This window comes from Motacilla alba, chromosome 1 (assembly GCF_015832195.1).
Source record: "Motacilla alba alba isolate MOTALB_02 chromosome 1, Motacilla_alba_V1.0_pri, whole genome shotgun sequence".
In the NCBI taxonomy this organism is placed as follows: Eukaryota; Metazoa; Chordata; class Aves; order Passeriformes; family Motacillidae; genus Motacilla; species Motacilla alba.
In genome coordinates, this window is record NC_052016.1 from 99699729 (window position 1) to 99843907 (window position 144179).

Genomic DNA, 144179 nt, shown 5'->3' on the forward strand with positions numbered 1-144179 from the left:
GAATGCACAGAGTAAACTACATCCCTGCTCTCTGATATTACTGGACAAGGTTCCCAGTAGACAGAGATCCAGATCTCCCCTGTGGAGGTCTTGCCTGAACACAGGCAGTGAATTTACAGTCAATGATGACCTGTGACTTAGAGTCAAAGGCCAAGCCTGGAAGCTGAAGGGAAGCTGTGAGGAATCACACTAACAAAAAGTGCTTCTTCATGGCAGTCTGCTGAATTGGTTTGCAAAGCTATGAAGAGGACTTTCTGGAAAGCCATGGGTTCAGTTGGAAATAAAACAGAAAAAAAGACACAAGGAATTCTAATGTGGTTGAGAAAAAATGAAATGTTCAGTGCAGCCAAGATCAGTAGCTTAAAGTTTCAGGGTAGATGCTTTTCCAGCTGCTCAGTACCTGCATCCCACCCTTCTTTCCCCACAGTGAGATCACATGGTGTTTCACATAGCATCATAGTTGTCAGCACATGGACATGGGAGGCATAACATTGAAGAGAACACTAGCAGAAAAGAGCAAATAAGGAGCTCATGTTCTGTGGACAAAAGCCCTCCAAAATTTCCCCCTCAACTGGGACAGTGCCTGTGGGTTGCACAGTGTTTTCAGTCCTGCTTCCCCATCAAAGAAAGCCTGTCACTCCAACCTCTACCAATTGCCAGGGTTTTCAGTAATGCCAGGCAGCAACTTGTCTGCCACTTCCCACTCAAGTTTTCACACTCCTGTTCTTCCCAATGTGCACAGCACACAGGACACGCTGCCTTGCTGGAGGAGCACAGCAGTACTTCCCCGATCAGGATCGTGAGACAAGGCCATTTTCACTGTGGTTTTCTTACATCACAGGTCAGCCCCATGTCACAGATCCCTGTTTCCTTTGTCATGTCCCCCCCATAGTGCACCTTTGCACAAAGCTGCCTACTTTTCCTGCCTGCAAACCCGCTTCTGCCATGGTTTTGGTTTGGAGTGCAGCTCAAAGCATGACTGTTGTTTCACAGGCTGGTTGAACTAGCCTTCAAAAGTCTCTGCCAAAAAGAATCCTCCTGGCACACACCACATCAGGCTGTGCACATGATTCCAGCTTTACAGACATGTATAATGATTCAGGTAAAAATTACTTTTCCTCCTGCCATGCACCAGTGCCTCTCAACTTACACAGATGCATCTGAGCTCTTTATGTACAGACCTGCAGAACACAGAACTCTTCATGTTAAGTGTTTCATGGTGGATGTTGAAAAAATCTGATGCTCTTAATGAGCAGGAAGTAATTCAGAATAGCCAGAGAATCATATGCTTTTTCTTTCAATCGAGTGCTTCCCTACTAGTGGGAAATGCTTTGAAACACATTGAAATGTTACATTATTTCTTGCATTGAAGAAATATTTATGAAATTTCTTGCATTTCTTGCATTTCACTTCCTAATAGAACCCAGGTCATCTAAATTGTTTTAAAGTCTAAACAGATTGCAAAATAGCAGCACTGTAAATGGAGATGAGGAGCAGAACGAAGCTCCCATAATCCAAGGAGATCTGCTACACCACTTAGTCACACAAGCCTATGGGGCTGAATGGGATTCACCTGAGCATACTGGGGGAGCTGGTGAAATCTCTCATTGAGACACTTTCCATCATTTCACAGGGTCACAGACGGGTGAGGATTTAAAAGTACCACCAGTGGGCCATCTAGGCCAACATCTCTGCTGTTTACCTGTTGTTTACCTGTAAAGCTTCCAAAACTGTCTCCTGCAGCATTTTCCTAGAGAAACTGGCTGCTCATGGCACAGATGGGTGCGCTGCTCAAGGGGTGAAAAACTGTCTGGGTGGCCAGACCCAGAGAATGGTGGTGAATGGAGTTGCATCCAGCTGCTGAATGGTCACAAGATGTGCTCCCCAAGGCTCAGCACTGGGCCAGTTGCGTTTAATATCTTCAACAATCTGGATGAGAGGATCAAGTGCACCCTCAGTAAGACAAGACCAGGTTGGGCAGGATATTGATCTGCTGGAGGGTAGGAAGGCTCTGCAGAGAGATCTGGACAGGCTGGTTTGATAAGTCAAGGCCAAGGGTATGAGGTCCAACAAGGCCAGGTGTCAGGTCCTGCTCTTGGGTCACAACAATCCCAGGCAGCTCTACAGAGCAGAATGGCTGGAAAGCTGCCTGGAAAAAGGACCAGGAGGAGCATGTCAACAGCAGCTGAACGTGAACCAGCTGGCCAAGAAGGCCAATGGCAGCCTGGCTTGCATGAGCAATAGTGGGCCAGCAGGACCAGGGCAGTGATTGTTCCTGGGTACTTGGTACTGGTGAGGCCACACCTCAAATCCTGTGTGTTCAGTTCTGGGCCCTCACTGCAAGACATTGAGACACTGGAGCATGTCCAGAGAAGGGCAACAGAAATGGTGAAGGGTCTGGAGAATGAATCATAGGAGTGGCTGAGGGAGCTGGAACTTTTTAGCTTGGTAAAGAAGTCTCAGTGGGGATCTGACAAGTAGAGATAAGACAGACAGTAGAACATGCAGCCAGGTCTGGATGCAGTGGCAGAAAATAATCTGCTGAAAATGGTGGTCATGGCAGGGCAGGGGCACTTTCTTGAACCTGTGTTTTCAAATGCTTATCTTCAAGGACAGGACAGATACCAATCTCCCTCAATGCACTGCTCTTTGCCCCTCCCAGCACTGTTAATTGTCCTGTATCATAAATTCCCAGCAGTGATGAAATCAAGTGCAGTGGATGGAGCACACATTGCATCATTCCAGTTTTCTCAATTCAGTCTCAGAATGGAGATTTCATGGGTTAGATGTAGCAGTAGATTTTTCTCAGTTCCTCTGGAATTCTGCCTGTGATGCTGAATGTACAGATGCTATAACAAGTCACGTGTGCCATGGGGAGGTGCTAAAAACCCCACAAAAATCCCATGGGCATAGCTCGGTCAAATGCCACATGAACACTTCCAACTGTGACTCTCTACCTCTGTACTACAGGACAAAAGGTATTTAATTGACTGCACCTACTGGAGCTTGAAAAGCTGCTCCAAAATATACAAAAAGCTAACTCTATTTGGTTATAAAGGCATACAAAAGCAGAAATATTAACAAATTCAGGGAAAGTGAGTAGTTCCTGACATAGGAGAAGCTAACACAGTCCCCTGCTGGAAAAATATTGCAAAAACATGCTGTTTCTGTATTGTTCATCTCTGTCTACTACAAACACACAGCTATCACAGGTTGCTTGACTGACAAGAGGTGGCTAGCAATACACCAAGAAAAAAATTAATTGCTTGGGGAATCTCACCAGGCCTACATATGACAGTAGAATGGACATTAGGAAAAGGTTTGTCCTGGTTTCAACTGGGACAGAGTTCATTTTCTTCTTACTAGCTGGTGTGGTGCTAAGTTTTGGATTCAGCAAATTATGCTTCCTTTCCCAGGCTGGTTAGCACTGCCGTGTTATTGGAAAGGCAGCAGCTATTCCTGCAGGTGGGCACACCCACACAAATGGGGACAGATTCAAGACAGTGAATGGGGAGAATACCAGAGAAGTGAGCCCTGCCATGCACAAAGGAGAGCCTGTGCATGTTCAACAGAGAAACACAGTGAGATCAGTGAGAATGTGCAGGAACTAATGGGAGAACCTGAGCAAATTTTGGACTGTGAAGACCTGCACTAAGTAATTGTTAGCAAAGTTGTAACTATTCACAGTAACTTGCAGAACTGTAGCTCTCATGTCTTCCTAAGGACACAAGAGTTAGATTTAGGCCTGGACAGTGGCTTTAAGGCAGACACACAAGGTAAAATATGGCAAGCCTCCATCCCTTTTCCAGATGATGAAGAGCATCTTGCAGAGCAAATTAATCTCAAATTTCATCTCAGCATTTCTCCAAAGTGCAAACTCCCCTTTTCTGGGACCCTTCAGCATCAGCACTGTGGGACTTATGGAATATCTATGGATATGCACACACACATTAACCCACACCACCCCTCTTATTGTAGGCCCCTCACTCCCACAATCAAGGGTTGCATGCTCCTTCTTTTCCCTTCTCATGACCTATCACAGTGAGTGAAGGAGTGAATGTAGGTAACAGCAAGTTCTGCCCCTGAATTTCTGAGCCTGGTAGGTGTAGCAGTCCCACAAGATGTAACTGAGACTTCCCTTGAACAAGTAGGACACAGCTAAATCTCAGACAAAGTGGTAGTGCCTTGAGGAACACCCATTTTAGAGTGCAGCAGTGAGGAAGAAGTGCAACAAAATGTCCTGTGAACACCCAGGTTGGAGAAGGAGGGGAAGGAGGTGCCACAGGTGCTGGAGAAGGCTCCCCTGCAGCCTGTGGAGACCACCACAGTGAAAAAGGTTTTCCCCTACAGCCCATGGAGGAGTCCACACTGCAGCAGATGCACTGAAGGAATCTGCAGTCCACAGTGAGCCCTCAGTGGGGCAGGATCATTGGCAGGAACTGTAGCCCAGGATGAACCCACCTTGGAGCATATCTATCTTTGAAGGACTGCCAGCTGTAGAGAAGACCAACACTGGAGCAGGGAAGATCATGAAGGGGGAGCAGGAAAGAGGAATTGTTATGGACAGACCAATACCTCCATTCCCACTCTCCTGCACTGATTGGTGGGGGGAGAGGGGAAGACAGGGGCAACACAAATGGAAGAGTCAAGATCAGCCTAAGAAGTGGCGTAAGGGAAAGGTGGCTTAGTTTTTTTGTTTGTGAACAATAAGAAATCAGGTTTTATCTCAATGCACAAGATCTTTCATCTTATTCCTTCTCCCATCTCCTGCTGAGGGAGAGAACTAAGATAGTGGCTGTGTGAGGGTCTGGCAGCCAGCAATGGTCAACCCACCACAATAAAAAACATTCAAAGAAAAATCCCCAAAACACTTCAGGTGACAAGGAAATGACCATTTCAAATTGTGTCAAATATCCATCTTTACAGTGATGAACCCAGAGAAAAGTTGCAAAGTGATGCTTCTGAGAATAATTATAAATGGCTTCAAATAAAATCCTCAGTTCTAAGTACATTTCCTTGCTGAACTAAGCTGGAATAAATCTATCATTTCACACACCCAAGATGTTACTAATCCCTTCAAATGTTTTGTCCAAAGACTGAAACCATCTTTTCAAACAAATGGTTCCCTGCACTTTTTTCCTCAACCCATCCCACCATCTGGCATAGAGCCACACTGATGATTCTGCTACCATAAAAATCACCCCACTCCCCCCTATTTCAGGCAACACCAACCACAAGAAGTCTCTATGGCACACACATCACAAATTTCTGTCTATTCAGATAAATCATGCATGTAGACATTTTTTACTCAATTGATGCAGTTTCTAGTGTTTCCTACTTTATTTCCTTTCACTACTTTCTGTCTTTGATCTCCTCCATTTCTTACATTACCTGAGCAGGTCAGGTTGCCAAATAAAGTGAACATTTCTCAATGTAAGACAGTTAAGATCCTCCTTCTCACCCCCCTAAACAACCGTTGCTTTGTTTTTTTAATTTCTTTTTCTCCAGGCATCAATTTACTATTATAAAAGACCATGAAAAAGCTCTTTCAAGATAGTATAGCAGCTACTAAATTGGAGAGGTGCTTATTTATATGAACGACAAAAAAAATTAAAGCAATTTTCCTTTATCTCATAGCCCACCTATTAGATGAAACACAACACTTCACAGAGTAGGGGAAAAAATTCATGGTTTAATTACAGTGTAGCATAAAAGCTTTAGTAGTGGATACCAGGATATTATTGTGACATCTAAACTAGAGTTCTTCACAGACACTGTAAACAGATACTCTAAATTCCCTAAATGATTTGCATTTAAAAGGTTTATACAAAAGCAGTCAGTTATTCAAATCTTTAGGATGTCATGACATGGTGAGACAAACACACATACATCAGTAAGTACAGAGAAATGTTATGCTACATTTTGGACAGTTCAGAACTGAAAGTGCTTCACATCTATAGGATAAGAAATGGCTTCATCTCCTCATCCCTAAATGATGAGAGCAAACAAACAACCCTTTAATAGGTTAAATAAACAGTGCCCCTTTTATCCATGCTTATGTAAAGTTTCCAACAATTCAGAAGGTCCATGGTGACATTTACAATCTATATACACTGTAACAAATTGTCAATGAAAACAAGTTCAGGTACTTCTTGGTTCCCAAAAGCCAGAAGCTGCTCTCTGCACTAGAGACAAAAGCTACCTACAACATTGGGTCAATTTTCTTTTCTGCCTCCTTTTTGTGTGTGTGTGTGTTTGTGTAAAAATTAGTCCTCCCAATCCACCTTGAATAAAATCAGTCCCTAAGTCCTGGTCATAGCTAACGACTGCTTCATCCCAGTGTTTAAGGCATGTTCATTAGATGTCAATGTAGGGGTACTGTCAGAAATTATTCATATCACAGTACTAAGAGTCAGCAGATTTACATAGCAACATCACTTTTTACAATATAATGCAAAACAAATCGTTATGATGGAAGTTGTTCCTGAGTTAAAATTTGCTAAATACTGCTAAGATTAATGTTTTCCTTTTATGCTTCTTCCTCTGGAATGTCCTTTCACATACGCTCAATTGAAAACTAAAAATCACCCTGAAAATACCCTGGATGTCAGAAAGTGAAAATGTTAGCAAAATTCTAATTATATTCGCTTTCCCAAGTCTAAATTTGGCCATGATAGTATGCATTTGCAGGGGTTAGTATCACTTAGTTTTTAGCAAGGATATTTTCTAAATGTGAAGATAAATAACATGTCAGTACACAGTTTTGTGCAACCGCAAACATCAAGGGAAGATTTTGGTAACAATAATTAAGAAATTTAAAGTTCTGTGAATATATAAAACTGGTAATGTAGATGTTTTTCATTTTCTCCTCCTTTAAAATTAAAGGAAAACATTTTCAAATTGCAGGAACACAAGACACCTACAAAGATATTCAGCTTTCTAAAAGAGACAACTTGTCTACTCAGGTTACAAAGCATCCATTCCCACAGAATTGTTTTTCAAGTATGTAATCATTGACAGAATTTCCTATTTAAAAAAAGCTGTTCTTGACTGAAAAAAGTGAGTAGCTTTAAAAGTAGATTTTTCATTAGATTCAAAATGTGCATGACAATTCTTGCAACCCAAACCATCCTGGCTCCAACTCACTAAAGTTTGTACAAACATTTGCTTAAGTCTGAACATTACATTTAGCAGGAGTTAAAAGAGCAGCAGAAAATCAGAATGACAAAAGGGGTGACTCAAGTCTGTGCTATACCTGCACTTCTGACTCAACTGAACACAAACCCCTCAGAAAGCTGTACTCTCTGGAGTCAATCCAAAGTTTGATGAAATCCATAAAAACAATGAGCTTTAATGGGATTAGTATTTTAAGTGCTTCATCTGAAGCTCACCGTTTGCAGTGATGTATCATCTCCTATTTTAAATACAAGAAACTGCAGTGATTGCACCTATCAGACTAGGGAATTAATGTTCCTTTATGTATTTAAAAATCTGTCAGCAGTGCAAATTATGAGTTACAGTACGATTAAAAAAAAAATCTAACTTCCACATTTCTTTCCATGTAAATCCCAGTAGGACAGAAATCATGCAAAGAAAAAAGGGTGGGAAAGGTATAACTGCTTCCACAGTATGGGAACTCCCAACAGAGAGTCTTATATAGTGGTATAGAAACAAAGCTCTGAATGAAGTTTGGCCTAGCCCATGTGTCTTATGCACAAAGGTTAGCTAAAATTTAATTGCTGTGACCATAAAATATAAATAGCAACAATTTATTCACAAAATCCTGGATTAGACTGATTTTTTCCTTTAACAAACTGTATGATCTGTATGATCTGTATGATTATCAGCCAGCTGTATGTTTAAGCACAACAATAGAAAATGTAGTACATAAACACCTAAAAATCACAGTCATAAAAAGCAGGCAAGTACATCAGTCTTTTGGTGGCCAAAGCACAATATAGTCTGCCAAACAAGAATGTAAATTGTGGGCATTAGATTTGTTAAAAATTGTTTCTACTGTCAATAAACAATTTCCTGTATTTTAATACTGTTCTTAAGGAAATGTAAACTGTTTAAAGTAACAGGTAACAGTAAAGGATTTAAATATAGTGGTAAATAGGAAAAGCAGGGATTTAAATTTGAACGTGTGGTGAGTGGGTAATTTGGAACTAATTCATAATTATCCACAAAGAACTCTGACCTTTCTTAGGTAAGACAGTACTGCCATCATTTCTAACACTTGTGACCATTATAATAACACAAGAAAAAAACCCCAACATATCAGCCCTGATACATCAATCACATATGCATTCTAAATTACAACTATTTACATGAAAAATATATATTTAATTAAAAAGCCACTGAAAAACATGGACTTTTAGTCAGGTGCTGCACTTTCTGCAAAATGAGGTAATTTGGATGCAAACAAATTAAGTTTAGTAGAGTTCAGGATCCACAGTCTCCATGCTTAAAGTACAGATTGCTGCAGTAAATGGCTTGACTCTTTCTGTATGTTCAGAGCAAGAAATCACTAGATCCAGTTAAATCCTGTTTTATAGTGCTCTTGATGCAACACTGACTAATGTCAGAAGGCTTCCCAGCTCAGTTCTACAACTGGTCTTTCAATAGAAAGAAGAAGGGGAAAAGAAAAAGTGGTTATAAGTTGGTTTCATCCCAAGATGGATCATTCATATTCTTTAAAACTTTTCTAACAAGCTTCTCCAAGTCCTTGCGAGCTCTTTGTTCCTCTTCTAATGATTTCTTCATCTTTTTGTTATCCTGTTTAACAGAGACAGAGATATTACTGGTTGGTTTGGGGGGCATTTAACAGATCTGACTACACATACATTGTCAATTACAAACTCTGAAGGCTCTTCCCAATAAAACTGATATTAGCTGTTCAAAAGCAAAGCTTCTATTAAATTCACAAGTTACACACAGTTATTTCACACAATGCAACAAAAGCTACCAAATGGAAACTGAGCTACTTCCTATTTGTACTTAGGGGCCCTTTATACAGCAAGTGCTAGTAACAGATGGCCACTAACCTTAAATTCTTCTGCTCCAATCTGATCAATGAGGAGTAGAATATATTTGTTGCTAATGGAGAAGGGAAATGGAGCAGTAAGCAGAGTAAATATCCCCTGTAAGAACTTCCCGTGATTTTAACTGGTTTCAATCTCCAAAAAGCTTAAAACTTAATGCAAATCAACTTGCTTCATTAGGAATGTAAATAGTTGAAAGGAGTATCCTGAAAACCAATACGTTCTCTGAAAAGTGTTTTGTGACTAGATTCTAAACTAGACTGATGACTACCAGCATTCTAAGAGAAGTCTGAATTTCAAGGAGCACTATCTCTCCACATGTATATTAACAAGTGAGTTCTCACTGTTTAGTGCCATCAGGCAATAATGAAATAAATGAACAACAGGATCATAAGGATGACAGGGACAGGAATGCTTTACACTATTTAATCCTGTACAGGTCAAGGTGATGCTGGGAACAGTAGGAAAGCAACCAGAAGGTAAAATAACATTGAAATAAGGCCCCAAGACAAGTCTAATGCTGTTAAACAAGCACAGGTCTTCAATCCAAGGGTCCACCTGGACTCCCATTAGCTGTCCTTTACAGACATTTTAGAAAAAAAATGGGATCATAAAACCATAGAATGTAAGTTAAGTTGGAAGGGACTCATCAAGTTCATCTCCTGACCTTGCACAGGACACCCCAAGAATCACACCATGTGCCTGAAAGAATTGTCCAAATGCTTCCTGAATTCAGACAGGCTTGGTGCTGTGACCTGGGGTGCTGGGCTTCCAGAGGAGTCTGTTCCAGTGCCCAACTACCACCTAGGTGAAAAACCCTTCTTAATATCCAACCTGAACCTCCCCTGGCTCAGTTTCATGCTGTTTTCTCAAGTCCTGGCACTGGTCACCAGAGGAGATTGGTACCTGCTCCTCTTCTTCCCCTCATGAGGAAGCTGTAGACCACAATGTGGTCTCTCCTCAGCCTCCTCTTCTCCAGGCTGAACAGACCAAGTGACCTCACACGGCTTCCCCTCAAGGCCATTCACCATCCTCATGGCCCTCCTTTGGACACTCTCCAATAGTTCAGTATCTTTCTTTTATTGTGGCACCCAAAACTGCCCCCAGCACTCGAGGTGAGGCCCCCCAGCTCAGAGCAGAGCAGGACAATCCCCTCCCTTGCCCAGCTGGCCATGCTGTCCCTGATGCCCCCCAGGAAAGGGTTGGCCCTCCTGGCAGCCAGGGCACTGCTGACTCGTGTTCAACTTGCCATCAACCAGGACCCCCAGGTCTCTTTTGTGGCACTGCTCTGTAGCTTCTTGTTCTCTAGTCTGTACACACAACAATGGTCTGTCACCTCATTAACTCCACTCCCTCCTCAAGTCTGTTAAGAAACTTGGAAAGTTCATTATTTTATGTAGGAACAGATTTAAGTTAAGTCTGCCAATTCAGGACCAGTTCAAGTGTATTGCCTGTGGAACAACAGCTACGAATAACTGATGGAAGCTGCTCGAGGGAGGATCCCACTTTGCTATCTGGTGTCTACACCAACCAGGACACGAGGTATTTCCAGAGAGCCTTTATCCAAAAAAGCCCTTGCCAGCTCAGAGATTATTTCTGCCCCTTCTCTGGTTGGCAGCATCAGAGCAGTGGACAAATAAATACTTTTAAGAAGAGATTCCTGAATTCCTGATATGTTAGAAAATGAAATCAGGCTTTAATGTGTCTTTGCTTGGAAGATGTAAGATTCTGAAGAAAATCTATTTGGAAAGGCACCAGAAAAGAGAGCTGTGGCATGAAGCTCAGGAGAAGGTGACTTTTTGTTTAAGGGTCAGGGAGCTGTGCAGAGCCTCAGTGAGGCTGCACATTTATTCTTTGTACAAAAGCAGGAGGCCACAGGAGTATTAGTGGGCTATTACTGCTGCTTTTATTACATGAATTGTATTTTTAAAAGACTGCCAAATTCAGCTCTAACCTGGGATACTCATTCTTTATATGCTGAACCCAGCAGAATTTAAGTATGCAACACATCAACTGTCCTATTTCAAGGACTATGCATGACATCCTTAGAAATACTAGACGTGGTTACAGATGGCAAAAAAAATCATATTTAACACAGACCTGAAGAAATTTGAACACAAATCCTTTTTACATTAACACAAGAAATTTTATCCAACTTCTGGAGTCAGGGTGGTAAGCAAATGTACACCTTGCATAGTGAGGAAAATCCAATGCTTCCTTTCACCTATACACTAAGCAAAGTCTGCATGCAGCACCATTAACATGGTTAAAACAAGCTATGCCCCGATAAGGTGACATTTTTATTCAATCATGGTGGATATTTAGAACAAGTGACAAAAAAGCACCCAGAGCTATTGTGAAGCCCTCATTTTTAAAAAGCCATGTGATAGGCACTGAAAAGGACTCTTGTCTCTGGAAATGAGCAGTATTAAGAACTGATCCATAGAGGTGTTCAGGTTATTTAAGATAGTATCATTTTAGAACTATAAATATCTGGTTCTATTTAGGCCTTTATTAGTGTTCTCGAGCAACTACGATTTCTACAGAGACAATTTCTCAGTCTCTCTAAGCTTACTTTGCTGGTGATACAGCACAACTGAATTTGCTTAACACTTCCACCATTTCAGAAGCTGCAACATCCAAAACCAGCTTAGTAATTCGCTTCAGAGAAGCAATGCTCAATGCTATTCTCAGAAGACTGATGACAACAACAGGGAGTACTTTTTTAGCAAATGATATTTTACTTTTAAAAGTAAATCTAGTCCAAAATTGAAGCTCATGACTGTCAAAGTGAACTTGCAAGCCGTATTTAGTTTTATAACAAGCCTTCCATCTTTTCTTTCTCCATGTTGCTATAAATGTAGCAAGATACCAACCTGTCTTAACTCCTGTACTTCATCCTTTAATGCATATACTGTGTCAACAAGGCTTCTAAAATGAAAAAAAAGAAGATAATCTGTGACAACAGTTTTCAGAAATACACATCGAAATCTATTAATAGACAAAACTGTTTAATGAAATGCAATTTAATAAAAAACACCCCACACCTAATAGATAATTTCTGACCTGTGTTTAAAAAAACAAACCTGTCTCTAATCCTGATTTATATACAGTAAGGCAAGGACTTGTTACCAGCTTCTGTGACAAGAAACACCTCTCAAGCACTTATGGACCTCTGCTGGTCGATATTAATGCTTTCTAGGACAGAACTGTAGTTTCACTTCCAACATTCACTTTACCAAAAAAGTCAAATGACACCACATGCTAACTAGAAGGATGACATCAATTTAATACTGAAGTCTGACAGCACTTGGAAAAATTATTTGTAAGTGAAGCACATCACTTCTTGGCATGGGTGGAATAGGTTGCACAGCATATACAAAGAAACCACACATTTAAAAGAAGGCCAGCTGCACTCAGAGGAGTGGCAGCATACTCCAAACAGCTCTAGTCCAACGACAAACAAACCACACACCCCCTACTATAATGGGAGACAGGAGGAAGAGTGCAAAGTTTACTACTTTAATTCATCATTCATTAAACATTTTCTTACTTCTCTTCTATAACAGTCTGACCATTACTTTTAGTTTCTTCTACAATAATTTTTTCTTCTTCTGGAAGCAGGACTTGAGGAGCTGATTCTTTTCGGGAACCTGTTGTAAAAATAAATTACAAAGTGAGCAACTCACAAATACCACCCGGGCATTTTAAAGCTTATTCTTTCATTCACCACATTATACACCCCATGACCAAGGTATACCACTTTCCATTTCCCCCTTCCCTCTACACGAGTTACTGACGCATTTTTTACTTTTGAAACCACAGCCTTACAACAACAAAAGGTTGTGTGACACCCCTACCCCACTGGTGACATAACTCCTGAGTCACTGATGGGGATGTTACACTGTTCAAACAACAGTGCACTTTTCAACCATCAGTAAAAGCTGTGCAAATTCCCCACAGCAGACTGAGAAAGACATAGCTGTGTTTAAGTAACAGCAATTTAAGTGTCAAGGACAGATTCTGATCTCACACTGATACAAATACAAAATAATTCTGCTCTAAACCCATTACTCTGTCAGTAAGGAGCAGAACAGTGGCATCAAATGACACAGCAATTAAATTAAAAGAAGTAAAAACCTTTTTTCCCAAAACACTATAAGCACCCCACTTTGTGTGTGCACACATATACATGCAAATACTCTTACAGATAACCTTTTAGTCCTACAATACATTCCTACCAAATGACACACACTCTTTGATTTAATAGGTGTTTAAAAAAGCACTTCATGGTTTGATGATAAAAATTCAAAACATTCCAACATCGTCAGGACTTTTTCCATATATTACAATTTATAATATCAAGATAAAACATATAGATTATAAAAATGTAATTCTGACTAGAAAAGCTACAACTCAGAAATGTGCATCCACCCATAAGTCTATAAATATTATTCAATTCGGCTGCAACAAATTAGAAGGGTTTTTTTTTTAAGATGGTCTGTAAATAAATTGGTGTCTAAGCATTTGTTCAGAGTTCAAACACTGCAGATAAAGCACCAAAGTTCTTACATTTTTTAACTAAGACATCAGTTTTAACAAACAAGGTACACCAAACAAGGTCACAAATTCACTGTAGTGAACTTTGATTAACCAGGAATTTCTTAAGTTTCTTACAGTTGAAATGGATAACTTGGTACTACAGAGCACTTGCCTGCCCAGAGAAATTAGTTGCTGAACAGCTGCTTTGTGCTAGCAGCACTTTTATTTTATGGTTTATGGTAAAACACAAAATATAAACAAATATATAAAAATGTTGAATAAATCACACTCATTACAAAATATTAACTTCCCAAACAGCTGCAGTCTTGAGTTCTGAACAGTGAGCTTGTAGGGATCCTATCTTAGCTGTATATGTTTAGCTATTTAAATTATTTTAGCAAACAATGACAAATGTCTTTAATGCAGAAAAAAAGTTTCCTTAAGCTTACAGTAAAGATCTAACGTATCAGTATGTGATTGTCAAAATTATATAGACTAAAGAGAACAGCAGATTTGAGAAAGAATCTTGTCCTTGAAAGCTGTAAGTTCTTCTTACGGAGTGAAGAAATCTTTTAAGGGTTAATACACTTCCACTTATTTTCCAGAAGGAACAACCTATAAAACAAACACATCCAAATTCTGTAGGGAGCTCAAGGACACTTCCCTGTTTGTGCTGTCAGTCTCCGTAAAAAGCTCTCATGTTTATTTCAGTTAATTGCTTATTGCTCTGCTTTATTAGCCTTGCAGCTAACACAGAACTGAATTAAATGTTGTATTAGGAATTGGTTGGCAGCAGCTGCTACCACATGACTGCATTTTGGATCTCTGTACTGATGTGGAGCACACCTCAGCCCAGCACAGGCCAAGGGAGACAATGACCAAGGGGAGCGAACTGCCGCACGTTTCTCAGCCGTGACTCTCATTACCCAAACGGAGCACGCATTTTTCCCCTGTACAGAGCTGCATCCAACTGTCAGCCTGGGCAGGGTAACACAGGTCCTTGCAAAGCACAAATAGCATAGAGGAGACAGCTTGACAACAAATGTCCCAGCTGTTCAGTTATACACACACATGCATGTGAAGCAGATGTCTACAGCAGCATATCCTGATGAAAGCACAGGAGAGCACAGCACAAAACACTGCACAGACACACAAAGCACTTCAACATTATAAACGCAAGGAGACCTCACGCTACACAAACACACCCAATGGAACACTGCTGCTGTCAACACTGACCTTCCTGTGCCACAGGACAGTAACTACTGTGGAACACAAGTTCCACTCTGGCCTTCACTGCTCCAATACCCTTGGTCATACAAATCCCTATTTGTATGTCAGAACTCTTGCTGCTCTTATGGTTCATACTTATGTAAAAACCCCCACACTTTATCCTTGATTGTGGTTTGGGTTTTGTGAGCTTTGGAGGGTTTTTCTTTATTGTAGATTTTTTTCCTAAACCCCGCAAGCACATGCTGAGTATCAAAGGTACAAACACACAGCACATCTCCCTGCCACAAAGGATCCGGTCATCAAATGAGTACATGCACAGTAACATCAGACATGAGGGGTCAAGTTCTAAAGGCAAAAGAAAGGTTTTTCAAAATCCCGCTTTTCTGCACCATTAATGACAGCAGCTATCCTGGTTTTTTTTTTAAGGTGGCTTTTTTTTTTTTTTTTTTTTTTTTTGCAATTACACATCTGGAAGTAACTTCAAGCAGAGTCATCACTGGCACTCAGCAATATCCCCTAAATTCCACCTTGTGCCTTCATCAAGTTCTTTAGGCCTACCCCCTGCGCAACCAGTTCCCTCTGCAAAAAAGCTACAGCTTTAGGACATGACGAGAGGGTTGTGTTACAGTACAGTGGGCACTTCCCACTGAATTAATACTGAAAGGACAGTTTAGGAAGTTTGTACAGCTCAGATAATCCTAAACACCTTTGAGACAGGCTCCACATTTTCATGAAATAGAGTGGGAGAATCAAGTTACTGTAGTTTGCCATATCTGCTATTCCTCAATCCTAAGCATCCAAGTTTCACACTGTATTTATTACAAGACCCTATTCAAGTCAAAAAGGCCAAATGACTATATTTAAATTGACCTCAAACAACTGCCTACATAATGTGGTAGAACACCTGAAATACAAGAATAGGCCAGTGAGGAACAGCCCCCTGCTTTTGGCTTTCAGTGTCTGATCCCCTTTCCAGCTAAATCAATCACCCTTAAACAAGCAAGCAGTTCTGAGCATTTCTATAAATAAGGAAAGCTGGAACCTGTTTGGGTACTTCCATGGTTGAAACACCTCATGAGAAAAGCTCAGTTTACACCTGCCTAAAACAGGTAGAGTGTCACTCCTTGCCCTGGAGTATGATCTTAACACCAAACCAGGAAGAGACTACAGCAGAGGCTGAATGTCACAGAGGTTCTCACTCACGTCTGTTTGCAATCGTAACTCACAACTTCAGCCTTTCATCCCCTCTCCCCCAAAAGGAGCACGACATCTTACAAAATGGTTGACACAGAGTCAACCCCCCGCCATGGGCAGAGACACCTTCCCCTAGACCAGGCTGCTCAAAGCCCCATCCAAACAGGCCTTGAGCACCCCCAGGGATGGGGCATCCACAATTTCTCTGGGCACCATGCCATTTTTATATGACATCATCCTGGCTTGTGAGAGAAGCCAGGCTTCAGAAAGAGCTGTACTGGTAAACAGCCTGGTCCTTTGATTTGAATCATTTAGCAGACAAATATGAAGGGAGTTCAGAAGTTTTGCAGAAGGGAAGTAAGAAAAGGGGGATGAAATTCAGAACCTTTCCACTTTTACTGGATATGAAATCTCTGCCTATATCCAAAGACCATGTCTGTCCAGGAACCATTTAAGCAAAGAGAAAAATGGAGGTGGGTATTCACATCATCTGCTTAGAGTAGCTAATTTCAGGGCATGAGTTAAAAGACAGCTCTCCCCAGTCAACCAAGAACAGCTTTCTCCAGCTGGTAAAAGGCTCAAAGTCATAGAAGACGATGAGTGTCCTAATTTAAGGTATGGAAGTCAGATGCGTGGGCATGGTGGTAATTTCAAAAAATGCACAGTATTATCTGAGGCTATGAGCAAAGACTGTTGCACAGCTTTTAAGTATTGCTCTTTTCTTCACTTCTTCATACCTTTACTGTGATTAGGAGAGGTAAGGAGGGGAACAAGACAGGGATAAAGGTGAAAAATTTGAAACAGTACTTGTAAATAGACAATTCTGTTTTTCACCAACTTTACAAGCTAAGAAGCTCTTAGAAATTAAATCTGCTTGAGTTTCAATGACAAGAGTCATTGCCACTGAAAAACAAGTGTGTGCATACACAACAGTTTTGATCTACCATTAACCACTGGCATGTACAGACATGTAGATTCCCTGGTGAAGCAAATGTTAGACAAAAAAACTATTACTTGTCATTTTAAATCTTCAGTGTGTCACTGCATTTATTATATTAAATATGTTAAAGCAGATGAGCCGACCTGGCAAATTAACCTTCTCTTTCTTAATAAATTTTTCATGAGGTCCTAATACAAACAATTCTAACAATGCTGCTCCCAGACTCTGCATGTGTTGAGATTTAAAAATTGGAAAAAGTCTGTGCTACAGATCTGCCAAAATCAAAAGGGTATCATTGCCTATCTTTGTAAAGAAAACACAAATCAGAAGTCAAATATCAGCTAAACTTCAGTTCACTGTATATGATACACCATTGTTTGCAAATTCTTGGGAATATTAAAAAAGGTTTGGGCATGAAGTTGTTTTGTCTTTTTTTAACTAATAGAGAACCACAAACAGGAATAAAACCCCACATGACTCAGATGACTGATTGGGGCAGTTTACAGCAATATGCTTAGATGAGTAAAATGGAAACAAAGTGGAACAAAATATAACTTCATATGTAAGTGTTAGTCATGTAAGAACAGAATGAGTAGTTTGAGAAGACAGACACCATCTGAAGACATGGGAGATTCCTAAGACAACATTTGGAAAGAGCTACTCCACTAAACTGCCTGTATTTCACTAACCAATGCAAAAACTTCCAAGCACATGGCTGCAGGACTAGAGCTGCTGCAATCATAGCAAAACAAAGTTAGGATCTTTTAATAGAGAGGGGTGATTATTACATTGATTCTGATGGAAACATTTTAGCACATATATTAGCTTACTGATTTGTTTAAATTCACTCATATGCAAGCAATTTTTAAGCAAAAACACTAAGAATAACACTTGCTTTTAAAATAAAAATGTTGTAATATTAAATCATGAAAACACATAACGTTATATACACCCTTAATCTATTAATAAAATTTCTTTTCTGGCAACAGAAAGTAGGTTTTAGATTGTTCCAATAATTCAGCCCATGCTTCTACTGGGAATATACTAGCCAAAACAACAACAACAAAAAAAAAAAAAACAAAAAACAAAACAAAAAAAAACCAAAACAAAACAAAAAAAAACCAAAACCCCAACCCCAACAACAAATAAAAAAAAGCAGCAAAAAAACCACACACCAAAAAAAACCCCAACCAACCAACCAAAAAACAAACAACAACAAAAAAACCCCACAAAAAACTAAAAGGAAGAAAATACAATCAATTTAACAGGAGAGGAAGGCAACAGAGAAACAATCTATAGATGGCAATGTCTCTGAAATTGTTTTTACAAAAAAGAGGATATAGAAGAATACATACTTCCCAGTACATTGAATTTCCTGTAGGTGTCAACTACATTAAACAAAGATTACACACTTATGTCAAAAAAGGTCTTTCATCTCAGCATTTGATTCCTCTGGGAAGAAAGGAGGAAGAGAAAGAAGGCATAGGGAGAAGAGGACGTGTTAAGTTACAAGTTCTGCTGTCCTTTCCCCCTGTGTAATAATTAAATATTAAAGTCACAGTCTAGCAAATGCAAAATTTATTTCAACTGTACATAACAGATGTCCTTTTCATATAAAACAAAACACTTAATTGATATATGCAACCACAAACAATATGCATACTGTACAGTACAATGAAACATTCAGATATACATCCATTTTGCATTTTCCAAAGGCAGTCACCTACTAAAGATGGCTTCTCCCATTCACAAATGAAGTGCACAATATATATTACTCTTTCTATGTTTTACGTCACTATATACACGTTACTGTGTTTTGGCAAGATTACTCAAAACACCCAATCAATACTGGTTGGCTTCAGCTTATGGTAAGCACTAATTTATATGGAAACACTGCATAAGCCATGAGAAGAGGGCCTGACAATGGCTTGAACCTACCTTCCAATTCAGGTTCTCCATCCTTCCAGTGTATTTGCAACTGTACACATACAATTTACAGAATTGCATAAACATAAGGTACTGTTATTACCATGACTAAAGTTCCACAAAAATAGAAACACTGAACCTTTGGACTGAATACCATCATTTCCACATTTGTCCTTTTTTTTCTTTCAAGCATTTTGCATTAATACTCCTGATCAGTTCACAATAGTTTACAGCCTGTAACATTGAAGACGTAGAATGGTTTTAAATGTGCTGTGATGTTAATATGAGAATACACAATATGAGAGATCCTAATTATGATAGTACCTAATGACAGAAATGCTACAATAATTAACGGTGGTAAACTGTCAAAGCTTTGGTGCATAAAAAGTCAAAATCTTCGGATCTGGATAACAAAACTTTCTGTTTGATAAGGAAAGTTCAAGTGCAACAACTGTATTACAAACTCATATTTACACTATATAACATGAAACAGACATAAAAGAATTATTATTATTCATTTATCCAGTGCAGAAAACATTATTCAACTAGAACACCACATCATAAGAAACAGGGCAAAAAACAATCCATACTTTCCATATATGTTAAAAAAACAAAACAAAAAAAAACTGACTGAAAAGAAGAAGGGAGTGAAGTGGCTTACAAATGTGCTGTGAAATGATATGGAGCACATATACTTATCTCATTTCTCTAAGCAAGACTCCTCCATCAGCAAAAGGTTCAACATACACAAGTTCCTAGTCATTACACTAATATATGACCAGCAGTAAAATGCACCCCTGAAAACCCTCCTTGGTAAGTACTACCACTTTTGTTAGTCACATTAGAGAATGCCAACAACAGTGAGAGAGGATAAAGCAGGGGATCAAACAAGACTGAACGTAAACTGAAGACATGAACTGCCTTGAAACATCTTCTCCACACTGACCACCTTCTGGAATCAAGCACTCCTTACAATTGCAACTTTCTGATCATGTAATCCACAGAAAGGTATTGATTACCTTTTAAACAGTGGGATCAAGTTCCCAGGCTGCAGTTAAATTTCATCATGATTACTCTGAACTTGTTAATAGAGTAGTATCTGAACACTGGATAACATGCTTACGTGAAAAGTGATAAGAATGTTGCACTTGGGAACCCTGGTGAAACCAAGAACTGTTTCTGTCCTTCCATCACTTTCACCACACTTTTCCGTAATGCTTACAAAGATTTGGAGAACATGCCATTTTTGTTTTGATGCCAATTACTTTAGAAACAAGACAGAACACACACACAGTTCACCCCAGCAGTGCCCCAGGTGCAGGTTTGAGACCTTCAGCTGTGCACAGCATGTCACAGTTCTCTGAAAAAGCCAACATGACTGTAAGTGAAGAGCTGCTGCTGAAAACAAACCTGCTTATGAGAGAAGTTACAAGACACAATAAAATCTGTCACAGACATGCTCCAAACAGTACAACCCAAAAGCCAAGCATTCTATTATTCAGAACTTCAAACAAGCCAATTTGATCACAGTTGTACCTAGAGTTTCAGATGCTGAACACTGGAGCCTCCATCAGGGGAATCATTTTCCTCTCGTCTTTTCAAGAAGAATGGTCAATTGAGAGTTGACAGTTGTGTATTTTAACAGGCAAGTAAACATCTAAACCCTGCTTTCTGCCACACTACTGCACACAGTAAAGTGACAGTATGACCACAGGTAACATGAGAGTACCAAAACACCGCATGTAATGAGCATGGACTGCCAGGTTTTCATGACAATTGCCGGACTGGGGTGGGGAAAGAGCAGCGAGGTCCTTCATATAAACATTTTAAGCAATGACCAAAAGACAGCAGTACAAAACCAGAAATTTTTATGGATTAGCAAATGCTCTTCCAAACAAATAGGCCCGATACATGAATATCTGAATGATTTTACAGCTCTCGTACTGCTTAATTTTAAGCTGCATTTCACTTACTCTACCAGCTATGTATTTTGTTAATAATATGTAGAAAATCCAACCACTACGACTAAGGTATTTCCATATAGCTGGCACTCAGCTCTCAAACCAGTATGGCTTCAGTACAAAATATAAAAATGTGCTTATCAAAAAAAAAAAAAAAAAAAAAAAAAAGAAAATAAAGGACCTGTTACTACACTGACCAAGTCAAAAGAAAAAAAAAGACCATTCAGAGCTACAAATTAACATCTGTCAGTTAAAAAACCCCTCAAGAAGTATCATCCTTAACAGGATATACACTTTTTAGAATGACTTATTTGTATGGGTACTGAATTGACAATAGAGCCTTCCACCAGGTATAACTGAAGTTTCAGGAGCTCCCTCAGAAGTTGTTAAAATATCACATTAAAGAGACAAGGAACAGCAAGAAAACATCTAAGAAAAGCAGGCTGTGATACAACAAGCATTTGTTAAGAAAAAGCTCAGAAGTGCATTAGTTCTGGTGAGAGATATATGAGCAACAGCTCTTACGAGATGTAGACCCCATTCTGTAACTATGGGCTGTCCATATACTGTCATAGTCAGAGTCTTCTGAGAGGTCTGAAGGCTCCAAACGAGAAAGACTACTGCGACGACCCAAGGAGTCTAGACTTGATTGGTCATCATCAGCCAAGACGTGATTATGCATCAGGTCAGTGCCTTGCCATGCTAAGGATGTATAGGTGAAATGAAATGGTGGATGTGGATAGGCAGAGGTGGGATGAGGAGGAGAACGTAAGGAATAGCCACAACCAAACACATGAAATAAAAGCAAAAAGGTGATGGGAAGAGAAGGAAAAGAGAAAATATTGTTAAAAAGGCACCAAAGTTGGTTTTTTTTTCTTTTTTCTTTTTTTTTTTTTCAAATTTGTTTGGGGTTTAGGTATAAATTACACTCAGCACATAATGTTTGAACGGTTACAATACAATTTTGAAGTGGTTTTTAAGTTTCTAAGCAGTATCAGTTGAGAATTTTGAGTAACAAAATATTGTTTGAAAGTAGAATTTTTTGAAGAGGAAGTCAGGTTCTTTTGAAATACAGAGTCAGTTCTGGTCCGGGGAGGATTTGACTGGGCACAGAGCAGTAAACAAACACAGTAAGCCAGCATGATCCAGCACCAATGTGAAAAGCAACAGCCCCTTCCCCATCACATATCTGTACCTCATCCTTTCCCTCCCTTGCAATGACACAGTCTTTTGTACAGCTGCTTCATGAGCCAGGTCAGGAAACAGCGTCAGATGAAAAAAATCTTTGGTAGGGTTAGTTTTTTCAAGCAGGTAATTTTCCCACCAGCTCACAACACAGCCAACAGAAGTGCTTGTGTCACCACTGTGAAGAGGAAAATGAAGGGGGAAAAAGAAAAGCAAAGATTCTCATGCAGAGCAGGGCTGCTGATTGCTAAATCAGCAGCAATATCTTGTACCCATTGGAGGAGATTGTGAAAGTACATTTTTTCTGTGCTCATACCCCTCATTATTTGTTAAACCATGTGGCAAATTAACTCACAGAAAAACATGGCCAAGAGCATAACAGTGACACAGCCTAGCCCAATCTGACCCCTCACACACCTCTTCCTACATGCCTGAGACCATCCCCCCAGTTCGATATTTTTAGATCTCTAGGGTCGTTGGTCAAACATAGTAAGGACAGGTTTTTTAATTTTTCAACGCCTGGCAATATCCAAGGATTGAAGCCATGTAAGTGGCCATGTTATGAGCCATGTTATGAGCCACCATATACTTGACATTGCAGAGGATTTTAAGTCTTCATTTGAAGCAGAAATGGAAAATAAGTCGGTGTACAAAAAGCACAAGAAAGTCAGACTGTGCTCTTTCATTTCCATCTACCTACCCAAATTCAATCCCACTTTTTCCCATCCAAACAACTGATAAAAAGCTGTTCTGCTACCTCTAATACCACATCTTACCAGTTTGCACTGGTGCCATGGCTCTGCTGTACTGACACTGCCAAAAGCAGATTAAGGTGCAGTAGGGGAGTTGCCCAGTGAGTGCTGTCAGGGACAGGCAGAATATTAACTGGGAGGTAAGAATGGAGTATGTAAAAAACCAGCATACTTCACAGATGACCGGCAACTCTCTCATTCTATTATTCTACACTGACTATTGTTCCAACAGAAGCAATTTCAGCTTTATTGGTTCTTCCCCCATTTCCAATTCCAGTTTATAAATGGACCCTCTGAAACCTAGTCTTAGGTGACAACACTAAGCTTTCCAAACAAAGCAGCTGTGTGCCTAATCAATAAAAAATTGTTTCTTGCTGCAATTGAGAGCAAAAAAAAGAGCTGACTTCTGATGTATGCAATGATACCCACAGCACTATGTATATTTCTTAAATATACATAGACAGGAAAAATAGGCAAGCAAAAAAAATCATATCCACTTCATATCTGCACACATACACACACTACTGTGCAAGTGCAAATGTTTTCCCAACCATTTCTTGTCACATTATCCTTGGAAATAACAGAACACAGTTGAGGTGTTTGAATGGCAATCATCTCATTTGATTTTGTTTGGAACAACAGTATATCTTCAGAACTTTGAACTCATTCATTCCCTTTATCCAATTAAACACACTACTGTAATGACTATAGGACTATAAAAAGATTAGTATTCAAAAAATAGTAGTAGTAGCTGAATTCATGATCTTGGAGATCTACAGTTCATTAAGACAGAAAAATTAAAATTAAGGCTTTTGTTGTTACTTGAGAATTTTTTACAGTCTAATATAACTGCCATATTCCCATTGTAAATTACACAGGAATACAAAGTAGCTGTGTTTTTTTCAAAGTGGCAATACTAAATAAACATGTATAAGGAAAACTCAAGAACTGAGTCTGCAATTGTGCTTTAAGACTTCAATTGTCAGCACTAAGTGCTTTTGCTTGGAAGCAAAACAGGCCTAGAGCACTGTAGGCAGCAGTAAGAGTGATTAATATAGCAAAATTTAAATATCTTTAGTGGACAAGAAGTTATGATGTCCAGTCTTCTAGTTGCAGCAAAACCAGCCAAGTACCTCAAATTCATTATACTGTGTTCCAAGGATCTCCAAATTAAATTTGTATTCAACAGTGCAAAAAGGAACAAACGCAACAGCATTTTCTCCTTCCTTGTGTAAATGGAACACATGCTGGTGGACTCCCCTGCTTTGAGCAATGTTTTACTTACAATACAGAGGAACTCCACATGGCAACCTTGATTTGGATTAAATGAAGTAGGACCCCAGAGGCACGTTACAGGTTTTCAATATGCTAGGTATTGATCTGAGAAACTAAAAATGGCTTTAAGCAACACACATCTGAGAACAATTTCTCCTGAAATCATGAGACGGGATTAAAATTTGTAATTAATACTAAAAACAACTAGTGGCAATAAAATTAAAGAAATTTTTATAGGTCTAGGTTACTTTTCCATGGACAAAGTCTTTGTTGAACAGAACACAACAAAAATACAGTCCTCCAAAATTACAATGACTTCTTCATTCCTCCTACTTACCAGCTTCTTGAAATTTATCCAAAAGCATACTGATTAGCTGTTATATTCAGTTCACACACCTCTTATTCATTGGTAAAGCTTTAGTAAAATTTTAAACCATGACAAGTAGTTACATTTGGGGTTTTGATGTTTTGGATTGTTTCAAAATACTGAAAAAATGATAGCCTCTAACCATGGTCCTTGGCATCCAATACATAAACACCTGGCATTAATGTTAAACCAGAAATATGTTATTATTTGCAGGTACAGCTTGCTATTTGCAAAGGGCTGAGAATACACAGCACTCTCTTTTGCAAACTATCTTGTTGGCTTTTTAGTTAGAAAGTACTGAAATGGGTAGAAATGACTAACTTACTTGAATTTAATGTCTGACGTGTTTTGGCACTTGTGCAATATGCTTCAATGACTTTAAGAATTTGAGCATCTTCTTCTAAAGCAGCTGTACCTAGAATCAATGGGAAAAACAGAATTTTAAACATGGGCATGTTTCTTACTATAAAAAAGCCTTTGTAAATCAGTACAGTTCAGCTGAGTCCAAAGTTCAGCCTAATCAACCCTTGAAAATTATTTTAATCATACCATTTTAAAAATCAAACTTCAATGAACAAAAGTAACAACTTAAAAAAAATACTATTTTGAAATGCTTAGAAATAATTCAATTCCGAGCATCACCCACACATTCAAAATATTTTCTGAGCATCTGATGTTGTACAGAATGTGTTTTGAAGTGTGAGGACTCTCATTCTAATCCAGTAATTTTACTGAAAAACTCCTATATACTCAAGTTTATATAAACACACAATTCAATATGCACAGTATTCTATTATTTAATCAAAGAAATAAAGAAACAGAATACTAATTCACAGAAAACATCTTGAAAACTTTTTGCATTTGTGTGTATACGTATGTGTTTACACATATATATATGTATGTATAAAAAAAAAAAAATCAAATTCACTCCTTTCAACAGCACACAATTGAAAACAGAACTCAGAATTCACAGCATAACTTCAGTCCAGCATGCAGAAGAGAAGACGCCACTTTCATGTACATGCATCTGTGAAAAGTGACTAAACTATTCAGACTTCAACAGAGATAGCACTACTATTCAAGCTTAACATGGCAACATTTTCCAAAAGGTAAAGCTCCACAGCAAATCTCATTGAGTGACTTAGTAAAAATAGTGTCAAATTGTTCACTCACAATAGAGTGAACCTCTATCATTATTGGTTTAGATTAAAGCACAAGTCTATGTGCAAAGAAAGACAATTTGTTGTTTTTAAAGCATTTTTTCCTCTTTTCCCCTGTGAAATAACTAGGTTTGAAGATTTCCTGCTATATGAATCTGAGCAGCCTCCAACATCAAAATGCAGTTGTATTCTCTGCCAGCCAATGCATCCTGTTGGGTTTTGTGATTTATTATCACCAGAACAAAGCCAACTTCCCAAACATTTGTTGGGACAAGCTAGCTACTGCAGAAATTATCTTGACCCAATATAATTTTCCTACAGCTTAAGAGATGCGGGAACTCCAAAGTATGGGTTATCCCTCTTTCAAGGCAGGAAAAACAATTGGATTTTGTAGTTAGAATGCAGCACCATATAATTACAGTAGCAGGGCAAATACGCTTCCAAAATAGCATTTTTAAGGCAGTCAGTTGAAACATCTCAGTTCTTCTGTCTATTGAAATGCTAATTTGACACAGCAGTTCTCAAAACATAGCCCATAAATCCTCTGGATTCCTGAGAAGGGAAGTAACAAAACCCAGACCTCTCATCAATATGCTTTAAGTTTGATAGAAATAGGAAACTTTTATAGCTCCACAAAAAAAAGTTGAGAAAGTTGAAGAAACACTAGCAGAAGCTTCTAATTACTGATTAGGGAAGATGAATACCAAGAAATCTGTAAGAAACACATCAAAAAATACCTTTCAATAAAAGTTATCCAATCAGGAGTAGAACAATGTATTTGCAAGCTACAGACTCCTTCCTTCCCCCAACTAAAAATCCTTAACTCCTCCCACTGTGTTCTTTAACAATTGGTAAACCTGCAAGTTGACAGCATCATCATCATCACAACTACTGAATCTCCATTCTCCAACATCTGAATTGATACTGTATTACAGTGCTTTCATTTTTCCTAAACAGATGCCTTGCTGTAAGGATAAAATATCCTGAACTACAACATCCACTTGCACATCCATGAACAGAGAATCATTCTACTCATTACCTTAACCTTTGCCACATGAAATTCACAGAACATTCAGAAGGTCTAACACCTCAGACAAACCAGGAGCACCCTGAGGAAAAGCTTTTTCTCTCCAACTCTATATAAGCCTATGAGAGACAACTGCCACAATAATACACTTCATGCACTGAACACTCACGGCACAGACTCTTAAAAAACCCAGGAGCAAAAGACAGACAGAGAAGCAAAAGCTACAGCAAAAATCTGTCCAATAAAACACCCTGTCTTTTATTCATACAAGTAATCAGATTATTCATTCACACACATTTCTAAGCAAGAATTACAGCAACACGGACAAGTAAGTGAATACTGTGTTTGCTTGGTAACATTAATGCTCACTCCACTTCAAAATCTGGATGTTGGGATAATTTGACCTCTCTCATTCTGTACATTACTAAGTCTCTCTCAGATCAGCATTTTTCTTCAGACTTCAGGCAGTCTAAATATCTGCAATTTATTTAGACACAGACATGAGCAAATGTCTTCATTTACAGGATATAAGAGAAGACTGTTGGATCCTAGAAGAAGTGATTGTGGAAGCAACTTGTCTTCAAATCAGCAGCAATAACCAGCTTTCCAACACCCAGGGCAACAGAAGCTCCTACCAAGACCAACTTAAGAACACAGCTACAAAGTACTCTGCAAGAGTGGTTCAGTATCTTCACCTTGTTGTTTAGAGGACTAAAAGACAGGTTCACCTCACTGAACTTCACCTGGTTGTCTAGGAACCTCCCTTCCTTCTGTAACCAACAGACATATGCACTTCACAAGCAGACATGCACTGTAGCAATCACTAAAGCTCTACAAATGCCATCATAGCATAAGATGATTATAACAAATCATCCTCTGGAGATACCCACCCCTTTCTCCTGACATGAGAGAGGAAACCAGGTGAATTGCTTACACTGTACACCTAACTCTTACAGAAATTAAACTGATGTTAATTCCAACCTTTGTATTATGCAGATATTTGTTCAAGTCTCTCTTACTTTTTCTCAGTGCAAACTCTTCATCTGATGGCTTCCGCTCTGGCTTGCGTTTTGGAAGCAGCTTTTTCATGGTTTTAGGGCTTTTACTGAGATCCTGTACAGGAAAAAAAAAGTAGAGCTTCTAGACAACATTTCAAAACTTTTACTTCTAAGACGCACGCAGGAATTATTAACTAAAAACCTCTTAACAGCACCAAAACTCAGTTTACTAATATTTTTTGCCATGTTCAATTTGCTTGAATTGGCTGATTTCCTCTCTACCCTTCCTTCAACTATACATATAGCCAAATATTTTATCTGTTCTATTAAGAGAAATATACATAAAACCTGCTGCAAAGGCATTCAGCCTGTTTGGGAGCTAGAGAGAAGAGGCAGGGATACATTGACAGGTCTTTTTCCTGAACAGTTGAAGAGACAACCCATTTCACACTTGTCTGCTGGGAAGCAAGTAAAAGAGGGACCTAACAAGGAAGCTTGGCAGGTACTACAGTCTTCAAAGCCAAAATTTGTAGCAGTCTAGGTCTGTTTTTACAGAGGTCTACAGGAAAAAAATACCCAAGACCAACACAACAAACAAAACCCACAAACAAACAACAAACCCAGCAGCATTTCTGCTCAAAATGTGGCCACGGTAATTTACAAGAACCGTACTAAGTTTCAGGAACAAAAGGAAGATGCTGGTCTACCCTTTACCTTAAGGATACAATACATGTTTTGTGAAAACACAGAACAAGAAACTAAAGGTGACTGAGCAGGACCTATCAAAGTTGATCAAGACAAGTTTTGGATGTTATTGTAGGCTAAACACTACAAAGATTATTGAAATTGTAATACATTGGAGAATTTAGTGGCCTACACATGAAAGCATAAAAGGATTTCAAGTTAATTACGAAATGAGCATACAGTACAGCCAAACAGAAGAATCCCTTACAGAAGCGAAGTTTTAATACAAATATTGGACTGCAGATAAACTCTCACTTTTTCCCTTTTCTTTTTTTTAATTTTATGACATTTACAAAATTAGAGGAAAGTCACATACACACAGCCACCACAAAAAAATTCACAACTTCCTACTGAAGGCCTGCCACAGTCTTGTTTCCTGGCTGCTGCCCCTCACCTCTTTATAGCACAGAGCTGCTGAGGGCCGCAGTGGCGGGGCGGGCCGCAGGCAGCTCAGGCTCCAAGGCTTGGGCGTTTTGGGAGGTTCCAGTGGTCCCCAGTTTATGGTGGTGTGTGGAGTCCCATGATGTGAGGGATGAGGGAGAGTATGGTAGGCAGGAGTCAGTGGTATTGGCTTGCTGTCTGAATGCTTGCTGGAGGGAGTCACTGGGTGGGAAGGAAGCTGTAAAACACGATGGGAAAGGAAAAAAGGCATATTATCATAATGGAGACATAGTGTCATCAAGGACTGGTGAAATAATCCCACTTGCTAGAGCATTTCTGTTTATTACAGCTGGCCTTCAAAAAAATTTTACACTAAATTATTTTTTGGAAAAAAAAGGAGCTTAAATTTTTTTTATTGTCTACCACTGTCGGAGCACAAACTAAAGATAGAACAGCTACAAGCAGCCCTGCTCCCACTTCTCTCACCACTAAGGGTGGAGCTAAATTTAGAACCATTCATATCCAACAATTCAAATGCAGAACCCAAAAGAAATTACTGTTTCTCCACAGCCTGTCAAGTACATCACCAATTACAACCTACTGTTCTAACTATGCTTAAAAGATGGTAATGTATGCACTTGGTCAAAACAGAAAAAGTAATGACAATGAACTTTCTTTCACCCCAGTTAACTATTACACTGAGTTTTAAGCATTTTATTCTTTGTTCACACAATTAAAAACAGAATTATCTTTTTACCTATTCAACTACAGTGACAAAATTCAGTTCTTGTTACTAATGGCTAAAAAAAAAGGCTTTCCATGGTGTTATATTTGCCAGACAACCTAATTATAAACTAATTCTGCTCATTCATTTCTTACCGTGTGAGATGGCACAGAGTGAGGTTTAATGGTGGGATTCCCAACAGTTGTGACTTTGGTTTGCTTCTGCAGGTGATCCACCCATTCATGCAAATCTTGTTGGTTGTTACAAGATACTAATATCCTTTCAATCATATTTCCTAGGTGATGGAGAACACCAAGACATAGGAAACAAAAAAATAACAGTTTAGTCAATCTGACATGATTAAAAAAGACACTTCTTAAAACATTATATCCTCTCAATACTAAGCAAAAATTTAAACCATATTTTGAGTACAACAGCATCCCACTTTTCCAGGTTGTAACACACATCGCCTCCATGTATTTATTCTTAGCCTAGCACAGGAGTTCTACTTTTTCCCCTTAACTCTAGTAATTAAGCACAACCTTAAATGACCAGAGTAGGAGACAGGCTCATTTACTAGCCTTCTGCTTCTCCATCTTCCCCAGCAAAGCCAGCACACAGCCTAAAATGTCATTCTGTACACTACAACACAGGAAAAGTTATGAAATAGGAGTTCACCAATCTCTCAGAAGACAGCATAAAATTAAAGCCAAGGCAAAAGTCGCTTGGGAATGTAATGTCAACCATTCCATAAAGATACATAAAGATAACTTTCACTTCTGCACGTAACACCATTTAACCCATTGCATTCCCCTTGAGGTCAGCTTCATGGATTATCACAAAAAACCCTTTTTTTCCTCAATATGAACAATTTTTTTGTGACTCATGGCATTGATATCATACTTCAGACAGTCAAAATTAATTTCTTTAAATGCAACCTGCTTGGATGTAGAACGGATCCAGGAAATTAATGAAGATACGAAACTCCACCAAGGGAACCCTGCACTGTCCTTTAAATTGTCTCAGGACACACATGATGAAATGAATGACTAAACAGATGAAATTACCTATAAGCACAATGGCAACAACCATTAACATCAGAGATGCTTAAAGAAGCATCTTTTTTTCTCAGAAAGAGGTGGAAAATTTCTACAAGAAAACTCTTGCTCAAAGCTCTTCCAGAGCTTGAATTCCTATTCTTTCAGTAAATAGTGTACTGGGAACTGCTTCATCACAAAAGATCTTCTCCAAGGCTGCTGCCTCCATTCATTAAGATACAGAAATTCCAGGATGAATCTCATGCAAAGAGCTCCTTAACTGCTTAAGAGAAGCAGTAAAAAACAACCTCCAAGTAAGGCTCTGGGCAGCCGTGTTACAAAGTCTGTATAGCCACAGGATGGCTGAGGCTGTAAGGGACCTCTGTAGGTCCCCAACTGCTCAAGCAGAGACACCTGGAGCTGGTTGCCTGGGATCATGGCCAGAGAGCTTTCCAGTACCTCCAAGACCAGTCATCTCCCCAGGCACCCTGTGGCAGTGCTTGGTCAACCTCACAATAAATAAGTTTTCTCCTCTGTTCAGAGTGAGCATCTGATGTCTGAAACATTATATGCTTGAATAACTAGTAAATAAAAATACTAATGGGCAATACCTGATATTTCAAATGCATTTTTATGGTTTTCACTGTCTTCTAGCTTTGTAATAGTCATTCCTGTCGTAGGCAGTTTTCCCTTAAAAAGAAAAAAGATGATAACATCAACATTAAATACAAAATACCTAAAAACATTACTAATTAAAGAAAATACTAACTTTGAGATCTGAAAAAAGACGTTCACAGTAAATTGACACCTCACCCCAATGGGTTTAAAAACATTTAAAAATCCATACAAGCATCTCACAGTGGGAGTTTTTCATATGTGCAACTTCTGCAAATGACATCTGTGATGTCAGTAAGTCTAGCTGATACCTATTCAGGCTACAAAATCCATACAAATACAATAGTGATCATTCCTCAGTTCTGCATTCTTGAAACTGAGACCTTCAGGATCATATTACATGACTGGAGGCAACAGTGACTTCTTTAAGCACATTTGTTTGCAAACTGTCTTATTAGCTCCCACAATAAGGTCTGTAGAACAAGTAAATTTATAAAGGAGTATTTCACAAAATAAATGCATCAATTATTTACTTATTTTGAAGATTTATTTCTCTAATAAAGCCACTATTAAATTCCCTCATGGAAATACTTTGAGGGAAAAAAAAAAAGCAGTGAACACCTTCAAATTTCTAAGTTTTCTTCAGAAGAACATACTAATTTTTCAGGAGATCCTATTTTAAACCCAGTCAAGCAGGAAAAAAAAAAGTCCGTTTAGGATAACTTTTTGACCCTTTAGAAACACAGATGAATAAATAAAATTGAGTATTTTTGGGATGAAAGGCTTTACTGAAAATGAAACGTCAAGAAAAGTTCTTTAAGACATCCTGTATTCTCCTGCACAGAAACACTATTCAGCAAATACTGGCAAAAGCACAAATACTATGTACTGCGGAATTTTGGCTCCAACACAGCAGAAAGAATAAAAACCAACTTTATGTTTTCCTCTTTCCTAAAGGCAGCAGAATGGACAAAGGTTTCTTAGAAGCTTCAAAATGAAAAATCACTTGGTATTCTGCAGGCACAGAGCATGCTCAGGCCCAAGATACCAAAGAGAAAGGAGGAGTTCTTTTGGGGCAGCTTCCCCACTGAAGGAAACATGGTGGCCATGTGCACTATTCAATGCAGCTAAAATTTGCTCTTTTCCCTTTTTTCCTATGTTTGCTAGTTCATGAATAACACAGCATAAAACCACAACAGGAGAAACGGGTGAGAACTGCTGACACGGGTGGGGAGGCAATATAGGGAGACAGAGATTACCTGAATCACAAGGCAAGAAAAAGTACAAAGTCAGCAAAACAGAAAACTGAAGTGAACTTGTGAATCATTTGTATTTCCCTTCTTTTAACAAACAATCGTGTAGCCCTCCTAAGAAGTGTGGTCCTTGCTCCTTGTGACTTCAGCTTAGCACTGCTAAAAGTTCCTCCCATTAGCTCCCATGGTAGATATCAGCACTATCAACCAGAAAATCTGAAACCTGACAACAACTGGGCTATTCAGAAAAACAAGTAAGTTGTTATGTAGGATGATGCCTCCAGTGGCATCATTTCCCTGAGAAAGACAGAGAACTGCATCATCTTCCACCCATATCCATCCCAGTTCTGAAATGTGAAGCTCAGAAAAAATGTCCAGGAGGCCCACATGATGCTCTCTAGACATGGGCTCTGATCAACCGTCTCAGACACAAGCAGTGATGAAATAATTTCACCCTGCTGTGAACATGTAGTCATTAAAATCTGAGACATTCTCAGTGCTGGGACTATCACACATGAGGCTGTGAGGAAATTAAGAGTTTTGCTTTTGAGAGATGTTTGGAACATCACTGTTAGTGAACACCAAGAAAGGGCTGTGGCCATTCTCAGTAGAAGCTGAAGACAAATCACAGAAAATGGTTCATTTATTTATTGAACAATGTTGTACATCTAGGCGATAAAGTGGGTGGGAAGAAGAAGAAATGCAAGTGATGGGAGAGGAAAAATAAAGCTTGACAGACTTTTTAATTTCATGTTGCTTGTTAACATACTAAATTTCCAGTCAGCTGCTTTGTAATCAGTACACAAGAATCTATCCTCACCAGAATTCTGTCTGTGGCACTTGGAACAAAGAACTGACTTGCCTTTTCTACTACCTTTTTCCATCAACACTGGGATAATTAGAAGTGCCACAAAGTTAACAAACTTGACTGTCCACTTGAACCACCTAATGCAGCAGCATTTCAGACAAATCCATCTACAGCTGTGGCAGGTAAGGTACGAATCCAAACACAAATTTTGGAATTTAATTGCTCTTAAATTAAAAAAAACAAGTCCCATTTTTGTGACTGTGGTTGATCACACAGGAACACCAAATGACCAAACTTCAGCATTCCTTTGAAGCAGGCAAATGACTGCTCAGGAGAAAGGAATGAACTGTTCAAGTATCTGTTTTATAGAAGCATTTCTAGTAGGTGAAATCTCTGTCTTCTTTTGGAACTTGGTTGCAGTTTTCCTCTGTCTTTTGGTATTTTACTGTGATGCCCCAAACCCACATGGCATTACTTGAACATTTACAAGACTTGGGAAGTCATGGATTGCACATTTGCCCCTCTCAGGAGTCTTTGAAACTATATACCCAAGATGCAAGTGCATCTGTGAAACACAGCCTAGAGCTACAGGGAGCCAAGACAAATGGCATCCCTGCACTACAGCAGCTGGAGTCATTCTGTTCCACCTCTGGAATAGGCCTGTGGGACAACAGCCACAAGCGCTCAGCTAGGAAACTTGGGAGAGAGCTCCAAGACTCTGTCTACCAGCTGTGAGCAGAGTATTTGTGAAGTGAAACACCTGGTGCTAAGGTCCCTAGGGCCACCTTGTATGCATTTCAGGTGGTGTTACACTGGGGAGCCCGAGGCTGGGGCCAGGGACTGAACCTCAGTCCATGTACTTGATCTTTTCCCAAAGTTAGAGCACCTCAAGCTTACATTTGGAGCATGCCTTCCACTTCAACTTCATCCAGATGGAATCTAGCCTGTGAGCCCCAAAACAACTTCTATTCTGTTCTCAATAAACTTCTATTCTGTTCTCAATAATTCAGTGCTCAATAAACAGAAAAAAATAGAAGATGAATTTGGAAAGTGTGCCACCAATTCCAAGATAAAAGACTAATGTGGATGCATCTAAAACTCATGGTAACAGCCTAATTCACACTAATGAAAGCTTAAGGGGGCTGTGCAATTTTGTTAAGTCTCAAGCAGCAGTCAAAGAGCACTAACAAACCTATGCAGCAACACTGGTTTCCCACACAGATCTAAAAAGCTACCAATACTTCCTCTCATCAGCTACTACTAACAAAGTAAAAAAAATAATGTCTCCTTGGTGATAATCACAGCTACAAAGAAAATCAAACCCTGGGCTTCTAGGCCAGAATTTCATAAGACAGATGATCACTTCTTATTGCAGATATTACCTTTTGTCTTTATAAATGAAAAAGTTTAATAATCCTTCCAAGTTTCTTAGGAAATATCATTTGGAAAGAACACAACCCCCAACACATTTTTACACATATAAATGTATTACTTTACCTGATAGATAAAGCCACTCATTCTTGGGCTGGCAGACAACATTAGCAAAATGTTAGGGAAGAGAAGAAGATATCTTTCATTCTTTTCCTTGTTAAAAGAAGAAAATGGAAAAGTAAATACACCATCACAAGTCCCCTCTCCCATTTTTCTATTACTAAAAGCTCTCAGCATTACAACTGGATGACTACTCCACAAATATTAGCACAACGCAAAACTATTTCCCCATTGTATTTAGAAAAAAATTTTAAAAAAAGAAAAAAAGGAAAGAGGACAGAATTACTTATTTTCTGTTTGAAAAGTGCTGCTAACACATGCCTATACATTTTCCAGAAGATTACAGCCTTGTCTTTTAAAACAGGAATTTTACAGTCTGGGTGAAATACTGACATTGCTTAATATGATAACAACTGTGTGGCCAGTTTCAGTAAAACCAAAATTACATACTGGATCTATTTCTTCCTATAATTTAGATGGATACTGTTACAGTCATATCATGACTGTGGTCTCTCAAATTGGAGATCAGATTTTTCAACAGTGGATTATGCCCAGAAGTAGAAAAAGCAAAGGAATAATTAGTATAGTCACAACAAAAGCACTCATTATTTTGTTCTGGTTGTAATTTTCTGGTTTCATGTACAAAGTTATCCACTGGGGTATTTTTATGGAAGGAGGAATAAGTTTACTCTGAATCTACTGCTACAGACAACAAAAGGGAGAAGCATTAAAGTCTGATATTTTAATGACAATGTAAGTACATCAACTGACAAAGCCACCGCCCTAATTTCAAGCATTTTTGCAAAATTACAAGTCCCTCGCAGGTTTTAATGTTTTTAAGTAAATATTTGCAAATGTCGGTATCATTTTTAGAAAGACAAAACCAAACCCAGTTGCTGTTGCACAAATGAAGCTGTCCTGTATCTTGGCAAAAAGCTGCGATGCTAAACAGAAACTCCTAGAAGTCCATTACATTTGACATTTTACCTCATGATGAGAGTGGGGGATGGTGATTTGTTTTGCTGGCTTCAAAAAGAGACACAACTGCAGAAGATGCACTATCAGCTCTATTGAATCTTATTTATTTACTTTAACACCTAACAAAATATCTGAGAGAAAAATATCAAGTGACTAACTTCTAAATATTCAGTCGCATAAACACTTTACTTTTTCTTCATATTTATGGACCTCTTTGTTCTAAGGCAGGAAATGGACTGAATGAGGTTGCAATTCAAAAGCCCTCATCAGATTCAAAGCCTCATTGATTTTTCAGAAGAACAACAAGCAATAAAAACATGTCAGTAACCTGGATAACATTGCCTTTCTGTTAGCACTTGCTTTTAAGAGTGTTTTAACATTAGTTCTGGTAGGACAAGCTTTTCTTCACATTTTTTTTGCTGCTTTCGTCAGAAAAAGAAACCAGACTTTGTCACTTTTAACTTTCTTATGTATCTTATTCTATTTCTCAAAGAGCATTTGGTACTCAAAGTATTGAGTACTTGTATTTCAAAATTTGCTACTTGAGTGAAAAAAAAGTTTGTCTCAGCTTACAACATAAAACTTCAAACCTTTTGCTATTTTAAACACACTGTAATAACTGCTATGCATAATGATCCTGTAACATAATAACACATGGAAAATCTTGTTCAATCATGCCCTCTGAAAAAAAACCCTGCAAAAATCATCTTACAATATTTATAACTGCTGTATTTAGTTACTTTTCAGTAAAGTTTACAGAAGAGACCATCCATCTTCAAGGAATTTTATTTCAGGTTTTGTAAAAAATGCCTTAAAGCAACACAGAAAGATTTTAGCTTAGATTATCATCTCAGAAGCACTCTATTTCTGTCATATAATGATTATAATGAGTTTTAGTCAAAATTGGAAGAGTAAGAGTAAAGATGAGAAGGACATTACCTCACTCCCAGCACACTGAATCATGACTTGGGACATGTAAATCACATTGCCAAGTGTTTTGATGTCTTCTCCCTCCCAACAACGAATAGCTTCTGTCAGTATCTGCAGTTCAAGTTCTTTCCGTTTCCGTACTTCTTGACATTGTGCCTAACAAACACAGGAAAAACATCATCTCTACAAACTCTACCAATTTGGAATAGGTTAAGGGTAGAAATACCACTACAGTTGTATTTACTGCTGCTGTGCTTGTAATATACAGAAGACAGCAGCTTACTTGAAGCACTTTCATTTAGATGACTGCTACCAATATTTTTTATATACTAGTTTTACTAAATTAAATATTACGGCTTTTCAATACATGGACTTCAATTACCATTCCAAATTCAGTCATAGCTCTGTTACTCAAATTCTCTCCTTCCTTTATACTTCAAATTTTGGTATGACTAACCAAAAATGGACATGCTCAGCAGCAAAGAGTAACACAGCTGTCAGAAATACACATCAATACAACGAAGCATCTTTCAGTAAGAAGAGACATGCCACCTGTGCAAACCTGAGTGTTTATAATCCTGTGTTGCTACTTTTATTAAGTAACTCCAACCGGCTCTACTTCTGTTTATTTGAATTTTTCTCAACAGAATTGTTTCCTCTTGTTTTTATAGCACTCAACAGAATATAATTCCCAAACCTCTTCTGAACATTGATAACACTAAATTTCTGATTAAAAAAATAAAAAATGCCATGTTATCATCAGCATACATTCCTAAGAGGAAGCACAACACATTAATACAATCTCAGTTACAATAAACCTAATCATTGTTTGTTGCAGTTGAGGCACAGTTTTTCTTTTTTTTTTTTTTTTTTTTTTGGTAAAGACAGTAGCAGACAGCTTATCTGTTCAAATTAGGCTTCCAGTTCCAATTATTACTAGAAGTTGGGCATCTTCTGAACTTCACTAACACTTTTCTCTTCAACCTCTCTCAAAACCAATACCATTCCCTGAGAAGGAAGGCACATAGAAAAAGAAACGCAGAACATGTACTCATTTTTGTAAAGAAACCCTTCTCAGGACACTAGTCATGCAAGCACTAGCAGAAAGGGAGATGAAGTATGATGAGAGGGCAGACAAAGAGGTGCAGAATACTTTGCACAACTCCTATACCAATAGTCTACTTACTACAGCTCCCCAGCAAATTACCATCCTCAGCTCTGCCTACATACAACATTGATTTCCAGCCTTTTACAAAATTATTACACATTTATGAAAAAGCTTCACTTTTCTAAGCAGTAGAGTAAGATGTAATTAGACAATATTCTACTTAAAATATATAATCCACTCTTTTATCACTCTTACAGAAAGATTTTTGAAGGCAGTCATGGATTTTTGAATATCTGGACGATCTGGATGATAATCCTAAAAAAAATGGAGAAAACATACATAAAAGGTTCAGTTCTAGCAAAATTAATTTTAACAATTGTTAGAGGCTTAAAAAAAAACCCAAAATAAACAATTCTGCAAAACTGAAGTTGTAGACTGATCTAGTCTCTTCATGGCCTTCTTATATTAAACACTGGTGGGTCTGGCTTGTAGTAAAACTGCAGTCACTTAGCACAATCCTAGTTATACTTAAAACAGGACCAAAGAAGTTTTACAAGACTTAGTGGATAAGAGATTTTAAAATCTCAAGAGAAAAGTATTAACAGAATTTTGTTTAGCAGGTTAGCTTTGTCACAAAGGTGATTTCCTACAGACTATCTAGCACATTCTGCTGTCACTGGCAAACCAATCTGTGTGACAAGACCCCTACACTTTCTATTGCTCTCTTTTTTTCCCACTCCAAACATATAACCTATAAAACGCAAAGGTGAAAAGAGTATGTCCTCAAACACCTTCTTGTCCTGTAAAGATCACTTTTGGACAGTGCTCACTAGAAGTCAGAGGGACTATTTTGCCAATGTGTTCGACATACTGAGGTGAAAAGCAGCACTCCCTCTGCAAGATAAAGTGGCCTTAAGTAGAGTGCAGTGGACACATTCAATGTCAAGTCAACTGAAGACCCTGGTAAGACTATTCTAGGAATGATGATTAGCTTCTCTGGATAGTTTTACTTTAAATATTTATCTTTTACAGGAAGTTTTACTGCACTGACTTTTACATAAACCACTGCAGCCTGTAGTTTAGAAGGCTGACTGAAGAGAAAGCAAATGCAATTTTGGGTCCCATCATGTTTGACATGTACCTTTAAAATAATTGTTGTCAAATCATCATTAAGCTGGAACATAAATGCTGATAAGATATACCTCCATGTGCCTTTCAAGTTCTTTGAGTAAGGTGGGGTATTTATCCAGACGCATAAAAGGTTTGCTGAGGCCCGTGGTCAGTACAAGGATCCCAGGGCTGTTTGCACCTTTCATCTCCATGAATTCTCCTAGGTCCTCACTGTGTACACAAGATATTAAAGCAAATTCAGATTAAACTGTCAAAACAAATAAATTACATAGGATTCACAATTCAGTCTTTCACCTGCAATGAAGTATACCGATAAAACAGGAGGCCAAATGAAAAATTAATTCAAATACAATTTAAGTGCTGTGACCAGTTTGTGTATTAAATAAAATACAGGAACAAAGCTATGTGCAGATTTGGGACTCAACCAGGAAAAAACATACAGGAACAAATCCACTGTTCTAGATAACCAGTGCTCAAAGACAGTTCCTAAATGCTGCACCATTCAAGCAACAATTACAGAATAAAGCTGTATTTGATTACTCAGCTCTTTATTCTAGTAAAATGACGTATGACCTTAGAGGTGGATTACACAAGTAATACACAAGCAAGAGTCAAATGCTTCACATGCAATTAAAAAAGGTATTTTCACGTGTCAGGCACTAATAAGAAAGCAGAAATTTTCAGAAGTTCTTTTTCTCTTGTATGTTTAATGACCTCACCTTACATCCAAGGTGTTAATGCAAAAAAATTACCAAAATTGATACAAATGGTAGAAATAATCACCGAGCAGTCTATTCTCTAATGAGCTAGGGTTTCATTAAGTGTGGACTTACTCAACACACATCTTTTCACAGCAAAGCCACTGCAAGAAATCCATTCTCTCCATGTATCATGAATTGCTACTTCCCCTCTCCAGATATTTTTGTTTATTTGAATAATTCAGAACTGGCCCAGCCCTGCAACTTTTACAGCAACTCAGTTAAAACACCAGATCTGAGAATTTCAGCTCCCTTTGCTATCAAGGAAACAAAATAGCTATATCTTCTGCTTACAGTGCAGAGATTTTAAAGGACTGTGGTGGAGGAGGACTAGCTTTTCAAGCGTTTAAATCACCAAAAACAAAATAAGCCCCCTCCATTCAGAATGGAATATACAGCAGCATCTGGGCTGATTGCCAGGCTTCATAAAATACAAATTGCAAAGGATCACAGAACTCTAAAGGCAAAAATCTATGTAAAAAATACAGAAAGAAAGTTATTAAAAATGTAACATCTTACTACATTCAAGACACACACACACACACTCCTTCCCATTGCAGAACAAGTGACATTGATTATTCAGGTCATTTGTCCAAATAGATGAAGACAACAGAACAAGAACACAGACATGGTGCTTAGGGGCATGGTTTAGTGGTGGACTTGGAAGCGCTGGGTTAACAGTTGGATTCTAGCTTACAAGTCTTTTTCCAACCTAAATGATTCCACAATTCTATGAGCTGTGACCTTCCCATCCCAATATAAGTGCTCTACCCACCATCCCACCTGGATCATTCACCTCCCAGACACCAAAGTTTCCCCCAGTTCACACAAAAGAAGGTACTTTTCCATACAGTTTACTCCAAGTTTACTTGTCTTCAGATTAGTTAACTGGAATTTACTTACACTACACCTTGCTTATGTATATCCAGCACTGTTTCTGAATTGTCAGGTCCATCATCATTTTACATCACCTCTTTGAAGAGCTTTCTGTCCCCACTGTAAGGAGGCCCAGGCTCTCCTCAGTGTATCTCTTTGTGCCATTTCAGCTGCATTTAACTACAGAGTGCAGAAAGAGTGGTGAGGGGATTTCTCAACATCTGCGGCGCATTTTAAAGATGCAAAGAGAAGAGCTGGGCACATTCGGGAAAGACCTTGCATGCCTCTTAAGCAGGATATATCAGCAACTCCTGGCCTTCTAAATCAGCTTGCGACATAAACAGGTTTTAGCCAAAATTAAAACACCTTGAAAAACTTCCTACAATAGCTTGCATGAAGGGTTATAATAATGCAACACAGATGAACCTGAGTACTTTTTGAGCTTAAATTTAAATTTAAGTAAAGCTGGCCAGCTCTGAATACCTAGAGGCTGAAGACCTACTTTGCCTAACTCTTTCTTAATCACAGCCCTTGCTTAGCATAAAATCACACTACTTCAGAACTTGACAGCTGACTGCAGTGGCACCCTAAACAACACTACAGATTTTGACTTGTAACTGTGTCTCGGGTTTACCACTTCGTGGTCAAGTATTCAGGGTAATTCCCCGAAACACCAGGCTGTATGGCTACAGTGTGGCGTCACCTCCTCTGCTCCTGACTCAGTTAAAAGGAAAGAAACTGTTTCCAGTAAGTAATAAAGGTATGACACCCATTTTACACAGGAAGCTTTACCAAAGTTCACCGAGGAAAGCCCTTCTGCCAGACAGCACTCACTGGTTTTAGGTTTCAATTCCCTATGTGTACGACCCTGATCATGTGCAAGTCACTGCTTTTCTGTTCTGTCCATTCATTGCACCTGTAATCACCCCCACCCATTGCAGCACCATAAAGTCAAGTTACACACAGTACTTGATACTTCATCTTCTTAAAGACATTTCCTACAAGAACCCAAGAGGAAGTAGCTGTTTAAACCCATTCTTTGCATTTTGTTTGCTTCAGACACGGCCTCTGCTGCCTCATTCTACCAACTCTGCCCTTTTACAGTATCTGCTAGTCTTCTCCATGTCAGGCAGCACAATCCATAAGTGTATTACACAGCTTCTGTCACCCCTACAAAGCTGCATTTTCCACAGGATGTGCCAATCTCAAATACCACAGGCTACCCAATTTAACACTGTTCTGAACAGTCCTCATTTTTGCCCTTAGACTGCTAAGGAGTGAAATACCCCATTCCTAATTACTTCAGCCATCTCCATACTGTTGAGTGCATACAAATGCATTATACAAACAGTATACAAACAGTATTTGCTGAGCTATCCACTCAGACAATGTTTGCACTTCCCCCTCCCCGTTGTTTCTTGGGGTTTTTTTTAATGCTTTTACTGTAGGAGAAACTATGGTTACCGTTTCACCTACATTCACATTTCTAATTTTCATTATCATTGTTCCATTTCTTCAAATTCAGCAAAGTTGAAAGATATGCGAAAAAACATATGAAAGATATGTGAAAAAACATTTACTGTAGCTTGAATTAAAAATGACTTCTTGGAAACCTGAAATAAAAAGCTGGTAGTATCTTGTTTTCACTGTCTCCTCTGCAATCTCTTTAACTAAACACACTCAGTAATTATGCCATTCTCCACCCAAGTGACACTCGGTGTTGATCATCGCCTTTTTTACTTAATCACAATATAGAAATCTATGGAGCAAGTTTAAACCTCAGCTCTCTTGAAACATACACAAAGTCCTGAAAAACAGGCTTAGCAATGGCATCATCAGGAAGCCTTTAACAGGGAGCAGTGTTAATAGGTGTAATTAAAACTGAATGACGAAGTTTTCCTCCCCAACATTCCCAAGAGGACAGTGTTTTCTTTCATATGCTTCTATGCTTCCCTCTGACAAGTTTTGACATGCCTGCTTGTTCAAGCTCTAATCTGAACACAGGCACACACTCCTTTCATACAATAGTACCCAAAATTTTGTCTGAGCAGTTCCATCATGCAGACCACTGTAGCATTCTACTCATGCTGTACCAACCCGGCATCTCTGCAGCTTTGTGGACATAAAATATCCATCAAAGTGTGGATGTTAGCTCAAAGCTTAATGTGAGTGTCATTCATTTAGTCACAAAAGACAAATGGCATACAGGATAGAATAGAAGGGTTTACTTTTACTTTCAAGAACATATGAGGGGGTTAAAATACTGTTTGAACATGACAATAGCTCACAACCATTTTGTAATTAATTGCAACATCAAGTCTGTGTCAGCTGCTCTGCCAAAGACAATGGCTCTTTCATGTCACAATTTCAATTCCTGCCTGCAAGTACCACAGTCTCCTAGGCAGTATGTGCTAAACGAAACTCCAGCCCACAGCTAAGAGTATGTTTGAATAAAAAGCTATCATTTAGCTGAACAGGAAAATCTCCTGAACAGTGAAACCATCAACTCAGTCACAACTGCCTAAGCAAGTAGCTTTTCAGAAAGAGCTGAAATTCTGAAATTCTGAATTCTGAGCTTTAATTCCCTACTCACATCACTTTACACAATAAAATGCAGAGAAGCATACAAAAGTGCTGTGCTTCATTTATTCTGAAATCTCAAGCTGAAGCGTTCTCCCCACTCCAGACTGGTGTTGGTTCACAGCTTGAGATATTTTAAAGGTCACCATGAAAACTGTCTTTAAGCCCTACTAATATATTCAAATCCTTCTCAGAACAGCTGCCTCAAAAGCTGCAAATCACACTGGAAGAGGAAAGAAAACAAAGTTCAGATGTGCCTACAAGTAACAGAAGAAAAAAAAAAGGCCATTGAACCTTAAGGAAAGCAGATCCAGGCACTAAAAATGCAAACATTTAAAATCACAACTTACACTTCTGAAGGAGGTCTCTGTTTGTAATAGATGGAGCATGAGCTCTCACTGCTGAGGGGTCGGAGGACTGCACACAGGCACCGCATTTTGAGAGCGTTGTGACACAGCTCAGCTCAGCAACCCCTCTGCTGCAGCTTTTAATTTCCTAGGGCTACACTTCCCAGCGCAGCTCCTCTCCCAGGGACTGCTGCTCGGCGTATGACATCAGCCTGCACACTTGCAGGCTCAGGGATCCACCAAAGTGGGGGAAGCAACAAAGAGTTTTCTGACTCAAGCTGATCTGTATTCCATGCTCCAGTTACTCAGAGCAATTGTCATGTTCCAGCTCCACAAATTTTATCCAGACTGCTAGGTCAGTGATAGAATAGAAGTGTAGAGTATGTCTGGGACATGTTATCTCAGAGAACAGAAGAATCTAGCAAAATTAATGTTTCAACAAGTAAAGATTTGTGAATAGCTTTCTTGCTGCTGAGAACTGGCTTGATATTTACCACTTGGCAAAAAAAAAGAAAAAAAAAAAAAAAGCAGGTAGGTGTGTGTGTGTGTGTGTTAGTAATTTTCAACTGCCTTTTCATCAAATTAAATTTTCTTCTGGTAAGATTTTTCTTCTTTCTGTTTTAAAATAAATATACTGCTGTTTAAACAAAGTAAAAAAGTTTAAGACCCCACTCTACCCCTCCAAAATGACATACCTGATGCTGGTTACATTGGGTCTGTACTGTCCAAATTTCCTCAAAAGAATGTTTGTCCACTGATCAGTGGGGCCAGTTACACTTGTTTTTTTAAATTATGTTATCCAAACTCCAGTAAATCCCCTACTCAAATATCTTTCCTCTTGTCATTTTGAACACAGTCCATAGGAAGTCCCAGTCCTAGCTTCTGCCTGCTCTTTTTTTTCTTTTTGCTAGACTTTCTTGTTGCACTGAACTTTGTTGCTTGTGATCTTTTCCAGCTAGGTAACATTTCAAGTTCCTGGCACTCCTTATCCTGCTCCAATTACCCATTTCTGTACTTTGTATCCAACTGGGTTTTTAACCTGCAGGACATTCATTCTTTCACAACTTCGGTTGCTCATTCTGCTACTTCTCTTACGGGAAGGCAAGCGCATGTTTATGATCAGAAGCACACACAGGAACAGTGCTAGTTTGACTAAACTCTACACCCTAAAGGCAGTACTGGTCTCACCAGCAAGCAAAATTATCTCCTAAAATAATACCACATATTGGAATACCTACCATTAGATGTGAACTGGGACCTTCAAGCAAAACTAAACCTGATAGAACAGAGCCAAAAAGCTGGGACTGTTGTGGAATAAAGTAAATAAAATAGGGCTGGTGTACAGTGGCACTACAGCCACTATGAGAAGGGAACATGGAAAACTCTGAGCTCTGCCAGAGCACCACCCAACTGTACCTGGCAAATTCCACCTCTTGAGCTCTAGCCAGTGGCTTAAGAGTCAATTACAAGACACAATGACAGATCTGAGGAAAAATTACTTAATCCTTCAAAAACCTTGATTCATAAAGCAGAAGGAATTTAAACTCTGGAAAAAAAAGTATGCAATAGCTCCAAAACAATTCCTGAGACAAAAAGGTATCTAGCAAATTCGGAGACAGTATAAAATAGGAGAAATTATTTTGTACACAAACTTTAACATCTGGATAAAGCTTATAAAGCCACAACCGGAACCAAGAAAAGAATCTGTCCCCAAACTTAATAGAAAGATTTTGTTGCTGTGATTATCAGAGGCAAATATATCTTCAAAAACACATAGCTCTGGAACCTGAACTCATGTATGGGCTGCATTAGGCTTTATTCCCTTTTCTTCATGTTCACATACACTCAGGTCTCCAATGACTTTAATGGTCTTTTAATAGTCTGACTATTAATAATTTAACTTCATTAAATGAAAGGTGTTTGTGGCTTTGAAGATTTGAACATGATAAATGCCTTATTCTTTAAATAACATAGCTGACCCCCTTCAGCCCAGACTGTGTTCACATAAACACACACATACACATGAACACGTATGCTCACACAAACCCTTGTTCTGCATTAACTGAATGAAAGCTCCCGTGTTGCTGCTGCATGTGATCAAGAAGCAAATGACACAAGAGAAAGTGGAAACAGATTTGCACTCATACTGGACAGCATTTAATAGACAGGAAAAAAAAAGACAATCATATTCCAATTGAATGCCCCTTTTACATCTCCCACCTCATCCCTAGGACTACTATTTAGAGCCTACTTCACAAGAATGCTACTCCAAGAAAGTTTTTCTCTAGAAGTGCACATTAATATCGTGTTTTACCTATACATACACACAGAGACTTTACAAAGTGCCAACAAGGTTTTAACAGGTCTTACAGCACTGCTTGAGGAGCATCATTGATAGCTCAGAAAATGACATGTAAAACCCCCACTACCAAACCAGACAACTGATTACAATTTTAATGTAAGTAATCCAATCCCTGTGAAGAAAGAATACAGTAAATGGCTGAGCCAATTTCCTTAAAGCTTTTTTTGACAGTAAAAAAACAATAATAAAAGTAGTATATTTTTTTAAAAAATGAAATCTGCATCTAGAGCAATTATCTAGGAGATTTTTTTTGTTGTTGGTATGGGTTCCCAGAAAAACAAGCACCGTAATAAACTGAGAAGAAAATACTAATTTTGTGATATAAGAATTTGACATTTGCTAGGTTTTTTTCATAAAAAGGCTTTCAGAAGTACAGTAATAGTGTATGTGTTCAGTTTATGAATTGCACAGAGCTCATGGCAAGAAATAACCTTCTGTAGACACTAAGAATTTATGTGCCAAATCAAACCGTTCCAGACAGTTCCCTTTTCTTCCCTAAAATGCTACTGAATAGCACAGATGCTACAAAGACAATAATAAAGTCCAAGTATTCCACATACACTTATTTCTTTGACCTATTTTTGCTAGTATTAAAACACATGGGTTTGGATCCTCTTCTAAAACTGTACTGACAAAACAGCCAACTAACATTGTCTTTCCTTAAAAACCTTAAACCTTGGCATTTTACCCTGTATAAACTGCATTGCAATTGTTTCACCATTACTACAATCATGGCTGTCCTCAAACCTCTTGGCAATTTTTGAATTTAGGTTTATAGGGGATTTTTTACACACTAAAATCATTTCAGCTAAACAGATAAAGAGACGGTTCTGACTATTTTACATTTCTTCATGCCTCCAACCAGTTTGTTATTTCTCTTTCCCTCTGCTTTGAAACAATGTAATTAAAAGGTTTTGCAGCATTCTGAGAGGAAGCAATTCAGAACTGCTTAAAGCCACCTTCTGATTTTTCATGGCAGCTCTCTCAAGCAGAATATAGTCAAGCTACTTGCTACCTACAGCAATGTTGAACAACAAAAATTAAGGTAATAGAATAATAAAATGAGGATAATTAGAATAGGATGCAATTCTGTTGACTCATGCCTAGTAACACAATAGAATTAGACAGAAAACTGTCCAGCTCCAGGGAAGAGAAGTTGAGATCTCATACAAACAAACTTCCACAACCAAATTACTTAACTCCTCTATCATACTTATATTGTCTACAACAGGATTTGATGTCAAGCTGACTTTAAAGACCTGAAGCTGAATTTTTCTTAGGACATCTTACACAAAAAGAAATATGAAAGAGAAGAAATGCTTCTCTTCTCCATATGCAGAAGAAACAGCTTTCCTCCCTCACATTTCTATCACCGTTTCTCCAAGTTCTGAGATAATGCTTTACAGATATCCCCAAATCTAAAGAAACGTAGAAGATCACTTTGCTGTCACATGCCATCTTCCACCTATAGATTAAATCACAAACCTCTGGGAAAGAGCATAAAGACTCAAAAAAATTCTAATCCCAAGAGTAATAAAAACCATTTACAGAAAATGGTACTAAGAGGGTAATTTGAAAGAAAGGAAACACACAGGGATTTCATCAGGGGAGCTTGAAAATACTTTTGGTCTCGCTGAATTTTAATGACAAAAACTTACCTTCTTGCTGTCTATACTGTACTGTGAATTTGCACATTTGATTTTTCCAGCTGGGGTTGGAATATAGTTACATGTACTATTAACATACGTGAAAGTTCAGACTATTTGGTAACTAGAAGGTCTTTTTGTCTTCATAACATTGTGAGTAAAGGTCACAAACATCCCACAACTGTTGCTATTAAAACAAAAATTGAGTTCCTGAAAGAAGCTAACACAATAGCAAAAAATCTATTGTAATCCTCTTGGTCTTCTAAGTGTTAAGAGTACTCAAAATATCTTTAGTCCAACGCAACAAGACAAAAAGGAGAGGGGTGTGTGAAGCAAAAAGACCATAAATCCTGTGAGAATTTGTCCTACAGCTAACCTCCAAGAAGTAGTCATGGTTCTGTCCTGCACCAGAAGCAAGCATAAATAGGCCCAAACTAACAGCTGCTTCAGCACGAGGGTCATCAGAACACAAGTATATAGCAAAAGCCTGTGAAAGGTGACTATTTTAACCGAATTCTGGCCCCAGTACTTTTCCCTCAAGGTGATACAGGGCATCTTCCATGCAAATCTAAGGTCTGTCCAAAAGCTGAGCAACCTACATTATGTTAACTAAGCATCCTACTTACAGAAAATAGTAATTTTGTAAACCTCACACTTCTCTCATACCACTCATAAGCAAAGTTATAGGTATAATACACTTGGAAGTTAGGTATGTACAGGCATTTACAGGGCTAAGTTACAATGCACCAACAGTCTAAGAAGCCCAAGTCATGTCAGTTGTGCCACAATTTCACAAACTCATTTTTATCTCAACATTTTTAAAACAAAGACAACAATCAGTAAAGATTGTTTTACATATTTAGAGTCCAGCATGAGTTCTTTCAATGAAAAAATTCTCTGAAACAGTTGATAAAACACTGCCAAAAGTGACAAGCTGTCCTGACCACATGAAACAGCTTTGTTTTATGGGGCATTTAGTCTTTTAAATAAAAGTGTAGGGTTTTTTTCTCAAACAAGTTCTACCACAACAAACACGTCAAAAGAGACATCACAGCGTTACAATTCAAGTGTATATTTGTATTTTCTCTAGTGTATATTTTTCCTTTTTGTATCGGACTCAGAAGACCACAAAGTTAACATACCTGTGTTCTGTGAGGACATTTACTGCTGATGGGTGGTTGGCACAGTATGTAAGGTATAAGCTTTTCATTTGTGGCATCAAATTTAGAAAACATCCTCCAACCCTCTGCTGAGCTTCAGGCAACCTAAAAAGAGAATAATAAAGATAAAAAGACTGTAATACCAACCAGACAGAGAAATAAATTAAAACCCAGAAAAGCAGTGTCTATTGCGTGCTGGGTTTGGCTGAGGTAGAGTTCATTTTCTTCACAGTGGATGGTAGGGGACCACATTTTGGATTTGTGCAATAGCATAAAGGCGACAGAAGGGATGAAACTCTTCTACAGAGCAGCTCCCACTGGAAAGACTAAGCCTCTTCAGCACAAGGCTGTATGGCCAATTGTATAACCCACACTGTGGCTAACCAGAAGATGGGCCACTAGCTTTCATCAGTCCTACATTACAAACTTATTCCTGACACCTGGTCTAAACCACTGTACATGTGCAAGATTAAATGTTTCAATTTCTCCATGGATTTGCTCTCTTTCCATAAAGGCTGCATAAAATAAACATGCTTCTTTGCAAGACATGACAGTGGATTTAACTGTTGTTGTTAATCTTTTTAACTACTCTTAAAACCAGTACTTTACTCTTCACATCAGCTGTGAAGCTAAATGAGCCCTCACTGAGTACTTGATGCACATACTGTTAACACAGTCAAAGAGCTCCATTCTAAGATTAGTTCCAACAATTCTTTCTGGAAGAATACTTTTTTTCCTGAAAAAAAAATTTTACAGAAGTCAGTATTTTCTGTAGCTGTCCCAGACATGTACATAAAGTGCCTAAACATCGATATTAAGCATTTCCCCTTTAGAAAAAAGTAAGAGATGCTCCAGTGAACTTTAGCAGGAAAGAAACAATTCAGCTTTCCAGGACAACCATTCCTGCAGGAAGGGGATGTTCTCATTCTGCTCAAACACAGTCATCTTGTCCCAGTCCTCAGGTTTGCTCAAAGTCAAAGTTCCCAAGAAATTCTCCCCCAAATTCCGAAACAGTAAGTCTGTCTGCTATTGAGCTGTTCAGTCCCTCTGCACAGTATGGGAAGACCACCCAAAATGAAGTAAAAATTGACCGTAGAGGTGTTCCAAATATGAGTCAGAGGAAACACACTCCCTTATTTGAGAGCAACATTCGTTACAGACACCCAGAAAATGACAGCTGAATCCCCACTAACACATCACACCAGACACACTCAGGTCACAGCATCAACGCTCCTTATATCAAAGAATAGGCCTCATATTTTAAGGTGCATCTTTTATTTTTAAGAAGTTTAAATTCTGAAGTCAATAGAGTGGCTGCTTTTGCAGGTGTTTAGGGGAAAACCAAGCATACTGAGGGAATGCTATTCTTACAGCCTTGCCAAGCAGCATTTCCTGCCAAGCAGCTGGCCCCCTTTAATAAATCTAGCATGAGCTAATAATACAGTCTTCAAGTAATAGATGCAGCCAAAGTCTCAAACTTTGAAGACATGCTCAAGGCATATAAGTCAGTATTAAATAGCAAGAGGCTCCAATAAACAGTTGCTAAAAACGGTTAAATTCCCGTTTCATACTGTAGTGATGGGGGTGGAGGGTGAATTATGGCTGTTTGCACCAAGCAGACATCTGTGTCTCCTCAGTCTGCTGTTCTTTTAGCAGAATCAAAGACTGACATTATTCTCTTTCACATGTTGCACATGCATTGCCACTTTATACTGGACATTCTTTGTTGGATTAGGATAATTAATAGACTTTGAAAGGGGGTGGTAACTCATCCCCTTTGACCTTTCTAATCCATGCATTTTAGTTGCAAGGGCTCTACTATTTTCAGCAGATAAACTATCTATATCTCCTTTACCTGCTGAAAAAAATCAAAAATTTAATGCCTATCACTACATCATATAAACCTTTTAGTAATTAAATGTGCTCCATAAAGACCATAGTTATTTTACAGCTTACTCTGAAGTTATCATCTCAACATTATTCTCACATTTAACACTTTAATTAAAAAGGAATCATATATAAATATTTACACTTAAATATTAAGTTATACCAACTTCTGTTAAAAGAAGGACAGATACATGTTTTAATTCTATTTCCAAATGTAAAGGAACCATAACAAAGCCTCTGCTGTTGTACACATGCTAGAGGAATCACCATGTGACTACATCTAAACTACCTAACATTGTCTGCTTGCTGGAGTTGCATCCAACATCTGTCAGTTTTGTTTCTCAAGACTTACAATGGGCATGCAGTGCATGGTAATTTGAAGAAAGAAATAAAAAGTGTAACTGAGCCCCAAAGGTGTCATTTGTGAAGAAACTAAATGTTATCTCCTGAGGCTTCACAGTTAACAAGGTTATGAAATAAGGGGCCACTGCAACTTTCTAAGAGACTCCATGCACAAATTAGGCACTACTCAACTTATTCACAATCCTTCTGTCTAATTTTCACCCTCTTCACTACCACACCTTTCACTAATAGTCTACGCTCCCAGACATCAGTTACTATGCACACTTGTTTCAGGATATCTAAAGACACTGCAATCAACTTCCCTTAATATCTATAGCCTCATTTCTGTTGATACCCATGATAACCAAAAGTAAAAGATGATACTGGGACTTAACAGACTTAATTTGTATCTGCACTCCAAAACCAAACCTGAAATACTAGTGAGGTTGGACAAGATATACATAGTTTCCCCCTCACACTCTTTCCTCTCCTCTCTGTTTTTGTTGCTTGGGTTTTGTTTTTTTTTTAATTCCATTCCACTTCAGGATCATCCCCAAACATGAAGTATCTGCTAGCACTTAAACACAGAACAGGACAACAGTTCCTGTGACTGCAAGAGCAGGGACATGAGGGAAAGAGAGGACAAACCCCAGCTACGGCTGTTACAGGGCAAGGAGGTAAGGCTGTGATACTACATAAAAGACTTCAGATTGCTACAGAGGAGAGCATATCTAGCAGTCCATGTAGGCTGGTGTCACCAGCCAGCCTGTGGGTCATATGTCCCTCCTTACTGAGAAATACAGCCATGGACTGACAGCTTCTACTTCCAGGTCAATGGAAGAATCTTTTTTGGAGCAGTAGATCAAATCAGGTTCATTCTCCTACTACAAAAATACCCAAAGAGCAACACTTCCAATAGAGATCATTTGTATCTGGCCAGAGATCACCTGATGGACACTGACTTTGTCGACAGAGACTCTTCTGCTGTGTGAACTGCTGCAGAACTGACCTTTGGCACAGGACCACAGACCTGGAACAAGACCTAGAGCACCAGACCACTTTTTGTCTTCAAGAGACCAGAGCATGGAGCACTCTAGCTATGTTTCACTGTCAGAAATCTGCTCTTTCACAACTGAAGGCTCCAACAACTTCTCCCTGCCTTGTCTGTTACAGTTCTTTTCCATCCATGAACCAAGTGCACTAAAAGCTGATCAGCCAAAAAAAAATACCTTTGAAGCCTATCAGCTAGAAGATTCTCACTCAATGCTAGTTGGATTTATTCCATGCACCACTTTTGTTTGGTAAATTAAGAAGAGAAGTTACAAAGGTGGAAATAACCCCAACGTGGACAAGTTCAAAGAGGACAAACCTTTAGCAATGAACCAAAGACCTTCAAGCTGTGGCCAGGGTGGGAAAGTGGCACAGAACTAAACCCAAACCATATCTAAACACAATCATTTCCCCCAAACACATGAAGACTCCACTACAGCATTATATGTTCTGAAAAAACCTCACAACCCAGTGTTTAACACCAGGAGGATTAAACAAGCCAAAGTGGCACAGGCAAAAAGGAGCAAAGCATAGGAAAGTTTCTGCCACCTAAGTATGTGCCAGGATTCGTTAAAGAGAAAACTCAAATGACAAACTGTCTCTCAAGGTGGGTGTAGAATTCAAAAAACATTAAACTCTCATGCCCAAGAAAAGGAATTTGTCAAGCAAGGTAGGCTGGCAGCATTACAATTGGCAGGATGACAGCATTTGGTCACTGTGACATGTCAAGTTAGAATAAAACACCACACCGGATGTTGCAATATGAAGTGCCTCAATGATGGTACTCTAAGCTCTCTGCCAAAAATAAAATAAAATGATAAATCTATTTTCAGCCTGAGAGCTAGTCTGAGTTCACAGAACAGGTTCACCAGCCAAAAAAATATGGCAAAATGACAAGAAAAAAGAAGGCAGCAGAGCAAGCATTCTTCTACATGATGGGAATCATGATGGATTAGTGGATTAGATTCCAAACAGGAGGATGCTGTATGCTCAAGTTAATGTGCTATGATGAATATTAAACTGAAAATACAACTCAGCATGATGAGCATATTTATGAAATGAAAATAAGACAAAATGTTTGCAATAACACTTCAGTAACTCTAGTGCATCACTTTCTCTGCCCACCTACTAGTATCCAGTATGTTCCTCTAGTTTATTATACAGCAACATTTCAATTAGCACAAAGAAGAAATAAAGGACATTATGAAAAGGTGCTTTAAAACAGTTTAAGCCCAGCAGAGTTATTAATGAAGATTTTTGAGCTTGAAGCTCCATTATGATATCACTTTAACTTACATTGCAGGTCAAAATGAAGTTTGCACTACTATTTGTTTAAAGGTATTTTATAAAGGTATATATAAACGTATATTTAAAGGTATATACTCTTTTCCTCTCGTTTTTAAGACCGTCTTAAAAAGTTTTAAAAGATGACAGTCTGTTCCATGCAAAGTATTTCATTTCCCTAACTTCGGATACAAAGAAACAAAATCATGGTAACAAGCGAATGAGACAACAAAGACCAGGGACAAGAAACAAAAGGAAACCTTTGAGTATGTTGACAAATGGACACTTTCAGAGATTTAGACATTTAACTGATCAAGTCAAACTTCCCAGAACGACTATCCTTTCTCACAGCATGAAAGACAGACCATTTCAAGAACGGTCTATCTCAAGAATACACACCATCCTCCCTCCCCTCTCTTGTCTAAGTTACCTAGAGGCAGGAGAGAGGGACAGAAGGCAGGGGGTGGGAGGGCGTGGGATCTCAAGTCAGCAACAGTACCAGGCCTATGTTACTGCCTAGTGGAGATGCAGCTTATCCTTTGTCATGACAAGGCTGCTCCTTCACACAGAGCAGCTCAGGGACAGGAAAGAGAGATCAAAAGAACACATACTGAGGCGATCCAAAGCTCACTGTTGCCAAAAAAGGTATTTTCTTCTCCATCCAAGACATTAATTCGTTCTCACAGAAACTGAAACTTGTTAAGCCCTCAGTAGCCCTTCAAATTACTCACTTGGCAGAAACCAAGAAAATTTGTATTAGAAAGTTGTCTTAGCTCCCCATGTGGTTAGACAAAACTAGAATATAGGCAAAGAAAATGACACAACTGAGGTTATGAACGTAAATTACACTTTCAGTGGAGTTTCAGAAAATTGTTAGGACAATCCAAAGGCAGTATGGTCACCTTCTTTCTTACACGCCCAAGTGCTGGGTAAAAACTGAAAAATACCAAGTTACCACTTCAGCCTAAATTATGGAAGGAGGACTAGTGTCTTCATGCCCTTCTTTCTGTGCTCCATGCTTTCTCTATGGTGCAGGACAAGCATTGAGGGGTTTTACTTAATTCAGGTTGCTCTTTCTGCCTATCCTGCAGACCTCTCCCAGCACACTTGGATGACCACTTTTGCTCAGGCCAGAAGAATACCAAGTACAAGCATTCTCATACAGCATCCTTCACCCAAGTCACTTATCTTCTTCTCCATTGTTCCACCATCACATAAGGTTCCTCCATTCTTTCTTTCTTTTTCTTACTTTGAATAAAATATTTAAAATTCATGCCCTCAAGACCAGAACCACCACTTTCCTACTGGTATGCACGTGCATCATGAAAATCCAAAACCTCTTTTGAACTATATCAAAAATTTCTATATTTGTAATTGCAATATGTATCTGTACAAACAATCAATACATTCTCCAAACATCTATTACTGTGCTGCTCTGGCAACAACTCTTGAAGGAAAAAAAAAAGTCTATGCCCAACAAAATATGCAACAAATAAAGTAATAGAAGATATTTACATGTTAGCATTTACTCTGTCCAGTATGCATGATACTTACTTGGTGCATTCTTCTAAAGACTGTACAAGCATTTGCTGGAAAGAACTTATTTCTTCCAGGTTTCCCATTAAGTAAGAAGTATTTGTCAAGGTTAACCTGGAGCCAAAGCAAATAAAACATGTTTAGGTTTTCAGCTATTGACTAACTGTGCATTAATATTATCTATTGCATTAAAAGAAAATGCTTACTGGTTCTTAGATCAAGGACCAGACTGTTTCAGTCAGCAAGCAAACTAAATAAAAGCAATCCCTGCCTCAAGAATCACACAGTTCACAGAGGTAAATTAACACTGAAACCCACATTTTGGCCATGTTAACCCTCCCCAATACATGAGAGATCTCAATTTAAAACACAGGACAAACTCACATACTTTTCACTGGCTTGTAAGGGTCGCAGGTAGTTTGAAAGCATTGTTTGTAGCTCCTTAGCATATTCATTTTCTGTTTCTAATATATTTTGTAGCACCTACAATAAATGACAATTGCTAATTGGTACTTTTTAAGATATAGCAATACCAGTTTTAAAGCATACTAAAATTTATTTAGCATGAGAAAAACTTAAATGAGAGTTCCTATTTTAAAAATGCAAATATCAAGTACTGTACATCTATGAAATTCACAGGGGAAAAAAACCACACTACACCAGATGAGCCATCCTTTAGCTATACACATAAAAATGGTAAGCTTACAGGACTATCACTACATTTTGCTGCAAAATTTGAGTTACACAGAGCTTTCCTCCAAAGCCTGGGGTAGTTATTCCCCCTATGTACTTCAGAGAAGTCACAGATCATCAGAGGAAGAGAAGCTGCAAGAGAAATGAACAGTATCATTTTCTCAATCTCAATTAAAACACATTGCAACTAATGTTGCAAGTGGAGTGTTCAGATGCACTAAATAACCTGCTAGAACACCTGAATATTAACAGATTTACAAAGATCAAGTGTTGGTAAGTGAAGTTGGAAATTACAATTAGCACTATTACATTATTTTTAAATAGTGCTGCCTAACCTTACACGGTGAATACACTACCATAAGAAAATTACAATAGACTGATGCAAAGCCAGGTATTTATAAAATACAGCACACACTTGGGTTTGGCTGAATACAAATCAAACAATGAGAATAACCCCAAGTATGTACAGGAAAACATTTTACTGGGCCATTTCTTGGGAGTCTGCTTTAGGATATCCTTCAATATAATCACGTCAGGTTCTACTGTGCTTTTAGAAGGCAACTTATTTTTTGCCTCCAAAAGTTATTTAGCAAGAGAATCACCAGAATTAAATGCAGTTTAATGAACAGAGCTGAACTTCAAAAACTTACTGCTAGTCAGTGGTCATAAGCCACAGCACAAACCTCATTTTGTTACAGGCCGTATTTGTCAAGCCTACTGTAATATCTCATTTCAGCATTTATAGGAACAACTGTAATTGAGTGCATTATTCACTGTTGTAGTCAATACTCTTTCTTAGGAAATAAAAAAAGCCATTCATTCCTAAATGCAAACCTGATGAAATAACTTTAAATAGTTCAGTATGTCAATGAAGAATTCACTGTTCCTTTCATTGGTGTCACTGATTCTGCTCATTCCTTGAATGCTTCTATTCATTTGGGGGGAGAGAGAGAGAGAAACCATTTTTGAGTCCATTCTTTTGTTGCAAGCCTGAATCTTGAACTGAAGATTAAAATGTCTCCATTCTCTGCTAAACACTGTGACAGAAGAATGTCACAGGGAAAGTTATGGCTACTAACTGGGAAATTACAGCATAAAGTACAATATGGGCACACAAATTTTAAAAAAGCTAAGAGGGTTTTTTGATCATTTTAGACCAGGGAAATAAAATATCTCTGCCAATCAAAGCACTACCTAACTCCATATTCTCTTTTATATATATAAAACAAAGAAAGCAAATAGTTCAAATGCAAATATAAAAGTACTTGGCATCCATGAGGTTCAAAACTAAGTGCAAAACCAATTTTTTCAATATGGCTTTTCCCACAAAAATCTCCCAGCCCAAAGTCATTACACTGGCAGGAAAAAGTAGTAGGGAAAAGGAGACTGAAAGCCAGGGACAAAACCACAGTGTCCTGATGAAAGCCCAAACAGTATTAAAAGACACTGAAAGATAAAAATCAACAAATTTGCTAAAGATCTTGAAAGACTGCACCACTATCCCATTTTCTCAAAGAAAACTTCCATTCTGTGCTATAAACAGCTGTCTGAAAAGCTTGAAATAAAACTAGTTCCATGTTGGACACACTTCATTATTTTCCTTGTGCTGGTTTGGATTTTTCTTTGAGGATTTTCTTTGCCATATGGAGAACATGGGATTAGAGGAAAAAGACTTAAGGGCAGGGGGAGGTAATAACAGGAAAGCTTCAAAACTAGAATTAGTAACCCAACAAGTAGTGGAAAAAGGAAAATTAATGCCACTGTAAATACAACCATGTTACAATACCTGTGCAGAGTACCAGATGCACTTATGCGTCTTTATTCTAGTAATTCACAATGTTACATAATATTTGAGATACACAGTTTCAACAGTCCCCAGAACATATTAAATCTATTACCCTTTTTAATAAGTACAGTTTTCGCTGCATACGACATTTTTTTTATTTTGAATATATTTTTTAAAGAATAAGCTTGCTTACATAGCTCTAAAACATAATTTCTGTGATATCTTGCATTCTTCCAGTTCGACTTACCTACCTCACAGAGAAGCTATGAGGATTATTGGACTGTGCTTTGAAGTGACAAGTAGTCATTACTGCAACTCAGTATTTTGGCACCAGAAATCCCTTTATATTCCTCATATCCACATCTCGTCCGCATGATCTAATAATCACCTTTCTTCCCTTTCCTGCTTTCTGTGCACTCTGGCTGCTGCAAGACCCCATGAGACCTCCAAGACCTTGTTTCCACAACATTTGCAGGGATCCGCCCGAGTACCGAAAGAGCGGCATTGAAGCGGCAGCCTTCGCAGTCCGTAACACTGATGAATGGCAGGCACACACAACCGAGCTCATCCAGCACCGGCTCTCTCAGGCACACAGCACGCGAAATTCAAGCATGGTTAACAATTCTGTCACACAAAACCTCAGCCTTCTCCCTACCGCCCAAAAATGGATTTACAGTTACCTACACAAAGATGATTGCCTTCCAAATCGGTGGGAGCGAAGGCAGAGTTCAGAGAGACACTTGGGGCATGATCCTGTGGCGTGTCCACATTTTATCACAGTAGTATGGCACTTCACCAAAACATCACATAGTTGAACAAAATTGTGATCAGTGTGTAATTTTCCTGGATCACAAGAATTTGCTGAACTCCTTAAAACAGGCCTTGAGAGCACTGTAAAGCACTGCACAGTATCATATCTTGAGGGTATACCTCAAAAGGTATACCTCAAAAACTTATATGAGCTTCAGTAGACAACTTGATCCTACTTTAAAAGTATGACCTCAAAAGGAGTGTTTATTTTCTACTACTTCTCAAACACTTAAAAGGAAACAAGGTTATCCAAATACTCATAACTGTGGAGAAATTTGCCCATTTCTTCCACTACTTTTAGAACAGCTACCTTATCTCAAATCAACTATAAGTGGAGAGAACCTGATTTTATTCTGGATACAGAGTTATAAACTCTCAAGGGATCTGAAGCAAAAATAAAACTCAGAGTAACGCCTGCTCTGTCTTCAGGGAATAACATGCAACAATACACCCACTTCTTCAGTAATCGGCTACTAAATTACTTCTACATGCAAAATGCTTCATCAAAAGTCTGGTTCATATTACACACTACTATAGCCTTGTACCATTTCATGGAGGACAAAACCTCAGCATTCTCTACTAACCTGAATTCCTGAGCCAGGCCAAATGTACATACATAACAAATGTGTCTTTTCAGCAACATGTAGTGCAAGGAGCAATAATTAAGCACACTGAGACTGGAAGGCATATGATTTGTCTTAGGAACTCCAGACGGAGCTGTGAATCCACAGAAATAAAGAACATGTTTTCAAGGGGGCGAAGAGCAGAGCAAAGTGGTGAAAGAAGTCTCCTCTTTACATTAAGCATTTTCCCTTAGCCTATCCCAATCCTCCTCCCAGAAAGGGAGTCTCTCCTATCACTTTCTGAACAGGCCTTTGGTTTTGTCCTCAGTCCAAAAAATGTATCCTCAAGTGCTGCCTGAGCAAAACCTCCCCTAGGGTAAACAGCAACAAATAACTGTGATGACTACAGAGTCTCAGCACATCTGCCCGTGGGGACAGCCACAACCCAAAGACAGTACATAGTCCCAGAGTACCAGTCTCAACTCCAGCTTAGCAGCCAAGAGAACCGTAAACACATATTTTAACATTTACTCCTTCACTCCAGCTACATCCTTTCAGCTACCAGTTGCCAAAAGTTTTTTTAGAGATCTTCTGCTTTTTCTTTAACTTTATTATTAGTACAGACTGATGACACATATCACAGAGAAGTGCCATGTCTGCAGCTTAGATATTAAGACAGAACAAAAACTCAACTCAGAAGTTCACTTCAGTGAATGGGTTTGCTGTTTGTCTTATCTACATGCAAAACATGTAAAAATCTTACATATTTAATAAAAATTGAAAATATTCTGTAGATATTTTCAGAAGCCAAAAATGGCACATTTTTGTGACATCAGAAGCACAAAAGGTATTTCAAGAAAATCTAAATGTCAGCATGTCTAATTTAGGTTTCAGACACAGCAGTACAGTCTTACTTCTCTGAAACAATGGGCAAGGTACAGCACAGCCTCTCATTTTCTAAACCAGAGGAATAAAATGGTGACAAAAAAAAAAAGTAGGGGTATTTGCCACACTGTGGAAAAATGTGAAAACAACAATTATCCAATTTATTGCAGACAGACTTAAGACCAGCACTCTAAGGTCAGTGCTGTAATTTACAACATATTTGTATATTATTATGAACTCTTCCTTTCCACCCCCTACAATGTCATCAACAGTTATTAAGTAAGCAGCAGTCAAAACAGTTGGCATCTCATTACATCAGGTTAATTGTACCAAGAAAGTTGCACCTGAGCAAGATATAAAATAAACTAATCCTAAGAGTAGGTATATGATGGTCACTAGGGTTTGGGGTTTTTTGGTTTTTTGTTTGTTTTTTACTTTAAAAGCCAGCCACAGCTGTATTTCCTGAAGTATAGTAGCTTAAGCCTCCACAATTAGAAAAGGTTTTCCAGGGAACAATTATTAAAAAAATCACACAAACCAAAGGTGGTATTTCAAAATTGTATGGTACAACTTAGGTGCCTGAACAAATTGAACATTTACTTTCTCTTATTTTCCCTTAAGTACACTTTCATCTCTCAAATTTGCATCCACACACTACAATAACTTAAAAAGAAACAACACTATAAAGAGATACAGTGAAAACAAAAATAAATGAAATCAATCCCCTATTTTGTCACTGGATATACCACAGCAAGATCTTTACTTCCTGCAGTTTGAGAGAGGGGTGTGCCTGCATGGATACCTTCCACTGTGACCAGCAGTTGTGGGATGCAGTAGCCAAAGGACTGCAGCCCTCCCTTCACCACAGAACTGCAGCTACTGACAGAGGCAGGAACAGAGGCAGACAGAGGAGCAGGAGGTTGCTTCACAGCCTTCAATTAGGGACTATGGACAAAACACCTCTGCTCTTCCAGGTGCTATTCATGCCACAACAGCACAAGATGAAAACAGAAAATTATGCTTTATGATCCTTTTAAAAAACTGACATAGAAAATGAAAACCCTTGACAGCTGCTTGGAAGAAAAGGGAAAGGAAGGTTGTGGTTTGGTTTTACACCAGCAGGGAGCAGTGCTTAACAAAAACAGTAAGATGCTTTTTTGCTTCCCAACGTATCTACTCAATAAATAAATGGTCCTTAGGTTAACAACAGAGTTGATTTACAAGCATCAATACAAAGGAAGCAAGTTAAACATTTTGAAACAGTCTCTTATTCAACAAAAAGGACAAAAGTATACTTAATTAGTTTAACACAGCAGAATTTCAGTAATTCATGGAGATTGGGGAACATTGATGTCACATGTGGGTGATGGGAGAAAAAAACAAAATTAGCAACTAGCAAAATATGAGCATAATATTACATAAATGCCAATCATTCACTTACTTCAGACTATAATTTTTGCACCGTGTTTAAGAAACCACATGTATGATATTCTATTAAACTACTAATGATCTTGTTTACATGAGAATCCACCAATACCCCTATCTAGTTTTGGTACTTCCTGGCAATACTTTTTTTTCTTTTTTTTTTTTTTTCCAGATAAGAGCATTTAGTTAAATGACATTCTACTGTATACAGCAGCTCACATGAAAGAAAAAATGATCACTCACCACATTGTAATAACTTTTGTTAATTGCAGATGTATCAAAGCCTTTAGGCGGACTCTTCAATGTACCTGATTTGGGGGAGACTGGTTTTTCTGAAATAAAAAATATTTTGGGGTCAATGGGGTGCAATTTCACAGCTTAACACTAGAGGTCAAACAAACTGCTTTAAAATATTTATCAAGATACAATGAAAACGGTGCTTCACTGAGAAACATACATAATTGTAGATGAAATTACTGGCAAAGAATCAGTGTGTTCACAATGAATGAAACTCTAGCCTCATTGAAGGCAAGCAGAAAAACTGCCATTCTTTTTCCTGGAACCAGAAAGTCAGTCAGTGAAATTCACGTTTCCAAATTTATTTTTTAAAAACAAGATGTTGTAACAGGCATTTCCAAACCATATACACACTTTCAAACAAAAGTAGTATTAAGTTTCAATATTGATTTAATAAAATCTGTGAAAGCAAGTGACCAATCAAAAGCTGAACACTCCAGAAGTGAGACATTGCACTCATTCTCAAAATAGAGACTTAAAACACTGTACTAGTGAAGTGACTTACCTTATGCCCAGAAAATCATCTTTTAAAATAAATTATCTTTTGCTATTAATGAAGTATAGAATAAAAATGCTTATGCACTGGAGAACAGGGTTCTTCATAAAAATAAATCCTTCCTATAACCCATAGGGAATCTATCCCTCAGTAATGCATGCTCTTCCTAGAAGGACAACATTAATCTGCAAGATCAAAACAACAGAGGCCAAGAAAACACGCTCCTAAAGCCTTCCCTCCCACCACTACCACTCCTCTAAGTCAATTACAGAGGAGCAAACGTGAGGTGAGAGAAAATCAAAAGCAGCATGCTGCAGAAACAGCAAGTAAGATTTACAGCATCTCTTTTTGATCTCTCACACTTGACTGTCCACTCAACCAACTGAGAATGCTTGTGAGACTGTGTTTATCAGGACATTTTGGTGCTTTGGTTTGTCTATTTCTGTATGTTTTTTTAAATAATCAGGCTTCTCTAATATGCAAATGTCAAATAAGTATTTGAGTAATTTGCATCCAAGCTATAAAAACATCGAATTGTCAACTGAACAGCTCCAAACAAAACCACAGAAGCATCACCAAAACGTACCTACTGAAGGCTCTAACTTTATTTTAAAAGCAAGCTCCTGCTTCAAAGACATTTTAATAAAGACATATGAATAATTTAACTCTAGTTTACCTGATACCTCAGGCTAAGAATAAATTATGCACGTCTCAAATACCTCCCCAGGAGAAGCCCAGTCAGCCAAGCTAAGGACCAGCTATGGAAAATTCCCATGGACAGCAGAGCTGACCAGGGAAGCACCATCATAAGCAGAACACTCCCTGTGGTACCAGCCTCTCCTGAGCAATTTAGGGCTTCTTCAGGCTCCCAGCTGCAGCCCATGGATGATGCCATCTCAAGCAAGCTGACTCCAGGTGCAGATGACCCTTTCATCTCCAGTACCAGGACAGCCTGGCAGGCCAGAGGCTTTAGCACACAGGCCCCTTAAGCACACAAATGCAAGTATCTTTAAGGGGATTTGCTCTGTATTGCAGTGGAACTCGCCTCAAAGAAGCTAATCTAAAAATAAAACATAGTCTTAAAACTGCCAAACATGAGGAAAAAAACATACTCTCCTTACAACATTCAGGGATGACAGTAAAACCCTTTTGGTTAATATCCCCTGCCTACCCACCCCCCGTCAGATCTAAGCTGACACACAGCACAAAAACTGTTAGACCCAGCAGTTATCCAGCTGGGAACATTGATGCTCTCAGCCACCAGCCCTGCAATGCATCCGTGCTCTGCTATACAGCCAAGTAATTCCAAATGACAGGGCTCCTCCCACCCCCCAAGAACCAAGCTGTAAACTCAAGCAGATTTTGCCATTAAACACTCAGTGTGAAAAGACCTAAAATCACCTCGTATGTATGGCTACTCATTTATATATTCATCTATAATGCTTCTCTATATGGGACAATTAAAATTCTTTTCTTTGTACTGAACGATGAAAATTATGTCATTCCCACAAACTTGGTAATTTGCTTTCATTCTCTGTGGAAGCTCTTGAACTTATCCTACAATTTACAGTGACTTTCACGTTCACTAAGTACCTAAAGGTTTATTAATCATGTGCCAAAAAGCATGAAAGGAGAAACCAGAGTTATTTAAGGATAAAAGTAAATACTTGTCACAGAATTTATCATAATACAGATGTCTTGAAAGGAGCAACAAGAGTTTTTTAAGGAACAAGGTAAATACTTGTCACTGAATTTATCATAACACAGATGGCTGACCATTGTTAAGCTGGCTGATCATGGAATTCTGGTTCTTTGTTATTTTAAAGGGTGCAAAAATACCTCTCCTCACTTAAGCTGCTGAAGAAAGTGGGAGTTTTTTTGCTGAAACATATAGAGTCATTTATATTGCCAGCTGTGCAGCTGATTCAGTTATCCAACAGAGACACTCACACGTCCAAATTCAGATTTAAAGACAGGATAGAAAAAAAGAATCACACATTCATATAATTTTGCCTGAACAGTCATAATCAACATCTAGCTTTTAAAATGTAAAGGCCATTTTTATTGCAGAAACACAGAATCAGACACAGCAAATTAGTCCATCTGTCTATCATGTCTGGTATTCTGCCTCCAAGCAGTGCCTTGCTTCATAATGAGGAATAAGAAACAGTCTTGCTGCAATTAGCTTATTGCACAATGCATCACAGAGAAGAAAATCCCGATCTTGAACATAAGAAATAATTTTCTTTGTTTATGCTAAGTTAAGTGTCATTTATTATCCTTGGTAATAGAACATTAGAGTATTTTGCAAACAGAAGGTTTTCCATTAAACATTTCAAGGAGGTACCACCCCTATTCAGCACACTACATCTTTATGAAGTCTACAGGTTTCTGAAACATCAGCAAAACCCTGGCTCCTTGCCCATTCCACAGAGGCTCTATTTCTCAAAGCTCTAAAAGAGAGTGACCTGAGCCAGACACCAGCTTTTCCCACTCAGATTTTTGCATCTCCCTACTTTTCTCCAGCTGCAGAAAAAATATGTAAGAAATGCATCCCTTATATTAACATTGCATCCCTTATATTAACACTGAAAGCACAGTGAAAATGGCTCAGCACATGATTAAATCCAAAGCTGGCAGGCATCTGCTCAAGTACAGGAAGAGATGGTATCCTGCTGGTGACTGAACCAAGAGCTAAGTTACCCCGTCCATCTCTCTTGTGATCAAAGCATCGCATTCAACTGCCCTCAGCCACTCTTGATAATGCATTGTCTAGCAGCAGACCAGATGGACTCCACTGAACAGATCATCTTTGGGTGGAGCATGAGGGTAGCACAGGCTTTTAACATTACTTTTCCAGCAAATAATTATCCTCAGTGGAAGCAATTGCTTTTATAATCTTTCCCTAAGTGGTAGAAGATGCCACAAACTCCCTAAAATGAAGTTATCTTATTCTTTACAAATGTCTATTTATTGGCTGTAAAAAGACAATTTAGCCAATTCTTCACAATACTCTGTTTCTTTTTATTTTAACTTACGTACCTCCAAATCACCTGACATTCCCACAATCTCTCTCTTCTGTCATGTCTTCAGTTTATGCCATATTCATTTCATGCAACACTACTTTGTGCTACTCCACAGAGTATTTATTCCCTTCAGAACATACTTTACTAAAGCACTTTGACCCTACTGCTACAAGAACACCCCTGAATGTTTCTGCAATTACTGCACCATGGTGCATAATTTAAATAAAGAGATCTGATTCGGGTTATTTCATCCTACATTAGGGGAGGAAAGATGTGTCAACAAGAATACCAAAAGCTGTGTGGTCCCTATCAGCAAAGTGCTACAAGCAAGTTTCAGCTTCCTAGACAAATCAGCTCAAGTCCAGCATCAGGAGAGCAGACCTAAACCTATTCCCAGCTCTCAAGGGGGCTCAGGCACCGCTGCAGAGCTCCACTCTGCAATACAGACACCACCAACACTTCTGCCCCACAGCATTCACTGGTCCCAACCTCTATTTTATTGATGTCTGTAGGGTTACACTTGACAAGAGAAAACAATACTCCTCTGAGTATACATGGTTGGAGAAAAAAACTAACACTCTTCATGGAGTTGTAGCTATTTTTTCCTTGGCTTTTTTTTTTTTCCAAAGCCAAAAGTGTAATTTCTCCTTCCCTCACACACCACAGGATGGAAGCAGCTGACACTCTACCCCTCCACTATATTCTGACCTTTTCCCCACACTGATTTTGGTTTTTTTGACATCCAACTAAAAGAAACACTATCACTGTAATTTGCACTGGGCCTGATATTATTAACTGTCAAGAAAGCTTAACAGAGGCTAGGGCAGTAATGATACATTAATTTCTGCAAAGAATTAGAATAAAGTTTGTGGCATATCAAATGTACTTTGTACAAAGCTGCATTCCCTTCTGTGTACTCTCATGCCATTTAAAGGGATTATGCTTGGACACAACTCAGCAACGAACCATGTGTTGTTTTTTTTAAAAATCTGATTTACATCTGACAGTAGCTAAGCAAGTGCATCCCATTCCAGCTAACCACCATTCTTTTCATTGCAAGGAAACCCTCAAAACTAGGTCTCCAAACCTCTCTAAGCACCGTGTGAGACAGAAGCAGCACTGTAAGAGACAAGACTCCACCTATACCTTCACCTCTTCCTGTTCCATTTTATGTAAGCAACAACAACCTCAATAAGGTCACACTGTCAAGCATCTTAACAAGTTCACACATTATTTCCTACCCTCTGTCACATGTACTAGTAGACCAGGATAAAACCAAAATCCTTTCATTTCAAAGTACTTCCTGACTAGAGATCAAAGAACATTTAAAAACATAAGATTTTAGAGGGTTTGAAAATGGAAATGAAAACATGGAGGTGGGGGGAGGAAAGAGAAAATGGAAATGAAAACACAGAGGGGAGGGAGAGAGAAATGGACCTTTTTTTTTTTTCTGAAGTTCACAATGTAGGCATGTACCTGAATAGAAAACAGTAATTTTTTAATTTTTTTTACATATTTGATCATAACTATCACAACTTTAAAGAAATCCTCTTTTTTTTCCTTGGGTCAGAGAGGGGGACAGAATAAATACACACTCAAAAGCAAAACAAAAACAGTTTTTCATCTCAACAAATTTATTTTCCCCCAAAATAGTCATTGTCAAGCCTAAGAAAATGAAATGCCATGCTGTGCTCAACATTGTCAGTATGTGTCCTACAACCATTTATAGCTCACCTCATTAGCATTGTGTGCTAATTCTAACCGCTCAGGCACAGCTAAACAAACAAGTTACAGCCATGGCACAACCACTGTGAGATACCTTATCATGTGATATTCTCTGCTGGTGTAAATTGTGTAATGCAGCTTACTTTTCTTCTAAACACTTTAAGAAATCAATGTGGGTAAAGGCAGCTCCATTGCCTCACATCTCTTTCTTCCCTTCCTTGAATATATAACTTCAGAGCCACCATAAAAGCTAAGATTACATATCTACAGTTTTTTACACTAGAGGACTTTAATTTAGAACAAGAATCCATTTCTCTTAACATCTAATGCCTATGAAGCTTGTGAGAATTAAAACAGAAACACACATGCATAAATGATTTCACTCATTTCTTCTTTTACTCAATTTGCAGAAGTCAGGTTACAGCAGACTGAGGGGATTTAATTTAGTGAAACCCAGGAGCTTTAGTCATGTCCTGGGAGCTCTCCATAGAATGCATTATCCTATACAGAATTGCTAAGTATTTACAGTATTTTTAGCTACATTTCAGAGAAGAAAGAAGTGTAGAGTCATACTGCCAATGCCAGACCATTTTACAGAGTATGTTGAAAACAAATGATATATCCAGGATGAATGCTTTTTTTCATAGAGACTTTAATCAAGAGCATGTAGTTCAACAATCCTATCTGGATCTTTTTTTTTTAATCAATCTCTTGCAACACTGATAGAAAACACATTCCAAATTTGAGCTAGCAAGGCTGCAAGCTCTCCTAAATATTTTTAAAATGTGTACGGCAAAAAAAGAGCACTTTTATATTTCAACCTCATGTTTAAGGCATCAAGGCACTTAAAATACTTCTGAATTAGTAAAATCCTGAAGTGAGGTGCACATATAGTTACTAGGAAATAAAGAAAAGCAGACAGTGTAAGATTATCAACTCAAGAAATGCCAACTCTCCTGATGAAGACAAACTAAGAAGAGCAGGGACACAGGAAGGCAACAGAAATTACATATAACTTAGATGAAGCTTCTCAAGAATACCCACCTATTCAAACAATTTCAGAGCTTTGTAACAAACAGCATTACATCCTTGTTTCCACAAGGACAGCAGAACAAAGAGAGTCCAGCAGCAGGACAGTGACAATGCATTTGGATACAGAAGGGAGGAGAATTCCAGAAAAGCCCTCTGTCTAGGATCTTCAGCAATATCCATAAAGCAAAACTTAGTTTAGAAATGCTCATGACAAGTTTCATGGAAGCATGCAATAAAATAAAAAAAACAGTGCAGCAAAGTTACAACAACAGACTTCAAGTAAGAAAAATTCAGTAAATTTAAAAATAGGCATAAAAAAGTAGTCCCACTAGTAACAACATAAGCAGAATAGGCTCACAAGAATGATAATTCCTTTAAAAGTTAGTGGCATGTCCAAGAAAGAACAGAAAAAGTGGATGCAAACTGACATGAAGCAAATATCACAAATATATACATTGACCACAAACACACAAAAAGAAGCAAAAGTAAGCAGGAGAAGTCAGATCACCATTTAAAATACAACTAACATGGTCACGAGGGTAGTAGCAGCATGCATACCTACATGAAGGGGTAAAGCTAATCTGCAACTCCATAGTTACTAACACACTAAGAAGCTCTTGGTATGTCATGCTTCCTTCTACCACCCCCCATCCTTCTCACAAAAAAGTCAACTTCAGGCAACTCAAACATATACCTGCAAATGCATAAAAGCAGGTTAAAATTACTATTTTGATAAATTACACAGTACCTGCAGTGCTGATTTGATAGTAAGACAACTAGCTATATCCATATCTGAAACCAGAGAGGACAACTGAAGTTCCATAAAGTACTGGAAAAAGCCAAACACAGAAATTTTAAGATGGAGGAAGAAAAAGGAGAAAGCTAGTGAGCTACAGCTCAGTCATTTCAACTTTGTAATACTCAATGAACTAAGCTTCCTGAGAAGAGAAAAGCATGGGCACAAACAGAAGAAACTTCCATAGAAGAAACTGAATGTATGAGACAGCAGTCCAAGAATGCAAGAAGTCTTGCAGAAGTCAGAAAGGATAAACTGTTGTGGCAGAGAGAATACACCTATAAAGCAGAGGGAAAAGGACTTGGGAGAATTTTCTTCTGAGGGCAAGAAGTGAAAGTAAAAACCATGTCAGCCCCAGGGATCAGACAGGGTTGCAAGGAGCCACAAGTATCAGACTGAACTGATTGGCACTACAGCTTGTCTCTTTCTACTTACTTCACCCAAGTGCAGCATTCTCAATAAAACAAGAATCACTTAATTTCAGTTACTGGCAACTTCTGGTTCTTGCATGTTCACGGTTAAAGCATGCTTAATCTGGAGCTTAATTGCCTACCTAGGTTCCAGGAGTTGGAAGAGGTCAAAACTGCTGAAATCCAAACAAAATCCCTGCAGCTATGATTTAAATGATACTAAAACACTATAAACCAAAAACAGGCTTCAAGAATTGCTTCTCAGGATAAGCTGCATCTGAGAGATCTCTAAAGAACATGAAAGCCAAGTCTTACATTGTGACTGTGTCTGGGAGAAGCTAGTTGAAAAGGACAATGAAGCTGCAGACCTAAGACTAGCATTTTGCAGCAACAGACTGGAGATATTAAATCAAGAAAGAAAATAAGAGGATGCAACCAAAGGTGAAAAGCTAAGTTTTGAAATGGACTTCTGCTCCCACAACCTCACTGCTATCAGGCATCTGAATAGCTGCCTCATAATGGGAGGAAGAAAAAAAAGAAAGCCATGCCAAAGACTTTAGCACAGCCCCAAAGATATGTGTTTTCACTGGAGCTGTAACAAAGGAAACAGTGGTTAAGCCTTCCAGAGACCCTGGGTAATTTTATCCTACCAGGCTTATCCCTAATCTCTGAAAATAAGACAAGACAAGGAAAGACATGGGGTAAAAAAAGGAAATAAAGGAGACAGAGAAATTATGTCACCCACAGCAACATCCTAGTGGATTAAAAAGAAATGTTACTTCTGATATTCAGATGACATTTACAGAAGGCACTTTGACTGTGTAAAGTTCAAAATAAAACTTCAGTGGAAGGATGAAGCCTGTATGAAGCTGAAGGCACATGAACAAGAAAGAAAGTCACAAATACATTAGCTTTCAAAAGTAGATTTTGATGGAATTGGGTTTCCTTCCTGCAATTGTTTACTTCTAAGTAATGGGACGTATTGAGTAAATTCTTGTTAGATTTGAGGAGGCTTTTTTCTTGTTCATTTCTTTGTTTTTTGTAGGAAATCTCTCAGTATTTAAACCAAAAGCACCAATTCAAAGTCTGAGAGCATCTGAGTCAAAATCCTATATTCTAGGAATTCAGACCAAGGAAGTGAGAGCAGCCCCAATGTGACAGACAAGCAAACAGAATGGGGACTTTTCTGCATGCTTACTGCTGATTCAGAAGCCACTCTATACAGTGAACTGGGGTGAGGAAGTGTGAGCTCCTGAGCATTATTCATTGCTGTGAACGATGTTCTGTAAATAAAATCAAGCTTAAACAAAAAGCATTAGAAGTTTTAATGAATCAACCAACCACCAACCTCTACCCAAAGCAAGAATTTCTGCAAATATGCTCTCCGCTTCAAAACTCACCATTTGATTTAATTTCTCGTACGTAGTTACTTGGAAACCACCCTGTTTTTCCATTCAAAGTTCCTTCCCACCAGCCTCCTTCTTCCACTCTTGTAACATGAATAATATCACCTTTTGAAAAAGAAAGTTCATCTTCATTTGTCTGTTGAAAATTAAATTTGGCTCTCACCACCAACTGATGGTTGCCGTTATCTGTCATGTCCTAGTAAGAGAAAACAAAGAATAAAATGATCATTAGAGACTTGAACAATATTTCCATGAGCAAAACAGAAATGTCCATAAAATGGAAATAGCCTTTCCTCCACACACAACAGTTCCGACATATTTTTACTTGAAAGCCTTTATAAGGTGCAATTTAGTATTTCCAGTATTTCTGTGATTTTTAATCTACAGATTTTTATCAGCCATGGGAGTAGATGTTTTACTTATTAAAGCTCCACCAAATCAGAAGGGGTTAACAGCTAAAATGAGAGTAATTATTGCTCTCACAAAAAAAAAAAAAGAAAACATATGCATTTTTCTATAACTAGCATAAATTGAAACTGCCTTTGACAACTACAAAGAAACAAAGGCTTTACATTACAGAGTGTTTCCCTAAAATTCTCTGTACTGCAAGGAGGGAAAAACTGAGCTGGGTTTAATTTAATTTAAGATATATCAAGAGTTTGCAGCTCAAAACCTTTTCCTTTTCTTTTTTCCTGAAACAAATCAGGTTAGTGGCTTCCACAGCTGAAGGTACAAGTCTCTATGGCCTGCCAAAGAAGAAGTGTTATTTCACAAAACCTATGAAAGAATTACAACTTACCTCGACTAAGTACTCCCAAATAATTTCTCTGAAGGCTAGCAAAGCTGGAAGCGTGCAGCAGTCAAACTTGCAGCTGTCCATATACACTAGGTATGCATGCTCATCCCCAACCGTGGATGCAAAGGCAGATTATCACTCTGTCCTAACATCTAAATGTTCTTTGAAGTAACTAATTAGTCTTTCAAATGAATGATTTTTAAATTTAGCATTTTGTCCTTGAATGTCAATTTTGGGTATGAAATTCAAGTATTTCATGAGAGTTTGGGCAAACCTTCATGCTAATAAGTGCAATACTTGGACAACTTTAAAACATTGCACTGTAACTGAGAGAATAGCTCCACAAATCATGTTTGCCTCTATCATAAGCAAGAATCAATACCTGTACAGCTAAAAACAAAGCTTGGTGAGCAAATGACCATGTAAGCAGTTCTAGTCAGCTATCCAGGTAGAACAGTTTCACCTACATGTTGCCTGTATAGCTGAGGTGATGAAAAGACTACATGCTGTCACTAGGATCCTACACGTCAGCTTAATTCATAACCCCAGCAATCATGTTATTGTATCACAGCTCAATATGACTTTCATCAGAGTTAGTAGCTGAGAAACTACAGGAAAATGAGGGCAAACACAACTTTGAAAACATGCAGAAAGTCCCAAGATAGTGCAAGTCCCAGTGTTTGACTATGAGATTGGCACATTTTCAAACAAGTGCCTCTGCCTTAGTCCTCTGCTGGTACATTATGGGCTTTCATCCTCTCTGCTCAACAAGAGAGAATGTTTGGGTCTAGTAAACAGTTAAAAACCACAAAATAAGCAGAAACACTGCACAGTGAGATCAACTACAAACCCTATGCTCTGCCAGTATGGCTTTCCAGCAGAGGAAATGAGTACAAACTTGGTCAGAACAGTTCCAAACAGATCATCTACACCAACAAAACTAAACTAGGAATTTCCTGGGTTTGGCCACTAGCTCTTTTTCTCTCCTTCTTGCACTTCTCTGCTCTAACTTTGCAAAGAGCAACTCAGATCACCAAAGTGATAAAAACACTGAAAACTCTGATCACTTCAGTGATCCAGCTAACAGACAGTCCCACCAACTACTGCATCTGCAAAACTGAGTGGGCTGTGAACAGCAGAACAGGAGCTCTAATTAGTGTCCCAGGGCAAAAACTTCCACAGGCTCTGCTACCAGATAAAACACATTACACACCTAAGAAAGCCACGGATTAAGCAGCTTTCATTAGGGATCTGAACCCTCCTTGCAAACCTTCAGCGACTAAAAGAACATTTTCTCACAATTTCCATGAGGTATGCAACCTTGAATTCAGCTGTACTATAAAACAATGGCCCACACAACTCAGTTACCCAAAGGCAAGTTGAAGGATCAACCTTGAAATATAACAGAAAACAAACAACTACCACTACTGCCAAAAGTAGAAGTATCACCTTCACAGAGAATAACATTCAATCATCATCCCTAAACTCAGAGAGAAAATGAGATTTTTGCCTTTGGAAAAGCAAGTCCTTACACTGAGAAGAAAAACACAAATCCAGGAAGATACTGTCTGTGCAGACAACATAGAGCACTAAAGGAGGAAAAAATAGTTTGAAGTTCACATAAAGCTGCATGTATTTTAAAACACCATATAAAAAGCTGCAAAAAGAAACTCACAGGCTAAAAATACAGAACTGAAAGAGAAGAAACAATTACTTCGCTACATTGTCATTTACTTACAAAGCTCATTAAAAAAAAAAGAGGAGAAAAAAGGGGGGGGGGGGGGAATACCACACCACAGCATACTTCATTCACACAGCACTTACCAAACTCCGATACTGTCCCTGAAAGAGTTTTGAAGTTCTACTGTGTGAAGACTGGGATCCCAAAGAATCAAAGGATTTTATCCGATGAGATGAGGGACGTGCACATACAGAGTCACTGCCCAGCCCTATGTCTGTAGGAGGGTGGGAAAAAAATTAAATATTAGAATTCTAACAATCTGCATCTATAACTTCTGCTTATCTCTGTAAATTTCACATGCTTCAAGCAGATTTGATGAATCTGCAGTTACTCAGTAATTCAAGATTCAAAAAATGATAGCAATAAATAATCTAAAATCCTGAGATATTGACAATTTCTTCCCCACACAGACAAGAAAACAACTTGCCCTGCTTAGAGAGAGGAGGGTTAGGGTTGTATTTTTCTATTCCTACTCACTACCAGTCTATTTAAAGGTAATTAACCAGCATCATTTTAGCTAGTAGCCAAGAATTTTGACTGCATAAAACTTGCTTGAAGTGAAGCCAGCCACATCTGTTTCTTAGCTCTTCCCACAGGCCCCCATCTCCTTCTCAATTAAAACATTCCTTCCACTGTCTCTTTTCCTACATTCCTTTGCCTCATCCCCGTTTTTGGGGTTTTTTTTTTTGCCAACTAAGCTATTTTTTCTTCTTTGGAGGGAAGACTAGGAATAGAAGAAAGAAAAATGGTGCTTCTCAAGTAAACAACACCTTCCCAAAACATTTCTCCTCTTTCATTTGTCTGACCTCTGAGAAGCACACCCATGTGGTATGTTCACCTGAAGGGTTGTGTGCCAGCAGGGGCAGCTGGGGGTCCCTTGTGGGCTGGGAGGCACCGAAGGAGCAGCAGGACAGGGCTCATCCCACCATCCCAACCAGGAGGGGGGCAGCTGGGGGCACCAGGGCAGCCCCAGCCCTGGACACTGGGCTGGCACCTCCCTGGGATGGGATGTTGCCAGCCAACAAGGGAGGGTGTGTCCTGTGGATTACTGAGGCACAGCCAGCCTGCGGCTGCACCAAAAGCAGCTCCCAAGAGCCAGGTTCAGCGCTGGCTGCAGCCTCCTTCCTTGATCCCACCACTCCAGAGATAGATACCACAATGGAGTGAAAACCCACAGAATTCCTTCATCTGTAATCATGCCCTTTACTCACATTCCTCATATTGTAGGAAGACCTATCTCAGAAGAAGCTGTGCAGATCCACACGGGGATCTGAAACCCATCTTCCAATACTAGAGCAGAGAGATACAGTCTAAAATGCCTGCTACACAGCTACCCTGTTAATGAAAATTGTTTGGAAGAACAAGGAGGTCTATGCTTGCCCCTAGGAATGAGACAACACCAGAGCTTGCATGTGGTATGGAAACCAAAAATCAAAATCACCACCACATGCCCCCACCATGAAAGTAATCAGCTCAGGTCCCTTCTAACCAACTGCAGTTGAGGCTCTTTGACACAGGCCTTAATCCACAGATATCTGGACAAAACAGCCACACTTGTTCTCCACTTTAACAACAGCAAAGGCAGCAATGGCCAGTGTACAGCAGTTTTAAAGAGGTACTGCACTGGTTTGCATTTGCACTTACACTTGAGATGAGAGGCAGTATCTCCAACTGGTCTAAACAGCTTCAAAGAAGTCAACGGTATTACTCCATGCCCATTCATTAAAACTAAGATTTAGTTGCAAAATTTAATTTTAAGGGGTGCTTTCTAATGCAAGGAAAAAAAAATAACCCACCAAAACCACAAAGTCTCTCATGAAACAGACAAGAGATTAAAAATGTCACAAGATACTTATCTCATTAGTATTAAATAAAGTAACACACATCACTGACTTTTCTATCACCTTCTCTTCCTTGCACAAAAACTGACACACACAATTTTAGACTCTCTCTAAGACTCTGACATGATGACCAGTAATGAAACTTGCTGCTGATGGTGGAACAAGAAGAAACCAAAAGGGCCAATGTCAACATTTCTTGACTGTCCCAGGGTCCAGCTGGCATAATTTAGCACAGCCTCACCCTACAATGATGGATGGACACCTCTCACCTGTCTGTTATTTCTACAGCTCTCTCCCCTCCCACCAAAGAACTTAAGGTGAGTAGTTCATGACTTCTAGCTGCTAAATGAATGAAATACGTGGCTTAAGGGATCAAAGACATTGGATATCTTTTTGTTATTGGCAAGAAAGGATAGCACTGCGAAATGTAGGCTGGGGAAGGAAAAATGCTGCCAAGCTGTTCAAATAGGAGAACGACAGAATGGAGCAAAAGTCAACTTTAGTAGTTCAAACTTGGAGGAAAAAGAAAAACAACCTAAAAAACAGGCTTTTCTGAAAAACACAATTTTTCTAAATTGCTTGCCAGCTTAAAGGCTTAGCCTTAGCTCTACCACAAAGCCTTCTCCTGCAGATGACATGACTAGAGAACCCAGAGCCACTGCAAAGTTTTAAAAGCATGAACTTCAACAAAAGCTTGTTTAAAATACTGCATATGTTCACATCATCATGGGTACAACACAGGTATAAATATACACTGATGCAAGGTGAAAGCAGCAGTAAGCCAGCACAAGACAGAGCAGTTTACTTACCTGCAGTCACCTTATTTAAAGCCACAAGAGAGCTAAGAACTTTGCTGAAATTCTGTCCCTGATACAGGTCATTTGCATCAAAAGTCTGAAAAACAACCAAAAAACAAGTAGTTAAGTCACAGAAACAAGCCTTTAAGCTTGCACATACAAACCACAACTGTAGAAGCTATTGCATGATCAAAGTATCAGTCTTTTAGTGGTTGTTATGAACCAGTAAAATAGAGGGGGAAGTTGGTTCTCCTTAAATAAAAGTAAAAACCCCAACAAACTATGACACTTTTAAATGGAAATATAGCAACAGCTGCATTTGAAAAAAAAAATGAAGAACTGAGAAAACAAAAATATCAGGTATCATTAAATTACAAGAATGTTGAATAAAACAAGTATCAGAAGTTTTCCTAAGACATTTTGGCCAAAAAAGTTACTGGGAACCATTACTCTAAGCATACTCTTCTTTTTCTGTAGCAGTGCATAGGCATTGTACCTGATTTTTCATAATGTACTTTGAAAATAACTAATACAACCTACATGCTATCTCTTTACAAGACACAGAGGAAAACAGCATTCCTGAACATTAATGAATTTTAAAAACAATTAAATTGCTGGACAGGTTAGATCAAGGATGAGGTTTGGGAAGAGGACAGATGAAAGGAGAGGTTCATTTTATTTTTATTTTTTCACTGTGGTAAGGCGATCCAAACCTTAAATTATTTTGCAGAAAACACTCCAGCAACTTTCAAGCACTGGGTGATGACATTAAACATCTGGATTTTTTGGGGAAAAGAGGACATTTTTTTAAAAAAGGAAAAAACCCCACAAACCCATATTTGCCTGAGGTAATGGAAACACTCATCCAAAATCTCATGAAAATAGCTTTTGCAATAGATTCTGCATAGGTTGAAAGAACTCACAGTACTCCTTTGTACAAGACTAGAAAGCTGACAATAAAAGACAGCTGCTGCAGTTCTTCCAAATGATTTAAGAAACAGAAAGATACTTAGTTTTCTGCAATGAAGCAGTTTTTATCTAAAAACTCAACAAAAACCAGTTCACTTTTCTGACAACAGACCCATCCCACAGACACTATCAGAAAGTCCTTACCCAGAAAACAGCCTTCACAGACAGGAGAGGAAAAACTCATAATCCCAGGGGAGAAGCGAGAAAGGAACAAAGAAAGGCCAGTTTAACCCAAGAGAAGCAAAAGTGTTAACAAAAGCTATGAAAGTAACCACAGAAGGGGCAGCCAGACCAGTTCTGACTGGTGATGTAATATCACAGGGAAGGTAGAACAGATTTAGGAAACATTTAATGACTGTGTTACTCAGTAAAAAAAAAAAAAAAACCACAACCAAAACTCCCAATGCATCCACACTATTTGAGGCACCTGCATACATTCATATGCTCATTTGTCCCCCCTCAGACTGAGGATCATCTCTGGTCCCAGAAAGCAACAGTTCTAGCTGGGCTGTACGGGTGCCAACATCCCTCAAGCTTGAGTAGCATTTACACAGCTCAGAAAAGCAAGGCCACACAACACACACACGGTATCAAGCAGTCAGAACCACACAACAGTATACTCCAAGCAGTTATTGCTCACATAAATAAAGTCAAATAACTACTTCAACTACAAGTTTCACTGGACTAAAGATAACTTAAAAATACTTCTCTTAGTTATTTGAAGCTGTAAGGAGTAAGGGGAGGCACCAGGGAATTGCCTAGGTGTGAATTTTGTAAGGCTTTTTCTCAAACACAAGGAATATTAAAAGACTATGTACACAAAAAAGGCATTAAGGAGAAAAAAAATAATCTGATTTAACAAACAGACATGATAGATTTTATTAACAGCATAATTTACAAAGTCAAAACCAGGCTGGAGATCAGCTTAACCACTGCTCAAATTGGGGGGGAAAATTAAGCTGCTATGAAACAAGAAAGCATTAAGAGTGTGAAATTTCCATTATTACTACACCCTTATTGTGGTAGTTTTTAAACAAGCTTGAAGTGTAAGTAAGCTTGAAGTGTGAACAGAATCACAAAAGCCTAACCCTGATCTTAAAAAAATTAAATACATGAGAGAGGTGCTCACGCAGAAACCAGAACTGGATCAGAAAGGGACAACAAGGGAGAAAGAGAATGACTAAGAAAGGGAACATTTTAAAAAAGATTACAAATTATAGCTTAAACTACAAAACCTTAAAACAATCCATTTTAATCTCACCTTCATTCTGGATTCTGATAGAGCCAAGAGCTCTCCACAGTCAGGCTAACTTGAGAACAAAAGGTTGAGAGGAAGCCCCGTTTCCTGCTACACTCAGACTATAGGGGATACCAAGAACAATTTGATTGGATCATCCCAACACCTACAGTGCCATAAAAAACCTGTATCCAGGACATGCATCCAGTCTGCTCACAGGAAACAACACAATGGGAGGATGCAAGAAACATTTGCTTCCTTGTGATTTTACATGAAGCAATTCTGACAGGAAGCCACCCTCAGCAGATCGTGGCCCGTGTGTTCAGCAGCAGCCTACAATAAAGGGGGAGGGGGACATGACTCCCTCCACAGGGGTCTTCTCCTAACATAGCAAACGTTTAAGAAATAACTATCCTAGAGAGGCAAAAGGTAAGGGAAATTAAATAAGTGTTCTAAAGTTTTAAGGATAATTCTTGATTATAAAACCTTTATCTCAAAACCAAAAAACCTAAAAAACAAAACAAAAAAAACCCCAAAGAAATACACTACACACACAAAAAAAAAAAAAAAAAAAAAAACCCCAAAACCCAAAACCCCCACACCCCACCAAAACAAAACAAAAAACCAACCAAGCAAAAAAAAAAAACCCTGCTAACCACTTACACCCTTCTCCCATATTAGTGGAGGTTTTCTCATTTCACAATACATATGAAAATTTTGACAGAGTAAGAAAATCAAGTAGCCAGAGAAAACAATCTACTCCAGGTTTTCAAAGGAAGTCTGACTTGCATGTGGCTTGTAATCTTTATTCTGGTAATTATGGACAAATCAGCTCTAGAACTGACTCTCAAAATTTATCTTGATGTTAAAAAGAGTAACTTCTCATTCAGTGACACTGGATAGCAAACTACCCCCCCCCCCCCCATCCACCATACAGCACACCCAATTCTTCAATTACAAAAATCAAAGCTGGATTTTGAGATCCAAATATCAAGCCAAACTATTTTTATAATACAATATATTACCAAATAATAAGGTCTGCATACTAAATTACTTCTATAATACTGGCATAACCCACTTTTCTAATCACAGCAGAGGCACAACATGAATTCAAAGCTGCACATCCCTACAGCTCTGTAAACCTAAAACCACAAACACTTAGAAAGGTATTACTTTGCAAATATTAAGATCTGTCTTTTGAACAGTATGGAATGGGTATATATAGATATTAAACAAAGCTTTATGGAAAAAAATATTTCCAGTATGTCCTCGACTTCCAGGCAAACAAAATTTATAACTCTGTAGAGACTCCACCTGTGACAAATTTCACCCTCTTTTTCATTCAATCCTTACTGTCCACCAAGAGTCAGATTAAACATTAGTAGGAATACAATAATAAAATCATCATAAATCAGATGAGGACCAAGCTAAGCCAAATCTTTTGAACAAACTATTTAACTATACCTTTGTTATTAAATACCACAGAATTGCCCACATGCACATACGCCTTACATAAGCATTAAGATGAGGAGGAGAATGGGGTGATGCTCAGAGCGATGGTGTTTGTCTTCCCAAGTCACCACTAGGAGTTATGCAGCCTGGCTTTCCTGGAGATAGCTGAACTGCCTGCTGGATGCAATGGATTCACTCCTGGTTCTGCTTTGCTGGCATGCACAGCTTCAGCTGTGCCCATGACACTGCCTTCACTCCTCACCTGGGGAGTTCTCTCACCTGTTCCCTTCTGAATCTCTCCCCCGCTCCACCAGGGCAGAGCGAGAGTGTGGCTGCCTGCAGCTGCACTACAACAACACCCCAATGGATACCATGTTCTAAAGGCAGGCCAGCTGAGGCTAGCAGTGACCTGTAAACACCACTGTCAATAACACTCTAGAGCACTCTGGCACTTTTGGTCACTGACTGCCAAGGCCTGCCACTTGCCCACCCACAGATCCTGGCTTCCCCTTCCACACACCACACTAATTCCAAACACACAAGGCTGGCTTCCCACAACTGTATATGCATTTTCTGCCCTCAGATTTCAATTGGCTACGTACTTCATTGATAACAATTCTATGACCTCTTCCGAGTCATTAATGAAATGTTGCATAATGTGGTAGAGTAGCAACAGCAGCAAAACCCCTACAGCAAGATATACACTGGATGGTCATTCTCCATTTGAAATTATAATGAAGTTTATTAATAAGCCAGTTTTTAAACTCACTTCATGACAGCCATTTTCACTTTTCCATTACTGACATTTCTTCAACACCAAACAAAATGCCTTAGAGATTCATTTCATCCACATACTGGCTGTTCAACTACCACTTTTACCCTCTGATTCTAAACAAGATTAAACTCTGCATGGATCTGCTTAAACTCCATAACATTCAAAATTACCTGAATGTATTATTAGGACAATTTAAAGTCATCTAAACCACTAATCCCCAGTGGATGGAGACTTCTGTTCAGGGTTTCTCATCTAATAGCAATAAGAAAATAAAACTTACATAACAATGACTATCCCTCGTGTCCCTGCAACAACCAGTACCTACTGAAAGGAAAAAAACACTACCAGAGAGCTTGATGAAAGAAAAAGGAAATGAGAAAATAAAGCTGAAAATATACCTGGTGAGAGCAGACTACAGCATGCAGTAAGCCTGCAGCAAGATCCTTTTCTTCAAATCAGTCAGTTTTAAAGGCCTTGTGTAACCTTCATACTAGTTTATTTCCCCCTTCTAGACCTTAAAGTCAGAATCCAGTTATGGAGGAAGTATTTTTAAAATAAAGGTACTTCACCTGATAAAGCCAGTTCTACAACTGAAGACAGGGGGAAAAAAAATAATTGGGGGTAGTTCAGCCAAGCTTTCTTCTGACACACACTTTCTTCAAATAAGTCTTCTGCAAACCTTAACTTGCTTGTATCCTTAAACCAGCAGGGCATCAGTAAGGTTGGATCTAACAGTCACAGCAAGAAAAGTTCATATACCGGTTAAGAGTAAAATGGAAACATTTTTCCTTGCTAAACTTCTGCCTTGAATATACACAGGTACAGTATTCCCAGTGAGTATTAACACTTAAATCATCTGCCAAAACCAGGAGACAGCTTTCTTTACAGTACTGCACCACCAACCGCAGCAGCTGAGGAGCAGCCCAGGCATGTGTGCAGCACAGACAGGGCAGCTGCTGCTCACCTCCCCAGCCAGCCCCAAAAGAAGCTGTAAGCCCTGGGCTGTGTGTACTGAACCAGCAGGACTCTTTCCAGCTCGGCTTTGCAGCCTCCGGCCCCTCGTGCAAAAGCTGAGGAGAACACTGGCTCACACTGGCTCGCTCAGCCGGAGGAAATGAAAGGAAATGAGCAGAGTGGCCTGACAAAGCACAGCGTGACACACAACGTGTCCCTCCACCTGTTCCTACTGCACACGCTGCAGCGCTCTTGGCCACAGAAGCATGAATAAATAAGTGGTAGGGGAAAAAAAAAAAAAGCAATTCATGTTTAGAAACAGGTGATTGCAAAAAGCACTAGGAATCCCAACACCTTTCTTTGTTGTGCCACAATCCTTGGAGCAGCTGGAAAGAGGATGCCACGGAGGCCATCCACAGTTCACCTTCCAGTGATGACATCTAACACACCCAAGCTGAAAAAAAGATCCTGTAGGTAAGCCCAGAAGCAAATCACAGATTTGTTCATTTATTCTCACATTAGGTCAGCTCTAAGTGGTGCTGCAGCTATTATGCAGCAGCTGCTGCTCGAGCTGTGCATTATCATCTGAAAGCTGCAGCAGTGAAAGGAGAGATAAGAAAAGCAGGGAACTATGACAACTGAGAGGAAAGGAAGGGGTGAGGGGAGAAGAGATGATTACAAATGTTCTGGAAATCTCTATGAAGCATACTGTTGCCCAAATGTAGTACTGTACAGCACAAAAGAAAGCTAAAAAGAATAAGTTCTCTTTCAAAAATTAAGAGTAAGATAAAAGGAAAGGTTTGAAAATAACTGGAAGAACAGACCTGCAGTACATGATTTCTGTGCCATTCGGTAACATTTCACAAGACAAACATCAGTAATAAAGAATAAATAAAACTTAAGAGGTGGTCTAGAATAAATTTTGCTCATTTAAACCTGCTCCTCAAAAGTAAAAACCTAACTGTACTAAAACACCACATCACTTAGAAAGCTTTAATTCCTGCAACTGATAATGCTTTAATTTCTGAACTAGTAATACTTTTAAGATATAACACATTATCTACAAAAACAAACAAAACCAGCTGTAAAAATGTCTATGGAAGTTCATAGTGTCTGTGTGCACATCTGTGCGTGCGTGCATCCAGATACACATTTAAAACACAAATCCAAAGAGGACAAAGGTTAAAAAACCTGTTTTAGAACCTAAAGCTTTCCAGCTCCAAGAATTTTTGCCCAAACCCAGACACATCAAAGCACTAAGGATTCTACAGAGCATTAATTTAATACTGAACAACATTTTACCTAAGAAAGTGCTTCAAAGTAAACTTCTTACATACACAACCTATTTTTCATCAACACAAGCAAAAACATCATTTAAAAAAAAAGAAACACAAAGAAATGCTATATTTCCTTTTGGAGATGAACTGTACAATTTCTTAAGCTTTCAAAACCAATTTTTAGCATGTAACATTGCAAGTTAGTATCCTCAAATGAATTCTTTTGTAAGATGTCATACAATTTTGTATTTTTAAGCATAAACACCAACTATTTTCCTAGTAGTAGCAAAGCAAGATGTAATTTAGAAAGCATAAATAAAAATATTAGCACTGCCTACATTTCTGTAAGTAAAAAAACATCTATTCCAAATTTCTACCTGCAGAGCAAAACAAAAACTACATTTATTACACCTTCATCCTAAAGCACTTTCAAATTGCTTTGTAGGTTTTGGTTTATAGATGATATCACAAAGTGATAATCTCAGCTGACATAAAGAAAGACATTCAGTAGCACACAGTATTAATACACAATTGAGTAACATGGCTTAAGGAAGCTCACACTCCTGGAACTACAGGCAAAAAGAAAAGTTGTTGGAATTGATTTACCAAAGAAAATTTGATCGGGACAACACTGTAGCTGCAAAATCTCAGTTCTTGCCAATGTAACAGGTTACACCTACATGCTTGGCTGAAACAGTAATTGCATAAGCACCTTCTAGTGCCAATGAAGAGAGGCACCTCTACAGGAAAACTGGCCAGAAACATACCCTGAGAAATTCAGATTATTCAGCCAGCAAAACCCATCTCTTCCCGGTATACACAGACAACCATGTACACTAGGTCTCCTAAAATAAATAAGGAAACACAGATGTGGAAATGCAGGCCAAAATACAAAGGGAATACTGTGTCCAAGTAAGAAGATACACAGCATTGAGAAAAAGAAAAAACAAGTATACATTTGGAAATACAGACAGCTCTGCTAACAAGCACAGTAAGCAGTCAGTGATAAAAATGGTGAAACTTAATTTTCACTACTAATTGTGCAAGGCAGACACTGCCAGTACATCTTATAAACAAGAACATGGTTAAACAGATATTTTCTTGGAGAAAATCACATGAACAAGGCAAAGGATTTTCCCACATGAAATAGACTGTAGAGAAGGAAAGCAGCTTCTAGGTCTTACTACTCTCCCCCCAACCCTACCCATCACAAGAACAAAGCTAACAACTACTCCAGGACTGCAATGCTGATTCTGAGAGCAGACACATCTATTTCATGAAACCAGTGCCTTCTTGTATGAATAGTCTATTAAAGATCAACGTCACATGAGAAAGACTGTGAAGTCAGTTTTTAGGGCTGCCTACAAGCCAGATGCTGGTAATCTGTTTGAGTACGTTTGTCAATAACTTACAATTACAAAAAACCAGAAGATCTGGCAGATTTTGGTCTTCCAAGCCCATGTGATGTCTGTAACACTATCAACTGGGCACCTTCCCAAGATTACAATCCCTCTTAGACATGAACAACAGCAAGTAAGGGGAGTAGCTGGTCCCTTGAGTGGCTGCACTGCTTTTGAAATCACAGTATTAGGTTACGATTTTGGGAAGCTACTCCTCAATTCCACAGTTTCTGCTACTCCAGACTCTGTTGGGCACTTAGCCTTTCAGCAACCCCATTCAACACTGACATGATGGAGCAGCATGGAGAACACAAGCCTTCCTGGGTTTCAGTTTAGAGCCCTGTCTATCGTGCCCTGTAGTACTAGTACTAGCTCACAGATTGGTGTCCCACCTTGTGTTGTCCTGCAACAGAATCTGTAAACTGTTCCCATTTTAGAGGGGAATAGTACATTATGGCATCATCATTTTCATACATTCACAATTTCTTCCTGACTTTTCTTTTTTTTCCTCAGTAATAAGTTAAAAAGAAACAAGCTATGAAAAAGCCTTAATGAAAGAACAACCTAAAAAAAGGTCTCTGGCACAAACTCCTGACCAACGCTTCATGCTAACTAAAAGTATCAGAAGCACTGAAAAGGAAAACTGACCTGAAATAGATCAGTCAGTCACAGTGGAAATCAAAATCACACGAGAGCAACAATGACAGTGATTAAGACTACCAAAACAGGATGCCCAAAGGGCCTGGCCAGGGTCTGGAAGTAGTTAATGAACATGAGCACTCAGAATGAAATAATCTCCTTCCCAATGGCTGAACTGAGTAGCGACACAATAAATATTTTAAGGCTCAGATTAAACCAGTTCCTAGGAAAGAGGAAGTTGATATATTCAGGAAATTTTCAACTAGGTTTCAAATGTTACAAAGGGAGAGTCTGCTTCTGGCATACTTGAATTGTAGCTTTATTTTCTAAAATAAAAAAAAAGTACACATCAGCTAAACTGTGAACATCTCCATACTCTTACCTAAAAACACAGGAAGGATGGCTTGCCACAACTGATTTCAGATGCCTTCTGTCTAGATGCATGTTCTGCCAACATTTCTCAACTAATTTCTGAAATATCAGCTTAGTTTCAAAAGCCATGCTGTATGGAGAGATGAAGAGAGGCCTTTACAATGAAGCAAAAAGCTTAATTTATATAATGAAAATTTTTGAGAGAAAAAAAAACCTAGGAAAGAGCGTGCTTCCAAAACAGGGATTGTTACCTGCAATCCAAATCTCCATTTGCAAGTCCAAGTACTGCAGGCACACAGTAGGATTGCTGAGACAGACTTGATTCAGAACTGCAGTGTTCAGAGCCACAGGCATGCCCAGAGCATGCCAGAGAGCAAGAGCTGGAGGTGGGTGAAAGGAGGCATCTTATTGCAAAAGATTTTGTACTACATGAGGTTATCATCTCCCTCCTAAAATAGTCTGCTGGCTGTTTTACTACACTACCACGTGCTCCAACCACAGTTTAAATGCCATCACATGCTCACATTTCATCTGGAACAAATGTGTGCAGCCAAGTGATCAGATGATGCACAGATTCAGCATCAATGGAGAATGAACTACGGACAGAGCACGAGCCAGAAGCACAGACCCACTGACCTCAAGCATGTTAATTCCCCCACTGCTTATCAGCTTGGGAGTCTCGTTTTGCTACGTGCACACATTCTTTTTAAAATAAACATCTTAACAAAAGAAACAGGAAAATCCTTGTAGCATTAAGTATGTACTAGTAGCCAAAGAAAAAAGACTGAGAGGGAATTGATATTCTGATAACAGTCAGAATTTGACTAAGTGTGATTAAACACATGTGAAAAAAAAGTGGGAGAATGGAATAAAGATAACAAAAAAAAACAATAATTAAAAAGAAAAAAATAAATGTTAATCAAAAATAATTTTCTAATAAAATCCCTTCTGGTAACGAGGGATTTAATAAAAAAATCTCAATTGCTTCCTTAATGCACTGTGGAATGTGCCAAAAATTAAGAATAAAGGCTTACTCAATTTTCATTTAGTTTGTTGAAACTTTCATTTAATTTAGAATCACAAAACGGAAAAGAAGTAATTCTCAAGTAGTTAGCAGAAATTAACAAGCCCCAAAACCAACACTTCAGGTTTCAACTACAGTAAATTAATTTCAATACTTCCCTGTTAAAAATGGATTGAAGAACACAAAGCTGTACACAAATCCCTGAGCTACAGCTCCTCCCAGCACACCCTTTTCCATCCCTAGGCTACCATTATGACTCCAGCTAGTAAAAATAATCTTTTACTAGGGCTGGATCTCTCCCTCTCTCCCAGGCACCTGCAACAATGTAATCCGGCATCCTTAACCATTCATTAACACTCATTTTGATGGAGCAGGCACAGGACTTTTATCTAGGGAGCAGGGACAAGCCTCACCACCACGTGCCGTGGTGACCAATCCCTCCTGCTGCGGCAGGGCTGGTGGAGCTGCCTGGGCAGCCCTGGCCAGTGTCTTTGGCCAAGGAAGAGAAACTGAAGCCAATTTAATGCCACAGCCTGTAAGGGGAGGGCATCCAGCAGCTGCCAGGCCAGCAGACAACTCATCTCTCTGAAGGACCAGGCACACACCAGGAGAGACACACAGCACATGTCCAGATAAAACCATTCCTGCTCTGATCCGCAAGGCCACAAATCAGGGCAAGATTTCAGGAGGAAAGTATCCCAGACCTTCTCTCACACCATTAAAGTGAACTCACAGAAAACTAATCCAGCAAGTAGAAAGCTTGCTGCAAATTTCATGAGCTAAACCAGTCCAGTATCAGACAAGACCAGCACCTGAGCCAATGCATGGGAGAGAAATATCCCATCTGCCAGGACAAAAAAAAAAACCCCAAACTAACAAACAAACCCACAAACAAACAAAAAAAAACCCCCAAACACATAGCTACAGTCCAGCCACAGCAGATCATCCAGCATCATTCAGTAGTAAGTTTCTGTAAGAAATTCAAACTTAACATTTATGGGAATATCTATAAAAATTTCCACATTCCAAACTAAGAAAAGATGCCCTCTAGAAGGTTACAAGCAGCCATAAAAATTCAATCCACACCAATTCTACTTATTCATAGTAATGTCTGGGAATTCAATCAGAAAGAAATAAAGATAACTTCCTTTAAGAAATTAGCTATTGCAAGAATTTGATAGTTGTGATTCATCAGGTGATACACTATATGATGGGCTTGGGTAGCCAAGCTGACAAGGGCAGCTAGAGGTGATACTGGGAGCAGTCAGCCCACTTTATCTCAATTCCTTCTTAACAGTTTCATCTCCACAGTCCAGAGTTCTCCCAGCCTTCACAGGACAGAGTCCTCACTCCATCCTCTCACTGGCAACACACTCTGCCTCACCAGTGCTGCCTGGGCCCAGATCCAGCATCCTGATCCAGAAAGCACATCCTGGGTTTCCTATAGCCATCCACTGAACACAGCGAGCCTCAGCCACCATTGTATCAACGGTAACCATACTGAGACATCCTCATCCTGGCACCTGGATGCAGGCACCAATGCTGAGGAGTCCAGGCCCGAGGTGGTTGATGCCCTGTATGGTCAGGAATGTGTCTGTCCACAGGTACAAGAGCTTGGAATCTGGTGCAAGACTCAGGTATGCTACCTTGTCCTTCCACAAGTTACAACAGTTCAGTGACTGGCAAAGATGGTTTTGGTGTGAGCCCTTTAGCTAATGTGAGTGCTGCTCCTCGACAGCAGGAATTTTTAGCAGAGGGCCATACACTCCTCCAAACAGGAACGAGGGATGCCGTCTGTGGAACGAGGACAAGCACTTAGGAAAAATCAGTGACAGCCTATTCAGGCCCAAAACCTGCATCTCAGATTTGCCAATAAGGAAGAATAGAGAAAGACAAATATGATATAGCAATATTTTATCAAGGTATTTTCCAACCATTTGTCTCAGGGACTATCTGCATCTAAAGGTCTTAAATGGATTTTTTAGATTTCTATAGTCATTTTGTAAATGATGCAATTTCAACTTCTACAAAAACTACAGAAATCATTTGCACAACTTAGTTACAGGGTGAAGAATCGCTTCCTTTCATTTGTTATGACCTTGCCAATTGCTTGGTTTTTTCTGAGTAACCCTTAGCCCCTGTGCAAAGAGAAATACAAAATAACCTTTCCACTTTCTCCATGCTGCCTATTACCAAGATCCTATTGATCTCACACACTCATCTCTTCTGTTGACAGAAGACTCAAATTATCTGCACCTCACACAGACTCAATTCCTTCATTTTCTTGTAACAAGTTCTGTTAACTTTTGAAATGGCAGACTATTCCATTTCCTTTAAATATAGCATTTCTCCCAGGCACTGCTGTAAATATAATTCCTCTTGATGCTAGAATTCACAGAACAGCGAGTGACCAAGCACAGCATCTTTGTCATTTGCCAGGACTCCATGACACCTGTCAGTAAAAGACCTCAGACACTAAATTGAAATTTTAACTACAGTGAACAGCAAAATACTTGTCACAGCCTCAGCAGCAGAGGAATAGAAGGCAGAAAACATGAACCAGGTCTTTAAAGGTCAAGGAAGGAAAGAAGGAAAGAAGTCCAGAGATCTAAAGACCAGTAAAGCAAATGCCTAAGCCTGGTAAATTAGCAAAAGATGTAACAGAAAAAAGAAAACAGGTTTGGTGAGGTTGGCATAAATAGCGAAATAGAAAAGAATTAACATTGCCTTGGGAGAAGGAAGGAGCCTTTCCAAAATGCTTCTATGCATCTTAAAGCAATTAGCCAAACACAGGGCAGTTCATATAATACAGCATATCTGAATATCCTTTGAAAACACAACAAAACAAGGATTGGTTTTATTTTAAACAAAGGTCATTTGAGCGAGGAGACTCCTCTTGAAGATTCAGAAGTGCTACAGAAGAAACAAATAACAGCTGTACACAAACAACTGAGTTTCACCATGAAGGGAGTACCAAAAGTGATCAATAGAGATCCAACTTGGGAGCCACATTACTCAACACAATGTACCTGCAATTTCACACAAGGCATGGAGAAAGAACTTTAATGAGCATATGAAATTATTGCAATTAGTCAAAACTTGAACTCACAGAACAGCCACCATACAATGTTGTCAACAGCCAAACATTAAAGCAGGAGGGTGAAATCCAGTGCCAACAAATGCAAAACCTACCTCAAGACAAAATAATAGAAAAAAAAAACCCAAACTCCATTATTATACCCGTACAGAAATGAGTTCTCAATTAGCTATTTACACGGACAGGTAAAAGATGACCCCAAGGTAACAACCTCAGGTCACTAAGTCATGGAGTCCAACAAAAACAATACTGGAAAATTAGAGGCAACAAACAGACTTTTTTACTATTTGTGCAGCCTAAATACAGCTGTGGTCCACTGTGACACTACAAAACAAAAGGGGTACAGAGACGCAAACTGTTTAAACCAGCTAAATTAATGCAATGGCATCCACATGAGGTAAAAGTGAACTAAATACGTTCTTCTTGGAAAGAGATGGGATGCAGTGCAGTGCCCTAATGCCACATGAACTCACATATAGCATGGAGAACATCTCTGACACAGAAACAAAGGCACCCACTGCCACCAGCTGCAGCAGCTGAACAAACAAAAGGAAATTATTATAAAACGCATAATTTAGATATGGAATTTACTGCCATAGGATGCTGTCAAGGTAATGAGAGCTCAAAAGAGCATTAGAAAGCTATTTAAATAAGCCACAGAAGGAGTTCCACTGAGCTGTTAAATATACAGGGATACATCCCTGACTTCACAAGGAGCTCCTCAGCTATGGACTGTCAGAAGCTGGAAAGATTTAACAGCAGGCATCATGCTCTATTTTTACCAGCTTGTCTGAGTTTTTTACCTTTTCTTCCAGGCAACTACTACAAACCTGCATCTCACAAGATAAGGTAAGCTAGCCTTTGATCTGAACTTGCAAACTTATCCTTAGGTCATTGAAGACAGTAAGACTATTTCTACATTTTTAATGTCCAAATCCAAGCTAAGTAAAAAGTTTTTTATGCTAGTGTAGTTACAACAAAAAATCCCCTGTAGAACACTGCTTGAGTAACAGTAATGAGCATTTATTTCTCAAATTCTCAAAACCATGCATCAAATTTTGTTTCACAATTATTACAGGATTTAAAAGTTGAGCTAAACAATAAATTGTCATATTGGAAGTTACAGAAATATTCTGACAGCAGTTACCTCTAAGAAGACTGAGAGAAAATTGTACCTAGCTCAGTCTAATTGCACCTTTTTACTCCAATGGCCAGTGCTGACTCCACAGGTCTGCCCCCCACATCTCTCCAGTGTGGACCTGATCACAGAATCATGGGGTGAGTCACAGAAAGTGGCAGGGCTGTGTCTAAGACCCAATTTCATAACAGCAGTCCCTAGCCACAGCAAAAGATGTGCAACAAACCTTGTTCACCACCAAGAGGGGCAAACATTGTAATGCTAATACCACTAAATGCACGACCTAAACACCAACATAACTGCACCACTTCAAAATTAGCTAGTAATCATGTCTAACCTTAAATGACAGCAAGGAGATTAGCAAGAAGAAACAGCCTCAAATATCACTATATCAACACGTTGAAGTTATGGCACAGAAGTAGCATTTTTAAATAAAAATTTCATGTGATACATTAACATGTGAGAGTTTTTTTCCCCCACTTAATCTTTGCTATTTAAATACCACAAAACAGTCAGCCTCAGTCTAGAAGAACAAGTCATGGATTATTATACTGACCCATCTTCACAGCTGATTCTGTGGAGTTGAAGTTTATACTAATGGGACTTCTGTGGGAGGCTCACAATTTCCTAATATGCAAAGTCAAGTTTGCTGAGTTAACAATGAGGCTTCAAGTACAACTGAAACCCCTACAGGGAAGCATTTGAAACTGAAACTATGATTTACATAATACTTTCAGATAAAAGGATACCAACCAACCCTCATGGATCTACAGCATCCTCAGAAACACAATTCATCACTGTAAAGCCATAAATGGCTGTAACATTGGCATTTAGCACAAGTCTCAGAAAAAGCCAAACTAAGCACATATAAATCCTTTTTAGATCATTATTTCCATTACACTCCCCAAAAATCCCATGTAAAATTCCTGCAGAGATCACTAATGTGACTAACATCAGTCTCAAGATGTCAACCTCTTAGCTGTGACACCAAAGCAGAGATCCAGTTATTTCCAGAGCCACGCAGCACTGGAAATCTATCTTCTACAAGACATACAGACTGCAAAACATTCTGATTTACTAACACAGAATATGCCAATGCAATGAAACAGTAGTTTGTTAAAAGCAGTAACTGTGATCACAAAAATCCAGCCTCAGAGAAGCACACTCAGAGGCGCTCTGTGCGTGGCAAAAGGAAGCAGCACATCCTGGGTGGATAACGGAGTACAATGTGCCATTCTAGAAACAGGTTAAATCCAATTGAGCTTTCAATTGGATGCTCCAGAAGCATTAAGAAATGCAAAGACATGGTTCCAACAAAGTGGAATTGCTGAAAAATCTTCAGCAAAGTTATCTCAAAATGGTACTGCCAGCAACTTATCTTTATGGATGACATCATCAAGAAAGTGATTTGTATTCCAAAAAACAAACACAAAAAAATAATTTTCTGTGGGTGAGAAACTCGTTCAAATACACTGCAAGAAACAATGAAAAGCAAACAAAACACAAGTTAGGACAATACTGCAGTTTCCCAACCAACCACTACTCTTAGTGAACAGTATCAAGAGAACACTCTTTTTAACCTACAATTAGTAACAGTAGCCCTGGAAATCAACATACTTTGTGTCAGGTTTTTAAAAAATGTAACTATTAAAAAGCACTTCTCATTTGTTAAGCACTGGCTGAATAGCTTGCTCTGCACTATCAATCTGCCAGGCAGAATTTGGTTTGCCAAGCCTTTGCCAGGCTTCTAGAACAGCCTGCCTTATTTCGCACTGACTGGACTGCTGCTCAATGCAACACACCTGATAAAACAATACACATATACTGTACCTGTACATATTTAACATAACTAGCAACATAATTAGTTTTAGTGTAGCCCAACAATAAATCCACCCATGAAGACTCCGCTCAAAGCTTGCAGCAGTGGTTTCTACACTATCTTTTACAAGCAATTTCTTTCAGACAGACATTCAAACCATAATCCCAAACTTGATGCCACCTTTTAGAATGGATTTAAGCCACAATGCAATGCCTGGATTGTACCAAAGCAATTCAAGTCCTGCTTCATGGCAATTCACCACCCTAAACTCCATGATTCTAGTGCTTTCTGAACAATTTAATTCCAAGTACTAGAAGCCACTGGGTCTTCCAACATAAGAGCACCTCCTTCCCAGTACCACCTGCCACCCCAACTAGTGGCCAAGGTATTCTGTCAAAAACTCTTCCAGCCATGAGAGCAGGTGAGCAGCCGTGCTCTCTCCAAGTTGCTTAAGAGCAAGTCCTCTAGACGTCAAACAAGCCACAGCTCACTGCCTGTGAGGAGGCTGCATCTGCTTGCATAAATTCCCTCAGAGAGGCTTTTTAAAAGGCAGGATAACAAAGGAGGAGAGAGTTTCATGCTGTGATTTCACATCCTTCATTAACTCACAAGAAGGGCACCCAAGGCTTCCTCTTCTGGACTACAAAGCCTCCCTATTCTACAGAAGAAAAAGAAATGCACAAAGATGAAAAAGTTGTCTGTAATATTAAAACCAGGATTATTTCAAACAAACCTCAGTATATCTTACTTCAAGCATCACCACAGTTACCTGAGGGTAAACACTGACATGAAAATATAATTATTTCCCTTGGGTCGTTTATCTAGTGAAACTATTAGTATTCAGTAGGTACTGAGGACACTCCTTGATGAGACCACCTGAACTACTACCAAGAACAGACTAAACTTGAGAGCAATGACAGACAGCAATTAGATAGAATTCAATACAGCTTCAGCACTTTCAGTAGTGAAGTAAAACAATTAAGACCCTATCTCAAGGGCTGAGCACTGCAGTACATCCCCCCAACAGTTCAAGTCTCTCACGAGGCACAAGTAGAGATCTGACAAGCTTTACCTCCAAGAGAAAGCAACGTCCCAATTCAAATGATGTAAAACAAAAGCTACATCCAGAAACGAGGAGGGGGAGCATGCCAGACAAAGAACGACACTGCCAGTGACAAGTTTCACCTAAATTTAGGACAATATTTTTCAGCTGTCTGGGTCAATGCTGTCTCCCTTTGTATCCCTAAAGACTTGATCCCACCCACCACAGGTTATCCTCTGGAGAGGCTTCTGTTGTTGACCATAACAGGAAGCCTCTCCATAACAAACTTTAGCGGGGATCCACGAGATAGTGCTGAAGCCAGGGGGAGGAAAGGATAGTGTTACAGACACCTGCAGCCTCTGCAAAACCCACTTGTTTCAAGTACATGCTCAGCTACAAAGTTGCACACTCCCTTTCCCACTAGTTTTTCAGCCCATCACCCACTTTGCTGTAACAAACTGAATTGGCTGAAAACTAAATCAATCTAGCTTTTTTCCTGGAATGCTTCTCGGCGTTTCAAGCACCTGACCAGCACCACAGAGAGTCTGAGTAAACATCTGCAACAGATAGAAAAATACTTGTCTCTTTGGCCACTGACCTTGGAAACATCGGAAATCAGGGTTAGACAGCTGATGCTAAGTTAGGAATGACAGGAATGAGGAAACAGAGGCAAGTCACCTAGGAAAACATCGCAGAAAGCAAGATTAGAACTCAAAACACAAGTGGAAAAACACAGCCAACAAGAAAGAGAGAATGGGAGAGGAGAAACAAACAGTTACTAAGAACTTGGTGTAGAAGCCAAGTCATATCATCCCTCTGCTATCAACACTTAGCAAATACAGCAGTTGAGAACATGCCCAGCTCAACGCAAAGGAGAAACCTGAGCTTACCACCCCTGGCAGATAGGCTGACAGCTCAGGTGCAGAGGCTGAGATGGAGACACAGAGACACATCTCCCACACATCACCAAGCTGCCACAGAGAACTTTCTTTCTCCCTATATTTTTTGAAGTCTAGGATCACCTAAAGATGACCTACATATTCACTGTACAATAATCTAGTTCACATTTTGTGCCAGCCCCAGCTCTTTCTTGACCTCCACAAGGTCAATTTGGTAGGAAAGCAAGCAGGGTAGCAGGGTTATTTCTACCAGCTGACCTTCCTGCACCATCTCACCTTGGAGCCTGCCAAGCATCCACGCTAGACGATGGATAGGCAAGAAATAGGTAAGTGATAGCATGTGTCAGTGCTGCTCTACTGCCACAAGGGTATATCCACGCTAGGAGCACAGCCTGCTTTCAGCCTGCTCTGCATCGTGTCCTGCACTCACAGCTCCAGCCGAGGCCCAGAGGAGCTGTGTCAAACCATAGACACTCAAGGCTGCAGCTCAAACACCATGAAAGCAAGGGTAATACCTTCAGAAACCAACCAAAAAAAAAAAAAAAAAAAAGTAGAGAGGAAAGCACTACATTCATACAGCACCTAGTAACTCTGCCTACAAACTCATACTTAAATCCAAGTCTGAGACCATCCAATGGATAAAGGAAGAGCAATGAACAGCTTTCCAGCTGGAACCAGGCAAGGTTCCTAGAAAAAACTGAGCAATTGCCTGTTTAGCAAAATGCACATACAGAGGGGGCCCAATTATGCTTTTTGGGTTTGGCATAGCAATTTCTTAAGTAACATCCACATCAAAAATGGAATTGAGGGTAGTGTGGTGTGCAAAAGTTATGCCTGCAGTTGTTCCTGTAGGAAACAAAGTCTTGCAATGCTTGTACAATACAAAGATAAGTATTCTACTTACCTATTTTAAACTAAACTAATACAAAAGCTGATTTATTTACACCTGTGCAAAACAACACCAAATTACAGTGTTTTGCATGTGTCAATTGAAAACAACAAACTGCAGCATTCTAAGTTACAAGAGTCTCTCACTTCTGTCTCTAAGTGTACTTTCCCAAGACCTGAGATTTTTTTGAGTGCTCTAAAGGCAATGTATATTCTTCTGCATTTGCTGACAACAGCTATAAATAAAATTACACTAATTCACTTAGTTTTGAATGCTATAGTGACATTTGAAATACCTCTAGCCAGAAATATTAACAAAAAAAATTAAGAGATAAGCCATCTTAATAAGCAAGTACAGGCAGGAAACAACTAGCTGACTGGCATCCCCAAAACTGCTGAGCCCTCCAAGCCAACTAATTAACTTAGGCCATAAATAATACGTAGATGTGGTCAATTTAACTATCAGCAGTTTACAATATCAAAGTCAGGTAATTACTACAACTTTGTATTTTAACAATGAAGGATTCTCTTTCAGTTTTAATGCCAAGTACAGAAAATAACTTTAGCTGCATTTATCCATGAAATTTATCTTTTGCAAAATGTTCATGTGACACCAGGATGAAGAACTAGCCTAAGGCAAAGGGTGTGAAAATGCATTTTCTTGTCATTTACTTTATGCTGCTCACAAGCCCACAGGGTGAATAGATTTAAATGGCCTATTCAAATAATGATTAGATTAGTATAGATTAACATCCTGTTCCATGTTTGTAATTCAAACACTTTCCTAAACCTTTGGCATCAATCTTTAGAGGAAAAAAAAAAAAAGTGAGTGATTACCCTATATCCACACACTTAAATGCTTTAACACACATGATTTAAATGCTTTAACAACAAAGACTATGATGAACTATGTCATGATTTCTGCAGAGGCTTGCTTTTAAACAAAACATGGTAATTGCCTAAAGTGTACATTTTGAGGACACTATGAAGCTAATAAACATATAGAACATGCAAAAAAACCTGGCGTTTCAATGTGTTTTGAACAGAAAACCAGTTAATTCAACAAGTAGGAATCTTTGTGCCTGATGATTTAAAACCAAGCGCTTCCAGGCACTTTCTGCTAAGAGATTTAAGAATTCAGAACTGTCTTTTTCTTACCTCATTTCTATTCATTAATTAAGTGAACATGTCTGGGGGTGTGATAAATTCCACTCCCTCTCCCACTCTTTGCTTTGTACTGACTGAATGAACCTCAAAACATTTGAAGAATAGGCTGCTCCAGTCATAAAAGTATGTAAAGGTCTATTTATTTTAGATTGGGTTGCTGCTGTCAAAAGAGGACATCCCAGATTCCTCCCTTCTCCATTGAGTCCTCTATGCCAACCACTCAACCAATCCAGTTCTGAGGGTCAGTCACAACTGGAAGAAAAATCTAATACACATATTGGCAGGGAAGCAGTGAACAATTTACTGCGAGTCTGTCAGATCATCTGAAAACAAAGCAAGACGTATTTCTACTCACATTTCTTAAGAAATAATCATGAAACACAATGTAAAGTCATCTAGACGATGTAAAAATAATACACAGACAACACACACTTGCTGACAGAGTTTACAATTCTGTAAAACATGGAACTGACACCTTGTTGGGGTGCTTCCATTGCAACTCACATTGATCTAAAGCAGTGTGCCCTTCTCTGCCATGCCCAGTCACTGCCAGGCAGCTGGGCAACAAGAAAACAGTTATCCATAGTACCCGTTCTTGAAATTTTTTAGTAGAAACTTAAAGAAAGGGGGAGAGGGAGGAAATGAGAGATAATTTAATTAAAGCTAGGGCAGTGGTTTGGTTTTCAGCAGTACTTGCCTAGGAGAACTGCTTTTGCTGGCACTTCCAGCCAACACTCTCCTAAAAACATCATGCAAACAGCCTAGAGATTGCGATGAAGCAAGAGTGGGCATCACATGGAGAAGATTTGATCAGGCAGGAATTCTGAAAGTTTCTTAACACGTATATATCTGGTAAAAATTATTAAGCATATCATCACCACATTCTCACTAACCATCACTATTCCTCTCTCTGATAAGTCTTCTATCCTCCTCAAGAAAAACATCATGGTAGGGGATAGAAAATAAGCGTGGAGAGCATGGGAATAATTCTTTAAAAAATCTAGATATTAAAAAACCACTCAGTACTAGCAGGAGAGGATCTGTGAAGATGCCCTTATCTCAGCTAGTAATAGCATGTATTTGGTTTTGGGTTCCCTCACCTCTAGTTTTTCCTTTATTATTTCACAGCCTAAGGCAGCTGCACCTTTCATAGGGCTGCTGAAGCAAGTAGCATTGAGGATTTGTATCAAAGGAGTTTGGCTCAGTATTTAATGTTTTATTTGTAAACTGAACTCAAAAGCAACTGCTACTTAACATTTCTAAACACTCCATTCAAAGAAGTGTGGCCAACAACAGTCAAAAAACTGGAAGAAGTCTATGACTTCAGCTGAAGTTTGGGAGAAAAAGAATTAATCGGGGTTTCATCTGCTAAACATGAGCCTCTAGCCCCAGCCCTGCAGAAAGCAAAGGGTACCCCAAGAATGCTTCATCCTCTCCCTGCTGGCCCCAAAAGTTACGAGGGCAGCTGCTGGGCTGCCCACACACAGGCTCCCAGCAAAAGCTGCCAGCCGGGCAGAGCCACCTCAGGACACCACTCAGGCAGACCAGAAGGAATACCCTTCTTCTTTCCAAGGCACCAGTGCTCAGGCTCGTGTATTTACACTTGGCCCACAAGATGGCACTGACAGAAAAACTTTGCTCCCTCTTTTTCCCCTCTGTCCCTGCCTCTCTTTGTCACCAGGCTCACCACTGGCCCTGGACTGATTCAGAGAAGGAAGGACTGCCACCTACTGAAAACAGCACATCATTTTCCCACATTGCTGAATCTCCCTCCTCACCTGCCCCCAGGTTACCCAACCTGCTGGATCCTGCTGGCTTCATCCCAGAGGAAGAGTAAGAGGTACACAGCTGAAGACAGCTTTTTTTTCAGTAAAAAGAGTCTGAGGTTTTCAGCACTACAATTTTCCCCATGGCCTACAATTTTTCGCTATTTCCTAAAAAACAGAAATACCTGGGAAAAGCTAGAAGTGTCAAAAAACCATGCTGCTCTTCACACAGACAAGCTCCAGCTCTCAGTGATACTGACAGGACCAGCCCAGTATCTGATGAAACATCTAAACACAGTTAACTATAGAGAAATAGAGGGCTCAAGCTGGAACACGCAAGTGCTAGAGCCATTTGTGTATTCAGCTGAGCACAATAAGATAACTCCCCTTAAGGAAATGGAGAAATCATCATATTCTAATATTTCTTTTCCTTTTAATTAGAGCAAGGTGCTTTTCCCCTCTCCTCAACACCATCTTTCAAAACCAAGCCTGTGAAAGCTACTCTCCACTGCAGAATGCATATCACCTTTCCCACACATGCCAGGATATTTACATGCAAGAAGTCAGGAACAGTTGCAAAGCTGGAAGCACTTAAGAAATCAGAGCAACTCACAAAAGACCTAGATTTGCTACTCCACCATTTACAGATAACTGAAGTGATTTATGTCGACTCTTAAGTTCCAAAAAAAATCAAAAGATTCTGGCGAGATGACAACAAACAAAAGCAGCAGCTTGCTTTGCCAGGATGGACTCTCTTCTGCAAAGTCCTCATTTGAGGTAAGGTTCAAAGCAACTGTTCTGCCAGAATTTCTCCCTTGCCAAAATGATGCAATACAGTCATTGTCACAAGGGGAGAAAGTTTTCCAGGTTTCTGAAGAGACTGAGCACTGCCATCTCACATACTGAAGGATGCACTTCAGCTCTGAGGATCTTCTTAGTCCAAATACATACATTAAGAAAACATGTTATGTCATTAAGGTCTGCAGGTACCCAAGTTTTCTTCACACAATACACCACCAACTGTAACCTATTTTGTATATTTGTTTTGTTTTCCTCTGTCACACTCGTGCTTGGGAAACAATCTGACACCTAATAACAATGTAACTGTGTTCAGTATACACAATTGTAGCTGTACAGTGCAAGATTTATCTACATTTCTATTTTTAGTAGGCTTGCCAGCTAAAAAAAAATCTCTTCAAAACTATTCAAGAGAAAAAGTGTACGTGTAGGGAGGGAGCCTGAGACGTCCTTAGTCCAACTTCACAAGGCACTCATAAAAACCACAACAGCAACTAACAAGACCATAGCCATCCTCTGGGAAGTAAAAAGGCAGACAAGTGCTGACAGAAACAAGTCCTGACTTCTGAAATGCACTTCTCTGCTGAGCACTGGGCTCACAGCAGGTGCCACACTGTCCCAATGCCATCTCCATCCCTCTCTACTGTCCCTGCTGCTCCCTTGCTGAGAGGGACAGAGCAGCTCACCTGGTCTCCTCCCAAGAGCTGCCTTCACACCTGGCATCCCCAGCACCTCTGCACAGCTTGCTCCCTGCTCAGGGCTAATCAGAAGGGCCCCCCTTCCCACAGCTCCCACCCTCCAGAAAACCAGCAGAAGAGCCCTTCCTCATTGTGCTTCACAACAAAGGAGGACACAACAGGGCTAAAGAAATCAGAGAGCAAGAACTCCTCTGACAAGTCAGGAGAACAGCATATAAATCAGGAAGCAGACTCTTCTCCCTTTTTAAGCCTTAAGGACTCTGAAGTTCTGTTCAAAATCCTCCAACTCTCTCTACCCACCCTTTTCTCCCAACTTTCCTAGTTTCCACACCTTCCCTCAGATGATTAACTCCTCTTCTATCAAAGAAGCAATGAAATCCTCTTGTGAAAAGTCTGCTATATTTGAGCATAACACTGAAGTATTCTGTGCATTCTCTATTAATAGTGCAATACATTTTAATTGCTAGATGAAGGTTCATTTTAGTCTCAAGATCCAAAGCAACACCACAAATGAAGCAGTTACACAGAAGCCTCTCCCAAACCACAGAACAACTCATTTGCAAAACTGCTCTGAACAGATCTATACCAGTGCTGTGGTTTGACCTGGCAGGCAGCTAAACACCACTGAGCCATGCACTCACTCAACCCCCAGCCCACCCCCCAACAAATGGGATAGGGGACAGAATTGGAAAGAAAGGATAAACTCATAGGTTTAGATAAAGGCAGTTTAATATGGCAGAAAAAGAAGAGAAAATAGCAATGATAAGGGAATATAGAAAAAATGTGATGCACAAGCACCTGTTGACCAGAGCCCAGCCAGTGGTCAGCGAACAGCAGGTGGACATCCCCCAGCCACCTCCTCCCAGTTTCAGGGCTGAGCATGACACCGTGTGGGGTATCCCTCTGGTCAGCTGGGATCAGCTGTCCTGGCTGGGTCCCCTTCCAATGTCCTGGCTGCCAATCTCCTCCCTGGCAGGACAGCACAAAAATCTAAACAGTCCTTGCTTTAGTGTAAGCACTGCTCAGAAACAGCTAAAACAGTGAGTTATTAACATTATTCTCATACTAAATCCAAAATTCAGCACTATACCAGCTTCTAGGAATAAAATTAACTCAATCGCAGCCAAAACTAGAAGTACTCGTTAACATTTACTGTGTCACTGCAACTTGTCTTGTATATGCTGACCACCAAGACACAACTGTAACATTTTGGATGTATTCTGATAGGCTAGACTCACATTTGCTTCATGCAGCAAAGAAAGGAATCTGCACTCATGATAGATCCATTGTGCCAGTCTCTATATGCACACTGTCTTAAATGTTTCTGTTCAAAGTACCACAAATCGGGCAATACAAAAGAACTGGCAGGAATTAAAATATTCATGGTCTGATTCAAAATTTAGAAATTATATTTTTTTTACCTTGAAAGTACTGAACATAGACCTCAAGTATCAAAAAAAAAAAAAAATCAAAAAAATCCAAACAAAAAAACTCACCCCAAAAATAGCACTATATGTTACATTATTCATTACAAAGACACTCTTGTAATCCACTTTTGTTACTTGATAGCTTTCTTTTAAGTATCCACTTTTGTTACTTGATAGCTTTCTTCTAAGTCTTTTTCAAATTATCCTATATCAGGTGCTTTTGAATCTGTACCCCAATAAGGAGGGTCATTCTTCTCTTTAATGAAAGCCCCTGGACTCAACTTGAAGCCCCAACTTGAATCAGGAGGTGATAGCACAATATCATGCTACTGCTGATGCAACAAGCTCACACAAGGCAGAATCACAAGAAGTAAATTCTCACAGAAAGAGCAGGAAGGTTTAAGTGAAAAGGGAACCATGTAAGGATTTGAAAAGCTACCATGCACATTGTGTTTCAGACTGGGTTTTACTAAATAAAACTGTAACAGTTTCTGATACTACCATTCCTCCCTGCCCAATGCCATATGTTCCTGCCTCTGTGTCACCTCCTCAGCTAGCATGACACTATGCATGAATGGTATACAAGATGAGGAACTGGCTTAATATCAGGAAAAAAATACTGCTTTTCCACCATTCTATCTGTAAGACGCCCTTTAAGAAGTATTCAAAGGCTTCTCTTCAATAGGAATACAAAGGATTGATAAACACATGAAACACAGTCTCAGTCCTAGGCCTGCTACTCTAAGCATCATAAAAATTCTTCATATCACAAGAAGCCATTCTTATGAAAATAATGTAAATAAGTCAAGCAACAGTATCTCCCTGTCTTAAAAACACATATTTACACATGAGAAAAAGGATAGAAATTAAGGGTGTGTGAGAGAGAGTAGTCACATGTCAGAGAACTGTATGTACAAGTCAAGTTGCAGTGACACACAGCACTTTGCTGTAAGCAATAGCCAAAATATATTCAGAACAGTTTTGTGAACAAGTAGAAATCGGGGTGGGAGCTGGGGGAAGGAATACAGCAGACTCATCTTAGTTAAAAGATACAACTTTTCCCCTTTGAAAAATACACCAGTAAGATCGCAGCCTCGAAATAAAACTTCACAATGTGCAGTCCATAAGCAAAGAATGGAAACTTTAAAACACTGAGATTCTGGAAAATGTGTATGACATTTAAGAATCATGAAGGCATTTGTTAGCGCACCTTCTGGGTTATAAAGGCATTGTGTTGGAATAAACCCAGGAGCAAATCTAAGGAATATTGTTTGGACAAAATAAAGACCATAGTCTGAACAAGGGCTGAAAGGATAGGTAGATGATTTAATTTCTCTATCATCATCCTAAGAGTGGCATGAAGGTCTTCGGCACTAGAAACCTATTTATTCCTAATTCACTGACAAGTGAATGTCAGCCAAGTCCATCCACACTAGCAGCACAGCTCTACACCTTCCTGATACAAATAGGTCTTTGAAAGTCAACTGGCAGAATACCTTTCCAAGTCCAGTAGGATTGTAGCCATAATGACCTAAAGAAGTGGGCAAGGCTCAGGGGAAAGAAGCATCACCTAACAGATGAACTCCTGTGTTAGTGGTGGGTGTGAGAGAGCACAAACAGGTACCCTTGCTCTCAAAAGATTACCTGCTCTAACAGAGTGACACTGGCACCCCTCACAAACTTTTCCCCAAGGCTGGAGCTCCATTATAGTCATTCACAGGCATTTGTATATCTTGATTAAATCTTGAGTGCTACGAAATTTATTTTACAAATTTGCATGCAGTGTTCTGAACCTTAAGGGCAAATCCCTCTTGCTCAAGAGATTTTATAATATACAAGCACAGGATCTCAGACTGTCTAAGACTGCCAGGTTTGCTTCATTTCTTCTTTGGTTAGTTTATTATAGAAATAAATTCCTGGGCTTGGCATGGCTGCCTCTGTAATAAAATGACCATCCTTGAATCCTAGAGGCAAGCAGATCTCTTAGCAGGTAGAGAAAGGGGTCTCATACCCACGGCTTGTCTTTTTCCATGAAGCAGTTGCTATCTTACCCATCAGTATAAAAGTCAAAAATACAAAATATTTTTGAGCTCAAGAAACCTGTTAACATTCAGATAAGCAAGCATTAATCTTTTATTTGATGAAAGGCAGCAAAAACCCTGCAAGATGCTACTTAAGGAATTTGATCACACAGACCGTGACATTGTTCTCAGGATATGTCAAACATTCTGCCCTTTAAACAGCAGATACTAACATGGTTTTCCATTAACCTATTTTTGTTTATTATTCTACATTCATCTTGTTTATTATTCTACATTCAATGGCTCCCCCAACAAACTTCACTGCTCTTGAACTATACAGTGATTTCTCCAGGGCAAATGCAAGCTGTCCAACAGCTCTGGTCAAAGAATAAGAAAACACAGTATTATATTCAGGAAGCTCAAGCTCCTTTGAAAGAGAACAAAACTGGAGTGACATGACTCAGGTACAAGATAATCATAATGGCAAAACTTGCTAGGGCTCAGGTAGAAGTAAGCCATCACTTTTTCATTTTTCTCTCCTTTGCAAGACTTCTGTGATACATATACCTGCAGTGAATTCCTTCTTAACTATACATATCCACCCACATTCTTCTAGAACAGAGTCCCTCAGGTACAACAAGTATCTAGGACCCTGTTTGGAAAAGCAGGTCATGCTCCTCAGAAGGGAGTACAGTTAAATGTCTTCCCACTCAAAGAGAAAACTGGGTGGGAAAACAGCCTTTAAAGCAAAAATGGCAAGAACAGTACCTAGCAAATATCCTATTTGCCTAAGGAAAAGGTGCACAGTAAGATGTGAGTTGACAACACAGGTAGCTATTCTACAGTCCCCTCCATCTACACAGACATTCAGCAACGGCACTGAAGGCTCAAAGCAGAATAAACTACTCGACATTACAATTATTCTAAGGATGCACTAATGGCTTTCAGAAGGGAAAAAATATGGAAATTCAGTCCCTGGTGGAGGTCTTAAAACATTTTTTTCATTAATAGGTCTCAGTTCCTTGTATCCGCATACAAGAAAACTGTATTAAAAATAATTTTTAAAAGCCAATACTTGCAGCACATTCTTCTGGTTATTTCTGGAATCATGCTTTGCTTTACAAGATTGCTGCAAGATCCAAATTAAGTATTCTCTTTTCTACGAAACACTTAAATATCAAAAAGTACTGGGGGGTGTGGGAAGCGAGCCACTGGTTTTCTCTGAGGAACAGCAATCCTCCTCATTAGAATTTGAAATACCCTTTCTGAATGTTTTATTACCTTTCTAACAACCCAAACTTACTGGGAAGCAAAAGGAAGAAAATAAGAACAGCTTTCAGACACCAGCACTTTCCCAAACCAACAGATTTTCTCATCTATGCCTCTTATTCCACATGTAGGAAAACAACCAAAGTTATCATGTCCGCTAAAAAGGGGATCCACAGATGAAAGCATCTCTAAGAAGCCATCTACTGCTGTGCAGCTTCAAATTAACCACAGCAGTGGTTAATCAAATTCTCAATCGTGCCATAACAAAGTCTCCTAAACTGGAGACCTACCCAGCTCCAGCAAGGCAAGGAGCTCTGACATGGTTTTGTAAAAACACACCTCCACTGCTTCCAAGATGAGCTCAGATCTGGGAGCAAAGTGCTTGTGCAATGCTGATCTTAGGCTAACCAAACCACTACCATGCTTTCACCAGGCTCACAAAATAACACACAGAGACATCATCTGATCCAACTGCATATAAGTCACATTCAATGTAAGGCTCAAGCACAACCCTCATAAGCCACAGAAATCTCCACATTGTGGAATACTTATTAGGAAAAGCACCACATTAGTGCACAGAATAATGTCACATCTCCCCACACCACCCTAGAGCTTCCTCTGATAGCCATATTGTCCAAACATTTCTATTATTTAAGGTACCACATACACACATCTAACCCTTTGTCAAATATTCGTACTCACCACTAACTCCGTGTTAGCTCCTCTGCCCTCTCTGACAATATGCCCTAAGGCAGCTCCAGAGATGCTCCTCACACTCTTCACTCAACGCAATCTCTACACCCTGAGACTCAGGAAGCATTACACAGACCCTGCACAGGGGAGCTGTGGCATCTCCCCAGTTCCCACGGTGAGAAAGGCTCAGATTCTCCAGGGCTGACTCACACCTTGTTAACAGAGGGAGGGGAAAGAGCCCAGGAGTAGCGGATGGCCAAGAGGCCCCTGCCAGCTACTCCCTGGTTGAATCCAGGTTGCCATTGCTCTCATCTTTGGCCACAGTTAGGGGGTTGGAAAAATTAATGAGAAAACAACAGGGAACAGTGTACAAACCATAAATACACACAAGAGCTCCATAAGCCCAAGCATTTGTGCCCCTTCTTGCCAGCTTCTGAACTCTCTGGTAGCTTGGGAGTAATTCCTGTTCCAACATGCTGAGCTGGAAGCTACTGCTGCCAGTTACCTCCACGTAAGAAAGGTGTTTCCGGCAGTCTTGCTGAGAAGCCCCTGAGGCCAGGTTAACAATTTGACTATTCCCAAAGATATTCAGGCTCTCAGAACAAGAGCAAAATTATCTTTTCTTTCAATCATTTTTCTTCATTTTCTCGACACCCCAAGGAAAAGACCTGACAAAAGCTTTTTGTAACTAGAAAAGAGACCAAACTGCAACACAGTAACTATTCCCAGCCTATCACAATTGCAACAGCTTCAAGCTTTGTGAGACACCTGATGAAGGAAATTAGAAGCGGGGAAGCAACAATGTTAATGCCATTTTCCCCCTCTTTAACATTTACATTTACTCAATTTATTTCTGCATTGAGATCACAAGTACCTCCTCCCACAATCCCCCCCAGTCCATGAATGTCTACCACTTGAAGTTTGGATCTGCTCGCACACATGAATGTTCAAAGCATGAAAAGCTCAATGTGGCCCTCGAAAAGACAAATGGGAGTGACAGTGGCTCCAAAGCAAAAAGAATGCTTGACATAATGCACTGTTAACCCCAGAACCTGGTTTCTGAGTATTTCAGAACTTAATTTGCTTTTCTCCCAAGAAATCCTAAGGGATTTTCTACATATTTGGTGGGGAAAAGGGAAGGAAGGTAAAAATGTGAGGACTTCCTCACAAGAGGAGTGCTAAAAGCGGTCTTAATTTCCATCTTTGTCCATGAGGGAACCTAAGATAAAGGGCAAGTCCTGCAAGTATCATTTATTTCACTAATGATACCTCACTGTTTAGAGGCCTCAGGAAAGCAACCAGAGTCTTTTTTAATGACATTCAGTTACTGCCTGGCAAAATCACAGGCAAGACCAGAGGTACCATAAGACCTTGCAAAGTAATTAAGGGAACATTACATTACTTTAAGTCCAGAAGCATCAGAAACCAATTTTTCCACCCCAAAAAAATGTCTCCAAGAACTGAAATGACAATACCTCTCACTTTCCAACGCAGAGAAGCTGAAACCGGTTTTTAATCTCATCAGTTCCTTCCCACACGCCAACATCAAGTAAACTCGACAGCAGTATGTACTTGCTATAGCTAAATATACCAGCAATATTCGAGAACCTAATTTGCAACCCTGCGAACACACGTTCGGAAAAGATGGCAGTTTGCAGGGCTTTTATGTAACTCAAATTTAAATAGAAGAAACAGCACCTGCCATTTTCTTCAATTAGCATTTCACTAGGTTGTAGGCAACTTAATTTCTCGAAGCCGACCGCTGGCGCTTTCAAAGCGATTCCAGGAATAAAGCGGACACAATTCATCCGTACCGAGAATTCGCTCGGACAGAACAGCAGCGGCTTTAGCCGCCCCGGAGCCGGGCAAACCCCGCGCCCGGCACTCGCGTCGGCGGCGGCAGAGGGACGGGGCGCTGCCCGAGCAGCGGCGCGGCCCTTCCGCGCGGCCCCGGGCCCAGCGCGGCTCCGCCGGGGCGCGGCCGCCACCGCGCCGCATCGGGCAGCGCCCAGGCAGCCCCGGGCTGACGGCGGCGGCTTCCCCGCAGCCCCCCGGGCCCGCAGCCAGGGGAGGGGCGGCCGCCACCATCTTGTCAGCCGCGTCCCCGGGCACAAAGGGAGGGCGAGAAACCCCCCGCCCCCGGGACCCGGCCGAGCGCCCCCAGCCCCGACTCACCTCCAGGCGCAGGGAAGCACCGCAGCCCCGCAGGAACTCGCGGATGTTGCTCAGGCACTCGCCCTCCGTCCGCGGCTCCGGGTACACCTGCAAGAGAAGAGGCGGGCGGCTCAGCGCGGGGAGGAGATGGGACCGCACCGCAGCGGAGCGGAGCGGCGTCCCCCACCCCGCCGCTCCCCTCACCTCCCGCTCCCTCCGCAGGCAGCGGCGCCGATCGCTCCCACTGGAGGCTTTGAACCGGGAAGTAAACACGGAGCACAGGAAATGGCGTGCGAGGGCGGGGGGCGGCGGGCAGGAGCGCGGGCAGGGGTGCCCCGGCCAGGCGCGGCTGCGGGCGGCTCTGCCCCGGCGGGGCGGGCGGAGGGAGGGAGGCAGGGAGGGAGGCGCGGCCCCGCTCGGCCCTCCCCAGCCCCGCCCCGGCTGCGGGCGAGAGCGGCCCCGGGCCTCGCCGCACCGAGCTTCTGAACGTTTCAAATTGCTGCTACACAGAGCCTGCAGGGTTTGGCCGCAGGGCGAAGCGGCCCCGCGGGCAGCCCGGGGACAGCCCCTCCTCGGGACAAGCGGTGACCGCGCCCGGGGTACAACGCGCACGCCGCGGGTGGCCGGGGTCGCCAGTGGGGCTCGTCGGTGCCCTCGTCCGGACTCCGGTCCACCCCTGGGTATCGGTTTTCTAACGCAGAACTATATCAGAAATGCTCCGAAGATCTCCGCGGAAAATACCTGCACCCGGAGTTAATAATCTACCAATTCCAGGGTCTGATGTTAACGACCTTTATCTGTGGTTTATTAAACAGCCCCTTCCTACCCCCAGAAGAAAAAACAACTTCACATAGAGGAAAACCTTGACTGAATCTAAGACAGTTTTTGGCAACGCAGCCGTCTGCTCTCTGCAGCCGCACTCACGGTGCCTTCAGCTCAACCTCCGTATACCCCAAAAGAAAAGTGTAGCCCTTCCACGGAAAAGCAGCCTGCCCCAAGAGCTTCAGGGACATGGCTTCATTTACCACAGCTTAACTAAATTCTGTGTGCACATAAGCATCGTTTCACAATACATTCATTGATTTCTGTGAAGTAGTTTAGCAAACAAGTCATTGCCCGAGCTGGACACCTCGTTCTGTCAGAAGGGGAAAGCCTAACACAGCAGTGCAGTGGCAAGTCGCTGGAAACCGAGGTGTTGCAACACACGGTATCATGGCCTTTGATCATGCATTACACTCAGAGGTGGTTTTGTTACACGCATGTGTTTCAAGGTTACATAAACTCACAGCACGATCCACCTGCACAGCACTGCGAACTTCACATAAGGTTGACTCCAAACATTCTGTCAAGCTGAAACCAAGGTAGTGCCTTCCCACAAAGATACCTCTGACCCACATACAGAATTATTACCACAGAGGTAATTTTTGATACCTGAAAAATTAACAAATGTGACAGCGTGACAGGGTGAACCTGGCACAAAGAAATTTAAAACACAAGTCGCTATCATTTTCTGAACGAAAGTCAGATGAGTCTTAAGTGAAAGCCACTAGTCTGTAATACAAGGAATTTGGTAACGTTATGAGTTGAAGAATCTTCCTTTCCTCAAGGAAAGAACACATTCACATAACCCTCCAAACTCCTCAAATTACTTGGTACTATGATAAATCACTGTGGCTTAAGAATAACCCTTTACTACACTAAAACATAAAGGGAATCCCAAAGAAGCCCTACGGAATGACTACAGCCCAAAAGATAAATTCAGTAAGTTTGAAGGACACAAGAGGTGAGAGAGTCCTCCTGAAAACACCACAACCTCCATGTCTCTTGCTTGAAACACTCTTTGATTACTCTATTAATTTATTGCTTAATTCTAGTAAGAAATCTAAAGCTATCATTCCAACATCCCTTGTTAGAATAAGATGCTGGGAATTTTTTTCCATGTTGACGCTTCTAGTATGCTCTCTCCTATATGTTCTTAATATTCACACAACAATGACATCATTACAATTTATAACTGTTTTAACTTAAACTATTTGCATAATAACTGGGGGTTTATCTCCTCTTACACGTGCTACTTCATAGTCTCTTTTTTGTACCCACCATTTTCTTTTTCAACTACTTTGTTCATCAAGGCCTCTTTCCATTCTGGAAAACCTTAACATTACTTCTGCTCTTCAAACACGAATAATGTCTCCCAAGAAATCACAGTAAATCCAGGTTTCTCTTAAAAGAAGCAAATGTCTTGTCTCATAATGTAATCCACATTAACACAAAATGTCCCAAAGTCTCCAATACATTAAACTCAGTGATTCTAAGAAACCCAGACATGTACTATCACCTCATAAGACACCACACATAATTCATAAAAAACTGAACAATAACTGGAAAAAAGAGGCAAAAAAAAGGGTTAGGGGGAAGAAAGGAGAGAGGGTAAGGAGAGACATGATTAGAAAAAGGCAAAAACTTTCAACTGAAGATTAAAGAAACAACAAGCAAAGAAAACTCAAATTGTTCCCTATCAGGTCTGGAAGCTTAAAATACATGCCAAATACACCACTGAGACCTTAGCCCTGCCAGCACTCTAATGCATGTTTTCAGTTAAAAATCATCTTCCTCAAAACAATAAAATAAGTTACAGTAAATCTTTAGAAATGTCATTTCTTCCTTCAAAACAAGGACTTTGGAATGATAAAAGACTTTGGAATGATAAAAGAAGCAGGGTACATTTTCTCAGCTCTGTGGCTGCAAGCATTTTTATACAACAGAAGACAGAAGCATATGGGTAAAGAATTTAAAAATATCTTAGCATTTGCATCCTGCTAGAAATGTAAAGCATTAATGATCCCATGAAATGAAGCAAACCCGTTATTTACCTGGAAAATCTTAATGTGATTCTGACAACCTTGTCCTACAGACAGCTGAGAAACACAGTAAGGGACCTGAAGAACAAAACCAGCCCTGTGACAGAATGTTGAAGTGCAGTTATGTGGGCCAGGCCCATGATAAAATCACACATATGGTACATGATATCCTTTACAGTTACAGGAAGCTCAGGAGCATGAGCACAGATCACATTTATAGCCTCACAGATTATTCAAAATGTACCAGAACATCATACAAGCAGACCACAGACAGGTAAGTCCTAGTCCACCTGAAATAAAGCTAATCTGTACAGAGACAAAGGATAAATAAAAGTAGGATCATGTTCCCAAATTGTTTAGCTTAATAAAAAGTAGGTTGCATGTACATAAAGCCAGTGAAATAAAGAGGTTATGTATTTTCCTCTCCAGTATTTGCTTCATCCTTTTCCTATCATAGACCAACACCATTAGTTCATTAATGGGGGTTGTCTACTTCTTATATGTATACACAGCTCTTAGTACAAAGAGGCCTCAGTGTCCAACTGAAACCTCTGTGTGCTCTAGTAATACAAATAAAAAAGGTTAATAGTAATTAGAAAAGACAGGGATTCCAGAGGGACGTGACAGATTCTTAATTAGGGACCAGGGTGCCACAGTGGAATCCAAAGAGATGAGAGGAAGGTAATATGCAGAGCAGCCACTGTTTAAACCACTTCTTTGTGGTTCAGGGACAGGTTCTGATTAAGATTTAATCTCTTGGGGAGCAGTGCTAGAAACCACAGCTAGTTCAATGAGGACACTTATGTGATGCACTATAGCTATTGAGGAGCAGAGGACATTTCCCACCATCCAGAAAAGGTGGGGAACAATGTGCAATGCAAATAGATGGTACCTAGCTAAATGTTACATCCCTTTAGATCGGTTTAAATCTATGGTTTTAAACAACAAGTGAATAAAAAAGGGCAATGCAGAGAGGCTGCATCAGGAAAAGCTATGACAGGGGTGGTCTTAGAAAAAATGAAAAAGGCTTCTATTAATTAGTTCATTTGGACAGGGAAATCATATGAAGAAAATAAGCAAGGAATGTGTATAATAATGAACAAATAAAAATTTTTAAAAAAACCAAGCAAACCCACAGTTCTTTGATTGCAATCTCAAGTAAACATGAGACATTAATAAAAAGTAGAAGACATCTTCAGCTATAAGTATGGGAAATCAGCTGTTTACTTGCATTCACTGCTGAACAAGTTGACAAACTGGGTCACAGAATGAGAAGTGTACAAGGCCTTTATATAGAAACTGGAATCTACTAGGTAGACTGAGTAAAAACACAGTTTCTATATGCAAGTTACATCAATCATTTATCTAGCACAACATATAACAATTACAACATGATTTACTGGTAAGAAGAACTTACATGGTAGGAAGACTATCTCAGTAACTAGGAAGCAGAAATAGAAAATGTAACCTAGCTGCAAACTAGTAGCCAAGTTCAGCAGATACTTAAAAACATCATGTTCAGGTGTATGGCTGCTCGAGCCTGAAGTTCAAAGATTGAGCCTTTAAACAGGGGGAAATACTTTTCATCCTGCCTGGACCCTTTCATATCAGATTCCCCTCGCAGCACAAAACAATTGTCTCTCCATGTTTCAGAGCACCTTTTACACAGAGAGCATTACCGCAATCTAATCAGTAAAAGGACCATAATTGCACAATGCAGCAAAGCTAACAAAAGGGTCCTATTGATCACATTCAGTCCCACAGCAGCTGTGTTTCCCTTGCTTCCAACCCCTTTGACTGGTCAAGGGCAACTGATCTTCCAATGGGGCAAACACCTCCTGCACGAGCATTACAAGCTGGGATTTGTTGCCAGGGTTTGTGTTCAGGGACAAAAATGAGATTAAAAGCATCATGAGGAGGAAGCCTGGCCATTCTCACACCAGCCTGGGTGGTGAAGCTGCAGGCGATTAGCTGTCCAACACCTCCTGCCGGTTCCTTCCCTCCCCAGCCCTCCCAGCTGCTGCCGCCTCCTGCACCTGCACCCACGCCCAGCAGGGCCCATCCCTTTCGGCATTCGGGTTCCGTGCTCTGTCCCAGACCACTGGCCCTCACAAATTGCACCCGGCAGGGATGGAAAAGAAAGAGTGGCTACATAGATACACAGGAGAACATCCTCTGCTTGTCGTGGAAGCGTCCATTGTTAGGGACCAATGGCAGGTGCAGCCCTTCCTCCACAGTCAGTGAGCAGTTGGGCTGAGAGGACTGCAGATGGGAGTCTCCCGTGCTCCTCCCAGGACAGCAGGAGGCACAGCTGCACTTCTAAGGATCGCATCTTCCACATCTCCAAGTAAGGAGCACTCTGCAGTTGAGCCACATCACTTAAAGAACCACACATCTTACTGATGGCCCACTAGCAGGATGCTATAACTAAACTGAAAACACAGATCAGGATTCTCAATGAAGTGCAGCTTTGTTTTAAAATCAGGTGCCGTGACAGAGCACCAGACCTTAGCATGATACAGTTTCTGCAGTACTGTAGCTCTTTAGCACTGACTTTCCCCACCCTATAAAACCTGCAACCCACAAACCTTTCCATAATAACCTGCACAGCAGTCAGCATGGACTACACACCTGTATTTTAGCTTGAGGGAACCCCTGCTCTGAAAGCACAGCAGCAGGCAGTCGGACAGACAGACAGACACAAAGATAGTAAGAGCTAGATCCAGCAAAAGACTGAAGCTCCTAAAAGTCATGCACTAAATTTTTTTTATGTGCTGAAATTTTACATTTCCACAACTCAACTATATTCTGCATACAATGCAAAGAGGAAGGAAGGTGCCTTATGATATGCCCTAAAATTTTTATTTGCTGAAAAGGATACCCAGACACCAAGTTAATCAAGACACAGCAGAAGGTAAAAGCAGGAATCTACTTAGTGTCTCAGTCATCTCCTAGACTTACAAAAGTCCTTTGAGTGTCATTCGGAAGAACTCTCTGAAAAGTGGTTAGTGTCCATTTTTTATTAACAATAGAGCATAAAGGTTCCCAAACCTCTTGCCCTTGGACACCACTATTGGTGACAGCCACAGCAGGAGCTCTTAGATCCCATTACCTCGCACCAAAGCCATCAGCATGACTAACTCCACACCTGACATTCCTCTGCTTTACATCCTACATCCCCACACCAGTATTCCATCTTTCCACCTCTCCCACCTCAGACCACACACCACCACCTTCCAAACCAGCAAATCCAATCCCACATTTAGCCACACATACGTCATGCACCTCCTTTTCTTTACTGCCCAACAGGCCACACCAGCTCATCAAGCCACCACTCTGTGTTCCCTCAATCTCCACTTTGCTATGCTATGTGAAACCAGGAGCACTTTTAGTTGGCTGAAGACTCCTCCAGCTCTTCTGATTTTTCCCTCTGCACACATTCAGAAATGCTCCTCTGCCTGACTAGCCATCATTAACAGTGACCTACATTCAAATACACAAATGTTCTGCTTTAGCTGCTTCAGTTCTTTAGTGTAATAGCCATCAAAATGTAAGTTCAGCTAAGTTTGCAAATGAAATGTGTAGTTTGGTTAAAATGGCAGCCGGGTCTTGTGGCAGCCTTTATAAATGGGACCTTATGCAAAAATTAGAGCTGCTTTTCTCCATTAATCTGCCCTCCAAAAAATGACTCTGTAAAACTGATTCAGCTGTTTGAGTTCATCTTTTCAGATATGTACCGGAATCCTGAATTAAACAATATTCATGAAAACTATACTTTTTTTTTTTTTTTTTTTTTTTCAGTATAAGTACAGTACTTTTGTTACTTCCCTTAGACCCTGATTAAATTCCCATCAACATGCATAGACTCAAGTTGCATCAGGGAAGGTTCAGGTTGGACACTAGGAGGCTTTTCTTTACAGAAAGGGTAATTAAACATTGGAAAGGGCTGCCCAGGGAGGTGGTGGAGTCACCTTCCCTAGAGGTGTTTAAGGAAAGACTGGATGGGGTACTTAGTGCCAAGGTCTACTTGGCAAGGTGATGTTCAGTCAAAGACTGGATGACCTCAGGGGTCTTTTCCAACACAATTGATTCTGTGATTTTGTGGAAATCGATAAACTGACTCCCACAAAGGAGGTTTTGACCCAGCCCTAAGATACAAACACCATAGTCTAAGGGCACCAGGGCAGTCTGTATGGTACTTTTGTTGCCTCAAGTTTCCATCCTTTTTTTTTTTTTTTTTATATTTCAGACAGAAAACATAGGTTGGCACAGCATTAAGAAAATGAGAATGCCATGCACATAAAACTTACAAGCTGTCTTTGCAAATGCTATTAGGAACCTTGAAGGCCTCCCTGCTGTGACCTGAACTAGGCAGGAGTCCTACCAGAACACATGTACAGGAGTGTGCCTGAAGGATGTGATACATACACATAAGAGAGTCTGGTTGCAGCTGCAGCAGTAAGCTGCTTTCCCTTCCTTCCTAAAAGCTAAGAACTAATATTCCTAATTCCTGTGGTTTTGCTTATTTCCTTGCTATTTCAAAGAAAAAGAGGAAATCAGCTAGCACGCAACTGACCCCAATCCCAAGCAGCATCATCAGCCTCAGGCTGCAGAGCTCCAGGGGTGCCAGCATTAAGCATCCACAGGAAGATGTGTTTCCCTGAAGTCAGCACGTGAAAAAAGCCTGATGAAATGCAGCTCCAGGTGTGGGCTTGGCAGGAACTGAACCAAAGAGATTCCCCTGTGAAGGAAGGCTGATGGGGAAGGATTTTGCACCCCTTGTCACGTAAACCCTGCAGTGTTTCCTGTGGAGCGTCGCTGTTTTGATGCAGCGCAAGCTCAGGCTTCAGGAGTCCAATCACTCAGGGTTTGTTTACACTGGGAGAGCTCTGCTGCTAGATATGCTGGCATCGCTCCTCAGTGTGGATGGAACATATGCCAGAGAGGGAATTCCTCTGCCAGTCTAACAGTACCACTTCCCCCAGTGACATTAACAAAGCCAACAAAACCACTTCTCTGACAGCACAGCTGCACCAGTGGGGGGTATATGATTTTTACTGCTTTCCCCCTCCCCCTACCCCATGAAAATATTCCATAGGACTACCAAAGCCCCACAGAAGGGATGGATTCTCTTCTGGGCAAGCTGCCAACATCATCCAATAGCACTCACTGCAGAGCAGGAAAATGGAGACCGGTATTAAATGCACTTAGACCCAAGCAGTGTTTCATTGGCCAAGAAGGGACAGGGGCCTCTGCCCACGGGGTGTCAGCGATCCCTGATGAGGAGTGGCACGAAGGAAACTTCTTGCAGATGAAGCTGGCCTAACCCCTGCTCAACTCCCTACCACAATGACAGTGCTGGGGCATTGAAACAGGTTGCCCAGGTAAGTCATGGGTGCCTCATCCCTGGAAGTGATCAAGGCCAGGCTGGATGGGGTTTTGAGCAACCCGATCCGCTGGAAGGTGTCCCATGGCAGGGGTGCTGGAACTAGATGGTCTTTAAGGTCCCTTCCAACACAAACCATTCTATGGTTCTATGACTCTGGTGGTGGGTAATGGCAGCAACCACATCATACTGAGAGATGTGCAGAGAAAATGGCTTTGCTCTAGGCAGCAAAGTGAGGGAGAGAGCAGAAGTGTCACTCTGGCTGAGGATCAGGGAGTAAAGCTCAGCCAGCCAAGGTGCAAGACACTGCTTCCATGCTGCCAGCTCACAGTATTTTTGCAAGTCCTGTCATGCTTGAAATGTTTTAAAGTTAACAGGTCTTCAAATCACAGCCACTGGATAACAATTAATTTAAATTTCTTTTAAGGAAGATGTATATTGAATTTTCCTCAGTGATTCATAGCCAGATTTTAATAATATATATGCATACTATATATAATATATGTAAATATATGTGTGTGTGTATGTATAAATACACTTACATACATACCTAGTCTGCAAACTTCAATTTTAAAGCCAGACTTCCAGTTTTCTAAGGCTTGAATTACAATCTGAAACATTTTCAGCTGTTGGTGGTGCTGTCAGCCACTAGCATGCAGTGTAACCAGAGGGAGCGTGCTGGTGGCATCCCCACAGTGCTTCCTTTTCTCCACACACACACACACACACAGAGCATTTGGAGGATAGTCTGGGTAGCAGTAGGGCACCTGAGGGCTAACGTTTTTGTTCTCCATATTATGTACAGGCATAGAAAGAATGCACGTAAAAACTGTGGAAAAGACATTAATGAGAGTAAGACCAGCAGAACTGCATTATTTTCCCACATTTTCTCACAAAAAAACAATTTAATTGCCAACAGTTTCCTTAATTGCCCCCTCTTCTCAGGATCTGGCACATCCTTATTTAACTCAGTCCAGAACTTTATGCGCTGGCAGGATCTGGTTTTCAAGGAAAAAAGCAGTGCATATAGATACAAGTCCTCTGCTTCCTCAATGAGCACGGGCAGACCATATTTCTTTGGATAATATCCCAGTCGCCAGAATTCCAGAGCCAGTACATAGGAAAAGCAAGGGCATTCTCCTTCAAAGCATTCCTGCAACCCTGCTCTCACAAGGCAGCAGGAGTAGCATGGTCAATGACAAGTCCGTAACAGGACCAAAAAGTCCTACAAAGCTCACAGGATCCCCGATGAGAACAGCATGTATTCAGGAAAAAGGCACTCTAACGACTTTTTTTGGGATAACTTTTCCCCAGGCCCTTGGCTTGTCCTTGCAGTGCTTCCACCCTGGAGCAACAGCACTCATGCACACACCAGCGTTCCCCAAGCACACAGCCATGGCAGGCACACCTGTCCAGCACGGATTATTCTTGCCAGAAGCACAATAATCTCCCCGGGAGGACTGTTGCTGAAGGAAGGGAGCATATGCACATTGAAATGCAGATTTTGCTTCCTGTCCTGTGATGACCTTCTGCTGCTGCTGCACACAGCCACCACAATACCTTCCCAACAGATTTCAGTGAGCAAAGGCACAACAGCCTTGGGCGTCAGCCACACAGACCGAAACAGCCTCACCGAGGCTTCAGGGTGAGAACATCCTGCCAGAAGAACGAAATGTTGGTTGCTCAGGGCCAAATAGCACCTGGATATTTCCACCTTAGGAGTAATGTCTGCACTGCTGGTGGGATGTTCTCAAGTTCTGTCTGGGCTCCACATTCAGCTCCCAGCCAGCGTTGCACCCTCTGCAAATATACTGGGCTACAAAAGTCGTCCCTTGTTATTAACTCTGGGTCCAAAACACCTTTCCTTTCTTCTTCCTTCACAACACGTGAAATATCATGTTCAGGTCATGCCGAGTCACAACAGGAGAGAAGTATACTTAGCCCCGATATTTACGTGTGAAATCAGAGATAAGTGAGTGTAAATCTCCCTTTGCCCGAGCCTAGGCACACACGCTCATCGCGGGGACAAGGCTGGTGACATGGCTGCCACATGTGGCAGCCCAAACCCTCGGTGCTTGTGCTCATACACAACCATTAATTCGCCTTGTGAATCACAAAGTGTTAATTTATTCCTCAATTACAATTCAGAATGCCTCGTTTAGCCAAAGACCTCTCTCATTGAAAAGAGAATCATGTATGATTCTCATGATGATGTATGAGGTATTTGTACAAAGATCTTAATCTTTGCTGCCGTCAGTTCTGGTGCTACCCCAATTAATAACCAAATTAATGTCAACGCCGGTATCCAATCCTCCACAGGGAACGGGAATGACGTTTCCTTTCGGCCATGCACCAAGTCTCATCCAGCAGGAGAGAGAGCCGCGTCTGTTTTCCCGGGGCCAGCCCCGCGCCGCCCGTCTCCCACCTCAGCGCCGCGGGAGCAGCGAGAGGAAGCGGCTGTGTTTTGGATCAGCCTCCCACGCGCGGCAGAGCAGCTCCCGCCTCCTTCAATCCCACGCTCGCTGCGACGCCTGGGGATGCTCCATTCGACGGAGGGGGGCCAGGCGTGCGAGCCCAGCCGCGCACCCCGCACGCTCCCCGTGCCCTGGCTCAAAGCACCGAGCCAGCTGCTGCCGTGCCCTCCAGGAGCCCCTGGCGAAGGGGGGGCACCACGGGGTGTCAAATGGCTGCCGCATCACGTTCCCCGATGCGTCTTCTGCATTTTCCCCCCAAAAAAAGAACAAAGCTGTCCTCAAAACGACGCTTTCTGTCGAACAGCTGACCAAGAATAAAAGTACAAACAAAACTTAATGGAGCGCGAAGCCTCATATGACAAGGAAAATTCCCGCTCCAATTCTGATCTCTGTTTACAACGTTGAAAGTGGGTCAAACTGGTCTGCGATGGAGGAATCTGTTTGGAAAATGATCTCTGAGAGGAAAAGCATCTAAGCGGCAGACAACTGCACTGCAATGCTTCCACGGGGATCCCTTCCCTGCCATCAAAGTAATTTCAGTTTTACCACACAAGGCTGAAATCCTCTAACTTGAAATTATGGCTTTTTTATTCAAATTACTTAAATTCAGCAATTCCCTATCTTTTGGAGCAAATCAACTAACCATGTTTCAGCATATCTCCATGATTTAAAAAAACTAAGACATGGCTGGGTTTGGACAGGGTGGGGGAAGCTGTTGTTGGTTTGTTGATTTTGCACTGGTTTTTTTTAATAATTGCCCTCACTTTTGTTCATTTCCTGTGTTCAGGACAAGGTTATTTTGCAGTACCATCAACCTAACCAACTATTTTGTTTTACCCTGTCATGGTCTCTTTCAAAATGCAAAGGAATGATTACGACATTAAATGGGAGCCCCAAAATAAGGAACAGTCTGTATCAACATTACTTTTCAAGGTATTTTCATTCTGACTTAGAGAAATCTAGTCAATTTAATATCTGTCCTTTCCTGTTCAAGATAGAATATGATTGTAATGTAAACAAATTCAGCCAAAACTTCCTGGCAAGAAGCTCTGTAGGTTGTTCTGTGCAATGCTGGTATACAAATGCACAGCAATCTAAAGAAAGAATACACTAACCAGCCTTGAAACCCACTAATTTGTTTTATCGACTTATGAAAATTCTGTTCTTTGACCTTCAAGTGCTTGATTCCTTTTATGGTCATACAATCTTTATTTATTAAAAATCTCCAGCTAATTACTCTCAGGGTACTCAGAGGCTTTAAAAAGCACAAAATACCAAAAAATGTATTATGACATTCCTGCATATATTGAATCCTCTTTCTAAACTGTTTTTGAAAGAAAGAAATAAATGTATAGCATTTTCTAGAAAGCATCTTTAAAAGCACCCCAAGCTGATAAACATTCCTTCATATTTATATTTTGTAATTTTTTTAATGTTCTCTTTGGTTTTAGTTACTATTTTGTATTTACAGAAAAATGAGCTCTGTAAGTCTTCAAAGTGTCTGCTAATGTCAGATATTTATAGAAAGTTATGATCTTAAATGATTTTAAGAACTGAATCAGTCTACATCTGTGGGACATCCTTGTATCTTTTAAACTTCAAAAATGTCCAGTTTTAACTAGAGACTTTCAGGGCAAATAAGGAATAAAAAGGCTCATATTTTCAATGCAGCCAATTAAAAAAAAAAAAAGTAACAAAGAGTAGTAGCCAAAAAGACTTGGAAAAAATACAACGGCACAGTAAAGGATGTCAATTTTATAACTGTTTACTAACAAACAAAGAAAGAGAATAAAGTAACATGGAAACAGTTCAGACATAACATAGATGAGAACATGAAATAGGTATGGAGTATAAATTCTGAGTCTACATAAAAAGAATATTTACAAAGTTAGATGGGAAAATGAGTTTGAGAGACATCTATGAATTAGAAAGTGCTTTGTGAATGGCCCATGGAAATAAGAACAGTTACCCTCACAAAACCAAAAATCACCCCAAAAAAATTGTAAAGAGCTATTTCTCCCCAGACTTACGACTAAGTCAGAGCCAGAGGAGACACACAGGGTCAGCAGGGATGTCCAGCCGTACCCTGCTCGACGCGGGGCAGGCTCGGGGGGCTGGGAGGCTGCGAGGTGCCAGTGTCCCTCCCACCCTGCTGCCACCCCAGCCGTGCACCACCCGCTGCAAACCCCGCGCTGCTGCACCGCGAGCTCCACGATGAGTCCCACGGACAGCTCCTTGCACCCAGGCTGGTGTCCTGTGGGAGCTGTGCACCTCTGCAAACCCTCCTCTGCATATGGGTGCTGTGAAGGGACCCCCGCCTGAACATGAGGGGTGTTTGCTCCTCTGAGATGAAAAGAGAGCCTTTCATTCAATAACTGAGCTGTCCCAAACTATACTGTAACAGAAAAGCACATAAACTTGGGAAACACTCTTTTAACACTTATTTCTGCTATGCTCTTTTGTTTATTTTGGTTTTTTTGGTAGAGCCTCTTTCTCAAATTGAGTGCAGGACCCCATTTTACTAGGCTTGACATCTACACAAAGGGGAAAGACCTTTCCTGCCCTAAAGCTCAGAACCCAAAGTCCAAGAGGTGCTCAGGGAGCGTGCCTGGAGCAGCAGTGAGGGAAAGGCTGCCAAAATCCGCCTTGGGCTTGGTGCCACCAGGCAAAAGATCCTGGGGACAAGGAGGCATGGGCAGAGCCTGTCAGAGCCAGTGGATAATTAGGTGGAGGAGCCCCCACTTAGCCCCAGCCCCATGTCACACGTGTCACACTGGATGGCAGAACAGGACATTTACCTGATGGCAGAACAGGATATTTAGCTGCTCTGGAGCCCCACTTCGCAGCCCAGTGCACTGGACAACAGTTTGCACCTCACATACCACCCCCACAGAGCTGCAGCCCCTTGGGAGCAGCAACATCCTCTTCAGCTCTACTGCCTGAACAGCCGCTTAGTGGGAAATGGTGGTGGGGAAAGCGAGCAGGGGCTTCAGCTGTCCCATCTAGCCCCACTGGCCACCATGGTGGTCCCTGAGTTACCCATGCTCGCACAGCCACCGACACACCGTGCCCGCTCTCATCACTTCCATCACCCGCCAATAGCACCGTGGGCTCCTGTGAGGTTTCCATATCCCCACACCACCTCCCAATGTACCTGCGAATTTGGGAGGCAGGAATGATCTACTAAATCTGCAGAATGGGACTCCAGTCCAGAGCCAAGACCTCCACGCTACAGTACAACACAAAACAGTAACAACCCCAGCTGGGTGGCAAACTGAAGAACCAAAGGAGACAGCCTAGACCAGTGTCCTGCTGAGCTCAAGGCACTGGTTACAACTTTGTGGGTCTGAGAACTACTTGAAATAGAGCCACAAAAGGTAACAGAAGCCCACTGTCAGCAGGCTTCAATGAGTGGAGTGCTCTGCCAACTGCAAAAGGTGAAAAATACGGCAAAATACGGCGTTATTTTCAAGCAAGGAGTCATCCCATCATCATAGCAGATGACCTTCATCAATCTTCTCTTCACTACATTAGATTGGCACACAAGGAAAGTTTTTTGCCAATACGTGGGTCTCTGTGTGCGCTACGTTATTGAACATCAGGTGAGACAACTGTACTGTCCCAAGTTTTGAGGCACAACCAAACCCCTCTCCCTCTGGCTGAGCTACGACAGGAATTGCGTACATACACGGAACACATAAAAGTTACCTGACAGAGTACATTTTCTTCAAACACAACGCAAACTAGAGCTGTAACGCGTTTTTTTCAGCTCCCCCTCCAAAAAAAGGATGAATTTTTTTCCACAGGCTGCCGAACAGTAAAGGACCCAAATAACGCCAAAACAGCCTTCAAGAAAACTAAGCATCAAACGCTAAAATGTCCTTCAGAGGCTGGAAGGGATGAGCTGAATCACCTCCCAAGCGAGGTGAGGCACCGGCTGTTCCAGCAGTTGCGTAGATAAGTTTGTAGCCGGCTCGTGGCACGCAAGGAAGGGTCCACAGTCCCCCCCCAAAATCAACGCGTCTCCCGTGCACAGCCAGGACTCCGCTTTGGGGAGCGGAGCGTTTGTACAACACTCGCGGAGCAGCGGCCCCTCAGCGGGGAAGCCCCTCCAGCCCGGCTGCCGCTCCCCGCTCTCCCCCGGCCCCGCGACGGGAACCGGCCCCGCTCCGCCCCCCGCTCCCCTCGCCGCCCTCCCCGGGCCCGGGGGTCCCCCCTCCGGCGCGGGGGGCGGCGCGGGCGGGGCCGGGGGCGGCGGGCCCGGCCGCACAAAGGGCGGCGGGGCGGGGGCCGCCGGGCACTTACTTTGTCTATGGTGCCCGGGAGCAGGCGGTCGAGCAGGCGGCACAGCACCACGCCGTCCTTCAGGGAGGACTGAAGGAAGCCCTCGGGGTCGGAGATGGTCTTTTTGGGCGACTCCAGCACGCCCAGGGCGATCAGCCACGTAACGGTCTGCTCCGCCGAATTCATGGCGATGGCGGCGGCGGGCGGGGGTCGCGGCGCCCCGCGCCTCGCGTGGGTTTTGTGTCTCCCCCGGCGGGGGCTTCAGGCGGAGGCCGGCGGCGCCGCCCCCATGTGAATGCAGATGACGACGCCCCGGCCCCGCCGCTACAGACACATGCAGCTGCAGTGCCGCCTCCTCCCCGCCCCCCCGCCGCCGCCGCCGCCGCCGCCGCCGCCGCCGCCGCCGCCGCCCCATGACATCACTGGCAGCGGCGGCGGGCGGGGGCCGCGCGCCCGCGGGGACCCGCGCACCGCTCCGCGCCCGCTGCGCGCTCCGAGGGGCGGCCGCCGCGCGCCCCCTAGCGGGCGGTCGGCGGCTCCGCGGGCGCGCAGCGGGGCGGGAGCGGGAGCCGGAGGAGCGGCCGGGCGCCGCCGGCCGCGGGGAAAAGTTGCGGGATACCCCGGCCCCTCGTCTCCTCCTCGGACGGCGCCGTCGCGCAGAGAACGAACCCCCGCAAGCCTTCGGCGCCAGGCTCGGGCGGACCCGGTTTCGGACCATCTACCTCTGGCGGCACCGGCAGCGGGTTCCGGCCCGACCGGCCGCGCTAACGCGATCTCTGCCTTTGCCCGTCGTTCCCTTGCGCACGGAAACCCGTTCGAGAACCTCGGCTCAGCGGCCGGGTCGCGGGCTCGCCCCGGTGCGCGCCATCCCCGCCGTGCGCCTGCCGGGATGCTCCATCCCCGGAGCGCCTCCCGCCCGCTTCCACCCCGATGGTCTGCGGCACCGCCTGGGAAGCCAGCGTAAATGCTCAGAAGTATTGTGAAAGCTAACCTGAAACAGAACCTTCCCGTGCCTTTTATTCTGACAAAAACCATTCCTCAAGGCTTTGCTTGGACAGGAAACTATGAGCAATCAGTATTTTTTTGTGAGGAGCTGGCTGGTGTGGGCTCCCAGGGTCCCTCTGTTGCCATCAGCCTTCCTGATGCAGCACACACGCCAGGAGAGGTGATACAGCTCCTGCTTTCCCTTCTCGCCCCACCTGACCCCCTCGAGGGGCAAAACGCCTTCAAGGCAGAGGTAGAGAGAATAATGCCAACCCAAACTCATCTCTGCTGTTCTGCTGCCAGCCTGGTGCACTGCATCCACCATCATCACAGTCCCTGAGCAGCAGCTCTGGTAGGTTCTTCTGACCCAGAATCTCCTCCCAAACCACCGGCCAGCCCAGAAAGACAGAAGTGCATTTCAATTTGATACATGACAATCTAACTTCAACACTCCATCTCCTCCTAACCCAAAAAAGTGCAGATTTTCTTAAATTCTGGCACTTCAGGCAGATACCTCTTCCAAAACTTGTTTTTCCTTTTGCTCCTTGTTTTTTGGTTGAGGTGAGAGAAGCAGACTGGCCTCCGCCAGTATTAATGCCCACCTAGACTCAAGCAGGATGAGATAAACAAGCACAATGCACACAGCAATGGTCAGAAGGCATTTATTACCTCAGCATCCCCAGCAGGGGATTCCTGCCAGTAGCTTCCCGAGCAAGGTGAGCCGCAAGTGGGGCCACCCCTGGCACTGGTCCGTGGTAGAAAACAATGGGCATGAGTTTATGAAGCTTTTAATGTGAGACATGTGATGGGTACATGAACAAGGTGAAAAGTGCATGGCCGATTACAGCAGAGAGCATGATGTGGGAAAACCCACCCAAAGGCAATGGAAGTAACAACATATTACAACACAGAACAGTGATCTTAACAAAACATAAAAGATTTCATTATAAGCAATATCTGGGTTGTCACTGACTGACATCACCTATCTCCTCATCGTTCTTCTGCACTTAACTGTACACCCTTCCATATTTATACTGAAGCTTCTGGTCCAATGATTGGCCAGCTATGAAGAACACAAACATGGGCATTCTTTGCCATTGGAAAGCCGTGTGGATGGATTGCCTTGAGACTTCTAAAAGAAGCTTGACTCAGGTTGGGAAACCATTTCCAGATCTTTAAAGGAAAAAAATTGAAGTGCCCAAAAGATTTAGGAGCATGCCACTCCCTTCCTGCCTTCCTTTCTTGTCAGACTTTCCCCTACAAGGTATTTACTGCAAAGTACCTGAACTCTCTGCACAGCTCCCCTGTTTTATTCTTTCCTCCTGCATGTCCCAGTACTGTCCATTTATATTACAACTTTGTAGGACAGACAGATATTTTGCATCTCCACTATCTGGCGAGTGGAGCCCATGCCATAGTGGGAGTTTTGAAGTAACACAAACAATGAAACATGCAATTATTGCAAGCCTGCACTCCTTCTTCTTCTTTGTTTCACAATTAAAGATGTTCTGATTCTCTTATGTCCTGACTCTGGTCTCACTGTTGCTTTTAAATCATAAACTTATGACATCTTTATTCAAGCATCCATTTTTATGTATTTAAATAATCTAAATTCTTTCTGAAGTTATCATAGAGGGATGATTTTTAACCACTTTTTTTCTGCAAAACATTTTAAATTTATGCAAAGCTGAAAAAGCAATTTTGGTACTGACTCTTATAAACAAAGGATATATATGAAGCATGTATGTAGGTTCAGGTAACTTCCAGGCCTTAAATCTGTTTGCGCAAGCAAAAACATTCTTATATTTTGGGGGGAAGGGGGGGGGGGTCTAATTTTAATAATATCTGGACCTCTTTTGAACAAGAAACAAATAAATATTCTTTGAAATACATCAGGCAGCTTTGGGAGAGGTCTAGTAGATTTAACAACACATAATTTTGTATAAATAAAGATTAAGCAGCTGACAATTTATTTCATCTTTTCCAAGCTTTTGTTATATTCTTATGAGAAGTTACTAAGGAAACCAGGTAGGCATGAGGTAGAAAGTAAATTTCTGTCATGGATTAGTGAGTGGTTGAAAGACAAAACAGTAGGAATAAGTTGCCAGTTTGCAATTTGACCAAAAAGTTATCAGTAGAGATGCTTCCTCTATTCTGTGGTATGAATTAACTGAAAGTCTCCAAAAGACTATAATACTTCTGTGGATTTTATTTATTCTTTTAGCCTGAGCAATTGGTTTTGGAGGAGGGAGAACAGGAGAGGAAGGAAAGAGCAGGTGAAGAAAACTACCCTTTCATTTTTGCCTTCCATTTGCTGTTCTCCATTTTCAGCTGTTAATACCTTGTCTACCTGCCCCTGGGCAGCAAGGAGATTCTTTGGCCAGATACACAAGTCTCTGTTTTCCCAGTGCCAGGCCAAGGTCAGGATTTCAATGTGGAGGTAACTCATTAATTATCAGTCTGGCTTGAACAGAAATCGCCTTGACAATCTGTAATTAGCTATATAGGGGTCATACTGGATCAATTGCTGTGCTGGGGTTCCCATGTTATACATAATTATCTCTGTAGTTTTAGCCTAGGGAGGTTTACATCTCTCTGTAGTAAAAGCCTCACCCCAACAAAGCACACTTCTGTGTTAAACTCAGAGAGGTATTTCCATGCCATTTAAACCTACCTTTCAAAAGAATCTTGAGGCTTGTAGAAGAGCTAGTCTTTTGTAGTTCCTGAAACCAGCTATCACGAGTTCAACATCACCAGCTCTCTCTGCTGTTGATTGACTACCTGTCAGCTGAAGGGGTCAGTTAAAACCCAAACACCAAAGATTGTGTCGGTGAATTTGGGAAGGCAGATCAATGAGCTGTGTGGTGCTGGCACAAGCCTCAATAAAAAAACAAAAACAAAAACAAAACCAAACCGCAACAGAGAGCAAATTATTTCATTATCTTCCAAGTTGCAAAGTATTTTAATAGGCAGATGGAAAGTTTTTTTTTTTGTCCTGAGAGGCCTGTCAATCAAGCATAAATAAATGAGTACCATACAGGGAGCAGCTAAAGTGCTGATGCAGAAACACAAATCCAGGACTCTGAGAGCAGGTCTTTGACCAAGGGTGACAGCAGCATGATGCTCGGGACTGCACTGCTCAGCTCTGGGGCAAAACCATGGGTGCCAGGGCAGGCTTGGGCCTTTCAAACAGGCATCACAGAATGCAGTGTGTTGAATACACCAGCGTCCAAGCCATCCCCAAAAACAAAACAAACAAACAAACAAACAAACAAAAAACACAAAAAAGGTGCTTTAAACCCACTTTCTTTCATGGAGGCTACAGGCACCTGTTGCAGAATTTCAGGGAAAACAGGGATGCTTAGCATCATGAGAGCTTTTAACTGGGGAAGAGATGCCCCAGAGATCAAGCCCCTCATTTATTTCCCCCGATTACAGATCTCAAATCTCTCAAGGATCTAGTGCACTTGCTCCACTGCCTCCTGTGCAAGTGCCTTTAGGGCCTACCCAAAAGCAGAAATACTGTCACCATGTCTTTACTTTAAATCAATGCAGCCTGATTGAGCTCAGAGTCCAGTCTGCTGCCAAGTCTCTGTCTTAACCCTAGCAGTCAAATTTTTTGTTAGCATTTGCTTGATTTGATGAGGCAATCCTGTGTTACAAGCTTTATCACAGTCACTTGTGCTGTTGTAGCTTTTACCCTGGCTGTGATCTTTAGGTGGAAATACACAGAGTCCTCTGGCAAGTCTGCAGTAGCCCAAAATGTAGCTCTGCTTCTGCACTCCTGAGAGCATCAATTCAAGAGCTGCCTTTGTCTTCTAAGTGCAGTTCAGGATAATGGCATTGATCTGCTACATTCTTTATACTTTCAGAAACCAGTAAGTGTCTCTGCTTTTGGCAGAGATGGATATAAAACGAAGGTCCTTGCCACGAAGGGCTTAGTCTAAATCACAAACGATGGAAGATGAAGGATAGACCTGAGAAAGGAAGAAATGAAGCAGGACAATAGGCTGCAGCACAGTCACACCTAGGCTCTCTCCACAGGAAGAAGCCTGTTCTAATTGCCATTTCAAAAGTTTTATTCACATTTAATAAGGTCTGAGAAAAAAATGAAGGACAAGAATTGAACAGTGAGAAATCAAAATTACTAAAATGAATGAAAATGTTTTTAACTTAAACAAACAAAAAAAGGAGATGATATTCTTGGATGTTTTTAAACAAATGCATAATGAATGAACAGTATTTTCCAAATTCTGCCCCGTATTTTGTTAGCATGAGTTGGAGTAAGTGCTTTTTTAACACTGCGGGCTGGACAGAAGCAAATCAGTGGTTCCCCTGTGGAAGGACTTGGGGGAGGGGAGCTGGCAGTGAGCTCCACCATTTCAGGCCAGACGCAGAGAAAACTGTGTCCTGTAAGCTGAAATATCAGATGCAGATCCCCAGCTGGTGGAAGTTGTCACAGCTCCCTTAAAGTTGATGAATCTATGACATTTTTAAACAGCGAGCTCAACAATTTGCAAAGAGCTCCGATCACAGGGGACTGACATGACTATCCATAAAAAAAGGCAAATTGGATTCTAAATTGTATCTGATGAAGAATTTTGGGCAGAGTAAATGTAAGAGTGTTACTGAGTCATCAGTAGAAACTCGTTTGGATTATAGCACAGAAACTTGGACACTCGTTCTGTGGAAAAACTAAATCACACAGCAATAGAGTCATTAGAAGACTGACAGCGATCTTATGGGAACTCAGCTTGTTTGCCCTGGTGAAACAAAGCCTGAGAAAGGGTACAGGAGGGCCGTCTATAAATACACCAGTGGGTAAATATCACAGATAGGCATGCAGCTATCTAAGTTTCAGAACAATGCCAGCACAAGAGCAAATGGACATAAACAGTTCCTGAATAAATTTGAATAAATTTTTGCTGGAAATCGGTAAAATATATTTGCTTCTTCTAGCCATAAAAATTTTCAATGCTGATAAGAAAGAGCAGGGCAAATAACCCAGCTATTTTTAGAGGGGTGTATAATGTGCAGGCTAAAGTGATTCTATGGTTTGAGTGCAGTGGCAGGAACTGGACATCGCCCAGGCTCAGTTCCCCAGCAGACTGCGCGTTACGCCTACCAGAATCAAAGTGGGCCAAGCATTCATCATGATGGATAAGGTTTAGTGAGAGAAGTCAAATAAGCAGAACCGCAGTCAAAGCCATTCTCTCACTCTGAGTGAATGCTAATGACACTCGTTCATTGCCGCTTGGAAAATGCATTTAGTGAACTAGGTTAATGGAAGAAAACCCTCTTCTCTGAGATATAGGCTCACAGAGTTGGAAGCTACACATAGTGACCCTTGAATTTTATTTTAGAGCCCGTTTGTGTTCAGATTTTTCAATCCTATAAAAGTTTGCTATAGATCTCTGCCTCTCTGGTTTTTAAACACAGAGCAATTACCAGAGTGAAGTAGCATCCCGCTACTCCACTGCCTGTTCTCCACTTTACTCCAAAATCCTCAGCAGTAGACAAACAGTTTTGAAGACATTTATGAAGTGTGGGTAGATGGAAGGGCAGCACAGGGAATGAGACAGAGGAAGAGAACGCAGGATGAGAGAAGCTCTTAGTCAATGCATTGAGCAGGAGCATCAAAATATACAGCTCTTCCATCAGTGTATTTATGACAAGATTTCCACACTTGGCTCAGATAAAGAGAAGGAGAACTGATTTTGATGGGATTGGTTGGCTGCTGAGGTTTGCAAGAGGATTCTTGTTCAGAGTTGTATGAGTGGTCAACATACTGGATACATCTGCTAAAACTGTAAAACTGGATTAGTCCCCATTCACAGGGGAAATTGCTTTCTGCCTGTAGGACAGCAAGTGCCACCATCTGCTGGGTCACCCTTGTGCTTTTCTGGGTGTGGGGGTTGCACTTGCTGTCACTGACAGCAGGGCATGCTCAGGGGAGGGGTTTGGGAGCTTTCTCCCCCTGGCACCGGGCCAGAGCCCCAGCCTGGCACGCAGCAGAGCTTGGCAGAACGTCCATGGCTCGATCAGGCTTTCAGGAGCTCTCTGGACTACTTTTGCAAGAGCCCACGTGAGCTGATGGAGCTGTTATTTTTAGTCTTACAGTACTATTTGTTGGCTATGGCTGTTTCCTATGCAGGAGGTACCGAAGGGCCAAGGCACTAGAAGCCTTCTAATGATTGACCAATAAATGTTACAGTCAATAAATGCTAGTCAATAAATGTTACAGTCAATAAATTGCACCATCTGCCTTAGAGTTAGGATCTACACTCTTCCAACCCGTAATGATATGATATGATATGATATGATATGATATGATATGATATGATATGATGTTATGTTATGTTAACTTCTGTTATCTTATGTTAATTTAGCTTATAGACTTTTGTATCATCACCAGTTCAGATTTATTTGTGACACTCTCAATCAGTAATAAGATGGTCTTCTAGTGCTCCTTTTGAAAGAAACCAAATACTAAGTCCTGCTGAAGGCTGTCCTAGCTAATGAGAGCCTCACCTACCTACACTATAGGGTTTTCAGGGGTGCTGTCACCAGGTACCAAGAAAAAGGTGGAGGCTCAGTTGTGGAAGCTGCTCAGACAGAATATACAGAGATGAAAACAGCTGAAATCTTGTGCTTTGCCCCAGAATCTCTGGGCACCTCTGACTATTTTCTTTTTTGCTGATTAAAACTATAGCCACCCAACAAATATGGATTATGATTATTTGGCTCAGCTTTCTACCATTTTCTCTTTAAGCTCCCAGTGTTTAAGGACATTAATCTTGTGTATTTTTCCTTGGCTTTTATAGTCCTGTTGGCAGCAATTATAACTCTCAGTGCTCTTAATTTTGGCCAAATAAAACGAATAAGTATACTCTGAGAAATTAGTAGTTACTTGACAAGCATCTCAGCAAACAAAGTCTTTCAGAGGGCTTGAATCCTAAAGATCTACAATGTTATAAAAGCCAAGGTGCACATACAGTTACACCAGAGCTGACTAGAAAGGAGAAATAAGTATCACTGGCAGGCTGAATTTCCTGGAGTTCTCAAGCTCAGGTGACACCATTATTTAGCAAACTCTCTGTAAGGTCTGCCCTCATAGGCCATATTCTCCCCTGCCATATTCTCCTTGCAACCTTTCCCATGTGAATTGGAACAGGCTACCTGGGGAAGTGGTGGAGTCACCATCCCTGGAAGTGTTGAAAAAACAAGTAGTCATGGCCTGTCACAATACAGTTTAGTGGGCACGATGGTATTCAGTCCAAGGTTGGACTTGATCTTGGAGGTCTTTTCCAACCGTAATGATTTCACGATTCTAGGATTCTAAATTCAATCCCACCAAAATTATTACCCCATATAAAAATGCCCCTTATAAGGAGAGCATCAGGCTTTCATTACTTGATAGCCTTGTGTTAAATCTTATGTTTCCAACCAAGTAATGGGATATTCCTGCTTTTAAACACAGGAACTGGACTATGAAACATTGAAAGGGTGAAGATTGCCTGAAATTTTTGTCTCCTTTTTCTTTGTCCATGTTTTCTATGCCCCCAGTGGAGTGTTTCTGTATTCATGTAAAGCCTATTTTGAAGACAGCTCTGCAGCCATTGCTGCCACACGTTTCAGCCAATTTCCAGAAGTTCCAACTATTTATCAGATATAGCTACAGAAAGAAACAACATTGCATAAGTAAGAGAATTTTTTTTTAAATTGAACAAAGTAAGATTTTCAGTGTTTACCTTGAATTTTCTAGAGCACCTTCAAAGCAGATCTCTGTATTTTCAGCATGTTACATGTGATGTCTTGATGTAATGATATTTATAAACCTGTACAAGATTAATCAGCGATCAATTTCATGGATTGACTCTATACCTAGTTATCTTTCAACCCTAAGAGTGTTCAGTTCATCTCTGTCAAGAATCTTTATCTGGTCAGTGAAACAGACCATGATAAATGCTGTGTAAAAAAGCTTCCTTCTTTACTAATTGGACTGGACTTGGAAACCAGAGGTTTCCTGGGAGCATTGCCTATTTTCCTCATAATTATTTGCATATTCAGTTCAACAGCAAAACAAGTCTGTAATTGCTCATTTTAGAAATTAAAATCTCCTTATCACGCATGTCAGTCAGAAGAAAATGTGCAAACACTGCATCAGTGCCAAATAGTACTAAATCAGTACTACCTGCACTAATTTGGGATTAGGAAGTGTATTAAACAATAACTTAAGAAGCAAAGGATGTTAAGGGAAGGAAATTTGCCGGAGACATTGTTTAACATATCCTTGTTAGTACAGGAAGAATTTTTCTACTGCTCAACATGTAAATTACATTCACTGTCTAATTACACCAATTGAGGCAATCTGAGGTAGTTTAACATTAAGAAATGTTTTGTAACCAATTTGTATTTTATGTTTAACTCACAACAGTATCAACATAATCTTAACATTTAATAATATGGGTGGGATCAGACCTAAATGTGAGCCTTCTGCTTTGATGTCTGACAAAAGTAACGTACACAAGAGGTGTTCAAATGCTGCTTTGCTGTGCTGCTGAGGCTTGAATGTCACAGCTTAATGCCTGTGGGAAGAAATAGCACCACCAAAATAACTTGAATCCACCTCTTTACCCCTCCAAATATACACTAGGAAATGAGATTAAACCTAAAAAAAATTGTTGGTGTGGACATTAAAAAAAAAGCACCTGAAATAGAGTGTAGTTCTCACCATTCAAACCCACATTATTTTCTCATTATTTTGTTCCACCCAAACTCACAACACTGTCTCGACCAGATTTACACCACTACATTGCAATATAAAGATTTGGTCAAGTCCTTCTTGAAAACAGGATTATTTAATTAACTAACACAGAAGTCAAAACACCAAAGTTCATGCTCAAGCAAATTTACCCAAAGTAAATGGGAGTTTTACAAGAGGAAGAAGTAACAAAAGAATTCAAGGCCAACTTCTGACTTTTTTTCTACCCTAAATTTCAGTACAAAACAAAGGAAAAATACTGCCCTAAACATGAAGTATAAAATCTCATATTATTGTTTGTTCAAAAGATGTCACTGCAGCAGACAAATTTCAACTGTGGCAAATTCTGTGGATGAGAACAAACCGTTCTATACAACTTGCAGCTGAATAATATTTAAAAAGTAATTTTCTTGGGTACAGTTTCCCAGGCTGAAGATTTGACCATATAAACCTGTATGGAATGAGCAGACACATGAGAGACCAACTTTCACCAGCTCTATTCCACATTTGATTCCAAGCTCAGACAACGTAACAGGTATGGCACAGATGGGGCTGAGGCACCAGAAAGCAGGTCTTTCACAAGTGGCCTCCCTTGTGCAGTTTCAACATTTTGTTCTTGACAAGAAAGCTGTTCAGAAGTTAACTCCAAGTTTGGAGTTGTTTTCCAAACCAGCAGGGAGAAAAATGCCTTTGGTCACACCTGTGCAACTGTACTATTTTTGCTCAAATGAATATAAAAATAGTCTTTTAAACAAAACTCTCATACCTATATGAAATATTTCAAAGGAAAAGGCAAGCATTACTGTTTCCTGCCATTCCTACAGTTCTGAAATGGCAAATGAGGAGTTAGAGACACCATTCACTGCTGCTGTTGCCTGAAAAGAGGAACTAGGCTGCTCACCAGTGCCAGTGAGGACACACCCCTCTGAATCTGCCCTGAACGTCCTTCCTGGAAGGATGCTGCTCGGCTGCTACGGAGGCTGCTCATACATCACCAAACAGCACTGCACTATCCTGAACTGTAGAAGATCTGCACAAGAATGAGAGAAACACTGATACAGGAAGACTGTACATTTCCCAAGCTTCATAGCTCATCATGTTGAATACCGAGGTTCATTTTTGCCAAGTTAAAAGGCTTTGGAGAGAACTGTGACAGGATCTTTATAGGGATTTTCCTTCCTTACTCTCTCCTATTGTCTTTAATGCATGAAGAAATAATTCATGTCCAGGAAAATTGTTCTGAATTTCTCTGGATTTTGAATACTGGTTGGTCTTTATGCAGAAGTTGCAACAAATTTTGAATTAATAAATGCATCGTTGTGTTTGGACCATAGCTAAAGATCATGCGTATGTAAAAAATAAGAAGTGAAAGTAATAAAGTGATGAATTCTACAACAACATGAAGTCTTTATCTATGCTCTTTCAGCTAGTATCCAAGTTGATTTAAAGGAAAGGTGTAAGCATTTGAAGACTCCAACTGGAGAGAATTATGAATCAAGTAGTTTAACATCATATATATTTATTTAAACATTGCACAAAAACAGACTGTAATGTACTTGATTTAAACAACAGCAGCCACTATGTGATCCCCTATTTTTTATTCAGTCCTAGATAAACAGACTGACATATTTTTCTTAACAACTGTAAAAGCAGATCTTCTGTAGTAGTAATGAAACATAATTGAATATTGTGTGACAAGGCTGGGATACTCTTATTCACACGGAGATTGGCTTTACTTCTCAAAGAGACACAGCAGGACTGTTTGAGGAGCAGATACTGTTCCACAAAAGAAAGTGGTCAAAATTTGAGCCCAAGTCACTTTTATTTAAGACTTGGTTTGTACTTTTTAATTTGCAAAGCAAAAGGTAATTTGCTTTATTTTAAAGTGCATTTTAGGGGTGCATTTATTTAACAGTATAAGTTATCTGAAATATACATATTTTTACATTTAATTTATAGCCAAATAACCTAATGAAAGGAGAAACTATGGCACATCATGCCTGCAGGACTACAAAGCTGGCTATCATCTAGCTTCCTCTTCCAGAATGAAAAAAAAGCTAAGCAAACAAACTTTGAAAGATTTCCACTTTTTGTAGTCAAATAGTGTTCTTTTACTACGTTTGTAAACACTAAAATCTCACACAAGCAAATTTAGCTTCCACAGAGGTATTTAATTGTTTACTGCAAATCACAGCTGTATATCTTTTTGATCACCATTCAAGACAAGAGAAATCCTGTTTCAAGTTGAGACCTAAAAATAAGATGACTGTCACAAAATATTCACTTTTCGACCATGAACTCCGACACTGCCCTTTAGTCATAAGTCTAAAAATAAATTAAAAAACCCCAATGTGCTAGAACTGTACTTCCTGCCACATATGTTCATGATTGAGTTATCTCACACAGGATGTGCTCAGATGAAATGGAAACTGTCCCTCCATGACAGCCAGTTGAGATCCCAAAATAAGGGTGATTTGGTTGACCACAGCACAATTAAGCCTCAGCTTTCTACTCAGGCAGGGAGGTATAAATGCACTGACGGCAGGAATGCTGCAAATAATCTGAATATTCAGTTAATAATGTTGAAACTTATTCTAGAAGCAAATGAGATGTGCAGAAAGTGTTTCCCTTAAAGGCTTTGGACAATGCAAGCCTACAAATGAATCCACATCCCACCTGGTCACTAGGTACCAGGATCTGTTAAACACACAGGAAGCATGGGGCACTGGTTGCAAGAAGAAGTGGAAAAGACTTTTTGAGAGAGGCATTTGAAGTAATGCTAAACTCTAAATAAAAGCTACACATATGGGGACTAAGCAAAAATATTGTTTTGGAAAAAACTCATATAAGCAGCCTGAAGCAAAAGGGAAAAAAAATAAAACTTTTAAATCCATACAAAAATTTTCTCTGCCCTACATCAACCCCCTGTTGCCTTGAGCACTCAGAAAGTAGCCAGTTGGCCAAGAAAATTGGTTTTTTCCTCTCTTGCTTGTAAGGTCATTATTCCCACTTGAGGGGCTACCTCTGGAGGAGTACCTCCTGCTCTGGGCACCCCAGCCCTGGAGACTTGCTGACAATCTGGACCCAATCCAGCACAGGGCCACAAAGATGGTCCAGTACTGAAGCACACCATCCAAAAGGAGAGGCTGGGAAAGTTGGGCTTGGTCCACCTGGGAAACACCCAGGGGAAACATCCAGTGTTATCTCATCTCATGTAGAGGAGACCAGATGCTTGTATATATTTAAAACCCAACTAGAAAAATTCCTTTATAAGCCTTGCTGGACTGGCTGCTGGACAAGACACCTCCAGGTTTCTTTCTGACCTAAGTGATTCCACAATGCTGTTCTGGGATTATGTGAGGTAAAATGATCCAGGTTTGTCTTGAAGGGAACACAGATGTTCCATGGTGGGAAGCTGGGCATGGAAGGCAAGTACTATTGCCCAACAAGAGCTGTCTTTTAGGGGCAGGCTACTCAGACTGTCCACCAGCTGGTAGCACTGACCATCCACCTAATTCAAAGTTAAAGCTTTCTGAGGGGCAAGATACATAGCCCTGCTGCACAAAGCTGTTCCTACAGAAGGAATGGCAGCTGCATGAAATCACCTGTCTGACATCCTGTAAACAGAGGCAAATGCAAGGGATCCCTGTACTTACTTGCTTTTCATTCTGGAGAGCTGAAAATGGAAATCAGTCTTTTTTAAAAACACCAAATCAAAACACTTAAGTTCCAATGACATAGCAAAAATTTGTTGTTGTACTGGCCTTAGAAATCTAGTGTCTTTACCAGTGAATAAAACAATACAGATAAAATACAAAAGCAAGTATTGATGTTTCACTCTCAAGAAGTTACTCACTGTGAAGATTCTAACTCCAAGTACTTGAGTCAAAAATGAAAGAACAATAAGAATAGCAATAGATACATGTACTATTGAAGCTACTGATTATAGCAAGGGGAAAGTGAGAATGCAAGGCAGGAAGAACAGCACAATACACAAAATATATGACATATGCAGAAAGATGGAACATAGCTTCAGATACGTAGAAGGGGTATTACAAACCATATGGAAATAATGTGTTTTTCATGTCTGTGGGGCATGAAAGGAAAAGGAACTGCAGCAAGGCAAAATCAGATTGAACATGGGGAAATGTCCTTACAGGTTTTCTGGAGAAGTGCCGTAACCTTAGCATTGTTAGCAACCTTTAAGAAAACATTAGACCAATATCTGTCAGAAGGGATATATCTACACATGTTCCTGCCTGGCAACAGAAAGATGCACTAGATGAACTCTGATGTCCTTTCAAGCCAAATGATTTCATACAGAAACTTCTTTATAATTAAAAAATTGCTTGATATATAGATCAAGCATGAAAAGTTCCCTAAATCTAAAATACAATCTAGAATACAATCTGAACCAGAATTACACCTATAAATGAAAGATTCATCAGCAATCAACGAATTTTAGAGAAAAATAGCCAGTCTTTCCTTGTGTTAGTATTTGCTTATGGGAATTCATAGTAATCACCCTTACATTAAAAAAAAAAAAAGTATAGGAATAAGCTCAAGGCATTTTAATACTCAGTATTGAATAAGCAGATGAGACAGCATCCCCTTATCTAGCAGAACCTCTGTGACTTGGACTTGAGACGTGACCTGAGTTGAGGAGAATGTCAGGCTAAATAATCATCATTCTCACTTCTGGTCTTAAAATGCAGGCATAAAACAGGATTTCTCTTTGGTCACCAAAGATCAGAAAGACTGAAAGGAGTTATGGTGATTGCATATGATTTTCCAGGGCAAGAAGTTGCATTCACAAAAATGTCTCTGATCTACTCTTCAAGAATATGCAAGGAAAAAAAAAAAAAAAACAAAACAAAGCAATCCCAAATTTTTAACATATCCTTCCTGATAAAGAAAACAGAATCTCAAAATGAACCTCATGCTGTTAGCAAGACACTATACAATTTCTTTAGCAGGATGATGTTAGGCAACCAGCATCTTTTTTCCTTTCTTTTCCTCTCAGCTATTTCAAGCGGTTACCCCATCCAGATATCTAATAAAATCACAAAAGCTGAAAAGCAGAGTATGCTGAGCTCACTGATGTTCTTAGCAGTGCCTTTTAATAGTTACTCTTACAGTGCCTCCCTTCACCAGTAAGATGAGCTCAATGAAGGGGAATTAATTTCATCATGTGTCTCTGCCAGAAGCAGCTTCTCCTTCCTGTCACGTTCTGGCAGTGAAAGGCTCTCCCCAACTGGGGAGTTCACGCTGCTCAATACATACAAATTTTGTTCAGGCAGTATGAATTCTGTCCACACTGATTTTACACATACATGTGTGCAACAGTAGCTCAAAATAATACAACCTGTATGATTCTCTTAATTCTGTTGTAATGTAATTGTCCTCCTCTACTTTAGCAGTGGACAAAGGCATTTTTGTGAGCAGTTAAAAATAAGTGTATTTGAAGGCTAACCTGTAGCAAATAAATAATAATTAAACAAAACCTATTTATGTGAAGATCTTAAAAAATATCCAAGCATTACTAACAATCAAATAAACCTATTGATTTTGTAATTGTTAAAATAAGATTGATTTAAAAAAAATCTTTACAAGATTTACTGTAAGTGGTATATAAATAAACATTTTAAACTTCCAGTTTAAAATTCCACATTGACTTTTCCCTAGCCTTTAGCTAAACGTATATATATGGCAGTACTGTTTGCACACATAAAGTAGTGCAAGAAGAAAACATTTTTTGCATTTGCACAATCAGGAACAATTTTTGAAAATATAAGAGCCATAGAATCATAGCAAACTCATTGAAAGAACATGTATGGATGATGTCTTCCTTAAGAATACCCTGTCTTATGTGTCGCTATGAATTACTTTATTTAGCTGGAAAGTATTATGGTACATATATATGGTACATATAAATATATATATATATATGGTATATATAAACTGTCTTAGATGTCTTTCCTGGCATCAGTGCTGGGCACCAAAATCAGGAACTGAAGAGAAGGCTAAAGCTCAAATCCCAGGCCTGAGGGTCAAACCCCAAGAATAATCATTCTCACTCCGACTCCAGTCACATGGTACATTTCCTGCTCTCTTTCTCGGTGTTCTCTCCCTCCTCTGTATACGCTTTACTTATCCTCTGTGTGATTTTCCCCCTTTTTCTTTTGTCACTACTGGTAGTTATGTTGAAACATAAGCTTTTCCACCTGGAGGAATTTGACTACACATGCACATAGAAATTGGTAGTTTGTACTGCCCACACCATTTCTGTAACCAGAGTTCAGACAAACTCAGGATTTTAAGGGATACAGAATGCTCAAAAGGATCAAATGCTAGTGAATGCCATGGCCACTTAAATTTTTTTTCAAATTTCTTTTAAAAAAGAAATTGTATGTTTTGGTTGGCATAAAAATTTGTTATTTGGTCTGCTTACTGTCCAGTAAGATTCATAGAACTATCTTCCAATGGAAAAGTGTGACATTGACCATGTACAAATTAGCCTTGAAATCTCCTTTTTAAACAAAAAAATAGTAGAAGTTTATAAAATTTTCCTTGAGTTTTCAAATGAAAATACTTTGTCTTTCTCAAATTATAAGCCAGAATCCAGGGAAATTTGTGAATCAAAAATTTTATTTTTTTGTAGTGGTCCATACCTTTTAGGGACAAGATTTGCTCAGATGCATTTTCTAGCTAACCCTTGTCTGCTTATCCCTGATTTTCAGCAGTGTGGTTTCTGCCAGGGACCAGCAACTACAGTCACAGCAGTTCACAGTCCTGAACAGTCATTCAGACCATTTCCAAAGCGTAAAGGCTCTCTACCAACTAGAGAAAATAACCCCTGGCCACTTGTTCCAAAGGTAAATGTTAGCTTATGGGTTACAGATTGGGAATCTGTGCTCCAGCATGGACATGATGAATCAGCACATCCCTCAGCTGCCTTGACCATAGCCCCAGGTCTTGAGCACTTGCAGACTCTTCATAGCAAGGGTGTGCCAAGTGGCTCCATGCCAGGCCAGCTGTTGCACATCCCTGGAACTTGTGCCCAGGAGGGCTGCTACTGGTTATGCCTGAACCTGCCCCAAATTCTTCAAATAAGCAGCAAGGCCAATGTAGGACAGAAGACTGGAGGGCACATTTTCTGTGTAAGGAAGCAATGACCAGCCAGAGAAGTGGGAACAGAGACAGCAACTGCAGGTTAAAAAAAGAAAGGTCTTGTGATTACTGTGTGTGGGCTCCACACCCAGACAGGGATGCTTGAATTTGATTCACCATTGAGGCTCTAGGGTGCCAGCATAAAATAGTATACGATCAACACAATCCAAGCAGGCAACATGTATGTTAAACAAATAGCTGGAAATAATAAGAAAAAATTGACAGTGTTCATAGCTGCCTATTTAACAGGTTAGAAACATCATTAATGACTTCACAAATTGCTGCTCAAATATAGTGACAGCATTCAGCTGTCTAGGTCACTCAACTGGACATTTAGCACCATCCTTCAAGAGAGTAACATGAACCTGTTACTAAATATGGTCCTAAAGTGTCAGCAGTCCAAAAAATGCACTTTTGCTGCACTTCAAGAGCTTCACATTTGATTGGAAATATTACATAGATTAAAAAAATCTGCAAAGTGAAGGTGTATAGGCACATGGATTATTTAAAACAACATGTAAAGCAGAATTTTTAGGAAGCTTGCTCTGCCTAGCCTTCATGCAAGCTTTCCATTTATGTAACATGATGTAAAATAGCAGAGAACACGAAGTCTCCCATGTAGGGTAGTGACCCTTTTCAAGTGGCATAATAAATTCTATACAATCTTATTACATCCACAGACCAGTTTAGAATTTTTTAACTTATGTATACCTGTATCTCGGTCCTCCAAACAATTCTGTAAAGTGCAGCATTTGTCTTTTTCAGGACACAATTCTTTTTAAAAATCTACCAAGATAAATTTTCCTAGTTTGGAAAACATGACAGAAATAATATCAGCACCTCTATGAACTGGCAGAATGTCATCCATCTTTGACCTAGATATACGACTTAGCAGAACATAGAAGACCCAGCTCCCTGTCAGCAGATTAGGAGTAATAAAATATATTTCTCTGGAAGAATGGGAGATCAAGAAATCCATAGTATTCACAAATCTTACTTCAAATCTTCATTAGGAATGAAAAAAAAACACTTTAAAAAATCATGAGATTTGCTTCTAAATCTTGATATCTGCTATATGAATAAATTTGGGGTAATTTATCTGCCATTCAAATTTTGAGCCTCTAGAGTGTGCTCCAGCCATATTTTCAAGCATTTCCTCAGAAACTGAAATGTGTAAGTATTTTACGTCCAATGAAAGCTGAGATGCATTCATAAAGATAGTCATTCACAACAGAGAAATGTGATTTCTTAAAAAATCTGAACATTTGAAAAATATTTTTTAAACTTAATAGGATTACATAATTAATACTACAGTAGAATATTAGAAATATAATAGAAGAGGAGATAATTAAACTGGCAGCAGAAGGCTGGAAATGTATAAGCATTTCTGAAGAAAGGAAGAAAAATTTCTTCTGGTGCCAAGGAACATAAACTCTAGAATTTAAAAGGTAGCTTAGCAAGCCACTTGGGGTACCAGTTCAGTTATCCACTCAACAAGCATTAATACCAACTGCACCAAAGAGAGGCTTTTCACAATATTGAATGCTCTATGCCTTTACAAATTCTGAACTGATTCCTCAAATATAGAGGGTTGGCTTGCAAAAAGTTTCAGATTTGGTTTACAACAATTAATTTTCAGCTGCTTTTATTGGCCTTCCAAGGCTCTTACCACATTATTTTTAACATTTCAAGACACCTCTGATATCTAAGACTAAAAAGTTTGCTTTTATTTAAAAGAAAGCAGGCTTTTAAACAACAATAGAATCACAAAACATCCCACATTGGAAGTGACCTCAAAATATTGCCTGGCCCAACATCATGATGAAAGGGAGCCTTGAAGAGATTATCTAGCACCCTGTCCAATGGCATCTTGAAAATCTCCAGTGGTGGGGGTTCCAACACTGGGGAAGTTATTCCAGTGAATGATTGCTATCATTGAAAAAAATTCCTTTCTTAGACAGAGATGAAACCTCTCCTGGTGCAGCTGTCACTGGAATACTGTGATGATGCCTTCTTTTCTCCAGGGAGAAGAGACCTGACTGCTTCAGTCTTTCTTGCTGTGCAGGTTCTCCAGCCTTCTGATCATCTTTGTGGTCCTCCTTTGGACCCTCTCCAGTCCGCCTGCTTCTTTCTGGAACTGTGGGGATGAGAACTGAACACAGCACTGCAGGTGCACCCAGACAAGTGTTAAGAGGAGTGGGATGAGCACGTCTCTGTCTCTATCTCTGCGTGCACCAGCAGCCCCAGGGGTCTCTCAGCAAGGCTGTTCCCCGCCACACTTCATTAAACTTCATACTGCTCTTGCTTGCCCACTCTTGCAACCCCTGTGTGAGAGGGTTTTCTCTTCTGACACATCCATCTCAACCACCCAGGTTAGTGTCACCTGCAAACTTGGTGAGGCTGCTTTCAACCCCATCATCCAGATAATTTGTGAAGATGTTGAATAGAATAGGGTCCTGTTTTCACACTTGGGGAATGCTACTTGTGGCAGGCTTTCAGCTTGAGTACAAACCATTGATCACTACCCTCTGAGTGCCACCTCTCAGCCAATTTCATATCCATCTCACAGACCACCTGTGCAGTCACCTGCCCCTTTGTGCAGGAGAATGCTGAAGGAAATTATGTTGAATGCTTTGCTAAAGTCCAACAAAAGGCTGAAATCTTAAGGAAAACACCAAAATTTGCACTAGAACCACGAAGGCTAGCAGCCCTGAATCCTCTAACTCAAGCATTTACTTGAGACCAAACCGACATGAGATGGCAGTGCCTGTTGGCTCTATCAAGTCCATGCTAAGTCCCAACTGTTCTGTTCACAATTAAGAAAGCAAAATTCTGTATTACGCATTAGATGTGGAATACAAATCAACCATGCCAATAATCTTCTAATTTTCCCAGCAGTTCTGCAATAAGGACATAGAATTAACCATGGTAACAGGCATAAATACATTCAATTAATTTTTGTTCGCTGACATGACACATTTGCTCACTGAATGCCTGCATGATAATTTGATAAGCTCGAAGCTTTTAAGTGGGGAAAAAAAGGCAGGGCTCTGCTCCTATCTATTCAGACTCAGATGGCCAGTTTATTTTCTATGCAGAAGTCATGTAAATTTGAATCTAATATTCCATTTCTCCTACTGTCCCCAAGTTGAGCATAATGCACTTGAGAGTCTCCTTAAGTTTCCCATGTCATACATTGGCCAAGCTTTAACTAGAGCAATAACTTCTTTTGCCCTCAATTTGACATATAGCACAGTGGCTAAAGCAGTCCTACAGGCAATAGATGGACACTGGACTTCTCTGCAGCTTGTGATATGTGTGTTGTGGGTGTTAAAAATCAATAGAGTCCTTCTATTGACCTGGCAAGTGTATGAAGAGGTATACGATTAATTTTCCTGTAACTTAAACCTATGAATTTCTCTACTAATGGTGGTAGTATTTATGTTAGATTGGTAAATGAGAATGAAAATCTCTTCCTTTCTGGAATAACAAAAAAAGGAAAAAAATTAACACACCTTAAAATCTATGTGGATTCAGATCTAGTAGCAGGTAATAGTTGAATTGTGAAATATGGCTCCATAATCATCTGATTTGTCTCTCAGCCCTCACCCAGGTAACACATACATAGATTTATTCTGGAGATTTACTTAAGCACTCACTTTGGTATTCATGCGTACACACTTCATTCTGCAAAGCCATGCTTCCAAGCAGGCTGGAACACAGCCAGATTTCCTCATACAGTAGGGAGAGACAGATTTCCTGAGGGAGAAAAACTACTGTCCAGAGTCTGGCAAACAGTCCCACATGCATAAAGCACTTCAAAAGCACACAGGTGCAGCACACAGGCCGGGAGAGGATCATGAACAAAGGATGGTGAAAATATCTTGGCAGAGACACGGCCAGGAAACAAAACCACATGACAGTAGGACATCAGGGTGCGTGGCAAATCGCTAATAGATTTTTGTACTGAACAAAAAATTAACAGGAACTGGCATTGGCCTCCATTTTCCTATTCATACCCTGTGCAGGGCTCCATAAGAATAGCAAACACAATGCCTCAACTATAAACCAGTACACAATAGCCCCATGCCAGGCCTGTGGATCACAGAGAGCCTTTAGCTTCTGCAGTCTCTTGATTAGGTCCCTGATTGGGCCTTTTTCACAGCACCAACACAAAGACACACTTTTCTACCCAGCGAGTTAGGCTTTGTCCTCCCCTCTCTTACACCTGCCACGTGTGCTTTAAATATTAGAAAGACAAAGAGCTCAAAAATACTTCTGAAGCAAGCACCGTAATTCAACTCCATTGTGAATTTCATTATTTAAATAAAATGCTATTACTAAGCAAATCTCATGTTGCTCATGAGATTGTGCATCAGCTAGTAATCACAGTGATTTTTAGCTGAGCTAAAAGAATAGAAAACAGGCTGGTAAATACAAGAAAGCTGGTACTGAGTTCATGGGACACTTCACTCCAGTACAATGTACAAAGAACTGAAAAAAACCCTATGCTTTTATGAACCAACTAATGAGGAGTGCTACTGAATGCACACTGCTAGTGAGCTCGCTTGGGGATTGACCTTATAATCATCAGCTATAGAAATGTGTATGCAATGAAATAACACATCTATAGAGAATCAAGGTTTTAAAAAAAAAACCTAAAGCATATGATTTTAGCCACTCTAAAAATGAAAGAATTTAAAATATCATGAATTATAACAATAAAGTGTAAGGGGGAATCAATGTGAAAGCAGCATGCAATTGAACCCAAAAAAGTATGGGTAAATGACAATGAGACTTGTTATCCCTCAGTCACCAAAACAGCCTTGACAGTGAATGAAAATCATTACTACCTGACAGTTGTGTATTATGACTTTTAAGTGAACAATTCCAACAGTTTCTAGACAAGCCTTCATGGAAACGTGCACACACTACCAATTTTTTATTGCATTTGGTCTCATTTCTGCATGAACTCCCTAAAGACAAACTTTTCTATAACAAAGGCAATCTTCAGAATCCTGGATGCACTGATGGTGAGGAGTGCACACTGCCTGTTGCCTCTCTTTGTTCTGGTTCATGCTTCAAGGCATGCAAGCACCTGTAATATTCATCTCAGGACACAGCAAATGAGAAGCCAGCTCCTTCAGCTTCTCATCTGCGTCCCTCACAATTCTTTAATACCTGCCTCTGTTTTCCTTCAAAGCTAAAGTCAGTTCTTCCCCTACAATCATGCACAAAACATACAAATTCTGCAGCTGAGTTGTTTTGACTCCATATTATCCCGTAAATTTCTTGTGTTTATCACAGTTTGCTATTCCTTCATCTAGCATGCCAGGCAACTGATTTAAACCTTCTCAATATTTACGTTCAGATGGGTAGGGATTCAACACCTACAAGTAAAGACAAATCACAAGTACAGTACAGTCTGTATACTAGTGTTTCTAACCACAGGAAAATGTTAGGCAAAAGCCTTGACCTAATTATGTCAATTATGTATATCTGTATATGTTGCAATACACATTTCCTGGCCCAACTACAGTAGTGTAGGTCACTGCCTTTCCCCTAAAAACTAAGAACCAGTAAGGTTCCTAAGCATGACTATAAGAAGTCACACAAACTTCTCATTGATGCATGTGATAACTTCTGTATTTTGCAAGATGTTTTTGTAACGTCAAAACCATCCCTGATTCTCAAAATTGTTGGCAAACATGACTAAGTCATAAGAAAACAAGTTAGACTTTCTATTAAAACACATGTGAAATTATGTTTGAAGGCTACCTAGCTTAATTTGAGCAACTATGCTACAGGTTTTTCCAACTTCAGAACTAATTCTGTGAAACTCAGCTGAACCAGAAACATTGCATTTTGGTCTCTTACTAGGTATTCCCAATAGAAAGAGGTCATAAATGGAGTCACTCTTCTAATATGCTGATTACTTCATGATCTCCCTCTCCCAAACCCTCCCATAACAATCATCTGCTCTAAACACTGGAGCAGCCATATGCTGTTGCAGAATATTCTTTTGTTAAAAAGCTCTCCTTTTCTCCAGACTGGCTGCAGGCACAGAAGTCAGACTAAAAAAACTCATTCGACATTTGTTGAGACATAAACTCTTCAACGTATTCCA

General features: G+C 40.3%; 1 protein-coding gene across 11 annotated transcripts; it reads right to left on the reverse strand.

The window, feature by feature from the left end:
• Positions 1-5672: 5672 nt before the first annotated feature.
• Positions 5673-121517, reverse strand: ARHGEF7 (Rho guanine nucleotide exchange factor 7). 11 transcript variants are annotated; one of them, XM_038128154.1, is made up of 23 exons: positions 121156-121517; positions 106151-106237; positions 76268-76279; positions 75167-75251; positions 72600-72730; positions 69974-70175; positions 61035-61123; positions 55018-55112; positions 54648-54743; positions 48513-48635; positions 38873-39011; positions 37926-37985; positions 36572-36718; positions 34661-34747; positions 31099-31177; positions 29606-29745; positions 28740-28964; positions 27623-27716; positions 24742-24831; positions 21363-21539; positions 12626-12697; positions 11921-11975; positions 5673-8778 (listed from the first exon to the last, which is right to left on the reverse strand). In XM_038128154.1, exons 1-22 carry the CDS (start codon positions 121318-121320, stop codon positions 11947-11949), a joined length of 2424 nt encoding a protein of 807 aa, XP_037984082.1. In that variant the 5' UTR covers positions 121321-121517; the 3' UTR covers positions 5673-8778; positions 11921-11946. The 11 variants fall into 11 exon arrangements, with proteins under 11 accessions (XP_037984082.1, XP_037983819.1, XP_037984319.1 ...); XM_038127891.1 differs by having other exon boundaries at positions 12598-12697; XM_038128391.1 differs by lacking the exon at positions 121156-121517 and adding an exon at positions 106334-106823 and having other exon boundaries at positions 12598-12697.
• Positions 121518-144179: the final 22662 nt, after the last annotated feature.

What these genes read in the sequence shown, in the direction of transcription:
- ARHGEF7 (XM_038127891.1), bottom strand. Translation starts at nt 121,320, where the DNA reads ATGAATTCGGCGGAGCAGACCGTTACGTGGCTGATCGCCCTGGGCGTG. An exon ending in CCCTTACAAGCCAGTGAAAA is followed by an intron (nt 54,744 to 55,017) that starts GTATGTGAGTTT and finishes CTTTGGCTCCAG; the next exon opens with GTTAACCTTGACAAATACTT. An exon ending in TGAGTGGCTTTATCTATCAG is followed by an intron (nt 31,178 to 34,660) that starts GTAAAGTAATAC and finishes TTTCTTTTTAAG; the next exon opens with GGAAAACTGCCTACGACAGG.